The following is a 121,896-nucleotide window of genomic DNA, read 5'->3' on the forward strand; positions in this document are numbered from 1 at the left end:
TGTGTGTCTGGCTTATGTCACTGAGCACAATGTCCTCAAGGTTCATCCATGTTGTAGCACGTGTCAGAATTTCATTTCTTTTTTTAAAGCTGAATAATGTCCCACTTCACATACATACACATTGTGTTTATCCACTCATCTGTTGATGAATATTTGGGTTACTTCCACCTTTTGGCTTCTTTAAATATTGCTGCTATGAACGTGGATATACAAGTAACTGTTTGAGTCTCTGCTTTAAATTCTTTTGGGTAAGAGTTCTAGGAGGGGTATTGCTGGATCATACGGCAACTCTATGTTTAACTTTTTGAGGAACTGTTGAGCAGTTTCTATAATTTAAAATTTGGAAAACAAGTTTTTTAATGTTTAGCAATACACGAAAATGATATGAAATTCAAGTTTCAGTGTCCATGAGTAAAGTTTTCTCAGAACACAGTATGCCGACTTTTTAATGTGGCATCTATGGCCGATTTCACACATCCATGGTAGAATTAAATAGTTGTGACAGACTGTATGGCCCACAGAGCCGAACACGTTTACTATCTGGCCCTCTACAGAGAAAGTTCTGCTCACCTTGGTCTACAGCAATGTCTGAAGGAGAGATCAGTCTATCAATTGCAGCTATGTGCAATAATCCGGGTCATTCTAACCAACGTAATGGTAGCATAGAAACCAGACACAAAAGAGGACATAACACACAAGCTCATTTATTAAAAAAACGTTGAAAAACAGGCCAAACTCTTCTATGCTGTTGGAAATGAGGATGGAAGTTTCCTGGGGAGCCAAGGGTAGTTATAATCAAGGGGCACAGAGAAGGCCTATGGGGGGAGGAGGGTTCATGAAGAATTTGAGTTGCACACATATTTGCATGTGGAGGATTCTTAAAGCAAATGTACTTCACAGGGCCTCGTTTTCCAAAGCCTTGCAGTTTCAAATATTGACCTTGCAGAGAACAGGAAATTTTCCTCAGGCTGTAAAATCTCTGTTTTAAGATAAAGATTTGTGGCACAGCAAGGTTGCTGGCTCAAAGACAGACTAGTTACTGATTGATATGTAAAAATACTGAGAAAATGCTGTAAGATCACTTAGTCTAATGGAATGTCATCTGGCTCGCTTCACTGAAAGTTATGAGCCTATATTGTTAAACTATAACCCCACCTCTGTTCTCTTCCTGTAACTTCTTGGTTTGGAGAATAAATGCAGGAAGAGAACCCCAATTCGGGGTTAATTTCCCAAATGAAAGGGATGCCTCTCGCTTGAGGGTTCTGGGGAAGTTAACTACTTCAGGGCTTCTCACTGCTGGGCTTTGAGTAATCCTTTGCAGCTCCATCACCCAGGGGAAGAAGGGTGACAAATCCGTGGGGGGCAAAGCAACATTTGCACACTTTTCTCTATGGTGTTATACATATTTCAGGGCTGGCCAGTTAGCTCAGTTGGTTAGAGTGCAGTGTTAACAGCAAGGTCAAGGGTTCAGGTTCTCCATACCGGACAGCCACACACAGAAAAAATTTTTTTAGATTTTTTAATTGGTTATATTTCAATATTTGTATATAAATATTGGTGATAAAATGCCATGCATGTGTGTATGGAACCCTGTGTAAATACAACAGTGGACACAGGTCCAAAGTGTGAGCAATATTTATTGAGCATCTACTAGGTGCTAGATGCTGCGCTAAGCATCTACAACAGGGAGCAAACTGACATTGCCCCTGTGGCGTGGAGTCTGCCCTTGTTTGTCAAGGGAAGACAGACACCAGCAGATCATGAACAGAATGTTCAGTCAGCCTTAAGTACCAGTCCTGCATGGCCCTACATGGAGGAAGAGATGGATGAGTGGAGGCTGGAGAACTAGCAGGAGTGAACTCAGAGAACAAGCAAGGGAGGGCCTTCTGGGTTGAGAGAACTACAAGTCCTAAGGCCCTGAGGCAGGATGGAGGGCACCAGTTTTGAGGACTTGAAAGCAAAGGGGCCAGGCAGGAAGGTGGAGAGCCTGGTTGGGAGAAAGGAATCCCATACACTGTCCCTCTCTTGTGGCCCCGGCAGTAGCTTTCAAGCCCACTTTCTGGCTGGACCTTCTCCCTGCCCAAATCCCAGATCATTCCTCCTCCTGAAAGATCCCTGGACACAACCTGAGCACAACGTAGCTTGGGAGAAGATGGAAATCATTTGGGGGAACTCTGATTTTCAAACCCTTTAGTCTTTAAAGGGTCAGATTTTGAGGGGCACAGAAGTGGGCAGGGCTGACTTCAGACTGAGTAGAAAGCAGGGTGGGTGTGGAACCCTTAGGGTTCCCTAGGCACCCAGTTTGAAAACCCTTGCTTCAGTGGCAGGAAAGGACTATATTCCGTTTAGTTCTCTTGTAAAAAATAAAATCCTTTAATTCCTTCTGAGTTGTAGCAGTAAAACAGCTCTACTGGCCTCAATTTTGCATCTAATGCTATCTAATAAAATCCCAGAAACAAGAGAATAATCACACATTTATCATTTTAAAAAATCCATTGTACTGAAGTATAATTTACGTACAATAGAATGCACCTATCTTAAATGTTCTGTCTGATGCATTCCGACAAATGTATATACCTGCCTGCTGCATGTTTTGGTTTTTCCAAGTATTGCTTTTTTTTAAATTGGGTTTTATTAAGGTATCATTTACATACAGTAAAATTTTATATGCAGTCATATAATCATCACCACCAAATACTTATCATTTAAATTATAGTTGGAGGGCTGGCTGGTTAGCACAGTAGGTTAGAGTGCGATGCTAATAACACCAGGGTGCAGGGTTCAATCCCTGAACCAGCCAGCCACCAAAAATCAAAAATAAAATAAATGAATAAGTTATAGTTGGAAAAAAAGGGGTTTCCGAAAGACCTGAAGGAAACAGCCTCTGTCTCCTTGAAGCCACAAAGAGGATTTTTCTGCCCCACACAACTGGATTTCCTTGTGAATATTCATAATTGTTCGCAGCAGCCTGTTCTTCTCTCTGTTAATGAACATCTGTCCTCGAAGCTTTATTTGAACAAAGGGGCTCGTGTCACTCAGAAGCCTAGAAACTGTTGCCCCTGCCTAAAACCCACCTCCAGAGGAAACCTGCACTGCAGACTGGCTGCCTTACCAGGTGACAACTTGTTGCCCTAGTGACACTGTCATCATGTCAGGTAGCTCTGCCAAGTTAGAAAAGAATCATTGGCACTTGCTTCCTCTCCCACGTGAATGATGTCAAATAAAAGCAAAAGCCTGGGCCACTGCCAGATTTTGCTAGCAAAGAGCTGGAGAGCACCCCGGGGCCCATTTATGCAAACACTTCTGACTTATGGAAAATCCAGCTTGCAGAATGGGAGTCTGAGTAGCTGCCAGAGGACAGGAGGGTGGCTCTGGCAGGACCCACTGGGGCCAGGCTGTGCCTTAGGACAAGGGGCAGTGAGCACCTGGAGGTTGGGTGGTGAATATTCTAAGAGATTTCCAGTGTTAACGACCCTAAGTTTTCCTTTGAGGAGACCCACTCCCGCCTCTGAATGCTCCTGCCAGGGGACCCTCCCTTCCTGACAAATCTCTCACTTCAAGACTCCCTGTGAGTTCAATGCTTAACCCTGTGTTGAGCCATTTATATAGACAAACTTGTTTAATCCCCACAACCACCCAGTCAGATAGGTATAATCATTATCTCCACTTCACAAAAGGAGACTGAGGCTCAGAGGAGCTAAGTAACTTATCCTGGGTCACATAGCCAGTGCCCGGAGAAACTGGGATTTGAACCCAGGTCTGGAGCTGACACCAGAACCTTCACACATCAGCCACAATAAAGGGCTAGGATTCGGGGGCCTTCGTGGATGGCTGAAGCCGCCGTCCCAGCTTTTCTTCCAAAGAAAACCCCAAAACCAAAAAAAACTTAGCTCAGTTGGTTAGAGCAAGGCCTTGTAACACTAAGGTCAACGGTACGGATCCCCTTACTGGCCAGCCACCAAAAATAAAAAACAACGACAAAAAAAGCACTGATGTTCTTTTGAGAATATTCCAACAGTTTTTCTTTTTCTATTTGTTTTATTGCATTATATTGTATATATTTAAAGAGTACAGCATGGTGTTTTGAGATACATATAGTGAAATGATTATGCTCAAGCAAATGAACATATCCATCCCATCATCTCACATAGGTGGTCATTTTTGTGTGTGTGGCAAAAGCACCTAAAATCTGCTGTTTCAGCAAAAATGTCCCGTACAGTACACTATTATCAGCTACTGCCTTCCTGTTGCACATTCTATCTCTGGACTTGTTCAAACTAGGTATCTGCTACTATGTAGCCTTTGACCTACACCTTCTGTTTTTTGGCTTTTGTTTATTTTTGTTAAAGAAATGGCAGAAATTAAAAAAGAAAGAAAAAACCCAAAGAAACAAAAATAAAGACATGAAATATCCTTCTTTTAAAAGGAATCAAAGAACACAGAGGACACATCCTAAGCACACATCCCCTGCCTCCCCACTGCCCAGAAGTAACCAAGAAATGGGGGCGGGGGGTACTTTATGGAGCAACCCGCCCCCAGTTGAGGAACTGTGGATGGAAGGGAAGGGGGTGGGGGGCAGTCTGGCCACAGTTTCCTGGAATAAAATTGAACTGCCCCCCTCCCAGCTCTGCAGTCTCCACACCACACACTCACCGCCCCCGTGGATTATTGCAACAGCCCTGTGCAACTTCACAGATGGGAAAACCAGTGCTGGGGGAGAAGGGGCCCGTCCAAAAGCACATCCGGCCAGCTAGATTTACAGCCAGACTTGTCCAAAGCCACAATCCCTGCTTTTTTTTTTTTTTTTTTTTTTTGGCTGATGGCAGGTATGTAGATCCGAACCCCTGACCTTGGTGTTAGCAGCACGGAGCTCTAACCAGCTCACAATCCTTACTTTTAACCAGAGCTATCTCCCACCCATACCAAGGTGAGGCGGCGGAAGGTGGGGGGGAGATGGGAAAGGCAAAGTCTAGATGGGCAGAAACAGTGTTGTCGGACCCCCCTCTGTCTCCTCCCAGCCCGTTCCTGCCTCACCCTCTCTCCTGACTCAGCACAGGGTGCCCAGGCAACTAAAGCAGAGGTTGGGTGGTTATGCAGAAGGAAGCTGGACCCCCTTCCTGGGATCAAGGCCCAGGTCAAGTCCACTAGCTGTGTGGCTTTGAGCAAGTGGACAAGCACCTCTGGGGCCTCAGTTTCCCCATCTGTGAAACAGGAGCGTTACTAGTGACAACCTCGCAGGGTCGTGGTGAGGACCATTTTATGTGAGTCTGCATCGACTGTCCGGGACAGGGGATGACATGTAGCAAGGACTTCGTAAATGTCGCCACCTCATTACCATTTTTCCAGGCAGAGGTTGAGTCTCTGAGTGTTCTCAGAAGGACACTGCGGACGCTCAAGCCGGGGGCTGGGGAGGGCGCCACTACCACTTCCCCTTCCTGCCTGCCCACCCCCAGCCCTGGGGACCCCATCTCTGGTCCCAGCTGAGTAGAACCTTCCCACTTGCAGGGCAATTTCCCCACCTCAGATGCCTTTTCACAATGTTCTTGGCAGCAGCTGTTGGCTAACGGGTTTTAAGATTTTGAGCAATTTAAAAAAAAAAAAAAAAAAAAGGAAGCTCCCTTGTTTCCTCCACGGACTCTGACCTCCCTCCTTCACTCTTCTAACTCCCAGAGCTTTCCTCGGCTAATGTTTCCTTTTCCTGCTCAGGGCCACTCTTCAGAGGCCTCCAAACCCTTCTTACTCGTCCCCCCTTTCTCTACAAGGGTCCCCAGTTTCACCATCCCCACCGCCACCCCTGTTGGTCCAGCTGGCAGTTCCAACATGCCCTGGACCCTCATGCTTTTTTATTTTATTTATTTATTTGGGTGGCCGGCCAGTACGAGAATCCGAACCCTTGACCTTGATGTTATAACACTGCACTCCAACCAACGGAGCTAACCCCCCCACCCGCTCATGTTTTTTAAAGTTGAGCAAATTCACCACCCACCTTGCCACCACTCCCACCGCTAGCCTGTCCCACCACTTCCATCGCTGTTTCAATGTCCCCACCCAAGCGGAAGAAGAGCTGACCTTTGACCAAGAATCTGCCATCACCTGGGTGCAGCCAGCTCCCTGACTTGGACCATGACAGCTCTTCTGTCCTCCAGAGCTGTGGACCGGGAGGGGACAGCGACAACCCAGGGCCAAGGGAGGGGGGCAGTGAGGGTCATTCCTCTGATAAGGGTGGAAGCTGCCCCCTCACCCGCCCGGCCCAGCCAAGGCTCCAAGCAGAGGGAACACGGGGACGAAAGAATGCAAGGCCTGCGGTGGTGGCCCTAATCCAGGTGGTGGCCCTAATCCAGGCCCCCTGGATTTAGCAGAGAGTGGGCCAGGTTAAAATGGATACCTCCTGTGGCCTTATTAGCCCCAAAACTACACTCAACCGCGCTGCAACCAGGGTCCCTAGTCCCCCCACTGGAAAATGTGAAGGTGCCTTGCAAATGGGCAGGAGTCCCAACTGGATCCTGGGCTGGCAAAGCAGGGCTGTCTACAGCCCCCCTGTCCCCATGTCCCCCGGGGCCTAAAGGTTCAGTAGAGGAATCTCAGGCTGAGGCCTCCGGTGAGGAGGAGGAAGGGGTGAATAGGGCCACTAACCAAGGCAACCAGTGCATCCTGCACAGCAGTGCCCCTCCCCACCTGGCTGGCCCTCCCGTTAGTCACAGAGGCCACAAGGCCAGGAGGGGATCAGGCTGCCCCTCCACCTAGGCTTTCCACCATGACCAGGCCTGACTCTTAACCACTACCTGAAGTCTTTTGAAGGGGCAAGCCTCTGGGGAGACGTGGGGGACTTCTCCCTTCTTTCCACCAAAGTAGGGGGTGGTCATGGCAATGGGGCTCATCACAATCCCCCATCCCCCCCCCCACATGGCTGGGGAGTGTTAAGGACAGCAAAGTAGTCTCTGTCCCCACCGCCTTGTACTTGACTCCCCAGCTATCTTGGATAGCCCCTCACCCTTAGGGGGAGGAGGAGGAGGAGGAGGGATTTCTCTACAATGAGTTTATTTACTTTATTTTTTACTTTTTTATTTTTTTGCAGCTGGCCAGTAAGGGGACCCAAACACTTGACCTTGATGTTATAACAGCATGCTCTAACCAGCTGAGCTAACCAGCTGGTCCTTTTTATTTTTAAGAAAAAAATAATAAGCTTAGTTTCTGTGTGAGCAAAAAAATAGATAAAAATAAAGTTGAGCAACCTCAAGACCACAAACTTTTCCCTCTGGATATTTCAATGAGTTATTCTAGAGTGTCCTCTGTACCACAGCGCAGAGAACTCCCACCTCCTAGTGCATATAAATAAATATGATCACAAGGTCAAGGCCCAGTCCAGGCCAGCTGCCATAACCAAAAATAAAATGAAAAAACAGAAAATAAAATAAACATGATCACCAGTGTTCCCACCTAGTCGTCATAATAACTAATTACTGTTATTATTATTACTATGGTGTCAAGTGGTTCCTGGGTGCTTCCTATATGCTTACCATGCAACCACAGGTGACCCTCGGACCTGTCCCCATTCCAGGCCTCCCTGATGAGCTCACGAGTCCAATTGCCTCCTGGACACCCCACAAATAATACAAAAGAAAATGCAACAGCTCATTACTTCCTGTACAAACTAGCTAGTTGCTGAGAGAAAGAGGAAGTTCTTTGGAGAAGAACCATAGCTCAGCTGGCCGGTTAGCTCAGTTGGTTAGAAGGAAGTGCTGATAACACCAAAGTCAGGGGTTCAGATCCCCATACCAGCCCGGGGCCAAAAATCAGAAGAACTACATTCCAGCGGAAGGAATGATACAGTCAGAAATAATGGATCAGAGATGGATGGGCTGCCAACACCTTTATGTGGAGAGTTACTAGGGACACCCACAAACTAATCCATTGTAGCGAGGTGACATTACAAACCCCCTGAAGTGATGCAACAGGTAAGTACCGGGCCCAATTAGTGAGATATCCTACTGGAAACTGTAGTTCTAACCTTTTTATAGGGGGCACAGCAGGACTGGGATGGGGGAAAGAATGAAAAAGAAAACACAGCAAGTAGTCATCAATATCGGGAGGAGGTAAAGCAGAGGCCTCTCCGAGATGGTGACGTTTGGGCTTAGACAAGAAGGAGAAAGGGGTCCAAAGAGTGGGAGGTGCAGTATTGCAGGTGAGGAGAACAGTAGGTGCAAAGGTCCTGGGGCAGGAACACTGTGGTGTGTTTGAGGAACAGCCACAGGACCAGCAGTGAGGTGAGAAATGGGGTTGGGGAGGGGATCTTGTAGGACGCAGAGAAAAAAGGATGCATTTTACTCTCATAGGAGGGTTTTGAGGATTCAGCATAATGCGTGTGTAGGGCTTGGCGTGAAACGCCGTTAGGGCCTTATAGTGCCAGCTACTGTCGCCCACAGGGGCCAGCGAATATATGCAGAATCAGATACTGTGTTCAGTGCGGAGGCATCACAACACCTAGACGTAAGTAAGGAGCAGAGGCGGAGGCGGTTTAAGCAGCAGGGTTTCGTCTCCGCTGGTAGCTACTGAATAACGCCTGACCTTCCTCCCTGTCGTCTCTGATTAGGGTCACCCGAGCTCCAGTTACACACGCGAAAGATCAAAGAAACCGGAAAATTGAGCCACAGCGCCCCCTGGCGCTCACAACTTTTACCTACGTAAACGAGTCCGGGGGGAACTCGTGGTTTTCCGGGGAGGTGTCTAAATTTTAAACTTTAAAACCATCTGCCTCTCACCCCACCTCCCTCCGTCTCCAAACGCGTCCCTGCCGAGGCCGGGCCGGGCCGGGCCGGGCAGCCGCGTATCCAGGACGGGCCGTCTCAGGGGTCTGAACCGACCCACTTTCTACCCCGCACGCCATGCAATCCACAACTCTTGCATCCACCTTTCTGCCCTGGTGGGAGACTCGGGGAAATCCTAATAAGTGGAACTGCTGAATCAGAGGGGTTTGTGCTTTTCTTAGGCCCCACCTGCTAAACTGTGTGTGCAATACTGCTGGGAAGAGTTTCTTTAGATTTCTCTGAATTCTCAAAAGGATCTGTGACCTCAAAATCAAAATGCCCGGTATGCCCACCCACCACCCCTTCCCAGACACCCCTCCCAGTAGAGCCGCAGGGCCAGCACTGAGTCTTGCGTCCCACCTGCCCCAGCTTAGATCCCTTCTAGGATTTCCCATTGCCCCAGCATGGACCAAAATCCTCACTGCGGCCTGCAGGGCTCTACGTGGTTCTCAGATCCTGCTGCTGGTCAGTAGCCTTCCCTCCAACGCCCCGGAGACCTCCTCGGTGCCCTCCCCTTCTCATTTTCATTTTTCACTCAAACTTTGCCTCCTCCAGGGAGTCTTTCCTGATCGCCAATGACTGGATGGATTAGGGTGTCCTCTAGGCTCCCACAGCCCCCCCCTTGCCTCTGATGACCTGCCTGGTTGTGTCTGTGCCCCAGAGAGAAGGTCCTCATCTGTCTCATTCCCACCTCATTTTAGCCCATTGCAATGGACTGACTTGTGCCCCCTGTCACCCCAATTCACATGCTGAAGTCCTGACCCCCAGTACCTCAGAATGCGACTGTACTTGGGGAGAGTCTTTAAAGAGGTAATTAAATTTAAATGAGGTCATTAGGGTGGGCCCTAATCCAATAGGACTGGTGTCCTTATAAGAGGAGATGGGGACACACACACACACAGAGGGATGACCATGTGAAGACACAGGGAGAAGACGGTCATCTACACGCCAAGGAGAGAGGCCTCAGAAGGAACCAGCTGCTGACACCTTGATCTCAGATTTCTAGCTTCCAGGACTGTGAGACAATAAATTTCTGCTGTTTAAGTCACCCAGTCTGTGGTCCTTTGTTATGACAAATCAAAGGCTCTGATAAGTCCTGCAGTCTAGAGCCCCTGTGAACACTGTGGGGCTGGGCAGGATGAGTAGGGACTTTGCTAAATGCAGGCTCTGATCCCAGAAGCTGCAGACAAAACAATCCTGCTGGAGGAGTCAAAATAATTCGAGTGACAAAAGAGCAACAGCCACTGTCCTGCCTCTACGCCACCAGCTGTCCTGTACTGTTATCTCCTCTGCAAAGCAGCTGCTATTATCAGCCCCCGCTTTTGAACGGGGAACACAGCTATTTGGCTGAGGCTTCACAGCTACATCTTGGAGCCACTATTCAAACGAGGGCCCGAGTTCTTAACTTTGGGGTGAGGAAGAGGGATGCTGATAACACCAAGGTCAAGGGCCAGCTGCCAAAAAAAAAAGATGATGCCTTTGGGGGCCAGGGAAAGGTTCTGGTGGGACAACAGGGCAAGACAATAGGGCATAGTGGGGTCCTGAGGCACAAGTCTGGCCCAGCACAGCTCCCAGGGGCTCCCTTGGAAAGAAAGTGAGGTGGACATTGGCTGGCAGACACGGGAAGAGTTTATTTCTCTGGAAAGGGAGGGAGCAGGGGACAGGGAGGACAGGGTCAGGGCAGGGCAATATCCTCGAGCTTCTGGTCCAGCGTCTTGAGGTCATCCAGGAAGCGGCTTGGGGTGAGGATGTGTGAGGAGCCTGGGCAGGAGGGGTGATGAGGGAGGTGGGGATGCTGTCTCATGCCCTCACAAACCAGGCCCCCAACTCTAAGGACTGAAGAAACCTAGGAACATGGAAGTCCACCCCCAGGTGACCCCTTTCCTGGGAACCCCAGCCCCCTAGAAACTCTGATCCCGGCTACTCACCAATAAGCACCTCCCACTTGCCCTCGGTGGCCTTGGTCACCTCGTAGGCCGCCCTCATCTCTGACATGGCCACGCCACCCACGATGTACACGATGAGCCGGGGCCCAGCCCGAGCCTCTACGCCTGCCTTGTTCTTATGCCAGTGGCCGAAGCGGGCACTGTGCGGGGGAGGGGGCAGAGGTGAGTCCAGGCAGGAGACCCCGCCACTGCCATGCCCTCCACCTAACACAGGCCTGGGCATGGGGGGTGTCCCCGGGGCCCTCACCTGACAGCGGCCTGGGAGCTGGGCATGGGCGCAGGGTCAGACACGAAGGGCCACAGCTTTCGGTCCAGTCGGTCCTCCACGGCATCCTGGGCAGCCGGAGAGGGAGGTTTAGGAGAGGAGCCCCAGAAGACAGGGCGAAGGGTCTGGGGTCCCTTCTTCCACCAGGTGTGTTCAGGTGCCAAGATCCTGGCAGACAGAAGCCACCATCTAACCTCCTGCTCCTTGAAGACCCAGGGGTCTGGTATCCCTTGGGGACCCAGGAGTCAAGACCCCCAACCCTTAGGGATCCAGGAGTCTACACCGCTAGCCTCTTGGGGATCCAGTAGTCTGAACCCCCAGCCCCTTGCAGGTCCAGATTGTAGATGAGGCCCCTTGGGGATCAAGGAGTCTACACCCCCAGCCCTTTGGGGATTCAGTAATCTGAGCCCCCAGTCCCTTGGGGATCCAACAGTCTGGATCCCCGGCCCTTCAGGGACCCAAGAGTCCAAGCATCCTTGGCCCTCGGGGATGAGGAGGCCAACGTCACTGGACTCCCAGGCAGGAGGGGGCCAGGACTCTGGAGGACAGGCAGGAAGCCAGACACCAAGCCGCTGGCTTGTCACTATCTGACGTGTCCGCTTTGGGTTGCAGGATGTCCAGGGGCTGGCGTGGGGGAGGGCTCCCGGGGCCAGGCAGGGGAAGAAAACGGAGAGGGGCACGGTGGACGTAGCAGGTGGGTGGAGAGGAAGTGAGGCCCCCAGCCAGGGCCCCTCGCCACCCCAATTCCTCGGGAGTGGGTGTGGGGTGCCCCCCTAGGCAGAGCAGATCAGGTACCAGGGGATGCCAGTAATGAGGGATTTTCCATTAAGCCCCGAGGCTTAGTGCCCTGAGCAGGAGGAAGGCTGAGCCTCTGGCTGGATCAGGGGAAGACTGGGGGCCCCAGCCCCCTGCCCGCCCGCCCACCCACAGTACCTCCATCACGTCCTTGACGACCGGAGTCCAGCGGGACAGCTGATAAGTGGGCTCCGTACGCTCCCTCCGCTCCAGCTGGCTGGAAGTCCCCGAGCCCTACAGGCGGGGCCAGGCGGGGCGATGGGGGGATTGGGGAGAAGGAGGCGGGTCACAGACGGGGCTGGGGCCTCGTGTGGCTGGAGGGATGGGGGTTGCAGACAAAGATGGGAAAGTGGAAGAGAGAAGCAGAAAGACAGAAAAAAAGAAATACAGAGGCAGTGAAACAAAGAGATAGGAGCAGAGAGACAAGGGACAAAGAGAAACATCACAGAGAGGGACAGATGGGCATGATGGAGGGGGACAAGGACAGGAGGAAAGAGACAAGGAGACAGGGAACAAAGAGAAAGATGGGAGACAGAGAGATGCGGGACACAGAGAAACAGGCACAGCAAGATAGATAAGGGACAGGCAGAGAGATGAGGACAGGGTAGGGACACACAAGAGAGCCGCAAAGCCATGGTGGAAACAGGGTCAGGGGAGGTGGGACATGCAGGACCAGAGAGAGACAGGAAAGGCTAAACCAAGAGCTGAGCACAGGAAGCTGCTGTGTGTGGGTGTTGGGGGCGGGTCCTCTGAGACCTCCAGGAGCGCCAGGTAGACTGTGTGCCCTACCCCCCAATGCTGGGGACCCTGCTAGCCACCCTTAGGACTCAGACCACAAGCCCCGCACTGCATCCCCACCACGACCAGTGTGGCAGTGACCACACTCCACCCTTCACCTATCATGTGACCCAGCACTGGGATGGCTCTGGTGCCCTCTGCCCCCCAGGGCCCAGACTCAAGCCCTCTCCCAAGGTGTCCCCCAATGCCCACACCCCCATCTGCCTGGTCTCTGACCCTCCGGCCTGCCCCTGGCGTACCCCGGGGTTGGTGATGGTGCCTCCCAGCTGCTCCAGGTTCCGGATGAGGCTGCTGTGGGCCTGCACATTGGCGTGCTGGATCAGCTTGGCCAGGTTCTCTTCACTCACACCTGCAGGAGGGGCATGGGTGGGCAACTAGGGGCGGGCATGTGGACTCCTGGGTTAAGGGGATTGGGGTGGGCTGAGGAGGTCCCAGGACCCAGGAAGCCCCTGGGGCTAGTGTAAGAGGGAGTTCTGATGTCAGGGAGATTCTGGATGGGGACCCCATAGGGGACAGGTCCCCCAGAATTAGTTGAGGGAGCCCTAACTCTGGAGAAGTCACAGATTTGGGTGTCCCGATGTCAACAGGGGGGCCCTCATGTCAATGGAAGGTACCCAGGTCAACGGAGGAAGGTTCTAGGGTCCAGAGGGGATCTCTGGGGTTTAGCATGCCTGGTGAGTTGGGGAATTGTGGAGTTGACAGGTTCCTAGGACGGTTGGAGACACCAGGGAACAGGGTATCCCAAGACCCCCAAAGTCCCCACCCACCATTTCGTAGAAGGATATAGAGCAACAGGACCCGGATCTTGTCATAGGCTGGCACCAATGCGTCCAGCAGCACCGGCACGATCAGCTTCATGGCATCCTTGATCTTCTCGCCCTCTGCGTCGGAGCCCATGGCCAAGTCCTGGGGAGCACAGGGATCAGCTGTCCAGGCAGCTATTATGGGTGGTGGGGGTGGGGAGGCAGGGCAGGGACATCCCTAGGGTCCTCGGCAAGGCCTTCGGTTCCCACCTCATCCCTGCTCCAGGTCTCCCAAGGTCCCTCCCCTCTCAGGGGACACAGCCTCTCCACAGGTCCTGCTCCTCCCCCAAACCATGCTCTTTACCCTGGCTCCACCTCTCCAAGGCCCCGCCCCTCACCTGGATCCTCACCTCTCCACAGGCCCCGCCCCTCACCCAGGTTCTACCTAAAGCCCCGCCCCGAACGCCACCTCTCCTATGGGGCCGCCCCTTCGGTAGGCCCCGCCCCTACCTGCTCCACGCCGCAGAGCTTCTCCACTAAGCCCTTGAAGCGCTTCATACAGTCGTCAGCTAAATGCAGGTGCGTGGCATACTGCGGGGTGGGGCGTGGAAGTGGGGGGTTACAGAGGCGAAGTCAAGGCAGATAGCAGGACAGACCACAGGACTGAGGGCCCGGCAGTCCAGGGCCGGGTACCACGCCCCCCTCCATCCCAGCTCACCTTGTTCAACTCCTTCTGGTACTGTGGCATCTTTTTCAGGATGTGGGACAGGTCTTTGATGTTGGCCTGGGCGGGGTGGGAGAGGACGGGGGCAGGTGTGAGGCTCGGCCCTGCCCACACGAGGGCCCCACTCCAGGCTGGGGATCTAGGCTGAGGCCCCGCCCCCCATGCAGAGGGGCTTTCCTCCACCGCCGCCCAGTGACTGTGACCGTGACCGTAACTAGGCCCACCTCTACCTTGTCAGTGGTCAGCCTCTTGCTCTCACAGAATGTCTTCAAAAGGTCCGTAACCCTCCTAGCCATGAGGGTGGGCAGGGGTGAGATTGGGGGCTGGTACCAGGATGGCAGAGTGAGGGCGCTGCGGGGGTCCCACAAGCTGGGGATGGGAGCTAGGGCACACGCGTCCGGGCACCAGCCCATGGGTATAAGCCCACACTGGGGGATATGGGTGTAGGCTGGTCAAGTGTGCTGCTGAGGGGCGTGGCCTGCAGAAGGGCACTCAGCAGGGTCCCCACGGCCAAGTACCAGTCCCACAATGGGGGAGGGGTGGGGGGGATCTGGGTAGGACCCACGTCCCCAGCACCCCCCCCCCCACACACACACGCACTTGGACACGTCCGCAATGTGCATGTGACGCAGCTCCACCCACAGGTCATCGTCCTCATCCAGCAGCACCGCCTTCTCCCGTGCCTCACTCAGCCCGGTGGTCTCGTACCTGGGGGGGCGGAGGGAGTGTGAGAGGTGAGAGTCAGGGCCATCAAGTGGGCAACGGTGGCAGGGGGCGAGTTCCAGTCCACCCACCTGTACGTGTCCTGCTCGATGTCCAGCAGGTCGTAGGCCATGGCCTGGAACGTGAGCTCATGCAGCAGCGGGGACACCGGGTCTGCTGCCCGGTCCATGATCAGCAACTGTGAGCGGGTTTTCTCAGGGCCCTGGGGTTGGGGCCAGGCGTGTATAAGGACAATAACCCTGACACTGGCTGGGGCCTGGCCCCACCTCCCCAGCAGCCTCCTCACCTCGCCCAGACTGGGGGTATCTGCCTTGAAGGCGTTCAGCTTGGCAAGGACAGCGTGGGCCAGCTGGGCCGTGTCCTCTGGGCCCCTAGAGGTGGCGCAGTCAGACATGGGGGCATCAAGGCGGAGGGGTCGGGGAGGGCACAGAATGGGGGTCTAGGGTGAGGCTGAGGATGGGAGTCAGGGGCCAGGGAGGACAGATGCTGGGATTAGAAGGGAGGTTAAAGGTTGGGTGCCAGATGGGGTCCAGGTCAGGGGGCAGCATTGGGTGGGGGCTGGGCGGGATCCCCACTTGCGGTAGCGGATGGCCGGGTACTCCTGCAGTGTGGCGCACAGTGTGGCAATCTGCTGGGCCAGCGCCTCGAGCTGCCGCACACGCTCCCCTGCCCGGAAGGGGCAGTAGAGGTTGTAGGTGCTGTGGGGGGCATCCAGGGAGAATACCTAGGGAACAGAAGTGCCAGGGCCGCTGCTACAGGTGCGCACACCTGCCCGACTTCAAGCCACTGCCACCTGCATCTCCCTGGGCTGTTCTCTGGGGTCTGGAGCCTGCTTTGCTAACCTCGAGGCAGGCCGTGGTAGTCCCTACACACTACCTGGAGGAGTCGGCAGATAAACACCCCGGCATCCTCTCCCTTGGGCTGGACAATGCTGAGGCACGCTCTGCACTGCTCCCTGTAGTTCTCAGTGGGACGGGACCGTAGTCGCTCAGTGGTGAGGGCTCACTATGATCCCTGCGTTGGTTCCTTCCCTCTCTGACTCCCTACTGGTGTTCCCTTCACTTGTGCTCAAACCTTGGTCTCAGTGTCTGTTTCTAAGGTAACCTGGGACATTTGGTCATGGACCCCCACCCCCTGCCCAGGACTAGCCTGGGGGTACCTGGGCCTCGTAGGGCAGGAAGGCCAGGTGGATCTCCTTCAGCGTCTTCACCACCTTTGCCAGACGAGAGCGGCCCAGCTCACTGAACAGGGGCTCTGGGCAGGCTGGGATGGACAGGAGGGGGGTGTCTGACCAGAGCAGCCCCGCACCCCTTGCCCCAGCCCCCCACACCCCTGGTTTTCCTCACTCACTGTCGGTAAAGAAGACATGTGCCGCTCTGTAGGTGAAGGTTGGGGTACCCCGGAAGTCTGCGATCAGGGCCTGAACCGACTGGGGAATGCGGGTCACTCTCTGGGCCTGGCCTTGGCCCTGCACCCCCCGACCCATTCCAGCAGCTGCCCATCCCCCACCATGTGCAAACATGCACAGAGGCATGCACACACACTCAGGAACACCCACAAACATGCACACATATACACACATGTATGCACACACGTGCACACACACATACACACACATGCACATGTATGCAGACGCTTGCCCACATAGGCACCTTCTCTGTGGGGCTCAGCAAATATATGGCCTCCAGACTGGGGATGGGTTCCCGCCGTTTGTTGATATCTTCAACAACTAGTAGGAACAGAGAAAGGGGCACACGTAGGTGCGTGGCACCAGGCCAGGGGCACATGGGGAGTCTCAGGTTTGGGGAGCTGGATGCTTGGGAAGAAGGGCCGGATACTCAGGGGGGCTGCACGCCCTGAAGTTCCTAAGCAGGAGATACACACCTAGGGGGTCATCCAGCTAAGAGCTACACGGGTAGGGTTCTGCACAGTTGGGGGTTGCACAGCCATACCCCCAGGGGGCACCCATAAAAGACAATGCATTCTGGGAGCCCCACATTCAGAGTCTATCCTGGGAGTGCTGCACGGGGATCCACACACAGAGCTACATGGTCAGGGAGGCCGAGCCCTCAGGGGTCTCAGCCAGGGAGTCCTGTGTGCGAGGTCTACATACCACAGGTTCCCATACTCGGCTTGCACATTTGGAGAATGTACTAGGTCACAAGACAGCTCTTGGCTGTCTACACAGGAAGCTGCCTACTTGGAGTTCTGGGAAATTTGAGGGGAATCCTCAAGGACTGCACCCCAGAGGGGACCCCACATTCAGGGATGTCAGGGAGCATGGGGTGGGGGGCATCCACTCACTGGTGATGCCCTCGGCCAGGATGTCTGACATTTTGCAGCAGGATGAAAGAATGCGCATGCTTGGATGATCCATGATGAGCACCTGTCAGGATGGATGGACAGAAGAGGCCACAGCTGGCCCCAGGAAGACCCAGGACCCACCTGCCTGACCAACGGCCTCCTTGTAGAGCTCTCAGGGTCCCACATTCAGGGCCTCCCCGTGGGTTTGGACAAGGGGCTGCCTCTGGGTACCCAGGCATTCTGCCTCACCCCTACCTTCCACTCCCCATCCTTTTTGACGCTCCGAATGACTCCGTTCAAAATCTCTGCAGGAAAGGGAGGGCGGGGGAGGGCTCAGGATGCCGGTCCTGTGGTCCCTAGACTTCTGGGCCTCGGGGCTGGACCCCATCTTAACTCCCATTCACGCCTACACCCAAACCTGTGGAGTAGGTCCTGGCATCACCCCCAATTTACAGACAGGGAAACCGAGGTTGTCAGAGACCAGGCAACATGCCTGGGGCATAAATAGCCACTTGATAAATATGTTTTGGATGAAAGCCTAAGTGGAAAGCCGGGGTTCCTCCACAGGGCTACCTGCTTTCTGAGCTGGGTTCTCTGCTTTGCCTCCTGCTACCTCAAGTTTTCTTGCTGTGGGGGTTTCAGCCAGACCCCCATTGCACCTCCATCAGTCCCCCCTGCACTACCATGCAGGAGCCCCGGTTCTCAGTTCTGAGGCGTGCCTGGCTGTGGTCATCGCAGCCAACCTCCAGCCTCAGTTTCCTCATCTATAAAATGGGATCACAGGTTTGTTTCATCTTCCATCAACCCCAGTGCAGGAGTGCTCCTTTATTAGCTGTTGTGCTAAGGGTTTGAGCCACAGTCTGCCCTGTTCAGAGGAGGGAGTGGGGAGAAGGAACGGGGTGGCCCCGCCCGGCTAGAGGGTCATGTCCACTGTTATCAGGACCGCCAGGGTGGAAGGAGTAGCTGAGGCCGGAACTATCTGGGGACGGGGAAGGGACGACTTCCACCCCTCCCCCAAGAACCCGGACCCGGGAGGCCGGGACGCCGGGTGCTTACGCTGCAAGGGGCTCCTGAGGATGGGGCAAGGAGGAAGGCGTCCCCCGACCCACCCTCTGGGGGCCTGAACACGCCACCAGAGGTCGCTGACCCCGCACCATGGGGCCCCAAAAGTCCAACCCTCCAACCTTGCCGGCCTCAGAGTCCCGGGAGTCTGGGCGTCCGGCTGTGCCCTCCCCGCGCAGGCACCCTAGGAGGCCCAGGAGTCCAGGACCCAGCCTGCGACATTCCCCAGCCGCCCCCTCGGGGCGTCCAGCAGGGACCATGTCCCCGCCCGTCCCCTCGAGGGTCAGGTGCTCGGGCGCCCTGCGCTGCCCCAACTCCCCACCTCCAGGGTCCCGGGGTCCCAGAGTCCGTGTGCCCCCGGCTCCCGCCTCCCAGGAGACGCCAGAGCCCGGCCTAAAGGAGGCACTCACTTTCCCCAACCACCGCCTTCAGCCCCGAGGGCGCCATCTTCCCCCAGGGGCGCCGCCGCCGCTTCCGGGTCTGTCCTAAGGTGGGGGCGTGGCCCTGCGCGTCATCCACGTGGGCCCCGCCCTGCGGGCTCGGGCCCCGCCCCCCGCGCACCTGGCCCTGCCCCGCCGTCGGTTCTCGCAGAGGCAGAAGAGGTGGGTGGGGCGCGGGCAGAACCTGCAGGCTGATGTGTCCCGACGCGGCCGTGCACGAAGTCGCTGGAGGGACACATCCCGACGACACGCTCCCAGACGAGAGCTCAGACACACATTTCCCCAGCTTGCGTGCGGCGAAAAAGCGGGACCGCCGGGCAGTGACCCTTTCACTTTCCCCAGGCACAGCCACCCCGCCTGAAGTCTGTATGTGCCAGGTACAGTGTGCCCACTCGAGGCCACGGGGCCACAAACCTCTGGGCCTGGGACGGTGACCCACTTGCCTTCTGTACCCCAAAGTTTAGCAGCAGCAGCAGCAGACGTGGGCAACATTCGATACACTGGAGGAGACCTACGGTGTCCCAGGCACCTGCACTGCAATTATTCCCACTCAGTCCTTCCCGACACTCTGACAGGGAGTGCGGTGCAGACGGGAAAACTGAGGTTCGGCGGGACACCGACTTCAAGGTCATATGATGAGTGAGCCTACTGGGATCCAAGCCCGGGGAGACTGTTTCCGGAGGAATGCTTGTCCCAGCCTTACGCTCACCAGGGTGCATACCCAATTACCCTCATGGGTCAATGATCACACTCACCTGCTAATAGGTACAGGGACAAGTGTCATGCTCGCTCAGACGCTTCCACACTCACGCACACACACACTCATGCTCAACTCGGAATTCCAGGGCTTTGCACCTGCTGTGCATCGGCAAAGGACTTGTCACATAGAGAGCACAGTCCCAGCAGCACCCTACAAATGAGGTTGTGGATATAAGGTGTGTGATGTATGTGTGCGAATACGAAGTCCTGCTCATCTGAACCTCAATCTGCCACGTCTGTTACGAGTCCGCCAGGTGCCAGGCCCTCTGCCACTTACATGGGACGTACAGGAGTGAATAAGACCAGAAGGCCTGACCACAAAGCACTTAAAGTTGACTTGGGGAGCTAGAAAGGAATCAATTCTGCCCTGAAGGACATAAATGGGGACATGATAGCTAGTGCCCTGTGTGGGAGTGGTTGGTACTTTATTGCGGGTGGTACCTGAGGACCTCTCTGAGGCAGTGGCCTTTAGATTGATCTCTGAATGACATCAAGAAGCAGCCACACGGCTGTCCAGGTAAAGATTATAGGGGAATGGTCAGGAGAAGGGGTAAGAAGGCTGTGAAGCTGGAGGCTGGGGGATGGGGACAGAAGGTGAGCTCGCAGGGGCCAGACTTCTGTAGGACAAAGTCAGACTAACCCATCCTGGTCTCCCCAGGATTGAGGGGTTTCTCCAGATACGGGACTAAAAATGGGACAGTCACAGGCAAGCCAGGACCCTAGCAAGGAGTTTGGGCCTTCTTCTCTTTTTATTCTCCTTTCCCTTTCCCCCTTCCTTCATCATTCATAGCTTTATTGAGACAATAAAACCATCCAATTCACCCACCTAATGAACAAGTCAGTGGCTCTCAGTGTATTCAGATTTGTGCATCCGTCACCACAATCCATTTTAGAACATTCCCATTATCCCAAGGTGTTTGGGTTTTATCCTGAGAACAATGGGGACTTAGGGAGAGTTTTGAGCAGGGGAAGGAGGAGATCCCTCCAGATTGGGGGCGGGGGGAACGCAGTAAAGGGGGGAAACTGGAATCACCCCCACCTTCTCAGCCTGACCCCGGGGGCTGAGAGTCTACTATAGTGGCCCCTGCCACTATACTCAGTGGGGTGACCAGAGTCTTCCGATGTTAGGAGTTGAATTGTGTTCCCCACCCCCACTCCCCCCCAAAAGATACGAAGTACTAACCCAGTGCTTCAGAATGCGTTGTTGTAGACACTGTCAGTTAGGATGAGGTCATACTGGAGTAAGGCCCCTAAGCCAATATGGCTGGTGTCCTTATAAGACGGCCATATGAAGACACAGGGAGAACACCACGTGACCACAGAGGCAGAGACTGAAGAGCTGCAGTGACAAGCCAGGGAACACCAAAGACTGCCGCCAGAAACTAGGCAGAGGCAAGGAAGGATCCAGAAGCCTACAGGTTTCAGAGGGAACGTGGCTCTGCCAACGCCTTGATTTCAGACTTCTGGCCTCCAGAACTTTGAGACAAATTTTTGTTGCTTGAAGCCATCCAGTTTGTGGCACTTTGTTCCAGGGGCCCCAGGAAACAGATACATCCGCTGAGGAGCAGGAAAGGATGTTGGCATCGAGGACTTGGGGAGAGGGTGTGAATGTGGGCTGGGACGGGGTGGGAGTGTGGCCCCTTTCTCCTGAGAAAAAACTTTAACTGGTTTCCAGAAAGGCATCTTGGGAAGGGAATGGGGACCTCCCAGTGGCGTTTCCTCCTAGGGCACTTAGGAAGAGCCCCAGCTGCTCAGGGGAGGGGAAAGGGACTTCCTCTCTCCCCTGCCTCCCTGTCCAGGAGTCTCACCTCCTGATCCCACACGGGGCTGGAGTGATGGGTCAGAGGAGACAGCTAAACTTGACATTCGGGTGGCAGGGGGGCAGGAGATGCCAGACTTTCTTATCTCAGGGCCTCGGGTGAGCAACCAGACCCCAGGACAGTGAGTAGAGGGGAAAGTGGCCAGGAGACCCCTTGGTATTGCTGGCAAGGAGACAGAGCTGGGGCTAGGCTGGCTGGTGGGGCCTGAGGAGGGTGCAGGGAGCAAGGGCGGGTTAGATGGAGTGAAGGAGGGAAGGGGTCCTCAGCTCCAGCTTCCCCTTCCCCACCCTGTGCAGATGGCCATGGCCCTTCCAGCAGGATGAGGCCATAGGTACTGGTGGGGGAACAGGGTGGCTAGGTGGAGACATCCTGCAACTGGTTCCTGCCGGTGGACTGCAGGCCTTGCCCAAGCTGGCTGGCCACTGCTCTACCCTGTTGACCTGTCTTCTCCAACTATGGGGACACTTCCCTGGCCTTCTGTGACACCCCACACGAGAGTCCTTGGGGCCCACTAAGTACGGCTGGCACAGCAACGCCCAAACCCAGGTCACCCTGTCCCCTACCCCCATGCAACCCAGCATCGTTCTGGGCAAACAATTATCTGGATCATCTTTATGGGGCTTAAGCTTGGGTGGGAGCAGATGGGGCATGAGCTGGGGATTTGGGGCTGGGGAGGGGATCCACTCCCCCCACGTCCTGGTCATTTAAAAAGCCCTCTCTGGCACTGGGCCGGGGCAGAGGCCAGCAGAAAAGTGGACAAAGTCCAGGGACAGCGATGGACCAGGAAGAGAAGGCAGAGGAGGGGGGCTCAGCCTCCTCTGACAAGGTAAGAGGGCCCCGTCCCCACCCACCTCCAGCTCCTCAAGGTCTGAGCCTGTGATTGACAAAACTAGTTAATTTGTAGGGCACCTAATTAGCGAGTCCGTCTCCTGGGACCCCTGACCTAATTGCCATCTCAGGGAACTGTTGGTGGGCATGAGGGTCCGAGTGTCCAGCCCCAGCCCAGGACAGAGGGCAAGGCTCTTGGTGATGATGACCCCCATGAGATGGGGGATGCTGGTACTAAGGGACAGTTCCTGGGCTCTGTTTCCCAAGCTCGTGTCCCAGCCCCCAGGCTACCCTCCAGTCAGACCCCAATCTAGGACAGTGGGAGGCTGGCACCAGCAGCCCCTCCCCTGAGGTGACACCACGTGAAGTGTCACTGCTGGCCGGGGCCCCCTGGGGTGGGGGCCAGGATTGGAAGAAGACTCACGTCCCATTCAGAGCAGCTCTGCAGATCAGATCGGCGGGGACCATGGTGAGAGCAGAGGGAGAGGGGAAGGCAGGCCCCGGGGTCAGGGTGGGCGCCGGCTAGCCCAGAGGGGAGGGGTCCCCAGGCTGTGGGGCTGGCTGGACCGAGTGTGTCTGCCCCCAGGCGGGCTCCCCAGACCAGGAGGGCTTCTTCAACCTGCTAAGCCACGTGCAGGGTGACCGGATGGAGGGGCAGCGCTGCTCGCTGCAGGCCGGGCCAGGCCAGACCGCCGAGATGCGTGAGCGTGGGCATGGGGATGTTGTCGGGGGGATGAGAACACAGCAGGAGGGCAGGATGAGTGGCCATCTGCGGGGAGAGCTGGTGGTCTGGGTGCATGGGATGGGGGAGATGACTGTGTACCCTGGAGAACATGAGTGGGGGTGGAAGGCGGAAGTTGGGGGCCCAGCAGTCTGTGTCCTGCAGAGTCTGTGTTTATCCCATGTGCCTCTGCTCCATGCAGAGGGCAGCCCCGAGCCCGAGATGGACAGTCTCATGGACATGCTGGCCAGTACCCAGAGCCGCCGCATGGATGATCAGCGTGCGACAGTCAGCACCCTGCCTGGCTTCCAGCCTGTGGGCGCCAAGGTAGGTGATGTCCTGCCAGTGTTGAGAGAGACCCGCCAGGCTGCCCTCTCTAACCCTGCCTCCCACCCCCAGCCAGGAGGGATGGGGCCCTATTTCCATCATCTGCCCTGATTTAAGAAGGTTGGACAAGGCCCAGACAAGGCTGAGAGGGATCCAAGGTCACTCAGGGGCCGTGCTAGTGTCAGAGCCATGGCTGTGACTCACGGCTCCTGCCCCCAAGTCTGGAGGCTTCAGGAGGGCCAAAGGGTGAGAACAGGCCCCCTTGCTCGGAAGACGCCCCAGGGAAAAGGGCTCAAGAGCTCAAGCACAGGATGCACACACCCACATGCTCATGTCCATGTGCTTATGTGTGTTTATGTTCAACGGACTCACACACAGCTTGGGTTCTGATCAAGACCCTAGTGAGAGCTCCAAGACTCGCCACCTCCCACCCACTGTCATTCGAAATGGCAGGTAATGAAGATAAACATAGATGAATGCTTGGGGACCAAGAGGGCAGTTACACACCGGGAGACAGGACACAGCTTCCCACCTGTGCCCTCTCTCTCTCCAATGTTTGTGTCACCTCTGGCCTGCACTGCCCTTGGTCCCTCTCTCTGGCTGACCACTCTTCATCCACAGGATGGAGTGCAGAAACGAGCTGGAACCCTCAGCCCCCAACCCCTGCTCACCCCTCAGGACCCAGGCGCTCTCAACTTCCGTCGGAACAGCAGCCCCCAGCCCCAGACACAAGCCCCCTGAGGGCCTAAGCCATCCTAGGCCCCATTCGGCCCCTGAAAGCAGACAATAAAACGCTTCCACGAACAACAAGGAACCGAGTATGTGTTATTTCATGGGTGGAGGGACTGGGACTCAAACACTCAGAGGCCTCAGGAGCTCTGCTGGGCAGCACGAAGGAGTTTCTCCTCCCGCTGCTTCCGTATCCGCTCTTTGAATTCTTCTAGCTCTTGGCGCTGGACGTAGGGAAGGGGTGGGAAGGGGGTGGGACAGGAAAGGAGAGGACACATACCTCAGGGCCTGGACCCCTTTTCCCACCCTCACCCCATTCCTCCAGGCTTCAGAGTTCAGTGTCTACACTGGAAGCCCTGTGCCAATTACAGCCGGGGTCCAAGTGGGATCTGTTTCATCCTTCAGGGAGAAGGCAATAAGGAAACCATATGATCCTCTGCTGTCAGTTCCCTACCCACAGCTGAGGGTAAAATTTTCCTTTGAATTCATCATGAACACGGGGCCCCTGCCTCCTCCATCCTTCTGGTGGGAAGAAGAGTAGGTCACTTACCTGGGCTTCCTTTTCAGGTGGCCACAGCTCCCTCTGCGGGAACAAAGTCACAGCTGGGGGCACAAGCCAGGAACTTCCAGAGCCTCATACCCAGGGCAGGTGGGCTCATGGGAGGCAGACATTGGTCCCCAGCAGGTTAATGCCCTATAACCTCTCCCATTCCCTGGAATGAACCTGGGAACACTCTCCTTATGCCCACCTTGCGCCGTATGACATAGTCCTCAAACCATTCTGCCTGATTGGCAATCCAGAACATAGCCACAGGGAAAGTGAGGTACAGTGTCATCTGGAAAGACAGGGGCAGATGAACAGGGGCAGAGATTACCACCCAGCAAAGTGTGGAAGTTGCTCAGAGTCTGGAGGACCCCTCCTCCTGCAGAGTCCAAGTGCGCCTTAGAGCCTTCCCAAAAACCTCAGAACTCCAACCACGGGGAACAGAAGCTCCATATCTTAAAGCTCAGCCCCCATGACCAAGGAAGCCTTATTCCTAAAAGCCCCCTCCGAGTCTGGGACTCTCCCTTTCAAAGACAGAAAGACACACAAATACACACACACACACACACGCACGCACGCACGCACGCGCGCGCGCGCGCGCGCGCCCCAGCAGCACATTAGCTCCTATTGCAACCATAGGCACCTCTTCATGACCCCATTACCCACCCTACCCCACCCCAGTCAGATCCTGGGAGCACTCCCAAACCCAGGAGGCCTCATTCTTTAGATCTACTCCCCTAAGTCTAGGAGTCCCCCCATCAGAGTCCCACACCCGCCCCCCATGAGCCCGAGATCTCTCCAGGATCTGAAGCCTTCCTTCTTACAGCCCCCTCCTCAACTCACCCCTCTCTGAGACCTTTCCTCACACCAGCCCACTCAGAGTCCCCAAACTCAGAAGCCCCACTCCGAGCCCCCACCAACGCAGCGCCCCTTCCTCTGAGTTTCCAACCGTAAAGGTCCCTCTTAAATTTCAAGAGCTTTCTCTCTGGGGCGCCCTCTCTTCGAATTCCTTCCTTTCCACAGCCTCAACCTCAGATCCAAGAAGATCCCCCGGCCAGCCTCCCAACCCACCCCTGTGCTCACTGACCCGAAACACTTCGAGCTTCACCCCCATCTCGTATCTCCGGGTCTGCAAAGCCACTTCCGCCCAAACTACACCCTCCAGCAAGACAGCAGCTCATTGGAAATTCTTGGGCAGCACGGCTGAATCTGATTGGCCAATAAGCTTCACGATGACGTAATCTTCGGGTGTCTCCCCTGTACTTCCGGTCTCTGGCGTTGTCTAAACGAAAGTCAACAACGCTATCAGGGCTGTCTGGAAGAGTTCAGCCAATAGGAAACGGGTCTGGCTCGGGAGGGGCGGATCTTCAGTGGTATACGTCATAAGCGCGCGACATTCTCCTTTGCCTGGAGAACCAGGAAAATGGTGGTGATGGCGCGACTGTCGCGGCCCGAGCGGCCGGACCTTGTCTTTGTGAGTCCGCGGCGGGACTGGGGGTGGCTCGCGTGGGGGCATCGGGATCTGGATGCCGCTGGAGATCCTGCCCTGGCTTCCTGGGGAATTTAGGCCCAAACTGTACCGTCCAGAGGCTGACAGGCCAAAGGCTGACGGGCCAGAGGCTGGACAGTGTTGTCCGCACCGGGCTGGCCAGCGGTAAAGATCTGGTATCGGAACTGGAGCCCTGGTGGTCTGAGTGTTGAAGTTAAGGGCCTGGCGTCCCGGGCCGGAAATGGGGAAATGGGGGTGCGCGGGGAATGGGAGAGGAGGGAGATCGCATAATTGAATCTTTACAGATAAACATCCGATGTCTGAAGTAAAAGAATGGTGACCAGGCCAGGGCCATGGTTTCAGGGGTAAAGCCTTGGTGTCTGGGCTAGGAGAACCCTGAAGTGTAAAGTAGTGCTGGCGATGTGGACTTTGTCAGGCGATGGGCAATAGGATCCTAAAGAGCGGAAGACTCAGTGTCTGGAGTAGAGGCCTGGCACGTTAATCAAATTCTTGGTGTCCAGGATTAAAGGCTTACTGTACGGTCCATATCTTTCTTGAGATAAAGGCCAACAAGGTGGAGGGATTGGATCCCTGAACTGGCCAGCTGCCAAAAAAAAAAAAAAAAAGAAAGAAAGAAAAATGCCTAGCTTCCAAGTTCTAGGGCAGAGGTAAGCTAGACTCTGGCTAGTGGGAGCCTGAGAGGCCAATGGCCTGGTGTCTGGGAAGAGGCATGTTGTGAGGAGGGAAGGCCTGATGATGTCCAGGGTAGAGGCCTGGCATCTGGACAAGGGCCAGGTGTCTAAGGAATCTGATGATCTAGGTCAGAGAGTGGGTGATGGGATTTGGAGGGCCAAGGTCTCAGGTGATGGTCTCATGTCTGGCCTGGAGTCCTAATGACTGAGAAGGATGATGATGATCTGGGTCAGACTGCAGGCAGTCGAATTCCAGGGGGTAAAGGTTTGGACTAGGGTGCTGGTGTCTGGGCATCTATTGACCTGAGTCTGACCATGGGCAGTGGGATCTTGGATTTGGGTAAAAGTCTGGAGTCTGGGCCTGAGCCCCAGTAGTGGAGCGGTGTTGCACTCAGGCTCTGAGGGTAGGTCTCTCTTCTTCCCATTCCCTGGCCCCGGCAGGAGGAAGAGGACCTCCCCTATGAGGAAGAAATCATGCGGAACCAGTTCTCTGTCAAATGCTGGCTCCGTTACATCGAGTTCAAACAGGGTGCCCCAAAGCCCAGGCTCAATCAGCTGTATGAGCGGGCCCTCAAGCTACTGCCTTGCAGGTGGGAACGGCTCCAGCTGCCCTGCCCACCAGCCCACATCCCACCATGTCCAGTCATAAGGGAACTGGCAAGCAGGTCCCACATGATTGCTGTGTGGTCTGTCACAGAGTGTACATCCCCTGATGGGTCAACACACCTTCCCTGATGTCCCAGTCTATCCCCCATTTCTGAGACTTGTCTCTCCTCCCCAAGCCCCTTCTCCTCGAAGTTCACTCAGGGGAAGGGCAAAGGGTTCTGGGGGTCCATAAAGCTGATCCATCAGTATCTGTCCCTTCCTGTTCCCCAGCTACAAACTCTGGTACCGCTACCTGAAGGCACGCCGGGCACAGGTGAAGCACCGTTGTGTGTCCGACCCTGCCTATGAAGATGTCATCAACTGCCATGAGAGGGCCTTTGTGTTTATGCACAAGGTGGGGGGCTGGGTGAGGGGGTGAGGGGGAAGGTGGGGCTCAGTCCATGGGCTGGGCGGGGCAGGCGGGTTGAGTTCAGTACAGTAGAGACAGACTTGGAGTCCTGTTGCCTCTGTGCATGAGAGGTTGGGCTGGATTCAGTCCTATAGGGTTCTGGGTCCTGCTGCATTTACGCAGAGGTTCCAGGCATGGCTTGGCCATAGGACATCCAGTATCTGGCCAGGCCTTGGAACCCACGGCTCAGACCCAGCTGCCTCTCCCCGCACTTCCAGATGCCCCGACTGTGGCTAGATTATTGCCAATTCCTGATGGACCAGGGGCGTGTCACACACACCCGCCGCACCTTCGACCGTGCCCTCCGGGCACTGCCCATCACGCAGCACTCTCGTATTTGGCCCCTGTACCTGCGCTTCCTGCGCTTGCACCCGCTACCTGAGACAGCTGTGCGAGGCTATCGGCGCTTCCTCAAGGTAAACGCATCGGGTGGGCCAGCTGGGACCTTATGCCCATGTGGGATTCGCCTGACATACAAGATGCAGGGAGAGGTTTCCTGGAAACACACAGGTTTTGTTTGCAACTTATTTCTTTATTTTCCAAAGAGTTTGCTAGCACTTGCTCCACATCAGGTGCAGAGATGGCTGCGGGGGACAGTATGAATAAGACAGTCCCTGCTTGCATGGAGCTTTCAGTCTAACTATGTAGACAGATGTACGTGAGCCAGCCGCATAACCCAGAGTAAAACCACAGCCATGGTCAGGGCAAGGAGTGGAAGAGAACTATGGGAACAGACGAGAGGCAGGGCTCAGAGTGGACGTAGAAGCTGGGTGGGGGTGGGACACAGTTTGCTGAAACTAACAATGTCTGTTTTGCAATGTGAAACTCTTAGCACATTGCCACTTGGGTAGGCGCCCTGTGATGGAAGCAAGGCCTGGCTTGTGCAGACTGGACCAATGGAGTGTAAGCCAGACCCATCAGGACTGGGATTAGACCAGGGGGGCCCAGGCTGGACCACAGTGGTCAAGGCTGACCCAGATGGGCCAAGACTGGACTACTCAGGACTGAGGCTGGACCAGTGGGGCCAAGGCTGGACCATAGGGGGCAAGACTGAATGAAAGGGGGGCTGGCTGGTTAGCTCAGTTGGTTAGAGCACCACCTTGTAACACAAAGGTCAAGGGATGGATCCCCGTAACAGCCAGCTGCCAGTAAAAAATTAAAAAAGACTGAACAAAACAGTTAAAGCTGGACCAGTTAGGACTGAGGCTGGACCACAGTTGTCAAGGCTGACCCAAAAGGGCCAAGGCTGGACGAGTCAGGACTGACGCTGGACCAGTGGGGCCAGGGCTGAACGGGTGTGGGTGGGTGTCAGGGCTGTCACTTGCCCAGGACAGTGGGGGGTGGGTGACAGGAGGCCCAGAGCCACTGAGTCAGGAGGGGGCACGGTAGTGTGGCCCTTCTGCTGTCCCACTGACTGCTGGCAGGGTCCATTGGTCCCCAGCTGAGTCCCGAGAGTGCAGAGGAATACATTGAGTACCTCAAGTCAAGCGACCGGCTGGATGAGGCGGCACAGCGTCTGGCCACTGTGGTCAACGACGAGCGCTTCGTGTCCAAGGCTGGCAAGTCCAACTACCAGGTGGGCCTGTGGGGAGATGGGGGCTGGGCTGGCAGGTGGGCTCGCCACACCAGGGGCTGAGGCTGACACTCCTCCCCCATGACCTGTGCCCTGCAGCTGTGGCATGAGCTGTGCGACCTCATCTCCCAGAACCCAGACAAGGTGCAGTCCCTCAACGTGGACGCCATCATCCGCGGGGGCCTCACCCGCTTCACTGACCAGCTGGGCAAGCTCTGGTGCTCACTGGCTGACTACTACATCCGCAGCGGCCACTTTGAGAAGGTGTGTGGGCATGGGGGTTCTGGGAGCCGGCAGGGTCTCCCTCTTACACTTGGGAACGCATGTGGACACGTGCACAGGCAGGACACACTGCGGATGTGCTGTCAGTGACACACACGGGTCTCCGTGCACACATCTGCTGTCCTCAAGACAGGGAGAGGTGGGAAAGCCCTGCGGCAAATGCACCGACTTTGGGGTCAGCCAGGCCTGGGTTCTGCATCTGGTTCTGCCACTCCTCAGCTGTGTGGCCTTGGCCCTGTTAAGCCTGGGTGTCCCCATTTGCAAGAAGGGGTGACAGTCATTCTTTCGCATGTGAGGAATTGGCACAGTAACACTGGCTGGGCACCGAGCAGGTGCCTGACATGGGGACCTCTTCCTCGGAGGTTAGGGTGACCGTGACTGTCCTCTTTTGTGCTTATCCTCTGGCAGTGGAGTGGGTTGGACTTTGAGAGTCCCCAGAGGGCTGTCTGTGGCCCCTGAGGAAAGATGGGAGGAGGGAGGAGTATGACTGGAGCCAGGGGAGGGTGGGAGTGGGGCTCAGGAGCCAGGGTGCTGGAAAGCTGGGGAAGGGTGGTGGGGAGCCTTGGAGGCTGAGGAGGGGCTGGCTGTGCTGCCGGCTGGGGAAGCCACCAGCAGGGTGGAAGCAGGTGTACATTTGCAGTGCCCCTTCCAGCGGCAGGCCTCAGCCAAGACTGGCAGAGGCAGTGGGGCAGGACCAGTCAGGGACAGGGGTAGTCCCCACAGAGGTTCCAGTTTGGGGCCAGTGCTGAGGGTGTTGCTGCCTGCTGCCTGTTCCCTGTGTCCCCGCAGGTGGGCACACACACCTCTTGCCTGCGAGCACTTTATTCTCACCCCCACTCCTGTCCCTGTAGGCTCGGGACGTGTATGAGGAGGCCATACGGACTGTGATGACTGTGCGGGACTTCACGCAGGTGTTTGACAGCTACGCCCAGTTCGAGGAGAGCATGATTGCAGCTAAGATGGAGACCGCCTCGGAGCTGGGGCGGGAGGAGGAGGGTGAGCCGCCCGGGAGCATTGGCTGGCGGGGAAAGAGGGCTGGACCGTGGGGGTTGGGGTGAGGGTCTCAGATGGGCTCAGCTCCTAGAGACTCAGCCAGGGGCCAGGAGGGAGGGAGGCTGGGTGGACAGGGGGTTGGGGACCCTGGAGTAGCCAGGATCGGGGACACTTCTCAGGGCTGGGCCAGAGCCTGGCAGGGCAGGAGGGCTGGGGCCAACCATGAGTGTTAGAGGGGTTTCCAAAGTAGCTGGGGCAGGGGGTGGGGCTCAGGTGCACAGCTGAGCTGAGTCTCTAATGCCCAGAGCACTGGCTGGGGGCTGGGGAACAGAGGTGGCCACGAGCCCAGGTCCTCACTCCAGTCTGTCCATCCCCTCCCCACACCACGAACATGTCCACTGGTTCCAGATGATGTGGACCTGGAGCTGCGCCTGGCCCGCTTTGAGCAGCTCATCAGCCGGCGACCCCTGCTCCTCAACAGTGTCTTGCTGCGCCAGAACCCCCACCATGTGCACGAGTGGCACAAGCGCGTAGCCCTGCACCAGGGCCGCCCCCGGGAGGTGTGTGAAGCCCACCTTGGTCCAGGCTTCTTAGAGCCCCGCCCTGCTCTGGCCACCCCTTTGCTAAGCTAAGTCCTGCCTCTTTGGCCACGCCCCACCCTGGCCACGTCCCCTGAGTCCGGTGCTCTGCCCCGACCTCCTGTGCAGGACCCTGACCTCCACCCTCTTGCCCTAGATCATCAACACGTACACGGAGGCTGTGCAGACAGTGGACCCCTTCAAAGCTACAGGCAAGCCCCACACACTGTGGGTGGCGTTTGCCAAGTTTTATGAGGACAACGGGCAGCTGGACGATGTGAGCACTGTGCTGCGTGTATGTGTGTGTGCAGGCGTGTGTGGGTGAACACCATTGTGTTTATGCGTGTGCTCTCACGGGGGTGGGGCTGAAGCAAGCAGGCAGGGTCTCAGCTTGGCCTCTCCACCCTCTACAGGCCCGCGTCATCCTGGAGAAGGCCACCAAGGTGAACTTCAAGCAGGTGGACGACCTGGCCAGTGTGTGGTGTCAGTGCGGGGAGCTGGAGCTCCGTCATGAAAACTACGATGAGGCCTTGCGGCTACTTCGGGTAAACACAGGCCCAGGTTGGAGGGTGGGGGCTGTGGGGTGTGCAGCCAGAGACTGGGACAACCTCTGAGCACCTCTCCCAACTGCTGTCCCCTCTGTAGAAGGCAACAGCACTGCCTGCCCGCCGGGCCGAGTACTTTGACGGCTCAGAGCCAGTGCAGAACCGTGTGTATAAGTCACTGAAGGTGTGGTCGATGCTTGCCGACCTGGAGGAAAGCCTGGGCACCTTTCAGGTGAGCTGCCCGTGGTGGGATGGGGCCCGGCCCCGGACTCCACCCCAGAACGTGCTCTGACCTGTCCTTGTTCCCACAGTCCACCAAGGCCGTGTATGACCGCATCCTGGATCTGCGCATTGCCACGCCCCAGATCGTCATCAACTATGCCATGTTCCTGGAGGAGCACAAGTACTTCGAGGAGAGCTTCAAGGTGGGGCGTCTAGGGGCAGATCTGGAGGTCCCAGATGGCAGTGTCCCCTCCCCAGGGGCCCCAGGAACTGTATGAGTTTGCTTGGGCTGCTGTGACAAAGTAGCACAGACCGGAGGGCTTAAACAACAGAGAGTTATTGTCTTCCTGGAGGCTGGAAGTCATGAGGTCAAGGTTTCGGCAGGGTCCATCTCTCCTGAGGCCTCTCTCCTCAGCTCGCAGATGGCCGTCTTCTTCCTGTGTCTTCACGTGGTCTTCTCTTTGTACATGTCAGCGTCCAAATTTCCTCTCCGGTTTTTTTTTTTTTTTTTTTTTTGGTGGCTGGCTGGTCTAGGGCCTGCTGGTCCAAACCCTTGACCTTGGTGTTACCAGGTGGCACTCTAACCAACTGAGCTCAGCGGCCAGCCCCAAATTTCCTCTTCTTATAAGGGTACCAGTCATAATGGATTAGGACCATCCTAATGACCTCATTTTAGTTTAATGACCTCATCTCCAAAGACACCTACATTTTGAGATACCGGGGGTTGTGACCTCATCACCTGAATGTGGAGAAGGGTGTCGGTGCCAGTGTGTAGGGGCCATCCGTGCCCCGCTGCTCAGGTGGTGGGATGTAGGTCTGTGTGGTGTCTTGTGTGTCTCTGTGGTAAGGGGAACGGCTGTGTTTATGTGTGTGCAGAGACCGTGCACAGATACACAGCCAGGGAGGTCTACACATATACGTGTGCCGCCCCTGTCCCTCTGCTTGGGAGTGTGAACCTTCTCCCAGGGTGCTGGGAGCCCACCTCTGCAGAGCTAAGGAGCCACCCCCACCTTCAGCTATAATGTCACCTACTAGGTGTCAGACCCTGTGCTTAGTCCTATTGCACTCTATCCTTGGGCTCCTTGTGGTCTCTTGAGGGAGACTGGGCAGCATACAGACCTCGTAAATGCCACGACAGGGCCAAGGAGGGGCCCGATTGCAGTGCCCAAGGGAGGCCTGGGCAGTGTCCAGGCAGACGCTGCCTGAGGGCATCCTGGGTGCCAGGTGGCCTCCCCCTGCAGACTCACACACGACTCCTCCGTCTGGGCAGGCGTATGAACGTGGCATCTCACTGTTCAAATGGCCCAATGTGTCCGACATCTGGAGCACCTACCTGACCAAGTTCATTGCGCGCTATGGGGGCCGCAAGCTGGAGCGGGCGCGGGACCTCTTTGAACAGGCACTGGACGGCTGCCCTCCCAAATACGCCAAGAGTGAGTGGGACAGGCGGGTGCGGCGCGGGGCCTGGGGAGGGCGCTGTTGCCGGATCATGGCCTCTGACGTGTCCCCTCTCTTCCTGTCTGGCCCATGCCAGCCCTGTACCTGCTGTACGCGCAGCTGGAGGAGGAGTGGGGCCTGGCCCGGCACGCCATGGCTGTGTACGAGCGAGCCACCAGGGCTGTGGAGCCCGCCCAGCAGTATGACATGTTCAACATTTACATCAAGCGGGCAGCCGAGATCTACGGAGTCACCCACACCCGCAGCATCTACCAGAAGGCCATCGAGGTGCGTGCCACAGGGGGGCCAGGCCCAGGGCTGGCCATCCCAAGAGCACAGAAGGGGTCCTGGTAGGCAGGAGGGAGGAGGCCTTCTGGAAGCCCAGGGAACCCTCTGAGCTCACCCTCCCGCCTCACACCCTGCCCTCCCCGCACCCGCTGATACCCAGGTGCTGTCGGATGAGCATGCCCGCGAGATGTGCCTGCGGTTTGCTGACATGGAGTGTAAGCTCGGGGAGATTGACCGCGCCCGGGCCATCTACAGCTTCTGCTCCCAGATCTGTGACCCCCGGGTAGGGCTGGATCCAGGTGGGGGCAGCAACGGGCAGTGGGGGGCTGCAACCTGGGCAACGGCTCATGCACATGCACCTCCACCCCGCCCCTCCACAGACAACCGGGGCCTTCTGGCAGACGTGGAAGGACTTTGAGGTCCGGCATGGCAACGAGGACACCATCAAGGAGATGCTGCGGATCCGCCGCAGCGTGCAGGCCACCTACAATACGCAGGTCAACTTCATGGCCTCACAGATGCTCAAGGTGTCAGGCAGCGCCACGGGCACTGGTGAGCACCTGTGGGCTGCCCCTCACCTTGGCTGCGCTCATGCTGGGCACCACGGTCACTGGTCTTGGGGCATACTGACCCCATGTCCGTCTTCTGCCCAACCTGGGTCTCCTGGGTTTGGGGGCTTTGGGGCTCAAGTTGGCTACCCCTCTCAGACTGGGAACTCCTTAAGGGCTGGTTGCTCAGGAACCAGGGTGATGGCAGTGTCTGACTACCACCCTCCCTCACCCCTAGTGTCTGACCTTGCCCCTGGCCAGAGTGGCATGGACGACATGAAGCTGCTGGAGCAGCGGGCTGAGCAGCTGGCAGCCGAGGCTGAGCGGGACCAGCCCCCACGGGCCCAGAATAAGATCCTGTTTGTGAGGTGAGGGCCAGGACTGGGAGGGGGACAGGTCCCTGCAGGCCCGAGCCTGCTTTTCTTGGGGGGTGTCGGGTGGTGGGGAGCTGGGCCCCACTAAAGCAGTGCGGCCCGCACCCTAGGAGCGACACCTCCCGGGAGGAGCTGGCAGAGCTGGCACAGCAAGTCAACCCTGAGGAGATCCAGCTGGGTGAGGATGAGGACGAGGACGAGATGGACCTGGAGCCCAACGGTGAGGGGCCAGCCTAGCTGGGGCACGGGCAGGGCAGGGGGTGGCTTCTCCAGGAGAGTGACCTCCTCCCCGCCTACCCCCGCAGAGGTCCGGCTGGAGCAACAGAGCGTGCCAGCGGCTGTGTTCGGGAGCCTGAAGGAAGACTGACCACCCCCCAACACCCTCCCCTCCCCCCCCCAATACAGCTTCCATTTGTACGTCATGGTCTGAGTTTCCTTCCTGCCGTCCAGGTGCCTGGAGGGATTGCCAGCTCAGGAGCGCCCTGGCCCTGGGCCTGGATTGGCTGGTGTGGGAGGTGGGACAGCCGGGGCCCGGGGCCAGGCACATGCCCTGCCTATCCCTGCAGAGCCAGTTCTGGACGCTAAGAGACCAGTTTCTGTACTGCCTGAGGTCCTGCCCAGGAGCCTCCTTGAGCCCTAAGCCTAGGGGGACCTGGCTCCCAACTGCTCCCCTAGGGCTGTTCTGCATCCCCAAGCAGCAGCCTCCCCTCCGCAAACCTTTCCTCCCAGGCCACGCCTTATCCAGCTCTGTGAACTTATTAGCAAGACGATACTTCAGTCCCTGGACGGGGGCCAGGAGCCAGCCCTTATCCACAGGCCATGGCCAGGGTGTGGTCCTTAGTCCTAAGCTCCAGGAAGCCATTAGCAGGCTCTAAGCTATTAAAGGGTTTTAAGCATCAAGGGATGTAATCAGATTTGTGCTTCGAACAGGTCACACAGGCTGCTTTGTGGGCAGGTGGCAGCTGGGGACATGGGGAGGCCTGGGCTGCTGGCCTAGGGGGTGGGATGTGTAATAGGGCTGGGCCCAGCCTGGCTCAAGGTTGCCACATAAGGCCTGCCTCTGAGGTGTCCAGTGGCCAGGCTGAGGAGGCAACTGGATCCTCAGACTCAGAGCTCAGAGGAGGGAAACATGGAATCCCTGGGCCAGAGGCAGTAACCGAGCCTAGGAACCTAGGCAGGCTGGCTGGGGGACACAGATCAAGTTAGAAGTTGGCCCAGGACCAACTGTCAGGATAGGCCAGTAACAACAGCCACACAGAGTAGGAAAATTAAGCCTGGGGTGGGGGGATACGGGGAGGGCTGGTCAGAAGCCTCATGTGCCCAGGAGGTCAGTTGAGAGGTGGCTGGGAACGATCCATGGGGAGGTGTTGGCAGGGAGTCCGTACAGACCTTGGCAGAAGCTGCATCAGGGCCATCGAGGGGGTGGAAGACACACGAGTCAGTTCAAGAAAGAATAGGAGGCCAGAAACCTAGCCAGTGGGTGCAGAGTCTCTCAGGGAGGTGACAAAGCTCAACATCTCTTTAAATTATTTTATTCAAGATGGGGATGTTGGACAGACAAGGGGATTGAGCTGAGTCCCTGAAACTCCCAGCTCAGCCCCCACAGCAGGGCCAGACTCAAAGTCAGGGGGTGGGGACTCCAGCCCCACCCAGACACAGTTGGGGACAGACAGAACACAAGAATACCAACTGTCCTCCATGGGGGCGGTGGCCAGAGCACCTGGGTCCCGGCCCGCAGACCACCCAGGACAGGGCTATTTGGGGGTGCCACTGCCTTTCTTGGGAGTCGTGGGTTTCTTGGTCTGCCAGAGGTGTCCCTGGATGGTGAAGGCATCGACGCTCATGGACATGGTCTTGGCAGGGATCTGGGTGAAGCGCTTGCGGTCCGAGTTGTACTTGTAAATGCCCTCTACCATGGCGGGTGTGACTGTCCGGGGGCCGTAGCCCGCCAGCCGCGACAGCTCCTCTGTCTCCCCCGATAGCGTGTACAGTGCTCGGAACTGGCAGCTTGAGTCTCGAAAGAGGATCAGGAAGTGGTTGGCCTTGCTCTTCTCAATTTCCTGGGGGCGGCAGAAGTGGTTAAGCTCGAGGGGCTGGGCTGCCCACCCACCTGCAGCCCCCCAAGCCTGGCGCAGCTCACCTCGAGAATGCGGTTCTTCTGCGGTTCGTTCACCTTGCCCGCCAGGCAGCAGTGCGCCAGGGCGTTGTGGATAATGAACTTGTTGGACTTGGCGCTGGGCTCCTTATACAGCCGTGGACCTAGAGGGTGGGGCAGTCAGCAGGGACAGGGATGACCAAGGGACGGGTGGGGCCCATCACTGACATCACGTGATATCCCGCTTACCTGTGTACTCGGGCACCGACGCTGGGGAGGAGGCGTTGCTGCCATTCTCCCAGTCGCGTTCGCGGCTACCAGGCAGGCGGCTTGGGGACATGAGGCCGGACGGGGATGGAGCCCTGTAGTGGGGAAGGAATGGGATAGACGTGGGGTCAGTGGTGGCCAAAGGCCCCCAATATGCAGAGGGACCAGGGAAAAGGCAAGCCCAGCACATGCTGCAGAGACGTACACATACACGGCATATCCTCCCGAGTCCACGCAGTGCCGTCTCCTGTGCGCTCAGGAACACCTAAGTGCTCGCTGCACAGGGGCACATTCCTGTATCCCGTCTGCCAGGAGCAGACAACCCCACTTGCACATGTGCACACACACCCTCTCATCTCTCCAGGGGCACATACAACACAAGCCGTAACACCCTCTAGCTTCAAGCAGATGCCCGCATGCACCAAAACACACAGCAGGGGCCACCTGGCATGTGACCCCCCACCTGCCCAGGCTGAGCTCACCTAGATGTGGGCCTCTTCACCCCGAGATTATTGGGGGCCTCATTGGCCACGGTGGACAGTGACAGGGTGGACTGGGAGTAGACCTTGCTGAGGCGAGAGCCTGGGAATAGAGAGTGCAGGGTCAGTTCCTCCCTGAAGCCCCTGCATCTCCACAGAAGCCTGAGGGGGCCGGGCCCACCCAAGACCTCTCACCCCTCTGCAGCCCCACTTGAGTCTGACCTCCCCCCACCTATGGGGGGAGCAGCACTAGGTCAGCCCCCACTAGAAACCCTGCACCCCCAAACCTACTCAATGGGGCCTCGCTAAGCCAGGAAGGGAAATGCCTTCACCCCACTATAGCCCCACACATCCCTGTGCAAGTTTTTACCCAACAGTCAGGGTCAAATCCTGCCTGAGATCTCTATCACCCCCTCATACCCACCCTGCACCCCTGCATGTATCCCCCTCCCCACGTCCCCATGGGGGCCTCACCCAGCAGGCCACGGGCTGGGCTTCTCGCCAGGGCAGAGTCATCACAGCAACCAGAGCGAGGCCGGGCAGCCCTTCGCCCGCCCCGACCTGGCCCCCCGGTCCCTGAGGCCCGGGGCCGCAGCACCTTATCGAGATCGTCCATCAGTTTCAGCTGGGCCCGGCGCTCGTACTCCAGCCGTGTGAACTCCCCCCTCCGGGGGCCCACCTCCTCCTCGGCTGGGGCCCGGGCAGCAGGGGCTGGGGTCACCGCAGGGACTGTGGTCGCTGCAGGGACCGTGGGAGGTGTGGGGGCGGCAGGGGCCGGGCAGGGGGCATCCTCCTGGGCCAGCCTGCAGATCAAGGGCAATCGAGCAGTCAGAACAGGTCATGGAGGCACCAGGGGCTGGAAGACCAAGGGTCAGGGGTCCCTGGACAGGCTGGGCCCAGCCTCACCTCGCAACCTCCTCCCTCCGCTGCTCCTTCTCTGCCTCCTGCCACTGTTTACGCCGCCGCGCCTCCTCTGCCCGCCGCTGCTGCCGCTCCAGCAGGCTGGCCCGCTTCTGGGCCATCTCATCCTCAGGCTTGTCTTCATCCTGGGGGCAGACACCAAATCCAGCTGGCCACCCCTCCCCTGGTACAGCTGGAGTCTTATCTTCCATCGGCCCAGCCTGCCAGACACATTCATCTGACAGCTCCTCACCTGTCCTTTTGAACTCACACAGTAATTGCTCTAAAGGCATTTAGAAGTCGGTGCCTACTTTATGCATAGCCTCAAGCTGGGTACTGGGCCACAACAGGAATAGGGCAGACCTGAGTGCTGTTCACACAAAGCGCTTAATCCAGCTGAGAAGGCAAATATCGCAGATAGTGGTGGACGCTGGGAGGTGTGTCGGGCACTGCCAGTCTACCTAGCCTGGGGCACCCAGTGAGGCTTCCTGGAGGAAGCACCCCTGGAGAATGAACCAGGCAGGGGTAAAGGGTGAGGTCAGTATTCTGCACAGAACAAGCCACAAGTGCAAAGGCCCTGAGGTCAGAACAAACCTAGCAGGTGTGTGGAACCACAGGGATGCCAGTATGACTGCGACACAGAGCTGGGAGAACAGTACAGAATGAGGCCAGAGGTGAGGGGAGCCCAAAGCCCTGGAGAGGACTTTTATTCCAACAGCAAGAGGGAGCAAACTCCCTGGCAGCTCGGCGGAAAATGACCAGGTGTTGGGAGAAAGCAGTACAGACCAGTCGGGGTGACTGTAGGCGTCCAGGTGAGAGATGACATGGCCCAGGCTGGGGGGGGCATGAGGATGGAGAATGGCTGGACACGGGACAGGGTCAGGAAGGGGAACTGGTGGGACTGTGCTGGGGGAAGAGGGTGAAGGAGAAAGCATGGGCGGGAGATGCCGTGGGAGACCCTAGCCCCGTCTGTCCACCCACCACCCATGTCCATCTGTCCATCACCTACCCACCCATCCATCCATCTGCCCACCCCTGCCTGTCTGATCAACTGCTTGTCCATCTGTCTACCCATCTAGCCTCCTTCTGTCTAGCCACCCGCCCACCTATCTGTCCATCCGCCCCACCACCCATCAGTTAACCACTATCTGTCCACCCACTGACATCCATCCCTGCACCCACCTTTCCATCCACCCACCACCCACCCATCTCCAGAAGTCACCACTGCCTGGCCATCCATCCATCTGCTCACTTGTCCCCTCCTTCACCTGCTCAGGTGACTCACCTTATAGAAGAACCCGAGCCCAGTCCGGGGCTCTCCCTCTGAAGATGCCTCTTCTTCTAGGGAATCCTCAGCACCAGGGGGGCTCCCATCTCCCTCGTCCTCAGCGGGGGGCTCTTCCAGGCTGCCCAGTGGGATCTCAATGAGGCCAGGCCGGGCGGCAGGCTCCTCGGGAGGCGGCCCCTCCGCCAGGAGGATAGAGGATCGTGTCTGCACGGGCACCTGGCTCGGCGAGAACTTGCGCAGGTGGGGGAGGCTGTCGACGTCGTGGGGTGGCGTGAGCACCCGTGTCAGGGGCGCCAGCCGCAGCTCCGCCGGCCGCGTGTGTTTGGGGCTGCGGGGTGCCGGGTTGGGCCCCGGCCCGGGGCTGCGCCTGGTGGCTGGGGTGCGCCGGACGGGGCTGGGGGATGCAGCTTTGGACCCTGTCGTGGGACCGGGGATGACCCACGCCGCGGGGGGCGGGGCAGGTCCAGGGGCCTCTGGCGGGGCCAGAAGCCTCTGCTGCTGGTCCGTGAGCCTCTGCATGTCCCGTTGCAGCGAGCTCAATGCAGCGCTCAGCTTGCTGACCGCCCGGTTGTACTCCCCCAGGCCCTCGGGGGGCACCGGGCCCAGCTCTGGCGAGAAGGTCACTGCCTTGGGCCGTGAGGACGGCTCACCACCCTGACCCTCGCCTGCTGGCCGCTCCCCACCAGGGACCAGGCCTGGCTCAGCCTCTGCCTCGGCCTCCCCGGCAGCCTCTCGTGGCTGCACCTGCAGGAAGGCACTTTTGCCCAGTCGTTGGCGGTGCTTGGCAAAGATGGCCTCGATCCGCCGCTTTTGAGCCTCTATAGCCCGGCGCTTTTCCTCCAGCCGGGCTCCCAGCTCACTCATCTCTGAGCTCAGGGCCTCCGGTGCTGCCGGAGTGGACGTGGGGGACCCCGCTCCGGCCTCAGCCTCGGCCTTCACCAGCTGCTTCTTGCGTTCAGCAAAGCTGGTCATCTTCACTTCGGTGTTGGTGGCTGCAGGGGACGAAGCCACCACCTTCGAGGACTCCTCAGACGGGGCCAGTGGTTTTGACACCTCCCCTGCCAGGCAGGGAGATAGTTTTGAGGGTGTCTCAGGGTGGGGGAAGTAGGCAGGTGCTTTGGCGGGTCCATCAGACCGTGGTTTGGAGGCCCCCTCGAGAGGGTAGGGGGAGGCCAGTGGTGGTTTGGGTGGCCCCTCGGGGGAGTGGAGGTAGAAGCTGCCATCGGCAGCCCCGTCCGGGAGCAGCCGGGGCTCGGCACTGTGGATAATCTGCAGGGCCTCCTCGATAGTAGGCAGGTCGCCAGGCTCCGGGGATGGCTGGGCGGGGGTCCGGGCTGGCACAGGACGTGGAGGCCCCAGACTGTCGGAACTGACAGAGCGGAGCAGGACGGGGTCTCCCATGACAACATCCACGTCGCTGTCCAGGCCAAAGGGGGTGCTGAATGACACAGCCTGGGAGAGGGGACGGCTGGGCGGCCAGAGGGAGGGGTCAGCCCCTGGGACCAACCTCGGCCCCGACCCGCCCCAGCCTGCTCCACCGCCAGCCCTGGACCCTGAGACGCACTTACCTGAGCTGACGGTTCCAGGCCTTGCCGAGGGCCTCCATGTGGGACAAGGACGGGGAGGACTTCAGGGAGCCTAGGGAGAGGCAATGAGTGGTCACTATGGGGTCACTGGGGATCCTGGGTGGGGATGGTCAGGGTCTGGGGGCAACCTCTGTTGAGTCAGTTAAGTCACTGATGGGTCATTATGTGGTCTGGTCAGACCAGAGGTTTCTAGAAACGGATACCTGGGGCCATTCAGTATCACTAAGGGGTCCTATGGAGCCACTGGGGAAGTCATTCTTGGGGTCACCTTAGGCGTACCCAAGGGGGACCCAATGGAGGGCTACTGTGTGGGTCATGAGGAGACAATGGGGTAGTCTTTAGGTGGGGGAGTCACAGTAACAGCCACCTGCCCTTACCTGTGGATCCTCGGAGTGGGGACTGGGGGCCACCAGGTGACAGAAGCGGGTGACGGAAGTTGAAGACAGGAGAACTGCCAAGAAACATACTTCAGTCCCAGGACCCCTACCTCCTCCCTCTGACTCTCCTAGGGGCAGACACTAGGGTGTCCCCCAGCCCCATACCAGTGCCCAGCTAGGAGGAAGAGCCCAGTGCGGGTACCGTACCTGCCACCACTGCTGACCTGAGGTGGGGAGGCCTCAGTGCCCCTGGGGGAGGCGGCTGCAGCACAGAGAAGAGAGTCAGGCAGGACTTGACCTCCCCTCACCCACCCAGACCCCAGGCTGGGCCTCACCATGACCATCAGGCAAGTCCTTGGCCTGTACAAAGTCAGGCTTCAGCACCTCAAAGCACATGAACATCTCGGCCAGCAGAACCACCAGGTTGACCTGGAGGCAGGAGGTGGAGTCAGCCAAAGGAACACACAGCCCTGGACACCTGCCTCAGCCCACTGTGCCCACAGATGGCCTTACCTTGAGGGGCGGCGGGACATAGAGCAAGTCCTCGAGGGACAGCGGACAGCCACCAGGAAGGCGGGAGGCACAGAAATCCTGTACCAGCTGGAGGTTGTAGAGGCTGTCCGCCACAGACATAGGGTCCTTGAGGCATACCTCTGTAGAGACAGGATACCTGGGTCTCTGGCTCTATGGGACTGAGCACGGGGACCCCAGGGAAGCCAAGGCCCAGAAGCCAACATCCATGGAGGACCTCCTACGGCCTGGCTTTGTGCCAGGTGCCCTTCGAGAGGTGGATACTATGATAGACCACTCCTCAGGTGTTTTTGTCTGCCTGGAATGCTAGTCCCCCAAAAACTCAACTCAAAAAGCTTTTCCTATACCGGCCTGTTAGCTCAGCCGGTTAGAGCTCAGTGTTACAACACAAGGTCAAGGGTTCAGATCCCTGCACCAGACAGCCACACAAAAAAAGAAAAAGCAAAAACGCTTTTCCTGACCACCCATCACCCTTTGGGGCACTTAATATCCAAAAGGGACTTCTGGATAAATTTGGGCATCTTCCTCCCTGTGAAGTCAGGAGTGTGCTTCTATTTGTTCTTGCTGGATCTATTTGGCCTAGCGCCCAAAATGGGGTCTGGCCCAAATTCTGCCCTCGATACATGTTATCTACTGCAGGAATGAATTCTATGAAGCACAGAGAGGTCTAGACACTTGTGCGAGGTCACACAGCTAATGAGGGAAAAAGAGAAATGCAAACTGCCAATTCTGGAAGCTGCACTCATAACCACTCATCCTACAAGTTGCACGAGCCTGGGGATGAGGACATAGGATGGACACCCAGCTCCCCAGGATGGGGTCTGGCCCAGGCCCATTCACTCACCCTCAAGTCGCAACAACTGGGGACAATAGCAGTGGATTGTGGCAGCCAGTGCGGCCCCACTGGCCAGGTCCTGGAGGTTAGTTACAGTTGGAAAGCAGGGGGCGCGTCGGGCCACAGCGCGGTCCTTGCGGTATCGGATCTGTGGATAGCAGCCAGGTCAGGTCAGCGGTCAGGCCGGCCCCCCAGGTCAGCAGTCATGCAGGCTGGGCGGGGAGACCTGGGGTTTCCGCCACGACGGGGCGGGAAGCCGGGGGTCCCAGAGCCAGAGTGGGGGGCCAGCCTGGAGCAGGGGAGTGGCAGCAGCGAGAGGCAGAGGAGGTGTCTGCGAGCAGCCAGGCCAGCGGCAGGGGCTGGGGACAGGGACTCCTGGGACCCTGGGGTGGGGGATACATTACCATGGGGGGTTTGCTCCCCGACTCCTTTAAACAGAAGGCAATTGCGTGCTGGGGGGAGAGGAGCAGCCGTCAGCAGGGCGGGAGGGGTGCTGACCTGCTAGGTCCCCAAACCCACCTCCAGGGGAGGGGGTGGTCCTGACCCTTGCCCTGAGCCCTGGCCATCCAGCTCCCTGACTGTGCTCTGGCCGGCTTTGGGGACCCCAGCTCCTCCCAGCCCCGAGGGACCCCACAGAGCAGCTTCTCATGCAGGGAATCCTCCTCCCACAAAAGACCCAGGCCCCCAGCTCAAGGAAAGGGCGCAGAGAAAGCGAGTAGGCAGAAGAGGAACCCAGGCCCCAGGGTGGGAGGAGGAGTGAGCAAAGGTAGGGACCCCATCCAGCCCCAAACCTCCCTGGGGTCGGGCATCAGAAAAAGAAAGAAAAAACAAAACAAAACAAAACCTTCCCCACCTTCCCCTGTTTATCTGCTGCAGAAATGAATTCTATGAAGTGCAGAGAGGTTTAGACACTTGTATGAGGTCACACAGCTAGTTAGAGCTAGAGAGATTCAAACTTCAAGCTTCAGGGGTGGGCCTCATCCTCCTCAAAGCTCGGATTTTTCCTTGGGGAAGCTGGCGGGGGGGGTCTCAGTTAGGAAGGTTCTTCTATCTTCTTCTGGGTTTGAGAATCTTCCTCTTGGCTAGAGGGATCTCCTCCACGTGCCCTGCTCTCTGGGGTCAGGATCCGTGTGTCTGATGGGCTGGAGGTCTTCCCACCTTGGCTAAGGGGGACAGACTCAGGGGTCCCACCCTTCCAGTTAGTGGAGGGGGGAGGTTGCCTCTTGCTTAATGGGAGGAGAAGTCCATCCACCTTGTCAGTTCATGGAGAGGGATCTGCCCTCAGTTAATGGCCCAAGTTCCACCTTCCTGTTGGTTCACAGAGGGGTTCTCCCTTTCACCTAGGGCTGGGGTCCCACCTCCTTTGCTCACAGCTGGGGGGAGGAAGGAGGGCGCAGACAGGCAGGCAGAAATGGGCACACGGAGACACAGAGCAACAAGCAGGACAGGCAGACAGGACGGACAGTCGGCCCCACTTACAGGAACCAGCTTCCAGTACCAGCGTGTGGGGCACTAACGCCAGAGAGGCAGAAAGTACAGCAGCAGGAGCCGGCGCAGGGAGACGGGGGAGAGGGAGAGAGAGGGAGAGAGAGAGAGAGAGAGAGAGAGAGATAGAGAGAGAGAGAGAGAGAGAGAGAGAGAGAGTCACCTCCAGCCCTGCCACCTCAGGAGGGGCTTTGAGGCACAGCTACACCCTGCCCACCCAGCCCTCCGATCCCCTGTCCTTCCGTCTGTCTGTGCATCGCCCTAGCCTCACCGAGGGCTGTGCTGGGGCTGTCCCATCTGTAGGGGCTGCAGGAGATGCTCGCTGGGCCGCTTCCTGCTCGGTCTTTTCTTGCAGCCGTCGGACGGTCTGGGAAGCAGGGAGAGGTCAATGTTCTCTGGTCACTGAACTATGCTGGTCCCCACCCCAGCCTGGCTCAACCCCACCTACCGTGTCCACCCAGAAAAGGAGCTTGTGTTCTAGGCTGGTCAGGGCCATGGGACCCGGCAGTGTCTTTGTCCACTCGAAGGCGAAGGCAACCATAAGGGCGTCAATGACAGCTAGGTGGGCTCCCTGTGGGGACAAGAGCTGGAGGGTGAAGCCAGAGTTCGGGGTGGAGGCTCCCCAATGCCCCTAGAATGGGAAGGGCTTGGAGTGGGGGAGGGGGTGGGGCGGGGCCAGGGGTTAGTGGGTGGGGCCTTGAGGGAAGGAACCAGGACAGGGGTCCTGGAAGAGCCACACACCATGAGCTGGGCTTTGAGGTCATATACTAGGCCTTAGGATAGGGTGGGCCACGCACACAAGTCCTCAAAGGGCAGAATAGCTCTTCTGGGGAGAGCCAGGCCTGGAGGGAGGAGCTAGGTCTGGTGGGTGGAGCTGGAGGGGAGTGTCCAGATCTGATGGGTGGAGCTTGAGGGGAGTGGCCAGATCTGATGGGTGGAGCTTGAGGGGAGTGGCCAGGTCTGATGGGTGGAGCTTGAGGGGAGTGGCCAGATCTGATGGGTGGAGCTTGAGAGGAGTGGCCAGATCTGATGGGTGGAGCTTGAGGGGAGTGGCCAGATCTGATTAGTGGAGCTTGAGGGGAGTGGCCAGATCTGATGGGTGGAGCTTGAGGGGAGTGGCCAGATCTGATGGGTGGAGCTTGAGAGGAGTGGCCAGATCTGATGGGTGGAGCTTGAGGGGAGTGGCCAGATCTGATTAGTGGAGCTTGAGGGGAGTGGCCAGATCTGATGGGTGGAGCTTGAGGGGAGTGGCCAGATCTGATGGGTGGAGCTTGAGAGGAGTGGCCAGATCTGATGGGTGGAGCTTGAGGGGAGTGGCCAGGTCTGATGGGTGGAGCTTGAGGGGAGTGGCCAGATCTGATGGGTGGAGCTTGAGAGGAGTGGCCAGATCTGATGGGTGGAGCTTGAGGGGAGGAAACCGGGCCTAGTGGGAGGGGCTTAAGGGGAAGAGTCGGGGCTGGTGGGCGGGGCCTAACGGGCGGGGGCGGGGCCTACCATGAGAATGGGCTGGTGCCTCAGGTCGGCCTCCCGCACCGGGCGCTCGGGCAGCGCGGGCACCGTGCCCCTCCGCGCCAGCAAGGCCAGCAGCGCAGCGGGGTTGGGGGGTGTCTCGAGCTGCGGCAGCGCCTGGCGCCAGGCCCGGCAGTAGAGCTCGGCCGAGAGCAGCAGCCGCGTCACCGGGGGTTTCACGTGCTCCTGAGCGTACTGGTCTGTATAGAAGGGTTCCCACAGCTCCGGGGGCACGTGCTCTGTGGGGGTGTGGGGGGACACGGCAGGTCAGGGCCACCAAGTACACATCACACATGCACACACACTATCACAAGGCCTGGACTAGGGAGGATGGTACTGGGAAGGGAGAGAAGGGATCTGTGCAGATTCGTGCAGGTGTGCAGGACTTTGCCAGGGGAAGGGGTAACCGTGTTCCTGGCAGAGGGGAGTGCAGATGCAAAGACCAGGAGGTGGGGGAGAACACAGTGCCTCAGGAAGATTGCGGGCTCTTAGATCGGAGAGGAGGCCCAGAAGGCTGGCTGGATGGGTCTTTTAGGCCCCAAGGGAAGATAATCACAATGACAATAACCTTCCTGTGCTCCCGGGGTGTGAGCTTTTATTTAAGCCTTACATCAGCCCTAGGAAGCAGCCAGGGCGCAATTGGTAACTCCACTTTACAGATGAGGCACAGACAAGGAAAGTAACCTGCCCAAGGCTGCACAGCTCTTCAAAGCCAGGACTGGGGTTCAAACCCATCCCTTAAGCGAACTACACCCTCTCTTAGCTTGGAGGCTGGGGTGGGATGGGCTGTGAGGACGGGGTCGGGGTCTGGCTGGGAGGGCACAGAATGGGGGAGGTGGGCAGACTGCAGACACTTAGAAGGGGTTGAGTGATCTGAACTTGATGACTGAAGGCAGAGGCGGAGGAGGGAGGGGGGAGGCACTGGGGACAGAGGGGGAGTGACTGAAATGGGGGTACAGGAGGGGCAGCAGGTGAGGGGGCCTTGGGGACATCCTCAAGGCAGAGGACATGAAAGACCAGGGCTTAGGGGAGCGGTGAGGTCATGTCATAGAGGCAGCCATGAGAACCCTAAATAAGATGGGCAGGGTGGGAAGAGGAGGCATGAGGGCAGAGCCCCAGGTAGGATCCGAGGATGAAGAGGAGAAAGCCAGGGAGGACCGGGAGGAGGTGAATGAGGTCGATGCAGGACGGGGGAGACCTGCTCCAACTCTTGTTCCAATCAGCTCCGCTGTTTTGTATATTGAGGTTCTCTGTGTTTGAAAGACCAGAGTGGGGGTTTCTAGTGCTATAAAACGTATTTGATTTTTTTTTTTTTCAAAACACTTTGAACGTGACACATCAGACCTTTCCCAGGTGTCCCTCTTCACAGCCAGGCTCCTGAGAGACCCTGGCCCAGGAGGACCCCAGCACCCTTGCCTTCTGTCCCTTCCTGCCCCCGCTCCTTTCCCACCCCCTAAAACCACACCTGACCTTCCCACTTTGTGCCTTCTCCCTGCTCCTCTCACCTCAGCTCTTTGAAAGAAGAGAAAGCTCCAGGCTCCCTTCCCCCACATCCCGCCCCTGCCTCAACCTCCCTGTCCTGGCTTCTGCCTCCCTTGCTCCCAACCTCCCCAAGGCCAGCAGCAGCCATCCAACACACATCTGTGGGCGCATATCTCTCCTGGGCTCTCTGCCCAGCACCTCCTTCTTGCAGAAATCTTCCTCCCCCTGGTGTCTCCTTGTAAATGGGTATGTCCCCCACCCCGTGACAGCTTCCATGGCCATCTGAGGATTGCCACCGCTGCAGCCCAGGCTGTGTGTCCCACTGTCCCCTGGGCATCTCCCACAACCCTCAGCATCTTGCTCCAAACCTGCTCCCATGAGAAATCACCATCCCCTCCTTCTTTACCACCACCACACACCAACCCATCAATCCTCTGGTTTCAACCTCCTGACATCTCCCAAATCCAAGCCCCTGCTGGCGACTAGGCCCTGGACACATCCTGCTCCTATCAGCAAAATTAAACAAGTTTCTTTCCTGCAGGACTTCTCAGAGCTTTCAAGATGAACACGTGAGCTGGGGCTAGTGATCACTAATGTTTACCAAGCACTTATCCTATACAGGTTTCCTCCACCATGGCACTATTGGCATTTGGGGCTGGATAATTCTTTGTTGGGGGGATGCTGTCCTGTATATTGTAAGATGTTTAGCAAAATCCCTGGTCTCTACCCACTACATGCCAGTAGCCCCTTCCTCCCTTCCTCCGGAAAAAGTGTTTCCAGACACTGCCAAATGTCTCTTAAAATCATTACCATTTGAGAACCACTGCCTTATACTATAAAATGTTTACTGAGCATTTATTTACTGAAGAGCAGTGCTAGCTAATAAAAATATAATGTGAGCCCCACATGTAGTTTTAAGTTTTCTAGTAGCCACATTTAAAAAGTAGAAACAAGCAACATTAACTGACTAATATATTTTCTTTTCTTCTTTTTTGGTGGCTGGACGGTAGGAGGATCTGAACCCTTGACCTTGGCATTACAAGGGAGCACTCTAACCAACTGAGCAACCGGCCTTTCTATGAACTTTTGAACTTTCTATGAACTATGAACTTCAGTGTGTAATCAATATAAAAACATTATCGAGATATTTCACATTCTTTTTTTTTTTTTTAACCAAGTCTTTGGAATCCAATGTATATGTTACATTTACAGCACTTCTTGTCTCAGACCAGCCAAATGTGGCTACTGCCTACCATACTGGACAGCACAGCTCTACAGCAAAGCTAGCAGTTATTTATTCCATGACTTTCTTAGCATTCGCTCATTGAATTCTTACAATGCTTATTCTATACCCATTGTATGGATGAGAAAACCAAGGCCCAGAGAGCTGAGATAACGTGCCCAAGATCACACAGCTAGTAAATGGCAGAGCCAACATGAGCCCAGTTTCCTTCACACATCACACGGATGTTCTGAAGGCATAAAGAACTGCATGCAGTGTTTCCCAAACTCACTTAACACGGAACCCTTTCTTACATCTCGGCTGTCTCTGCTGAGCCCACCCGCCTGCATTCCTGCATGGCCTCTTCACACCTGTGCCTTAGGGCGACAAAAACTACCTCTTCCCCTGGCCTCGAGTCCTACTGGACAACTGCATCCTTGATCTTCTCAGTCTTCAAACACCTTCCATGGCTCCCCAGTGCCCTTGGATTCCTGCCCACAGCCTGAGAGGCCCTCATCTGTCTCACCAGCCTTTCTCATCCCCCACCTCCCCCAGCCACTACTGGGACTTGCATATTGTTCCCTGAGAATTCCCAGTTGGTCCGCACCCCACACCTTTGCACACAGGGTCTCCTCCCCATGGCAAACTCCTACGCATCCTTCAAGGCTCAAGCTCTTCCTCCTCTGGAGGATTTCAGGGATTTCCTCCCCCAGGCTCGGCTGCTTGCCACCACATCACAGACCTTGTCACTCTAAGCAGTGACGATCTGGTTTCACGCCCATCTCTCTCTCTCCCCTATCTATCCCCTGTCCTCCCCTCCACATCCTGAGTGCCCAGCACCAGCCTGACCTGACTGTCATCAGTAAAGAGTTCCAGAGTTCATGAATCTAGCAGAGCTCTGCTTCCCACATCCTTCAGACCCCCTCTGTTTAGGGGAGGCAGGAGCGGGACAGATAGAATTTGACCCTCTGGATCAATGAGAACAGAACTGGGTGACTTCATCAGGATCTTAGCAACACCCCTCGGGGGACTTGGCTTTCTTTTCTGCAAAATGGGATAATAATTTCTGCTCCATCTGCCGGATAGAGGACAATGAGTAATATGAATAGTATTAATAAAAATGCCACCACCAATCACACCGGCGCCCACAGCGAGCATCCTTTAGCGGGTACAATGTGCCAGACGCCGTGCAAAGAATTCTGTATTCACTATCTCTTTTGCACCTCCCAGCAACCTTGCAAAGAAGGCCTGGGGTCTCACTCACTGCCCGGGCACATGATAAGTGCCCTGCCTGGCACATGGTGAGTGCCCCACAAACATTGCGAAATAGGTTAATACGTGATTGAATGCCTTCGTTACAGGGGGGGAAATGGAAACTCTGAGAATTGGGATAATTCGTCCACGTGCTCAAATTCAAGTCTGACTCTGGAAGTTGAGCTCCCTATGGCCTCATAATCTTGGATGTGAGGGGCTGGGGCAGTCCTGGGTCCCAACCTCCAACCTCTTTCTTCCTCAAGCAAATCCCTGGGAGCGGGTAGGCCTCAAAATGAGACATGCATGGAAGGGTGCAGGAAGAGAGCCAGTGAGAGAGAAAGGGACAGGCTCAGGCAGAAGTAGGAGACGGACAGCTGTCACCAAGACCCACACCCAGAACAGGTTGATCTGGGAAGGCCACTGAGAGGGGGGATGGGCTGTGCCGAGCTGGTGCCAAGACCAGTGGGCAGGACCAGTGGGAAGGCAGGGCGTCCCCCCACGGCTCCTGGAAAGGTCCAGACCTTAATTAACCCCTGTGTTCCCTCAAGGCCAGGCCCTGGCTTCCAGCTTTGGCCTGGGGCGGTGGAGCAGCCCCAAGCACAGACTGAGCGTGCCCAGGGCCTCTGATCCTGGGGACCCACTGGCATCTTCCCCATAGGGGTGGCCCGAGTAATTCAGACATGTGGGCCTGGGGGAGGAAACAGGGGAGCAGAGGATCTCCCCTGATGGGAGCAGGCTCTGCAGCGGGGCCCCTGCCCTGGGCGCTCTTGGACAAGCCGTTTCCCCTCCACTGGTCTCGCCTGCCTCCTCGGTTACATGGGGCAATAAGTCACAGCTGCCAGCCTCTCTGGCCGGGCCGCGGAGGCGAAAGCGGGGGTTGCCAGAGCACTCGGGTCGCCGCCCGCAGTGCCGGCAGGGCCGACGCGGGGTGTGTGTCCGGGCCCGGCGGGCGTGCGGTGGTGCCGACCCGAGCGTTTAAGGCCTCGCGACGAAGCCGGGGCCGGGGGCGAGCAGGAGGGGGGCGCGTGCTGGATGGGCAAAGGGCAGGAGGGCGTGCAAGCCCCGGGCACGGGGAGGCGCGAACGGGAGGCCCGCAGACCCCGCCTCGCTCACCTGGGGACCCGGACGCCGGGGTACCCGCGCGGAGCGCGGCCGCCGGCCCCACCCCCACCGCGTTCCCGCGGCCGGGCGGGCAAAGTCCACCGCCGGGGCCGAGCAGGAAGCCCGGAGGCCCGGGGACCCTCGGCGGCCGGCGCTATTGTTCCCACGGCCCCGGCGCCCCGCCCCCCGCACCTGCCGCGCCCGGCCCGCCGTCCCCCGGCCCCGGTACCTGCGCCCCCGAACGCGGCCCGCAGCACCCACGCCAGGCTCGCGGCCGCCTTGGCCCGCGGGAAATCGTATTGGTCCAGCGACTTGATCTCGGGCACCAGGAAGGTCCTCCGCAGCGGCCCGGGCCCCGGGGGCGCCGCCTCCACCATGGCGACGCCGGGGCTGCGGGCGCCGGCTCCGTGATCGGGCTGGGCTGGGCTGCGTCGCGCTCGTGTCCCTGCCGGGCCCGCCGCCGCCGCCGCCGCCGCCGCTGAACCAGGTGCGGCCGCTCGCGCTGGCGACGCTGCGTCGGCCCCGCCCCGGGGCGGAGTCCAGGTGCGTCCCGCCCCCAGGCCCGGACCAGGACCCCGGCAGGTCCCCTCGCCTCGCCCGGCCCCAGCCTCGGGGTGCCTTGGGTAGGGCGGGCCCGGACTGCAGTGATGGGGGAGGGAGGCTGCGGAGGAGTGTGTGTGTGCGTGTGTGCGTGTGCGCGTGTGTGTGTGCCTGTGTGTGCGTGTGAGGGTGTGTGCGCGCGTGTGCGCGAGTGTGTGCGCGCGGGGGGGGGTGCGTGAGTGTGTGTGCGTGTGCACGTGTGAGTATGTGTGTGCGCGTGAGTGTGTGCGTGTGCGCGTGAGTGTGTGCGCGCGCGTGTGTGTGCGTGTGCCTGTGTGTGTGTGTGCGTGTGCCTGTGTGTGCGTGAGTGTGTGTGCGTGCGAGTGCGTGTGTGTGCGTTTACGCACGCGCCATGTGCACTGGACAAGATCAGGGACCCTCAGGGGATGTGGCACTGGACAAGATCAGGGACCCTCAGGAGATGTGTGTGCCCAGGGGTCTACCCTTAGGGGAACGAGGACCTGCGCTGGCATAGGCAGTAGGCAGTAGGCAGCGTGCACGTGTGTACACCTGTTTCTGATTGTTTTTGTGAAGAATGCGTATCTGTGTGCATCTCTGAATGTATTTGGGTGGTGACCGAGTATATGGGAGAGTGTCTGCGTGTGCGTATCTGGGCGTGAGTGTGACTGTGTGTGCAGAAATGCGTGTGTCCGTGTTTTGAACGTGTGTTGTGTGTGCAAGAATCTGTGGTATGTAGGCATCTGTATCCTGAGGATAGAAGTGATGAGTGTGTTTCTGTTTAGTGAGTGTGTATGAGTGTGAGTATTTGTGTACATCTGAACGTATCTGTGTGTTGTACAAAGGTGTGGTTGATGTCTCTGTCAATGCTGGACGATAGGAAAGAAATTGAGAGTGTGTGTGTTTATGCAGGAGTGTGGCTACCTGTGTCCATGAGTGTGGTTGTATGGCTGTTGTGGGTATAGGAGGACACTTCAAGAAGTTCATGGAAGTTTTTTGTTTGTTTGTATTTGTAGCTGGCCAGTACCGGGATCCAAACCCTTGACCGTGGTGTCACAACCCAGATGCTCCAATGGATCTAACCGGCCAGCCCTATCTTTCAATTCTATTTTTCCATGAACTTCTTGAAATAACATCATATTTGCAAATGTCTGTGTTTGTATTTGTGGTATCTGCAGTATTCGTTGGGGGAGGATTCTGATTGTGTGTAAGTGAGGATGTATTTGTATCTAAGTGCATTTGTACACGCGTATATGAATGTGGTTGTGTGCATGTGGGTATGCACACGTGAGGATTCTGAATGTATTTTTGTGCATATATATGTGTTTACATATGAGTTTAACTGTGTGTGTTGAATATATGGTGTGAGTCTGAGTGTGACAGGATTAGTAAACCATTGAAGTGTGGATAAGTGTGCCACAATTCCTATTTCTTTTTTGGTTGGGTGTGGGGAGGCAGCTGGCCAGTACGGGGATCCGAACCTGTGACCTTGGCGTTACCAGCACCACGTTCTCCGGAGTGAGCTAACCTGCCAGCCCAAGAATTCCTATTTCTAAATGTATTCGTGAGAGTACAAGTGCGCATATTTATCTAAAAATTGCATATGTTTGCTGTGTTCATATTTGTTGTTGAATGAATGTTTACCAAATTGTAAATATTGGAGGGAAACATAACAATCTGAACTGCCAACAAAAATTAAAAATAAAAAAATAAAAATAAAAAAATAAAAATTGCATATGTATGTAAGTTAACGTATTTGTGAGTGGTTTGAATCTGATTGTGTATGTCAGCATGAAGGTATGTGTGTACGAATGTGTTACGAGTACAGATACTTGTGTACGTGAGTGCCGTTGTGTGAGTGTTACTGGGTAACTTTGTAAATGTCTGAGCCCCTATTTGCAGATATTTGTTGAATATTTGTGTGTTCCATTGTATTTTTGTATCAAAACATCTGATACGTGCCTCTTATCAGTGTGTAATCAAGAAGCCCAAGTGTTTGTGTTTGTGTGAGTATTTGGTCCTTCCAGGTCTGTATGCCCAGGTGTGTATATCTGGGTGTAGCTGTGTGTAAAATAAGTGTACACATTTGTATGGGTGTGTATGTTATCTTTTTATCTCTCACTTGCTGGGTGTATTTGTGTGCATGAAGCTGGCATCTCTATCTGTGTGAATTTGTGTATATTTGCATGGGACCGTGTGTGAGCACTGATATCCACAAGGTCCCAAGGTGCATGTGTGTGTATCTGTTTTCTGAATGTAAGCTGAGTATCTCAATGGATCTCTTTACGTGTGAGTGTATTCGTGGGTGTCTCTATGTGCCTGGATGTGAGTATATGACTGTGGTTGTGTGTGTAGGTATGTATGTGTGAGCAGTTGTGTTTTGAACGAATTTGTGAGTGTATTTATATGCGTCAAGATACATGTGTGTGTCATGTGACTGAGGCTGGGTGGGTGAATTCTCTCTAAAGGAATGTAAGTGTGAGTCTGTGCATTTACAACTACAGAGGGGGTTTCAATCTACACACCCCCAATTTATCGTTGATTATATATATTTGTGGGGTACAGAGTTGACTATCAGTATTTGTGTACAGTATGTGATGATCAAATCGATATTATTAGCATGTTCATCATTACAATTCGTAATTGCTCTTTGTGTCCCTTACCCAATTACTCCCTAACGCCCCTCCCCAGTGTTTTGACTATACAAAATGCTGCAAGATGAAAAGTCACTGTAGCATACAGGTCCCCGAGTAATGATAATGATCCCCGAGTAAGCCCTTTGTTGAAATTCCTGGGTCCCCCAGACATATGTTGTATGCATGTGTTTGGGGCGTGGGTCTCATGGTCCAGAGCGTGTGACCAGGCAGGGGGTGGGTGTGCCAGAGGGAGGGGCGCTGGGGCGTGGGCTCTCCTCTCAGGATGTGCCCGTGCAGGAGAGGGTGTGGGCGCACAAAGGGGCCAGTGTATATGTGTTTGCTCACACGTGCGGGTGTGTATCATGCGTGTGCCCGGGCTCCTGTCCCAGTCCTCTTGAAGGACCTAAATAAGACCCTTTCCCCACTGAGCCTCAGTTTCCCCATCTGCAGCACTGTAGGGCATCTGGGGCTCCTGGCATGGGGAGATGTCACTGGCAGAAAAGAGTGTGCCTGTCATGCCCCCCTCCTTCTGTGAGTGTGGCATGTCCTGCTGGCTCACACACATGTTTGCTTTTCCTGGGAAGGTTCCCATGACCTCTGGGAACCCCAAGGGTACCTGCTACTCTCTTTCCACAGGGATGTGTAGTGAATACGCAGGCACAGGCTTCCTGCCCTGGCTGGGGGCTACAGGCCCTCTCCCATCCTGGGCTGGGAGGGGTGACGGGGTATCTGGAGGCGTTGGAGCAGCAGCTGGGAGCAGTGCCCCCGCCCTGGGTGCCAGGGGCCTGCTAGGACCCAGCCCCCACACTGGGCGGACTGGAACGCCTGGCTGGGCTAGACCGCCCCACCCACACACAGCCGCTGGAACGAAGTCCCACCTGCCCCTGGGGGCCTCTTCCTGCAGCCCAAGCAGCCTCAGACACACTGGCTCCCCTGTGTGCATGGGGTGGCCCCCTCCCCGCAACCCCCCCTGCAAACCCCCCGCCTCCCGCCTCCTCCCTCACCTGGAGCCACCTTAGGACTCTCACGCCTGCTCACTCGTTAGACAGGCCCTGGGTATTAAGCTGGAGGTGGAGATGACTTAGAGGGATTGTAGGTCAGGGGTTCAGGATCAGGTATGGGGGAGTGGAAGAATCCCCATAAAATCATCTGCAAAATTCTACCTGTGTGTGCGCTTCGAGGATCGTACTAACAGGTAACAATGTTCGGGCATGTTATACACCCAGCACCATCTCATTGGATCCTCGCAACAACCCTAGCATGAGTATCATACCCTTTTTACAGATGGGAAAATTGAGACTGAGAGCCCCAACGTAACACCGCAAGGAGAATGGAAAGAGGCTTTGAGCCCAAGTCAGCCGGATCTCAGGTCCACCAGCTGACCCACTGTGTTGTCCTTTCGTTCTTTTCCCTCTTTTTTCTTTGTTTTTTTGGTAGCTGGCTGGTAAGGGGATCCAAATGCCCTTTCATTGTAAGACTGGCTCTACCTTCTCTAAACATCTACAACCCAGCTGGGTGAGGCCTGAAGTTGTGGGGATCTCAGAGCAGGGGAATGTTGGGGTTTCCCCTCCATACCTCCAGCCCAAAGTGAGCTATGGTGAAGGGATTTGCGCAGGGCCCCTGCTTTGCTCTTCCACACCCATGCAGTGTCCTATGGTGGCCCCTGAAGCATGGCCTCGTTGGAGGGAGTTCATTATCAACCACCCCTAAGGATCTCAGGAAGACATGTCTGAAATATTTCAAATTAATTTTTAAGAACAATATTGTGCATACCCATGGCCATCCCTAGTCTTGTGACACTTGCATTTAGAGGCAATGAACAAAGGGGCAAATATGTGAAAGAGAGTATTTCAGCTAGGGATAAAAATAATGGGGTGGCAATAAAACAAAGTGAGGGTCTTGTAACACCAACGACAAGGGTTCAGTTCCTCGCACCGGCCAGCCTGCAAAAACAAACAAAAAATTAAACAAAAAACAAAGGGAGCTGGAGACAGCTAAAGGGGGCTACATGAGCTAGGGCAGTGGGGGGGAGGGATGAAAATTGGAGGGGGGGGCAGAGCCACATGGGCAAAGGCTCTCGGGCAGGAGCAAGCTGTGGCGTTCAGGAAAGTCACCAAAGCAGGAGTGTAGTGAGGAGCACAGAAGATGCTGGACGGTCTTTGGGGGCTTCCCAAACTCTCTCTGGCAAAAGACCCCTTTTTTTTCCAAATCTGTAAAATGCAATATAAATGAATTTCTAGGAAAATAAAATTTAAGGACATGCATAGCGCAAGAAAGAAAGTACAACCAACAAATCAACAACAATGAAAAAACACAGTGATGCGGGGATGTCAAAGGGACACAGGAGCCAACTGAAATAGCCAGTGGCCGAAGCTGGAGCAATCTGAACCACAAAATAAATAAAGGAGTATTGGATTATAATCCAAAGTATAAAATAAATGTCTGGCTGGCCACTTAGTTCAACTGGTTAGAGCACAGTGTTGTAACACCAGGGTCAAGGGTTTGGATCCCCGTACCAGCCAGTAGAAAAAATAAATAAATAAGTAAATACATATCTGTGAGTCCATACTGATGTAAATAAGTGATTGAATTAATTAACATATAGGGAACAAGAGACCAATCTCCTGTTCAGGAAAATTCCAAATAATTCATGTAGATACTCAGCCCTCCAGGACGGGGGACATAATTCCCCACTCCTTAGATGTGGGCTGCTCGTAGTGACTTCCTTCCAAAGAGTACAGTATGGAAAGAGTTAAAAAAAAAAAAAAAAAAAAGGAAAAAAAATCAAAGAAAGAAAAAAATTTTGAAAGAAAAAGATTAATTTTACAGTGGAGAAACCCGATCTCCAAAGAAACACAATTCTTCGGCAGATAAGGTCAGTGTCAATGGCCGTCAGTTATGTTGATAGTGTTTACTCTTGGTAGGTGTAATGGAAATAGCACTTTGCCTCTGTGGTCTTCCTCCCCAGAACCCATGATCCCAGTGGAACCGTGAGAAAGAGACCAGAAAAATTCCAATCAAGAGGCATTCTGCAATCTTCCTGACCAGCCCCCCTCTAAATGTCAAGGGCTTCAAAAAAAAGGAAAGCCTGAGAAACTGTCCCAGTCAAGAGGAATCTAAAGAGATGTGATGACTAAATGTCATATGGGATCCTGGGACAGAAAGAGGTATTAGGGGAAAACTGAAGAAATCTGAATAAAGTACGGGCTTTAGCTAATAATGATCTATAACGGTTGGTTAATTAATTGTAACAAATGTATCATACTAGGGTAAAATGTTAATAATGGGGGAAACTATGTATGTGTGTTGGAGAGGAGAGAGTAGATGAGAACTCTCTACGATCTGCTCAATTTTTCTGTAAATTTAAAACTGTTGTTTAAAAAAAAAGTCTATTAACAAAAGAAAGAATTTAAGGGCTGGCCAGTTAGCTCAGTTGGTAAGAGTGGTTAGAGAATGGTATTATAACACCAAGGTCAAGGGTTCGGATCCCCATACCAGCCAGCTGCAAAAAAAAAAAAGAAAGAAAGAACTTAAAAGATATGCAAAACATGAGCCCCACAGTCATCAAATTACTAAATCAAATTATCATAAAGTTTCTAAACATTTATTATTTTCTGCATCGTCTCATCTGGATGGGTAGTTCTCAGTTTGGGATGAGACCACACTTTGAACAGTGCCAGTTTGGGGTTTCTCAGCCTCAGCATTATGGATATGTGAGGACAGATCATTCTGGGCTGTGAGGGCCATCCTGTGCATTGTACAAAGTTTAGCAGCGTCCTTGGCCTCTACCAACTAGATGCCAGGAGAAGCTTCCTTCAGTTGTTCCAATGACAAATGTCTCCAGACGTTGACAAATGTCCCTCAGTGGGCTGAATCACTGTCTCCTTAAGAACCGTGCACCCAGGTAGGAGACAAAGCCAAGTCAGGAAATTTGGTCCAGAAAGACCTGTGAGCTTCAGGGTGGCCTCCAAGACAATCCCACTAGTGCCAGGTGGACCGCAGAAGCTCCACTAAGGAGGCCAGTCCCAGGGTGTGGCTTTGGGGCTGGGGAGAACGTGTGGATCCAGAACGTGTTTAGAAGATAGAATTGACAGGACTTTCTGATTGATGGGGGCAGGAGGCAAGGAGAGGAAGGGAGGAGCTTTGGAAGAGGCCCAGATCTCTGTCTTTCACAACTGGGTAGATAGTGATGCCATGTGTTGAGATGAAGACACGAGATGAAGGACCAGGTTGGGTGAGGATCATGAGTTTCGTCTCGGACAGGTTGAGTTTCAGATCCCTGAGGGCCATCACGGAGGCCAGGAGTTTGTCATCGTTTACACGTCATGATGAGTGCAGTCCCAGATGCCTCTACAAATGCACAAGACCCCCAAAGGGGCACCTTGGTCCCTTTTCCTCTCTCTGATGCAAAAATACAATGGAACTTGGAAGCGACCAAAATGTCCTTCTGTGGTGAATGGATAAAAAATGGTGCATCCAGACAATGGAATATTATTCAGCCTTAAAAAGAAATGAGCTATCAAACCATGAAAAGACACAGAGGTATCTTAAATGCATATTGCCAAGTGAAAGAAGCCGTACCAAAAAGGCTGCATACTATACGGTTTCAACTCTATGACGTTCTGCAAAAGGCAAAACTATGGAGACAGTAAAAGGATCAGCATATGCCAAGAATTAGGAGAGAGGGAGGGATGAACACATGGGGCACAGGGGACTTTCAGGGCAGTGAAACTACTCTGTGTGATACTTTAATGGTGGACACGTCATTATATATTAGTCCAAACCCACAGAATATTCAACACCCAGAGTGAACCCGAAAGTACATTATGGACTCTCGGCGATAATGATGTGTCGAGGGAGGGTCATTGACTGTAACAAATTGTGGTGCGGGATGTTGATAGTGGGAACAGCAAGGTGTATGGGAACTCTCTGTTCCTTTTTTTTTGTTTTTGTTTTTGGAACTCTCTATACTTCATGCTCAGCTTTGCTGTAAACCTAAATCTGCTCTAAAAAGTAAGGTCAATTAGAAACACACACCCATACAATTTGGGACACACACACAAATACTAAATAAATATCCACAAATACATTCTCGGACATTGACAATATACCCTAATATACCCCCATACTTGCACTCATTAACACACACCTCTGTGCGCACGCACATGCATGAAGGCACATGTGCAGTATTCGTGCAGGTCAAGGGAGAGAGATGATCTCAAGTGTGCCCTCTGGCACTCACATGTCCTCGATGGGAAGAAGCTTTCTGTCCACTCCGTCCCTTTCTTCTCCCTCCCTCTGGTAGGAGGAGGCCTTTGGCCAGTGACTTAGCAGGTATGAAAAATGAAGACCAAGGTGATTGTGGGGGAAGGAGAAGGGGGAAGAAGAACAGAGAGAAAAGGGCTCTGGCCATTCTCCCACCGTTGGTGAGGACTGTGGGGACCCAACACAAACGAATGCTCTGTACTGTCCTCTGAACCCACCGCGGTGCCCACTGGCCCTTCCCAGCCATGCAGACTCAGCCAAGGGCTACACAGGAAAAAGCAAGTCACATGCAGACCTCGGGCTTCTGTGATGCCCTGGTCTGTGAAGACCCCATGGCTCGGGAGCCTCTGCACGCTGCAGGTCTGGACTTCTTTCTGAGTCATGGTCCAGGCCAGGGATCTAGGTATGAGAGCTGAAGAAACCGAAATCTCAGGGAACAGGAGACAGGGCTGAGGACAGAGCCCTGGGAAACCCTAGCAAGGGGGATGGACGAGAAAGAGGAGTGTCTGGGCTTTCAAAGAGGTGGGAGAAAAAGCAAAGGGGGAGCAAGGACTTCAGGAAGGTGGGAGTGGTCACCAGTGTCCTGGCCTGATAGGTGCCTGAGATAAGAAGTGAGTGGTCACATTAGATACAGGGACGCGGCATTCAACAGTGACCTTGGGGAAAGGAGTCTCAATGGTATGTGTGTGGGATGTACAGGGAGGGAGGCAGATTAAGAAGTCAGTGAAGGGCTGGCTGGTTAGCTCAGCTGGTCAGAGCACAGTGTTATAACAGCAAGGTCAAGGGTTTGGATCCCCATACCAGCCAGCTGCCAAAAAAAAAAAAAAAAGGTCCATGAGATGAGAGAGAGTAGAAATTTGACCTGAAATCTGGCCTCCTAAACCTCTTCATCCCATCTCTCCACCTTCTGGGTCCTCCCTCTGTGCTCCTGCCCACCTCCTATCTCTACCCCAAACTCAATCCCTGCTGTAGAGTTGTAGACTGTTAGAGAGAAACAGAACCTTCAACATCAGCTGGTCCAAACTTTTACCCAGAGTTCAGAGAATCCAGCCTGTCCTTGGCTCTTTCCATGAACAGGGAGCTAGTTCTCTATGGACAGAAACAACACCTTCTAGCTCCATCAGCCACAAAGTTGTTCCTTCAGCAGAATTATGCATATAGAAGGTTTTCCATTTATGTTTGTGAAATCTGTTTTCTCTGCTTTCTGGGAATCTTTGAGTCTTGGTTACCTGACTACCTTTCACTGTTTTCGTCTCACTTCTCAACGCCTCCATTAACTTCCGTGTCCTAGACAGGAACATAAGGGTCAAGATGTGGAGTAACTCATAACAATCATAGGTTTTCATTTAAAATATTGTAGTGGATTGAATTATGTCTCCCCAAAACTCACTGAAGCTTGAATTGTGTCCCCCAAGTTTTATGTATTAGAAACTTAGCCCCCACTATGACTGTTAAGAAGATGGGAGATCCTATTATGGTCATTGAAAGGTGGAGATTTGAAGAGGTGATTGGATCGTAGGACCTCGCAGTAGTGAGTGGATTAAAAATGGTGGTCAGGGGCGTGGTTCTGAGGGCTTTAAAAGAAGAGGGAGTCTGTCTCTCTTTCTCTCGCTCTCTGTCTCTCTGCTCTCTCTGCTTCCACCGTCTTGCAATGTGAGACCCCTGGGTCACTGTTGCCACCACCAGACGGACTTTGGACTTCCCAGCCTCAGAAACTGTAAGCAATAAATTTCATTTTCGTTATAAATCACCCCGTTTCAAGTATTTTGTTATAAGCAACAGGAATGGACTAATACAAATGTGTTAATTAATAAAGCATGGACTATGTGATAGGACACAACCTGGACAAAAATAGATGTTTCTGTCCTCATGGAGATTATGTTCTAGTGGGAACGCAGACACAGTTAATTATTAATTACAAGTGCAGTGAGTGATCTGGGAGAAAGAGATATAGAATGAAGGGTGGACAGGTAATCCATATAACAAGAAGGTTCAGTACTCTTGTTACACCTGTATAAACAAAACTGGTCACATAAAATCACTAAGCAGCTAATATGAACAAATCTGTCCCTTAAGGGGAGAAAGTTACCACAGGGAGGGACTTTCTGTGGTAGATTGTTGAAGTAACGATTCCCAATGTGTTCACATCTGCTTTATCCACGCCCTTGGGGAGTCCCCTCCCACATTGACTCAGGGCTTAGCCATGTGACTTGTTTTGGCCAATGAGACAATGGAAAATGTGACAGAACCAGAGGCTTGAAAAGCATTTGCACACTGGAATGAAAGAAGGGCTATCACTACAGTCCCTATGACTATTAAAAGCATACTGAGGAAATTTTATGAACAACTTTATGTCAAAAAATTTAACAATTTACATGACATAGACGAGTTCCTTGAAATGCCAAATTACCAAAGCTTACTTTGGAAGAAATAGATAACCTAAATAGCCTGGTGTTTATTAAGTGGGTGGAATTTGTGATTAAAAACCTTTTAACAAAGAAAACTCCATGCTCAGATACCTTCACTGGTGAGCCTTATAAAAATGTACAAAAAAGAAATAATCCTGATTTTATACAAACTCTTCCAGAAAACAGAAGTTTAGGGAGCACTTCCCAATTCATTCTATGAAGGTAGAATTATCCTCATATCATAACCAGAAAAGGATATTAAAAGAAAACTACAGACCAATATCCTTCATAGACATGGACAAAAACAGTCCTTAACAAAATACTAGCAAATAGAGTCCAGCAATACACAGAAAGGAAAACACATCATGATTAAGTGGGGTTTATCCCAGGAATGCAAGGTTGGTTCAGCATTTGAAAATTAATCAATAGAATTTGCCATATTAAGAGATTTTAAAAAGAAAAATCAGATGAGAATCATCTCAACTAATGTAGAAAAATTATTTGACAGAAAACACTCACTCAATATTGAGTAGAAACACCTCTCAGCAAAGTAGGAATAAAAGGAAATTTCCTCTTTCTAATAAAAAATTCTATGAACCACTTACAGCCCACACCATACTTAGTAGTCAGAGACTGAATGTTTTATCATAAGATTGGAAACAAGACAAGGATATCTGCTTTTACTAACTCTGTTCAACATTACTTTGGAGATCCTAGCCAGTGCAATAAGGTAAGAAAAGAAATAAAAAGCACACAGATGGAAAAAGAAGTTAAACGTGATAATCCACATAGATGAAAAGAAATAAAATAAGTAAAATATGGTCATCTACAAGAAAAAAATCATCAAAAATATACAAAAAGTCTACTAGACCTAGTAAGTGAGTTTAGCAAAGTTGTAGAATACAAGGTCAAAATATAAAAGTTGGTTGTATTTCTACTTACTAACAATGGAATATTAGAAATTTAAAATATATATATACACATTTTGGCAGCTGGCCAGTATAGGGATTGAACCCTGGACCTTGGTGTTGACATCTATAAATTCAACCAACTGCTGGTTGAAAATATTTTTTAAAAAATTACATCTGTACTGAATATGTACGACTTTTTTTCCATATCATTATTCCCTAAACAATACAGCATAACAATGGTTCACAAAGCATTTATATTGTATTAAATATTATAAGTAATCTAGAGACAGTTTAAAGTTTTTGGAGGATGTGCATAGGTTATATGCAAATACTATGCCATTTTATATCAGGGACTCAGTCATCTGCAGATTTTGGTATCTGCAGGAGGCCCTGGAACCAATCCCCCATGGATACCAAAGGATGACTGTACTTTCAGATAAAAACTCCAGTGGGTTTGGGAGAAGCTATTTGGGGAAAGACCTGAAAGATTGATCTCGAATATATCTGGAATGATGAACAGGTAAGAATATCACAATAAAGTTTTGGAAAAGAGAATAAAACCTACCAGAAAATGTCAATAATGTAAATTATGGTACGGTTGTCCCTCAGCATTGGCAAGGGATTCCAGGACTCTATCCTTCCACCCCCCCACTCCAAAATCCACAGATGCCCAAGTCCCTGATATAAAATGGCATAGTATGTGCATATAACCTATGCACATCCTCCCATATACTTTAAATAATCTCTAGATTACTTATAATACCTACTATAATGGACATGATATGTAGATAATCGTTATACTGTATTGTTTTAAAATTTGTATTATCTTTATTGTTGTGTTGTTATTTTTTATTTATTTTTTCCATTTATTGAATATTTTCAGTCTAAGGTTGGTTGAATCTGCAGATGTGAAGCCCATGGATGAGGAGAATTAGCCGTACTATCATAAGAATAAATAAACACTAATAGAAAAGAATGGACTCTAGTTTTAACCTATCTTTCTTCCTACCTATAGAACATAGTACAATGTGTTTTAATAATATTTAATAATAATCCATAATAAAGATGGCATTTTAAATTGGTGGGGAAAGGATGGGGTATTTAATAGATTTGACTTGGGCAACTGGTTTAACATTTGGGAAAAAGATCAATTCAAATCCTACCATACATCATATAACTGCATAAATTCCAGATTGATTAGAGAATTAAGCATAGTTCGGATGCCCATACTAGCCAGCTGCCAAAAAAAAATGAATAAAGAAAGAAAAAATAAAGAGTTAAAAAAATGAAGCCATATAACAAGTTTGCTTAAAAATATATGCAACATAAATTACAATTGGTTATATATTTGATATGTAGGAAACTTAAAATAGGGGTAGGACACTTATGGCATTTGGGCTAAATCCAGCCCGTGGCTTATTTTTGTATCACCTGCAAGCTAAGAAGGGTTTTTAAATTTTGAAATGTTTAAAAAAAAAATTAAAAGAAGAATATTATTTGACAATACCTGAAAATTATATGAAATTCAAATTTCAGGGTCTACAAATAAAGTTTTATTAGAGCACAGCCATGCACATTCATTTACATACTGTCTGGCTGCTTTTGAGTAGTCCTGACAAAGGCTGGATGCCCTGCAAGCAAAAAGTATTTACTCTAATTGACCCTTTCCAGAAAAAGTTAAGAATGCATTGATGTTAGAGAGGTCGTGAAGTCAGAGCCTCAAGCCGTTCTGCCTAGAGGTTCAACCCTGGGCTTCTTATTTAAAAAGTCAGACCACTGACCAAATCACGTGATCCTCCTGTGCCTCAGTATACTTACAAAGAGACAGGCAAGAAGGACTGTTGCGAGGATTAACTAAGAAAGTAAATGAGAAATACTTAGAACATAGGTAGGTACATAATATCACTATATGGATATTATGTTGTCAATTGCATCAGTGGATGTTTTAAATTGAGATCCTATCTGATGTTTCCAAGTAGTCTATGCAGCAAGACCTTGTATCTATTGCTGGGGATGTGTAAACCGGTACTATTTTTTCCAGGGCAGTGTGGCAAGATGCATCAGGCACTATAATAAAGCCACTTCTTTTTTTTTTTCTTTTGGCAGCTGGCCAATGCAGGGATCACACCCTGGACCCTGGCGTTATCAGCACTGTGCTTTAACCAACTGAGCTAACCGGCCAGTCCTAAAGACACTTATTTCTGATCCAGTGTTTCCATGCCTGAGATTTTTTTCCCCTAAGAACGTTAAGCAGAGAAACAATAAGTATGTGTTTGTCCATTTATTTCTTCAGTAAGGAATTGGGAGGTAGCATAATAAAATCATCTAAGGCTGGCCAGTGAGCTCAATTGGCCAGGGTTTGGCACCCCCGTACTGGCCAGCCTCCAAAAATAATTAAATAAATAAATAAAATAAAAATTATCAGAATAACATAATTAAAGGATCAAACAATAAACAAGTAAAAATACAGAAATGCCCCCTGTAAACTCTCACCCTGCCATTTCGTCCTAAGGGTTAGCCACTTGGGACTGTTTGGAATATACTCCCCGGGCATGTACATACTCGAGGATCGCTGATTTTCTTTACCGTAAGTACAATCACACTGTACGCAATGTTGTGTGGCTCTTTTTCCCATGGAGCACTATACCTGGGGATTTTTCCATGTCAGTAAATATAGGTCTGTCTCATTCTTTTTAATGGCCACAGAGTGTTCCCATAGCACGCTGTGCCCTAATTTGCTCCACTATGCCTGTATGGTCAGTCATCGAAACTGTTTTCCATCTTCACTTTTACAAGAAATGGCATCATTGCAAAAAATTCTATGATGAATGCACATCTTTAGGGACATACAGAACCAATTTTTGCATGACGAGGTTGGATCAGAGTCATGTGCTTTAAATTATGTGTTTGACAACAACAGTCAAATTCCCTTCCAAAAGAGTCTCAATAATTTACACTTTCCCCAGCCCCACTGTGGCAACGTTTATTATTCACCCCATTCTCAGTGAGACTTGATGTGTTAATATTTTTAGCATTCGCCAAATTAAGGAGTGAAAACTCAAGTTTGTCTGATTCCTGGTGCGGCTGATGATGCTGCTGTGGGACAATTTTTGCTATTTATATTTTTAGCCTGTTTACATCATCTGGGTATCAACCCAGCCTACATAAAGAGGAATAACAAAAGGCTGTCTGGTTGGCTTAGTTGGTTGGAGCAGGACCTTGTAACACCAAGGCCCCGGGTTCGGATCCCATATAGGGATGGCCGGTTCGCTCACTTGGGAGAGCGTGGTGCTGACAACACCAAGTCAAGGGTTAAGATCCCCTTACCGGCCATCTTTAAAAAAAAAAAAAAAAAAAAAAAAAAAAGGACATTTAAATTGAAGGAAGGATAAGAAAATGACCCTGGGAAAAGGAAAGAAAATATTAGCAGTGTGCACGTCTGGGCGGTGGAATCACGATGACTTATTTTCCTTTTTTACATTCTGAGCTTTCCAAATGTTCTAAGGAACAAATACTTCCAAGTGAACACACATTGCCTTTATTTTATGTTTCGTTTGGTTTTTAAAATTTATTTTAAACACACAGGGGATCATTTAATAATGAGAATACCCTTGCCCCTCCCCTCCTCTCCAGTAAATGTTGTTTATCCTTAAGGACGAAAAGGCAGAGTCAGCCGCCAGCTGCTCCACACTTAACTAACATCCCTGAGTCCTCAAAGCTCCTCCCCTGCGCCCAGGTACTCGAACATCACAGCAAGACCGCCCCCTGGTGGCGGAAAAGTGAGAAGCCGATCCAGGAAGGTAAGGAGCTCAGTTCCATTTCATTTAAAATCCCAAAGCGACCCTTTGAGTTGGGGGCTAAAATTAGGTAGACTACACAGGTAACAAATCTGAGTCTGGGAGAGGTTAAGCCCATGGTCACCCAGCTGGCCAGGGGCACAGCTCTGGGTAAGTCTAGGTCCCTGTTTTTAATCACTATGTTCTCTGCTCCCAAAAGTTTCCTGCTGTGTCTGCAGATCTGATTCACACCTTGTACAATTCACCTGTTGAAACTGTACAGTTCAATGGTTTTTAGTTTATTCACGGAGTTGTGCAATCATGACCATGATCAACTGTAGAACATTCCCATCACCCCAGAGAGTAACCCTGTTAGGTACTCATTAACCCTTCCCATTTCCCCATTTACTCCTACCCCCAGCCCCTGACAACCACTGGTCTACTTTCTATCTCTAGGAATTTGCCTACTCTAGATATTTCATATAAATGAAATCATACACTATGTGGTCTTTTGTCTCTGGCTTCTTTCATTTAGCATCGTGTTCAGGGTTCATCCACGTCGTGGCATGTATCAGAACTTCATTTCTTTTTCATGGCCAAATAACATTCCATCAAATGGATATACTACAATTTGTTTATCCATTCATCCACTGATGGACATTTAAGTTGTGCCCACTTTTTGGCTGCTATGAATTTTCGTATACAAGATCTTGGTGGGCATGCATTTTCATTTCTCTTGGGTAGTTACCTAGGAGTGGTATTGTTGGGTCATACAATAACTCTATGTATGGGAGGCTTTTTAACACAGTGCCCCAAATATCCTGGGGTCAGGCCAGGTTGGCAGTTCCCTGACTTTACATGACCATTTCCAGAGACCAGATTAGAAACACACAAAGAAAACCCTCTTGGGGCTGGCTGGTTAGCTTGGTTGGTTAGAGTGCAGTGTTGGCCACACCAAGGTCCAGGGTTCAATCCCTATGATCAGCCAACCACCAAAGGAAAAAAGAAAAAAGAAAGAAAAAGAAAACCCTACTGTGAGTTTGGCTCCATCGGTCTCTGTCTCCAAGTTTCTCAGCCGGCTCCTATGGGCTACAGGTAAGGTCCCTTGACCCTGAACCTAGGTCCTACTGGAACCTTAAAATTTCTTGGCACTAGCTGGGCTCCACGCTCTGGAACCAGAGAGAAGTAGCTTGTAGAGCCCAAGAAGCTCCAGTGGAGGCCCAATTCCAACTGTATTAGTCATTCATAATGTTCGCCAAATATGGAAGGTGAACTCTTCTGGGCACGTGGTAGGGCTGTTCTTTCCTGCCCCCTGTGTTGGGTAGGGCCAAGTGACTTGTTCTGGCCAATGAGCAGTGAACAGAAATGTGTCATTTCCAGCTTAGAGTATTTAATTGCTGGCACGCGGCCCTGCAGAGATTTCTTCCCTCTGCTACAGCGACCTGAAACCTTCCAGAGAGTGGCTGCTTCGTCACCTGGTCGTGGAGTGAGGCGCATGGGAAAGAGTCCCCAGATGGTATGCGATGGATATGTAGTGGGAGTGAGACATTTTGTTTTATTTTAGGCCCTTGAATGGAAAAAACACATTCAGTTTCTCTTGCTGTACTCACAACGTGCTTCTGACACCAGATGTACGGGGAGAGGGGGTTCCCCATACACACCAAGCAAGTCATGAATTTTGCAGTGGACACCAACTGGGTGTCCTCTAATTCAAATCTATTTTGACACTATCTACCTGGAAATAGCAACAGATCCCACAAGTTAAGGGCTCAGTACCAAAGACTGCCCCAACTTCAGATGCCAGTTGCAAGTTCAGGGCCCTAGTGCTTTTCTTTTCTTTCTTTTTTTTTTTCAGTGGCTGGGATCCGAACCCTCGACTTGGAGTTACAACACCATGCTCTAACCAACTGAGCTAACCTGCCATCCCTCCCTGGAACTTCTGACCAACCAGCTATAAATCAGGGTTCACAACCCCCTTCTTGAATTCAATTGATTTGCTAGAGCAGCTTTCAGAACCCAGGGAATCACTTACTTTCAATTACCAGTTTATTACAGTGGATACAGATAAAGAGATGTGTGGGGCAAGTTATGGGAGGAGGGGCACAGGGAGAGCTTCCATGCCTTCCCCAGGATGCCACCCTCCAGGAATGTCCATGTGGCTAGCTATCAGGAAGCTCTCGGAACCCAGGCCACTTGGGTTTTTACGGAAGCTTCATTACACAGGCACAACTGATTACATCATTGGCCATTAGTGATCAATTTAACCTTCAGACCCGCTCACCTCCCTGGAGGTTGAGGGTTGGGACTGGAAGACCCTCTATTCCTGCCTTGGTCTTTCTGGTGACCAGCCCCCATCCTGAAATTACCAGCTATCAGTCCAGTCATTAGTATCCAGAAAGACACTTTTTATCTCTTTGGGGATTCTAAGGATTTTAGGAGTTGTATGTCAGGGATGAAGATCAAATATCTAATATCACAATATCCAGGCCCGCAAGACTTTGGGGTCATTTGTTACAGCAATAAAATCTAACTTATCCTGACTGATACAGCACCCCACCCACTTCATGGCCCCTGGGCTCTGTATTAGTTTGCTGGGGCTGCACAAGACAGTACAGTGGTCCCCCGTCATCCAAGGTTTTGCTTTCTGTGGTTACAGTTACTGCAGTCAATCCTGGTCTGAAAATGTTAAATGGAAAATTCCAGAAATAAACAATTTGTAAGTTTTTAATTGCACACTGTTCTCAGTAGCATGATGAAATCTCATGCCATGCTGCTCCATACAGCAGGGACATGGTTCATCTCCTTGTCTGGGGTCTCCGTGCTGTCTACGCCACCTGTCTGTTAGTCACTTAGTAGCTGTCTTGGTGATCAGATTGAAAAAACAGTGTGTACAGGGTCCGGTACTATCCATGGTTTCAGGCATTCACTGGGCTCTTGGAATTTATTCTCTGGTGGACTATACCAGACTGGGTGACTTAAACAACAGAAATGTGTGGTTTCACAGTTCTGAAGGCTAGAAGTGCAAGATCAAGGTGTCAACAGGGTTGGTTCTTTTTGAGGGCTGTGGGAGAGAATCTGTTCTGTGCCTCTCCTTTGCTTCTGGAAGCTTCAGGCTTTTTGTGGCTTGTAAATGGTGTCCTTCCTGTGTCATCACAGGGTCTTCCCTCTATGTGTATCTGTCTCTATGTCAAACTTCTCCCTTTTATAAGGACACTGCCCTACTGGATTAGGACTTACCTTAATGACCCTCCTTTAACATAATGACCTCTTTAAAGGCCCCATCTCCAAATACAGTCATATTCTGAGGTACATGGGGGTATAACTTATATGAGTTGGGGGGACCTAATTCAGCCCATAACAGGCTTCATTCCAACTCCAAGGTGCCAGGGGTGCCAGCCTGCCTGGGATCCTTGAGAGAAGGCGGGGAGGGAGGTGGATACCAGCCTGAGTAGGCAAGGAGACCTGGAGTACTATAGGGGTAGACTTTAGCAACCAGGGAGCTCATGCTAGACCCATGGGGGAGTTTCCTGCTAAGGACCAAGTGCTACTCTAGAATGGAAACCTCAACCAATCCACTTTCTGGAGAAATAGCATAGAGTGGTTGGTGAGCTTATGCATATGAATCCTGGCTCCATTTCCTAACAACTGTGTAACTGAACCCCCTTTTCTGAGCCTCTGTTTTCTCTTCTATAAGATGGGATAACAATAATCCTCCAAAGAGCCAGTATGAAAATTCTGAGAAAATATGCACGCATCAGCAAAAGGCCTGGTGTACGGTAATCTCTCCATAAATTCATCATTATCATAACTGGTGGCGGTGATGTGAATATGCGCTTAAGGAAAATAAGGTGGTCTCAGGGTGGGAGTGTCTGAAGATTCCTAGAGAGGGAGAGACCTCTCAGGGACTTCTGCTTTGTCTTCAGAGCTTGATCTCATTCAACAAACATTTACTGAGCGCCTACTATGAGCCAGGCGCTCTTTTATGCAAGGTTGCTCCACTGATGAAACTTATATTTGAATGGGTTTTGCAGGTAATAAACAAGTAAATAAACAAGGAAACCAACTGAGAAGAGTGAAAGTGCATTAAAGGCGAAACAGAAGGAGCAGGCTGGATGGGGAAGCCACCTTAGACAGTAGCTTCAGACAATCTGAAGAGGGGGCATTTGAGGACAGACTTCCTCAGCTACACAAGTAGAGAGCCAATGGCTTCGAGCCAGGAATCAATGGAGAGTGTGAGGAACAGAAAAAATGCTGCGCAATTGGAGCGGCGTGAGCAAGGGTGTGGCGGAAGCAGCCAGGATGGAGACGCCAACAGATGGCTAATCTTGGGCTGAATTTTCAGCTTCACGTGGCCCGCACAAACCCAGAGATCTGGAGGGGGAAGGGATGTTGGGGGTTTGGAGGGAAAGGCAGAGAGGGGTCTTAGCAGCACCTAGGACAGCGCCCTTACCGTCCATGGTGCTGATAGCCGAGGAAATGACAGCTGGTCCGAACGTAAAATGGTGCAGCCACTGTGGGAAAGAGTTTGGTGGTTCCTCAATTAAGTACGGAATTACCATGTGACCCAGCAATCCCACTCCTGGGTAATACCTAGAGGAATTGAAAGCAGGGACCCAAAGAGATATACTCGTATGTACACCCATGTTCTTAGCAGCATGATTCACAACAGCCAAAAGTTGGAAACAACCCAAGTGTCCATCAAGGGATGAGTGGATAAACAACGTGGTCCATCCATAACACTGGAATATGACTCAGCCTTAAAAAGGAAGGGAATTCATGGGCCGGCCCGTGGCTCACTCGGGAGAGTGCAGTGCTGATAACACCAAGGCCACGGGTTCGGATCCCATATAGGGATGGCCGGTTAGCTCACTCGGGAGAGCGTGGTGCTGACAACACCAAGTCAAGGGTTAAGATCCCCTTACCGGTCATCTTAAAAAAAAAAAAAAAGGAAGGGAATTCTGACATGTGCTACAATATGGACGAACCTTGAGGACATCGTGTTCAGTGAAATAAGCCAGGTACAACAAGGACACTGTGTGATCCCACTCACAGGAGGTCCCTAGAGTCATTAGATCCATAGAGACAAAGTAGAATGGGGGGTGCCAGCGTCTGGAGAGGGGGATGGGGAGTGTTTAATGGGGACAGAGTTTCAGTTTGGGAAGATGAGAAAGTTCTGGAGAGGATGGTGGGTGATGGTTGCACAGCAATGTCAATGTGCTTAATGCCACATTACAGTGCACTTAAACATGGCTAAGATGAGGCACTGGTTGGTTAGAGAGTGGTGCTAATAACACCAAGATCCAGGGTTCAATCTTGGGCCAGTTGCCAAAAAGAAAAAAAGGGCTGGCATTTCACACCAGGAAGCCTGGCTCCAAGTCCAGGCTCTTAATCAACAGCCAGGACAGTGAGCAAGAGTCCCTGGAGACAGGTCTGGGAGCACAGTGGGGATGGGGTCATTCTGTGTGACCTCAGCTGAGCACAGAGTAGGTGCAATGCCTGGGGAGTCTCTGAGAGCAAAGTTCTTGAGGCCCTTGTGTGTGGCTGGGGGTGTGCTATGGGAACTGGACTCAGCAGTGCACACAGTAGGAACATTCAGCACACAAGGAGCACCTGTGTACGGGACTAGTCAAGGGGCAGAAGCTGTGGGCATTTAGTAAGGAAAACGAGGGGTGCCAGAACAGGCCCCCAGGAGCCCCTGGGAGTGGCCCACAGTGATTGGACACCCTGCGGTCTGCAGCTAGCACTGAGTGGGACTACAGGTGAAATCCAGGGTGGCGCTCACAGTGGGAGGATGAGCTCCAGGCCATTTCAGACCCCAGCCCCTACCATCCTGAGTTCATAAGGTGGGGTGAGGTGCCCCCCCAAACTGAAAGATGACACTAGGCCACTTCGAAGAGGTGACAATTTACTGGGGGAGAGGGGTGCCTGGTCAAGTTTTCAGTGCAGTGCTGCCCCTCTTCCTGGGGCAGATCAGTCCAGTGTGTGGGCCCTCGAGGCCAAGGGAGACCCAGGAGGTCACAGGCATAGCAGCAGGGGGGGCAAATTCCCCCCAGAGGGCCAACCCCGAGGCCCAGTCCAGGGGCGTGAGAATGGGGGACTGCTGGTGAGGTCCTCAGGCGTCTGCAGCTGAGCTGGGAGGCTCCTGGGGCAGACAGTGCCTGTGCCGGAGGACTGACTTCTCTTCCTCCTGCAGAGACAGGCCACACACACTTGTCACCTAGAACAGGACTCGGATACACATCACTGCATACTTGTCAGCCACGACACCCAACAGAAGTGCCACTCCAACACGTGCCACCCAGCACATGGCACCCACACATGTCAGCCAAAATTCCAAAACTCGCATCTCCCAATGCGTCCCGCTCAAAATTAGTGTCATCCCGGAAGTCAATGTCGCTCTCACGAGTGTTGCTTCAGAGGTTTACCAGGCTTGTCAATCGTAATATATTGGCTGGCAAGACGACATTAATGTATCATGCTACACCGACACCTCTCTAACGGCATCTGTGACCCAGTGGGGGCTACTTGACACATCAATTCCAAGATGTGAAACCTCCCATGTGTCTTCAACACATGCCACATCCCCGGCAACCACCACATAAGATCTCAGACATGTCACTTCCCATCAGGGGCCTAGAGTGCGGTCACCCACACTCACCATCTCGGAGGCAGTGCTGGGGCTCGCACCCTCGGGGGAGCCCCCTTCATCCCTTGAGCAGTCTGGTCCCACGTCCTCTTCATATTCCGTGAGGCAATCCGATTCCTCCCCTGGAATTGGGGAGTGGGCCACAGATAATCTGACATCCCCAGCCACCCGTACCAGCTCCAGGCCCAGCCCCACCCTCCCAGAGATCCCCTCGGCCCCTCACCATCAGCGCAGCCATCAGAGATGTAGGTCGTGGGGGGCTCGATCCGGGATACGATCTCTGCCAGGTCGGTGAAGCCAGAGCTTGGGAAGGCAAGCACCTGTGGAGTGGTGTGGGTCAGGCTCTTGGGGGTCCACAAGGTCCTGGCGTGTCTGGGGGTGGCCCAGTGGTGTCTTGGGGGCTCAGAAGTGATCCTTGGGGGGGGGCAGATCTCTGAAGTCAGTGGAGGTCTGTGGGGCTCCATGGAACTCAGAGATGAATGGGGTCACGTGAGGTTTGGGGGAGACCCAGAGTTCAGGGTTCTAAAATCTCTGAGTCATCATGATCCCGACAGGGGACTGTTATAAGCTTACATCTGCACGGCGGCTCTCGTTAAGGTCCGTAGAGCGCCGGTCTGTGAGCATCTTCTCGATGACATTGCCCCGGCTCCAGCCTCCAAACACAGCCTTCCCATACTGGTAGCCCACATCCTGCAGGAAGCAAGGGGCTGGGGGCCATACCTGCAACCGCCCTCTGCTAATCTCCACTCTGTCTGCCCCTTCTCTGGCACCTCAAAAGCCTCACATTCCAGGGGAGGTGGCATTTGAGATTAAACCCTATTTCAGAGTCAGTCACACGTAGCACACTAACCCACACATTCCCTGTCTGTGCCCTGCCAGACATTACCAATCAATCTCTCCACATTCCTTCCCACTCAGCCCTGTGCAGTGGGCTGACTACCAAATGACACAAGATGGTGAGGTGTGAGCCTATTTCAAGGTCTGCAAATACACAGTACCTCTGCAGATATCGCCGTGTCCCATGCCCACAGCAGACATCACTAATCCATCATGGTATGCTTTCTCAGTGAGCCCAAGGGACATGGCACATTTTTACTCGGGGCCTCTGGGTAGCAGCTACTGATCAATTTCAGTTAGCATGAGCTAGAACACATAGTTCAGGGTCAGTGGCACATAACATACACACTGCCACATCTCTCTCCCAGACCCATGACAGACATTACTAATCGATTGCTGTTTCTCATTCCCGCCAATGCAGAAATGGCATTAGAAATTGTTGGGCTGGCCCATGGCTCACTTGGGAGAGTGTGGTGCTGGTAATACCAAGGCCACGGGTTCAGATCCCTATATACGGATGGCCAGTTAGCTCACTTGGGAGAGCGTGGTGCTGAAAACACCAAGTAAAGGCTTAAGATCCCTTTACCAGTCATCTTTTAGGGAAAAAAAAAAAGAAAAAAGAAAAAAATCGCTACATGGCACTTCAGGCAGTACAGTTGACACATAAGGAAAAACCTAGGTCATACATAGCACACACACACAGCCACATCCCTTACCACACCCACTGTAGACATTACTAATTGGCCACCCATCTGTTTCCCAAGAATTCCAGATGGAGTCCTAGAATCCCACCCCTCACACTGCTCTGGGCTTTAAGCAGTAAAGCTCTGCCAGTCCACCACGCTGATGCCACGCCACTCCCATCTGCTCACAGAGATCTGGTCGAACTTCCCGAAGTCCATGGTCTTGAAGCAGTCAATGGGTGGGCGCAGGTACTCGCAGTAGGAGCTAGATTTGACGACCTCCAGCTGCCTCACGCAGGACACATAGGCCAGGCGGGACTGGATCTCGGCCATGTCTGGAACCTTCACCTTGTCAGCCCAGGGGTTTAGTCGCTTCCATAGCAGCCACCAGCCAGACAGGCAGTCCCCGTAGGTGCTAAGATCTGTCTCATCCTGGCTCCCCACGTCGATGGCAATGACTGTTTTGGCACCCATGCTGCGGGCTATGTCCGCTGTGGGGCAGGGGGGTCAGTGGGCTACTCTCACCAGGGTCCGGGGCAGAGATGTTCAACCCAGTCCCATGAACACCAACACGCAAATGGTCATGCAAAAAAAAAAAAAATCATGAAATGACATGCTGTCATGAAAATGGCAGGGAAATGGGTATAAATGAAGTCCAGTAGGTGGGGGTCAGATATTGGAGCTTTGAGGTCTGGGGAATCAGGACCAGAGGAACCAAGTCATTGGAGGAAAAAAGACACAGGCCAGACCTGAGGGCATCAGAGATGTGGAAGGAGAGAGACAGAGAAATAAAGACTAGCGACAGCAGGAGAAAGAGATAGTGGGTCGGAGAATGTGAAAGATAGAGAATCCAGGGGCAAAGAGGGAACTCAGGGCTGAGACTAGGGACAGAGAGCAAATATCAGGGACAGGAGGAGACTGAAGAAGCAGGACAGAGGGGGTGGGTAAGGGTGGAGTGTTGGCCCAATGAGGAGGGTGGTGTGTCCATGGGCCAGTATTTGCATGTCCGTGTGTCCTGCGGAGGGTCCCTGAGCAGTTCCAGCAGGCAAAGACAATGTCCTGTAGCCAGGCCCACCCCAAGAAGACACCCGCGTCTCCATCGAATTTTGCACACATATCTCTCGTGAGTTTGTTTTTCTGGGTACACGTGTCTGCTTGTGCCTGCTTACATCCTTCCTGTCTGAGAACCAGAGGAGGCCACGTGTTTGTGAACACACACATCTCTGCGTGGCCTGCACCACTGTAGACACACTTGACCTGTGTTGGTTTTGGTTCATATGGCCCTAGATTAATGTCTGTACGTGTGTATTTGTGTGCCCATCTACCTGTAGGTCTGTGCACACCCACTCACGTGTGTGTTGCTGTGGCAGTGTGTTTATCTGTACACAGCCCCTGTGGCAGTGACAGGACTTGGCAAACTCTTTCTGCAGAGGACCAGAGAAAAAATAATTTTGGCTTTATGGCCACATGGTATCTGTTCCAACAATTCAACTATGCTGTTACAGCACAGAAGAGGCCACAGACAATACATAAATGATGGAGTGTGGCTGTAGTCCCAATAAAACTTTATTTATAAAATCAAGCCAAGGGCTGGATTCAGCCTGCAGGCTGGGCCATAGTTTGCTGACCCCTGGCCTAGAGGACCACGAACACGTGCGCAGCTAGTACACATCTATTTGTGTATGCACACTTCTTGGGGTGTGAAATTTTATGTTGCATACCTTCCTGCCTCTCGTCTGCACTCATAAAGTCAGAGAGCATGACTTGGTCACATAGATGCCCTGTTCTATCTGCCTAGATACACTTGTGCCTAACTGTGTGCACGCGTGTCTAACTGCATGTGCACGTGAATGTGCACACTACCTACCACAGGGGCATCTGAAAGAATGCGTGTGCACGTGTCCTTGGCATGCATGCGTAAAAAGGCCCTTTTTGAGCCCACGTTCCTGGATGCATGTGTATCTGTGCACAGGCATCTGCATCCCCCTGTGTGCACATCCGTTTGTGTCTAACACAGCACATAAGCACATACAGATGTACCTCGCAGCTGCACAAGTTGCTGTCCCTGGGCACACCCACATATCTGCTCATGCATGTGAGCCCCTGCACAGCCTGCCTGTGTGTGTGTCCATCTGCTTGCATGTTCAAGTCTGTGTGCAGGTGTGTGGGCAGCCACTTGCCTGGCAGGTTGTTGATGTAGCCGCCATCCATGAGGAGGTGCCCATCCTTCGGGTCACACAGCGGGGGCAGGTAGCCCGAGAGTGTCATGCTGGCACGCACATACCGCCACAGTGAGCCTGCCCGGTGGGACACACAGACACAGACACGCACAGACATGCTCAGACACGCTGGGAGGCCCAGCCAGCCTGGTAGGCTCGCTGACCTGGCACGTTGTTAACATAGCACCCGTCCACCAGCAGGTGCCCGTCCTTGGGATCGCACAGCGGGGGCAGGTAGGGACAGTAAGAGGCACTGGCCCGGACGTAGCGCCACACACAGCCTGTGGGGACGGCGTGAGGGGATGAGGCAGCCGACAAGTTTCCCGGCTCCCCGCCCCTGAGGATAGACATACCTGGGGCCTCCGGGGCATTAGTGGGTGATGGTTAGTGGTCGACGATCAGTCCAGGGTGGACGGTCACTCATGTTAACAATGTCCCAGATGTTCAGCTGCCCTCCCTGAAGCATCCCCCCACCCCCACTTGGCCACAGCGGTTGTTGCAGAGGCAGGTGGGGGCACCCACCATCTTTATGGACACGCATGGCTGAGGCGGTGATGTCTGTGGTCACATTGAAGTACGGCAGCCACAAGTCCTACGGGACAAGGACCAAGGTTGAGGAGGACTGGGGGGCACCTGTGGGGAGGGACGAGCAAGGAAGAGTATGGGGGTGGGTATACCTCAATCTGCTTATCCTGGAAGACACGGTGGATGCTGCGGTTAAAGGCTGAGCCCGTGAACATGGAGGTGACCGGGTACGTGAGATCCAACACAGGCTCCAGCACTGAAGTCATCCTCTAGGGACAAGGGGGCCAGCTGGGGTTGAAGGGGAGTCACTTGGGGTCACAGAGATCACCAACTGGGGGTCAGCAAGGAGCATTCATGGATGATGATGTGGTCACCCAGGGCCACTAACAAGGTGGTCACCAAGGGACCTGATAGTACTAACTAGGGATTAGAGACTAGGGTTACTAGCCAGGAAGTCACAGAAAGGTCATCCAATGTCTCATAAATATCTCTTTAAGGGTGCAAAGATTAAATCAGGAAGGGTCATCATGAGCCCGAGGCCGCCGGGGGTTCAGGTGATGGCGGAGTCACAGGTTTCATGGCACTCCTGGGGTGCGGGGAGCCCGGCCCCCAAGACACACCTTGGCCCACTCGCGGGCCCGCTGCTTAGTGCGGCTGGCGCTGCGCTCCTCAGCGTACAGGGCCCCGATGAAGGAGCCAATGGACGTGCCGCCCACCAGGTCGACAGGGACTCCCGCCTCCTCTAAGGCTTTCAGCACCCCAATATGCGAGCAGCCCCTGCAGAAAGAGGGTACCCAGTGAGCTGCTGGGGATCCACTAGGCCCCATCCCCAGGAGCCCCCTCCCCCATAGCCAGCCCCCCGCCCACGTGGTATCCCTCAGGGACTAAGCTCCACCCTCAGTACCAGCAACCCCATCCCACCCCCGCAGGACGCCCCCCCCAGGGAGCAAGCCCCGCCCCCGCCAGAGCCGACCCCGGCCCCTCACCTTGCTCCGCCCCCTCCCAGCACCAGGGCAATAGTGTTTCCCGTGAGGACCCGTGCCAGGCGGGAGAAGTCGCTGTGCCGGTCCGCGCGCCTGGAGAACACCTTCTCGTAGAGCTCGTGCTGGGATGCGGGGGACAGCGCCGTGACCCATGAGGACGGGGAAATGGGGCGAGGCCTAGCGGATCCCCAGCCACGCCCTGACCTTCCCAGGCCCATCCCCTTCCCTAAGCCACGCCCCAGAAACCACGCCCGTAACCTCCCTCTCCAAGCCCCGCCTCTCACCAGCTTGGCCGGGCTGCGCCGGGAGAAGAGGCGGCGCGGGCAGCGCAGATGCAGGTGCCCTGAACACCAGCTGCGCATGTTGAGCCACTCCACGGTGCGCGCGGGGCCCGGGCTCTCCTCGCGATGCAGCAGCACCAGCTGCTTGAGGGCGCGCACGGCCGTGTTCTCCAGCATCTGCTCCAGCTGCGGAAGACGGAGAGCGGAGATCGCCAGTCTCCCCCTGCCCCCCACTCCCCAGCCAAGCTTGGGTCCCTGGTCGCCTAGCCCCCACTGTGAGGATGCACGTGGCGTGGCGCAAGCCCTGGAGGGCAGGGGACGGGGTCCTGGGAGTGGGGTTACTGCATAGCTTCTGGACCTGGCCGACAGTGGGCTCCTGGTCACCCAGGCCCACGATGAGGATGCAGTCAGCCTGGCGCAGACAGCGCACAGTCCAAGGCGTCAGCGATGCGTCTGTCTGGTAGAGCACGATGCGGTGTGCATCCTCCTGCTGGGCCAGCCACCCTGACAGCCGGAACTCTTGGATGCTGGGGTGGGATGGGGAGAGCGTCATCCTGAGGCTGGTCTGGGGTCGTGCATCCCCCAGAAACCACATAGCTCCAGTGCTGAAAGGAGCTTAGACACCCAAGCCCTCACGATGGAAGTCTGTGCGCTAGAGGGGCGGATTTACCCCAGTCTCCCTGATGACCGATGGGTGGGGCACACGCTCCTTGACTCAGTGCCCATAATTTGAACCCGGATCTGAAAGAATCTGAGGCTCCATGCATACGCCTCATCCTCCCCGCTCCCCCCTGCAGCCCCAACACACACCTATCCAGTGCAGAGGCCCCCAGGCGCGCCCGGATGATGTCACTGTTGAGGAGAAGCGTGGGACCTAGTGGTATGTGAGGAAGGGAGGTTAGGAACCATGGTCAACAGGACTGGGGGACTCTCCTAGAAGGAAAAACCTATCACCCCACCCCGTGGCCTGGAGCCCTGATCCACCCCACCCCACCACGCCCACCCAGGTGTATCCACTCACTGACCAATGCCCACACACACCCTGACCCGCACACATCAGTGGCCAGCCCCAGTGACCAATGGTTTGCCCTCACCCATGCCCCTTCCCCCCACTGACCGATAGCTTGCAGAGCGTGCTGCAGCTCCAGGGTAAAGGCCACCATGGGCACCTCAGCACACACGGGCAGGATTGCCACCGTTGACAGGTTGCTGGCAGGGTTGGTGAGTTCTGAGTGTGGGGGGACACCCAGCCCCGAGCCTGCTGAGATCCCAATGAATGAGACTTGCAACCCTGTGTGTGGACAGGTGGACCCTCCTCCTCCTCCTCTGAATCCCTGCTCTTTGTCTCCGACTGCCCCTAGTCTTGATGCTACCATACTGAAGGCCAGAGCTCCAGTCCTGGACCCACTGTTCCCTCTCTTGTTAAAACCTGGCCATCCAACCTTCACTTTTGGTCCCATTCTCTTCAACGGGATCCACTACACAGTTCCACAACCATTCAGAATCACTGTGCCTGGGTAGACCCAACGGTGCCCCTGCCCCATTCTGGCCTTGGCTCCTCTGCCCAATAAAAGGGCCTGAAGATAAAACTAGGCAGAAATAATAAATTCTCTTCCTCCCTCGGTCCCCTGCTAACCATGCTGCCTCACGACCCTCTTTTATTTTCTTCACAGAACTTATCAGCTTCTAACATCGTGCTCTTTCTCTTTTAAAACTCCCAACAAAAAAGAAAGAAAGAAAGAGAGAGAGAGAGAGAAAGAAAGAAGGAAGGAAGGAAGGAAGGAAGGAAGGAAGGAAGGAAGGAAGGAAAGAAAGAAAGAAAATGATGCCTCCCCATCACCACCCCGGGGAATCCAGGTGTCAGGGCTGGTGAAGTAGAAGCCCTGGGGGACAAAGGGGTGCTAAGGTTGCCCGGCTGGCCCAGGATCGGGTCTTTATAATGTAGAACCTCTGGCCCAAAGTCCGGCATGCCTCGAACCCGACTCCACGCCCCCGTTTATTCTCGCTCACAGGGAACACAAGCTGGGACGTGGCCACACCTCCCAGCACACTGGGAACTTCAGGGGCCACTTCCCAACGTGCCCAGTGACCTAAAAACCACCCCATGGACTCCATTTACCACCATATTCTGATCTCGGACTCCTTTACCCAGCATGTTCAGGATGTGGACTCTATTCCCCAGCAAACCCCGACCCCAGGGCCAACCCCACGGCTTAAGACTCCGCCCCCTCAACACCACCAATGACACTGACAAGTCCATTGACAGGCAGGCCCGGGGTCTAGGACTCCGTTTCCCAGCATGCATGGGAACCTAAACTACATTCCCCAGCGTGCACTGAAACTTGGACCCACTTCTGGCTGCAAACCCCGCCCAGAGCATGATTTGTACACGGAACTCCACTTCCCAGCATGCCCTTGGGTATAGGACTTTCCCTCCCAGCATGCTCAGGGCGCCAAACTACATATCCCAGCATGCCCCTGGCAGGCCGGCTCTCACCTGGGAAGGGTCCCTGCAGCTGCTGTAAATTCCCTAGAATTTTCTGGCTCAGCAGGTGGATGAGGCGGGTCACGACCTGGTGGCGTTGCAGGCCGGAGGTCCAGTGAGATCCGGGGAGCGACAGAACGGATCACACCTCTCCCTCCTCTGAAGGGGTGCCCGAGTCCCCGTTACATGGACCCCACCCCCACCCGAAAACCCTCCCCATATATTTGGCCCCACCCCCTCCCATCTGCCCCGCTCCCATTAGGAGACCAGCGCACGTCCCGCCGCACCTGCGGGTACCGACGTTTGATGTGACCCAAGGTGCCCTCGGGGAGCTTGGCCAGCTCCGTGTCGCGCACCGCGTGCACCGTCGTGGCTCTCGGCTGCCTGGTCAGCGCCTCCACCTGTGGGGCCGTGGGCATGACACAGCTGCTGGGGCCGGGAGAGGGAAGGAGGCGGCCAGCCGACCGGGTGCAGAGGGGACCATACTGCCCCACCTAGGGTGTTCCCGACACAGGGGTGGAGGGAACCAAGCCTCACTCGCTACCCTTTATGGCTCAGAAAATAGGGAGAGGACAGGGATCCACGAAGTGAGAGGGTCCCCTTTTCTGATGAAAAGAGGCCTGGGGGTGGAGTCAGATCAGATTCCCCCTCCCCCCTGCCCCACGGAAAGGAGCTGATGGAAATAGACTGGGTGAGGCCAGAGGTCACTGGTTGGGGCCGCGCTCACCACACCGATGAGGTCCCCGCGGCCGTACTCGCCCACCAGCTCTTTCTTGCCGTTGCCACGCTGGATGACGCTGCGCAGCCGTCCATTGAGCACGATGTAGGTGCAGTCGGAGCGGTCGCCCTGCCTGGGGTGAGGGGTGAGTCACACTGGGTTGTCCTAGGCAGGGTCTGAGCGGAGAGGTGGGGAGCGGGGCCTGCACCTGTACAACGCGCGTCCTGCCTCCACCGCTGTCCAGTCAATGGCGAAGTCCATCTGGCGCACGAAGGGTGACATCCTCGCGGCCACTGTGTGCGCGGCGCTCAGCACCACACTGGGCTGTGCACGCATGATCCTGCGGGCAAGGGAGGTGGGGTGTGGGTAGGGGACACCAGATCTGGGAGCTCCCTTCTCCTTAAGGAGTGGAATCAAAGGGTGGGGTCTTGGCCTCTCCCAGGCAGAGCCGAGTTGGGTTGGGGTCCTAGGAGTGCCACTCCCACCCCAACCTCAGGCCCAGTCGTACTCATAGAAGTCGGATTTGGAGATACGCAGGAAGGTGCAGTCGCGCTGGGCGCGCAGCGTGAAGATGAGGGGTTCACCCGTGAGCACTGCCAGCTGCCCCACCAGCTCCCCCGGTTGTGCCACGAACAGGCACACGTCCTCCGCCTTGTCGATCATGCGCTGATACACGTGCAGGCAGCCCCAGAGCACGAAGTGCAGGCTCACGTCCTGTGAGGGCAGGGGCTGGGAGATGAGCACACAGCCAGCGGCAGCATCCCCCACCCAACTCGGGGCAATGTGCCCCATGGAAAGATTAAGAAGGAAGGGTTGGGCTGGCCGGTTAGCTCAGTGGGTTAGAGCCATGTTGCTAACACAATGGTCAAGGGTTCAGATCCCCAAGTGGCCAGCCGCCAAAAACAAACAAAAAAAGAAGGTAGGTTAAGACTGATATGTGAATAGCACAGATAGATACACAGGAAGAGAAGCTCCTTGACTTACAATGAGATTGTGTCCTGATAAATGCGCTGTAAGTCAAAAGTGCATTTAACACACCTAACCTGCTGAACATCATAGCCTACCTTCAACACACTCAGAACACTTACATTAGCCTACTATTGGACAATATCATTCAACACAAAGCCTATTTTTTAAAAAAGGGTTGAATATTTCATGTAACTTATTGAATACTGTACTGAAAGCAAAAATCAGAACAGTTGAATGGGTACTCAAAACATGATCATAAAGTCAAAAAATCGTAAGCCAAACCATCATAAGTCAGGGACCGTCTATATATACTAAGCACCCGGGACAGACATTGCTAATGGATCACCAAATTGAGCCCAAATTAAGGCCCGTGAATTCTTTTCAACACAGCCAGCAAGACGCTGCAAGGAAGGGCTACACAGGGGCCTGGCTGAGCTTAAATTCTCTTTGCTTATGCTGGGCAACTGAACAGCCACATGGAAAAGAATGAAGCTGAACTCCTATCTCAAACCATACCAGAATGGATCAAAACAAATGTAAGAGCTAAAACTATATGTGGTGCTGATAACACTAAGATCCAGGATTTGATCCCTGTATTGGCCAGCCACACACACACACACACAAAAAAAGAGCTAAGACCATAAAATTCTTACAAGAAAATATGAGGGTAAATCTTCGTGACCTTGGATTCAGCAATGGATTCTTAGATGTGTCACCAAAAGCACAAGCAACAGAATAAATTGGACTTCATCAAGATTAAGAACTTTAGGGCCAGCCTCTGGCTCACTCAGGAGAGTGTGGTGCTGATAACACCAAGGCCACAGGTTCGGATCCTGTATAGGGATGGCCGGTTAGGTCACTTGGGTGAGCGTGGTGCTGACAACACCAAGTCAAGGGTTAAGATCCCCTTACCGGTCATCTTAAAAAACAAACAAAAAAAAGATTAAGAACTTTAGAAGATAAAACAAAATAAAATAAGATAAAAAGATTAAGAACTTTTGGGCTTCAAAGGACACTATCAAGAAAGTGAAAGGACAACGCACAGACTGTGAGAAAATATTTGCAAATCATATGTATGATAATGGTCTAGTATCCAGAACATATAAGGAGGCTGGTCAGTTAGCTCAGCTGATTAGAGTTCAGCCTTATAACATCAAAGTCACGGGTTCAGATCCCGTACCGGCCAGCAGCATAAAACAAAAACAAAAAACCAAAAACCCGAAACAAAAACTCACACGACGACAGGAATGGGGGGAGGATGGAAAAGAGAAAAAAGACGAAAAAAGACGAGTAACCCAATTTAAAAATGGACAAGGAACCTGAATACATTTCTCCAAGGAAGATATATAAATGGCCAATAAGCACGTGAAAGATGCTCAAAATCACGGATCATCAGAGAAACACAAATCACAAACCACATGAATACATTTCTCCAAGGAAGATATATAAATGGCCAATAAGCACGTGAAAGATGCTCAAAATCACGGATCATCAGAGAAACACAAATCACAAACCACATGAGATACCCCTTCACACTAAGATGGCTGGAATCAAATGTTGGGAGGATGAGGAGACACTGGAACCCTCATACACGCTGGCGGGAGTGTAAAATGCGGCGGCTGGTCTGGAAAACAGTCTGGCAAAGTTAAAAACAGTCCTCCAAAAATTAAAAATAGAGTTGCCATATGACCAAGCAATTCGACTCCTAGGTATGTACCTAAGAGAAATAAAAACATACGGCCACACAGAAATTAGTACATGAATGTTCACAGCAGATTATCCGTAACAACTAAAGGTGGAAACAACCCAAATGTCCATCAACAGATGAATGATAGATAAAATGTGGCCTATCCATATTATGGGTTATTTGGCCATAAAGGAATGAAGCCCTGATACATGCCACAACATGGATGAACACTGAAAACGTGCTAAGTGAGAGGGGCCAGACACAAAAAACCAGATATTGTATGATTCCATTTATGTGAAATGTCCAGAACAGGCAAATCTACAGAGACAGAGAGTAGATTGCTCAGGGCTAAGGGAGGAGGTTGACGACTAAATGAATGAGGCTTCTTTTCAAGGTGATGAAATGTTCGAAGATTGACTGTGGTGATGTTTGCCCAACTCTGTAAGTGTACTAAAAACCATGGAAGTGTATATATAGACTTTAAATGGGTGAATTGGGGACTGGCCAGTTAGCTCAGCTGGTTAGAGCATAGCCTTGTAACACCAAGGTCAGGGTTTGGATCCCTTTACCAGCCAGACACAAGGAAAATGAGTTATATCTCAATAAAACTACTACCCATGACCCAAAAAACTCTTCTTTGCTCTTTAATGGTCCCACTTGAGTCTTGCCGACTTACTTTTATTTCCTAGAGATTAACACGTTTCCTCCCCTGCAGAATACTGGCACCAGCTCTTCACTCTGCCTAGAATGGCCTTTCCTCCTGCCTGCACCCAGTTAATTTCTCCTCATCCTTCCTCCTTAGCTGGAGGGCTCGTCCTCAGAGACACCACCCTGTCTAAGCCAGACTCGGTAGTGCTGAGAATGTCTTCTTCCCAACAGTAAGCACTTAGGATTTTACAAGGATTTGTAAAATCCTTTGAGTCATGTCCATCAGAAGAACTGTGGGCTTCCCAAGGGCAGGGACCATGCCAATTTTTCTTGCTTCTTGTCCAGCAGGCAGCACAGCGTCTGGGACACGGCAGATGCTCAGTAAACAGATGTTTCACTCCTCTCTGGTTAGTCTGACCAGTCAGACAGCTCCCCATCCCACCCCTTTATAAATAAGGAACTGAAACTGCCCAGAGACAGGTTCCTTCCTTATCCACCACACAACCTGTCTGGCACCCAACAAAGCTCCACCCCCCAGAACACCACAGGGACCTTTGGGTGGTACACGGCCCCAGGAGATCTACAGTCAGCCCTCGGTATCTGCAGAGGATTGCTTCCAAGAAACCCCACATACACCAAAACCTGTAGATACTTAAGACTGGCAGTTGGCCCTGGGGAACCCACATATATGAAAAGACAGACCTCTGTATGCGCAGGTTCTGCAACCCGCCAATACCATATTTTTGATCTGCGATTGGTTGAAAATAATCCATGTGTAAGTGGACCCATGCAGTTTAAACCCATGTTGTTCCACGATCAAGTGTACAGACATACACACATGCTGGTACCTTCTCAGACAGAATTTCCAGACTGTTTTGGGGAGTTACGAATATGAGGCTGCTATTTGTCACTGGATTGGGAGGTGTGTTTCTTTACTGTAGGACTTCTCAGAGCCTTGGCTATTTTAATGATGTTCACTGGGAGCTTCCAAGAAGGGATAAAACAACATTTCTCAAATCTATTTGATCACAGATCCCTTGTCTGTAATACATATATTCCATGAGACACTCGGGGAAATGTGTGTATAAAGCATACTTTCTCAGCCTTGGCACTATTGATCGTTTGGACTAGATAATGCTGTCAGGCTGCACGGTGCATTTGAGCATCCCTGGCCTCCACCCACTAGATACCAGTAGCACCCTCCCAAGTGTGACAATCAAAACTGTTTTGGCACTGCCATATGTCCCTTGTTGGACAAAATCACCCCCAGTTGAGAACCATGGGTATAAAGTTTCCAAGAGAAGCACAGCAGAGTAGCAATCCCTAACAAAGTCCTGCAGACCCCGAAAAGCCCTGAGGACTGCAGACCAGCCCAATCCACTAGCAGGCCAGGGCTGGGTTGAGCCCAACAGAGACTCCCACAAGAACAGAGCCCAACAGAGACTCCCACATGAGCAGGGCCCAACAGAGACTCCCACATGAGCAGGGCCCAGCGCCCCCGCAGGAGCCACGGTGTGACTGCACTTCCTCATCCTGTCCCCCAAGTATCAGAACAGCTTGCAAAAGCCTCACCCCATTTCCGTGCCAGAACGGAACCTACCCCTGCAGTGAGCAGCTCAAGGAGACAGCAGAATCACCCAAACAAGTGATATAACAGGGCTGGCTGGTTAGCTCACTCAGTTAGAGGGTGGTGCTGATAACACCAAGGTCCAGGGCTTGATTCTTGTACTGGCCAGCCATCAAAAAAAAAAAAAAAAAAAAAAAAGACACTACCCCAGCCACCCCAGCTACCAAGTGGACCACATCTCCCACTCTGTCCCCAACCCCAGCCCGGGCTTCTCTCCCCTAAGTTTGAAGTAGTTCTGGGGTCTCACTGCCTGTGGCATGTTGCTGGCTTCAACTGTCACCCTATGTCCCTCTCACCATGAGCTCCTGCTAAACTTCTTCCCTGGGGACACTGTCACCCTTGCAAACCTTACACATCTCTGAACTGAGTGACTCCTATTCTTACCCCCACTGCACAGATGAGAAAGCTGAGAACTTTTCATTCACCCAACATCACGGGGAGTCTGAGCAGAGTTCAGTTTCAACTCTCCTCTCCGCCTCCTGACTATGAGATCCTGGCCAGGTGGCTAACCCTTGGTGGGTCTCGGTTTCCCCATAAAGACAATGAAGGAATTGGCAGGATCCACTTTCCTACACCTCCTGGGTGCTGCCGGGAGGCACCAGCACCCTGCCCCTGGGGCTGGTTCATGGGTCCATATGTTGACTTCTTTTTTTTTTAAAGATGACCAGTAAGGGGATCTTAACCCTTGACTTGGTGTTGTCGGCACCATGCTCAGCCAGTGAGCAAACTGGCCATCCCTATATAGGATCCGAACCCATGGCCTTGGTGTCATCAGCACCGCACTCTCCCGAGTGAGCCACAGGCTGGCCCTCAGATGTTGACTTCTACCCATTTACTGAGTACCTATCCTGGCACGGGCCAGGTTTAGAAGTGAACAGAACATCAGGGAACACTGGAGAATTGGAAGATCAGAAAATTGATCTCACAGTAAGAGCCGGGGCAGACAGGAGAGATCTGAGGGTTTGGGTCACAGGGTAAAAGGTTCATGGGTTGGAAGTGAAGGGGTTGATAGGTCTAGAAGACATGAGGTAGGGGGACAGAATAAGGATCATAGGATCTAAGAGTTAGAAGTTGGAAATCACAGGATGAGAAGTCTATCTGTATGGGGGCAGGTGTCAATCCTAGAGCCAGAGGTCAGGGGTCAGAGGTGAAAGGGAGAAATCTCGGGTTGTAGAGTTAGAGGTCAGGGCTCGGCCTCACCTGGTCCCCCTGTCGGGCAATGACGGTGCCGGCTTTGGCATGACGCAGCAAGACCCGGCTGTTCAGGAGGGACGGGTCCTGGGGAGCGAGGGGGGATGAGATGGGCCCAGCCAGGCCTCCCCTCCTCCAGCCCCGTCCCCAGCCCCCTTGGGCCACCCACCTCAATCCGCATCAGCTTGGCCAGCTCCCGCTTGGCTGCCTCGAAGATGGTGCTTGTCTGGCGGCCCTGGTAGGGCCCGAAGAGGCAGCCTCCGGTGGCCGACTCGTCCTCGCAGTAGCTATACTCGCAGGCGCCTGCCGGCTGCTCCCGGGGCTCCTGAGTGGGGGTCTGCGTAGGGCAAGGCCGGTGACCTTCTGCTGCTCACTCCCAACCACCCTTCTCAGGGGACCCCACCACTGGCCAGGCCAGGATCCTGGGATTGGGAGGGAGTTGGGGAGAGGGCAGGGTCTTACTCGAGCAGGGGCTGCCTGGGGTCCCCCGGAGGCCTCTTCTTGAAGGGACACAGAGATCCGGCCCCGCTCATAGGCCATGTCGAAGTCAGAGCGGGGGCCACCCTGCAAGCCTGTGGGTGGTCGGAGGCAGAAATAGAAACAATACAGAATCAAGCTGTCCAGTGAGCTCAGTTGATTAAAGTGTGGCATTATAACACCAAGGTCAAGGGTTCAGATCCCCATACCACCCAGCAGCAAAAATAAGTGAATGAATGAAAGAATGAATAGATAATTAGAAAGATGACAGTGACCACAAAGGCAGCCTAAAACCAACCGCTACTCCACACTCAGCGCCACAACCGTGGCAGACATGACTAACTGATGGCCGCGCTCCCACACTGAATCTTTCTCACCACAGTTGGGAAAGCACCATCTCAATGAATACCCACCAAAAAGGACTGGAGAAAGCACCGTTGGTCTTCCCATCTCGTGGATAAGGAAAATCAAGACTGGCAGGTCTGGATTCAAACCCAGAAACTCAACGGCCCTCCCCTGACACTCAATGCCCCAAACCTGAGATGTCCACTGGCATAGAGATGCAGCGACTCAGCAGAGGGGCTGAGGGGGCTTCCAGGGATGTAGGCTTCACAGGGTCCCCTAGAGCAGACACGTGTTCAGGTTCCTGTCCCTCAGAGCCACTAGGTCCAGAGCCAGGATTAGGGGGTGGGAGTTGGAGAGGGCTCTGAACAGGGGTCAGCTTGGAGTCCCTGGGGATGGGGGAACTAGGAAAAGCAATTCGAATGCATTCCCGGGGCCGAGGACAGGCTCCTGGGAGACCAGACAGAAGTCAGACCTGGGTACCCAGCTGAAGGGTCGTGGGGGGCTGGGAAGGATCAGGTTGGGTCTCTGCAGAACTGAGAAAGGGATTGCGGGGCTGAGTCAGGGCTTCCTGGGCAACTGGGCTGGGCAGTCCTAGGGACCCACACAGGGGTGGTCTTGGGTACCTGTAGGTCCAGGCAGTGGAGCCCCGGTGGGGTCAGGCGGCCGACCGGGGGTCTCTCTTGGCTCCTCACTAGCTGAGTTGCTGACCACCCGCTTGGAGCCACGCACAGGGCTGGTGCGGGTTGGGAGGCCGGGGCTGGGGAATAGGCGCAGGGGCTGGATCTCCTGGGGACAGAGAGCAGCTTGTGCCATGTCTCAGGAGTCCCGTCCTGCCCTCCCCCCGCCCCCCTCCGTCCTCCTGTGCTCGCCCCCAACTCACGTGGCTGAAGAGCTCATTGGTCAGACCCAGGTAGTTGTGCAGCGCCAGGAAGGTGACTCGTTGCAGCCTCACCATGATGATCTGCAGGAGCGTGAGGGGGGGGTGCCGGCGGAGGGGTGGGGTCGTGGGTGGGACCAGAGGGTGGGGAAAAGGAGGTGGGGCGGAGCCAAGGTCAGAGATGGGGCGGAGCCACAGTGGCTCTGGAGCAGGCTGCTCAGAGCAGATAACCACAGCCTGAGAAGCCTGCAGGCTGCTGGGCTCCAGCACAGTGGTGTCTGCGGTGGATGGGGGCACAAGTGGGGCCCCTGGGTGAGTGGAGGGAGGCGGAAGGCCCACTGACCTGCACCACCCGCACCAAGCTCTCCGGATACTTGGTGAAGACGGCAGAGAAGGCTTCCACTGGCAGCCTCAGCACTGTGGAATCACGGGCTGCCCTGGCAGACACCGTTCGCTGGGGATGCTGGTGACCCTGGGGCAGGAAAGGACAGGAGAAGACTCAAGGTCAGGGGCTCAGAGTCCCCTCACTGCTCCCCCAGCCCTTCCTGCTGCCAGTGCCTTTAAGCACCACTGGTAGCATCAGGAGGGAACCAGAGATTGGGGGTTCAGGTGACCTTCTCCAACCCTTCCACTAGGTGTGTCCTTATTCCCCAGCCCTCCACCTCACAGACTGGTCACTCACAGTGATGACATCCAGGATGCTTAGAAGGCTGTTCACGCTGTCTCCAGGGACCACTTCCTTCACAACACATTCTTTCCCATCCTGAGACACAGGGGACCACTGACTGGTGCTGGCCTGGTCCAGGTGACCGGCATTCTGCTCCCTGACCATATCACTGGTCCTTACCCTCACCCACCCCAGTGATCACTGACACCCCCTGCATCCCTGAACCCACCAAACTTTCTGACTAGCAGCTGCCTTCTGTCCTTCACTAACAGTAACCACTAACCAACCATGGAGATCACCCCAAATGTCCTTGGTCACCCATTCCCGACTCCCTTTTTTTTTTTGGCATTTGGCCAGTATGGAGATCTGAACCCTTCAGACCTTGGTGTTATCAGCACCATACTCTAACCAACTGAGCTAACCAGCTAGCCCTCCCCTGACTCCTGACTCCACATCTCAGAAGACCACCAACCCTGCTGACCAACAGCAGGTCCTGACCCCAGTGACTGCTGTCCCACTGCCCATCCCCCTGTGGTGGCTCCCCAGGCAGTCCACTCACAGGCCCTGGCAAGCAGAGCTCCAGCAGCCCATCCTGCACCACGTAGATGCTGGCATCGGGCTGGCCTGGCCGCAAGACATAGTCTCCCTGGTTCAGTCGCTGGAAGACCATGTGCCTGCACAGCTCCAGGAAGAGTGGCTTCTCAAAGTGGCCCAGCACCCTGTTAGAGGGGCGGTGGGGGGAGGGAGTTCAGGTCAGGGCAGCCCCCAGCGCTGCAGCCCCCCTGCCCACACCCCCGACACTGACCGGACGTTCTTGAGCATGTAGAGCACTTCAGAGGGCAGGTGGGAGTTGGCCAGGTCACCCTCTGTCAGGTCCGCCTCCAGCACTGCAGGCGGGGGCTCCTTCCGCTGCAATGTCGGTGTCTCTTTCTGGATGCGCAGAATCCTGGTGGGAGAAGAGGAGTGGGGGGATGAGGGGTGGACAGAAAAAGGGCTCAGGTAGACCTTAGACCCCTCACATAGCCTTTCCCCCTCGTAGAGCAAACTTTGGCCACTGGACAAATCAGGCCCACCCTCTACTTTTTGTTAATAAAGTCTTATTGGCACACAGCCACAATCATTGATGTATTTGCATACTGTCTATGGCTGCTTTCATGCTACAACAGCAGAATTGAATAGTTGTGACAGAGACTGTATGTGGCCTGCAAAGCCTAAAACGTTTACCATCTGGCCCTTTGCAAAAAAACATTATGACTCCTGATATAAAGTCCTGAGACTGCCCTTCCACTAGTCATAAGCCCCTGAGATGGACCCTAACTAGATGGACCCTAGTTAGGCAGACCCCTGACATAGATTCTAAGACATGGGAAGACCCCCAGAACAGCACTTCTGTTTGTCATGGAAGCCCTAAAATAGTCTTTCCAGTAGTTACAGGCTAGATTTCTGAACTAGCCTCCCTAATGGACATGCCTCTGGGGTACCTTCCATTATATGAAAAGATCCCAGATACAGCCTGTCTGCTCTTTGTAAATGTCTATGAGATGGCCCTTCCTCCCAGAGAATCCTGATACAGCCCCTCTCATGGCCACAAAGATCCCTGAGATAGCCCTTATGACATGTGGAAAATCCAGATATATCTCCTCCGTTAATCGTGGACCTGGAAGAGCCCTTTCTCATAAGTCACAGTGACTGCTGAGACATCACCTCCATTGATACAAGATCCCTGACACAGACTCTCTAGAATGAGCAAACCCTTGAGTTAAACTCAGTGATACAGAAAAATCCAGACATAATTTCTCTTCTGATCAGGGAGATCCTGGGCTATCCCTTCCCCAGACCACAGAGAGCTCTGAGATAGCCTAGATAGCCATCTGACAGTCATGAAGATTTCAGGGTGTGCACCCTCCTCAAGGATGTGCAGACACTGGAGACAGCCCCATGATGTGGAGAAACCTGAGATATAGACACTCAACCGATCACGGAGAATCTAGAGATAGCTCTTCTACTAATGTCATAGGAAGCTCTGTGATACCATAACTAATCATCATGAAGAGCCTTCGAATGGCCCCCTAGTGTGAAAAAACCCTTGACAAAGACCTTCAGGGTAGATCACATGATGCAAGGAGTCCCCAGAGCCAGCTCCCAACTTACAAGATCAATCCCTAGCACAACCTTTCTCAGAGACCTAGACATAGACCTTTGCTGCCAACATGGACCACCTGAAATGTCCTTCCTGTTTTTCTTTTTTCTTTTGTTTTAAAAAGATGACTGGTAAGGGGATCTTAACCCTTGGCTTGGTGTTGTCAGCACCACACTCAACCAGTGAGCCAACTGGCCATCCCTATATAGGATCCGAACCCGTGGCCTTAGTGTTATCAGCACGCACTCTCCCAAGTAAGCCACGGAAATTCTTGAGATAGCCCCTTGGCAATAGAAACCCCAAGACATCCTCCCTAATGTGTGAATAACTCCAAGGTCAGTGACAGAGAGAGATGTCTTCTGATGTAGAAAGACGAGATAACCCCTACAGACAGCCCCTTTAGCAGGTCATAGTAACACCTGAGATAACCCCAGTAAGGCACCCTAGAATAAACCCTCTCATGTGGGGAGACCCCAAGATGTAGACCCCTAAACATATGGTGAGACCTGTGAGATACTAGCTCTGGAGCAGATAGATACCCCTGTGGTAAGGGAACATCACTGAGATAGCCCTCAGGGGACAGAAACCCCAGACACAGCTCATCTGGTGCGGGACAGTTCTGAAACAGCCCCTCAAAGGAGAGCCCTCAGAGGTCCCTCTGATGTGCGAAGACTCCCAAAACAGTCCGTGGGATTCAAAGAACCCTCATATATACACTTCGGTATGAGCTGATCATTCAAAAGGCCCCTGAGATAGACCCCAGCGCCAGATACACCCAGCACAGCCTTACTTCTTGGCAATGTTGAGCATCTTAAGTTTCTTCTTCATGCGTGGCCGGGAAGTGGTGGAGACTGAGGCGTCCACCAGGGAAGAGGTGGATTGTGACACCTGGGAGAATTAAGGGGGGTACAGGTCAACTGCCAGTTCAGACCCAGGGGGAGAGGAGAGCTCGATCCAGGAGCGCTTCACCAAGGAGAGATGCGGTGGCGCCCACTAGGAGATGAAAATAGGGAAGGGGTAGGGCCTCTGTTGGTCAGCGCGGATCTCAGAGGGCCGTGGACTCACCTTCCGCATAATCTTCCGGCCATAGAAAAGCACTTTGTCCCTCTTCCGGAACCGATACCGTGGGCCATCCGGGGCCGGGGTTTCTGGGGATAGGTGGGGAGAGGGGCACTCCGAGCTCTGCGCAGACTCCATGCTGCCCGAGCTGGGGAGGCTGCGTGCAGACTCCAGCAAATCTCCATCCATCTCTACGGGTGAGGGAACCCGAGTATTTCAGCTCCCCACCCCAGAGCCTCCCCGCAAGGGCCCTCCGGGTCCTCACTCGGCACTCGCAGCCTCCGCACCACCAGGAGGATGAGCACGGCCGTGACCAGCACCGCCACTCCGGCCCCTATCATCACGCCCAGCACCTGCGGGACGAACGGCACTGGCTGCGAACCGCATATCTGTCCCTCCAAGTCCTCCCCGGGTGTCTCCATCTGCAGAATGGGCCAGCTCCGCTCCCTGCCGGGGGCGCGACTCCGCCCGGCGGTTCGGCGGCCCGCGGTGCACGCCGGGAAACGTAGTTTCACCGGAACAGACGCAGCCTCGTTCTCGCGGGACCGCGAGAGTGCACGCTGAGCACGCCGGGAGTTGTAGTCCCCGCGGCGCCGCACCGCCCCCAACCCTTACCATTCCTGTTTGCAGTGGGGCCTCCATCAGTTGCTTCAGGCCGAGCGGCGGGTCTGGTAGCCGGGAGTCCTGGGGAATCAAGGAGCAGCAGGAACTTGTGCCAGTGGTCAATAAGGGCCCCTCCCCTGCCGCGAGCCCCGCCCCCTGGGTACCTGCTGCCCGGATGGCTCCTCTACCTGCCAGGGGGAAAGTTACAGGGGTAGAGGCGTGCTGCGGGACAGAGGGATGGGACAAATTGACCTCCCGGCCCAGGCCAGGGGTTGAGGCTGGTCCCCGGCTCCTCGCCAGGCTACCCTTCGCCTACGCACAGGGCCGACCAGACGTCCGGCCCATCCAACCGCACCCCGGGGCCAAAGGGTAGCCGTCCTAGCGTCCACAGTCAGCAGTCCGTGGGCGGGTCTCCGCAGGGCACGGCCCCCTCCCGCTGGTGGCCCCGTCCTGGGCCTGCACGGGATTGATCAATCCTGTCCGACCGACTCCTGGGCCGCACCTCCTCGCCTACCCCACTCCCTAGAAGACTGGATGCCCTACTCTAGGAAAACTGGCGCCTGCCTGCAAGCCACGAAGTCCGAAGGGAGGGGAGGAACAGCTGGACACTTTCTCCGACCCAAGCCTGCCCCCGGGAAGACCCGGGAGCTGGGGAGCGGGAGATTGCTGCCTGCGACTCCCACAGAAGGGGTCCTGGAGCAATCTCGAGCCCTGGGACGCTCGGGTGGGGTGGGCTTGCTAGGTTTATTCTGGGGATTTACTATCACATTATAATAAAGTTATGGGGTCTCTGATAGTGAGGAGCATCACTGGGCCTCCGGAGCGATAGTGGCGCCGCTGGTGAGAGGCGTAACCAGGGTCGCTGGAATTACTAGGGAGCCCTAGAAAGTTACTGAGAGATTCTGAGGAACACAAGACTGGGGAAGCCGAGAGCTGGGTGGGCACGTCCGTAGGGTCATCTGCGTATGAGATCGGGCCTGGGGAGGGCGTCCGGGCTCCTTGGAAGATACTGAGGAACGCTGGAATACGCTGGGGCTTTTCCCTGAAGCTGAAGATGTTTCTGGCGCTGTTAGAGTATTAATGGCAATTCGGGAGAGTCACTGGGCCCTTGAGACGTCAGCTGAAAAATTCGTGGTGACTGGTCCCCTTTCACCCCAGGGCGCACCCGGCTAAAGGTGCAGAAACATCTTCCGGGAACTAGGGGGATGGGAGCATCAGAAAGTCGGGAGCTACTGGGAATCGGCGGAGGAGAGATCTTGGGAAAGCCGAGACTCGCTAACGATAGCCGGAGGGACGCCCCTGAGGGGCCGATGAAAACTCGAACTCACCCAGGGGCCTCAGCTGGAGTCCACTCTGCGCCAGCACCGCTAGCTTTCCGCCGAGCTAGGCAGGCGCGGGCCCTTTAAATTATTCACCGCAGGGCGCCTCGCAGACCCGCCCCCCGCCGGGCTCGGAAAGTCTCGACGAGCCCGCGGGGCTAAGTGTGGCCGCGCCTTAAAGGGGCAGGAGACCGACTGGTGCAAGGACTGCCCCTTCCGCTAGAATGAGAACAACAAGTTTGTTTTCCCGTTTATTTAACACCCACCCCTCCCCCCCAGTGTCCGACCCGACTGGTCCAGGCCCTCACAGGGCCCGGCAGGGATCCGGTCCTTAAAAGCAAACCCTAAAAATAAATAAGTGGGGGTCCCCGCAGTCCGGGGGCTAAAGCTCAGTGGCCGTCGTGGTCAATTCACCAGCAGCGAATGTTCCTCAGAGGCGTCCCTGGAGGAGAGAAGCAGAGAGGGGGGGCATCAGGTCTCTCTGGCCCGCTCCCCTTAAGCCTTCTCCCAGCCCTCAGTTCGAACCGACCCCCGGACTCGAACCTGCCGCAGCAGCAGAGGAGGCTGCAGGCTGAGCCGCTCCCGCGGCGGAACTTGCCGGAGGTGGGGCTGTCCTGGCACTGCGCGATGTAGGCCTGGAGCTCACTCTCCTCGCCGGCACCGCCCGGGTGCTGGGGAGAGATACCGGCGGCCCAGCATGAGAATAGACCCCCGAACTCCAAGGCTCTTTGAAGTCTGCCCTACCCTGCCGCCATCTGGTTCTCCTTGCTGTTCCTCCAACGCCCAGGCAGGCTCCCACCTCTGGGCTTGGCACTGCCGTGCCATTTGCCTGTTTTTCCCTGACCCCTGGGCACACACTGCACCTTCTGCATCAGTCTGATACCCTCCGCTAGACTACAGCTGGGCCTGACAACAGCCTGGGAGCTTGGTCACATCTATTGAGCTGGGTGCACATGTAGCACCGCTGTGGGAAATGTGTCTGTGGGATTGCTGTATCCATGCACAGGGCAGTTAGGGAGTGCACACATCTGCCGTTGACATAGTACATGGCAGGGCCCCCTGGCAGGGCCTTCTCTCCTGTCATCTGCAGGGAGCCACCATCTTTTCTCCAAGTCCTTTCCAGCTACTACGCCTTTGCTTTGGCTGCCTCCCCAACCCCCCACCCCCACACTGTGCTCTCTCCCTTGGGCTCCCATCTCTTCAATCTAGAACTCTCTGAAATAATGGAAATGTTAGATATCTATGCTGTCCCATATGGTAGCCACTAGCCACACTGGCTTTTAGGTACTTGACATGTGGATGGTGTGAGTGAGGAACTGAATTTGGAACTGTATTTCATTTTAATCAAAATCAAAATCAAAATTTATATAGTTACATGTGGCTAGAGACTAGTAGTGGACAGAACATTCTAGAAGCTTTCCTGGACCCACTGTAATACCGGTCTAAAGCAGGGTTCCTCTGTAACCTTCTACACTTCCTTCATACCTCTCACCAGTCGTCATTGGTCATGTTGTTCCTGTACTATCTGCCTCTCCCACTGGCACTGGACAGTCCGTGGACACCCAATTTCCCTTGATGCCCACACCTAGCACAGAGCTTGGTCCACAGTAGGCCTTTGGACATGTTTGTTGAAAGAATAGTGTGACCTGCCATCGGCACGTCCTGCTCAGTCTCCTTTCTCTCCCCTGACCCCTGCAGCCTGCAGGACAACCACCATTGCCAGACCCAGACAGCCCCTCCTGGGCCACCCCATTGGAAAAAGGGGTTAAGAATATGTCTTCTGGAATCAGGCAGCACTGGATTAAACCCGGCTCCACCACCCAGTAGCTAACCTTGCACAGGTTACTGCAACTTTATGACTGTTGGTAAAGTAGACTCAGGAAACTTCCAGGCCTGAGCCCCACATTGAGATGCTGCCGGTCCCACCTGTCCCCCCAAATTCTGAGCCACTCTCTTTGTAGCTCTGCAGAATCTCCCATATTCTCTCCCCAAATCTTCTCTTCTCACCCTGCTATGTCCCCAAGCCCCCTTAATGGCCAACTCCAAGAGACCCGGAGCCCAAGTTTGGGGCTGTGTTGGACCTCAGGGAGGCAGGCCAGGCGGGGGTGTGTGGGGCCGCATGGCTGACCTTGATGGTGTCATAGGCGCCGGTGATGAGCGCAATGAAGAGACTCAGCACCATGTAGATGAAAAGGCTGATGAAGGAGTAGAGGTAGAGCTGGGAGAAGAGCCAGACCAGGCTGCTGCGGCCCTGCTGTGCCTGCATCGCCGCAAATGTCACAAACATGTCGTCCCCGTTGATGAGTGAGAACAGGCACTCGGACACCATGGACAGTGAGCGGAACTGCCGGCAGGGCAGAGAGGTCAGAGGGAGCCATGGGCACAGCCAGGGGCTGGCATCACGGCAGGGTGACCACAGGTCAGCAGGGATAGTGGGCAGAGTACCAGCAGTCACCATAGGGAGCCAAGGATCATAGTGTCAAGGTCCCAGGGTCAATGACAGGTTCCCCAGGGGTCAGAGGGGCCAGTAGATAGAACTGCAGGTATAGCAATGTGGTCAAGAGAGGGTCATTAGCAACTGTGACAATGATAAAGTCACAGGGTCAATGTCAGGGTCACCAGAGGTCACAGGGGACAGGACAGAGTATCAGGAGTCACAATGGGGTCATCTGGGGGTCATGGTATCAATGTCAACGTTTCAGGGTCAATCTCAGGGTCACTGAGGGCCAACGGGGACAGAGAGCAAAACTGCTGCAGACCTGCTGGTAAGGCACCAGGGGTCAAAGTGGGTCATGCAATATCATCAGGTCTGGCGATACCAGGAGTCAGAGGGCTTAGAGAGTGCACTCAGGGCGAGGGAGCCAAGTATCCTTGGACTATAGGTCAGGAGGACCCCCAGCCCTGGCAGCCCCTACCTTTACGTGGTAGGGCCCCAACACGATCCAGCCACAGAAGCAGTAGCCCAGATAAATGACAGCCACACAGCAGCAGAAGCGCATGACGCTGGGCAGGGCCACCCGCAGTGTGGCGATGAGAATCTGTGGCGAGGAAGAGGGGGGCCACATTCAGAGTGCAGCTACAACCCGGCTTGGCTGTGGGCACCCACATGGGGGTGAAGCGGGCAGGCCTGTCCCGAGGGGGCTCCAGGGTACCCCAGGTCTGGACTCAGAGGGATGGGCTCTGGTGGCCCAGGTGCAGGGACAGGTATGTCTGGGGTGGGCAGGTATGAGTAAGAGGCTTGTGATGGGCCACTGGCAGGGCCTGGTGAGTGTCATATGTGTGTGGATTGATAGGGGGGCACAGGGTGGCCACTTGGAGGGCCTGATTCCTCCCAGTCCCAGCCCATGGGTTGGAGGCTCACGTTGTACTTGTGGAAGAATGTCAGATACCGGATGACACCAACCCAGACGAGCAGTGTCGAGGTGCCCAAGAGGATGCTGCAGACGTCATAGCTGGCCAGGTTCTAGGAGTGGGAACAGTGTCAACCCATCTGGGGGGGGCGGGATGTGGCCCCAGGCAGGCATTGGCAGCAGGGAGGAGACAGGACCTGGGGAATGAGGCGGCATAGGGACCCAGGGGAGGGTGTGCGTGGGCAGGACCCACCTTGGCCTCGATGCCAATCTTCATGAAGGTGCCCGAGATGGTGAGCACGTCGCTGGTGACCAGCAGGATGTACCAGCCATTGACAAATTCCAGCCGTTCCCACAGGCTGATTACCCGTCCCCGCTGCCGCCACATGAACCTGACAAACTCCTGCAGAAGGCAGGTAGGGTGAAGGCCTGCCCAGGAATTGGCCCCCGGCCCCCGCCCCCCACCCTATGGCTCCCGAGCTGGGCAAGGCAGGCCCGGTACACAGGACGCTGGGGCCTCACGTTCTGCAGCAGGAAGCCGCGGAGCAGCGAGCGGGCACAGAGCAGAAAGGATAAAGAGCAGGTAAGAATGACGACCACGTCAAACAGGAGCCGGAAGCTGTTGTCTCCTGTGGGGAGGGGGGCAGCGGGTAGGGCCCAGGGTGGCATGGGGCCCAGGGAGGCCATTGCTGGCACCAGGCCAGGCTGAAGACCTGGGGGCTGCATGACTGGTTTTCACCAGTCAGTCAGTCGGGGTGAGCCAGGATACCTGGTAAGCACTGATCTGGGGCTCAGGAGAATCCAAGGGCAGGTTGGGGCCCCTGGCCAGTGCTGGTCTGGGGCTTGGGGGGGGTCCCTGGTCAGCCCTGCTCTGGGACTCATGGGAATTCCTGGGTCAGGGGCTCACCGTGCCTGAAGACACTGGGGTGCTTACACTCCTGGATGTGGGCCTGGGTCTCCAGGCTGATGGGGACACGCCCGCTGTGCGCCTTATTGTCAAACGTGATCTGCAGGGCCAGGCAGGGCAGAAGGGGGCAGAGTAAATTTCAGCAGCCCCAAGCTCCAGATCCTCATGACGGATGGTCCGGCCAGTCCCAGACTTCCCCATCATCCCCATGCTGCCCTCAGCCAATGGTCCCCAGCCCTGGCACTCAGGAGCCCTGTGGGCCCCTTAGATCACAGGAGGGTCCTCACCAGGACACTGAAGGTGTAGCAGTCTGGGATCTCGTTGTTGATGAGGCTCTGGAGGTTGATGGTCTTCAGCTGGAAGTGGATGGTGACGTTGATCAGCCTAGGGAGGAGGCTCGGGTAAGGGGCATGGGGCCCCGCAGGTCCCTCCCCGCACCCCTGCCCCGCGCTGACTCTGCAGCTGGAAGAGGAAGTGCTCGCACAGCAGGCATCAGTGTGGCGACCCCTGGCCTCTGCCTGTAGGGAAGTGGCGGCCGGGGCAAGAACACCCCATTGTCCTGCCTCCCCCGACCCATGGCCCAGCCCCAGAGCGGCCCCCTCAAGTGAGCGAGCGAGTGAGCGAGCAAACGGGCAGTACTTGTGGAATTTGAGTGTGAGGTTCTTGTAACTGGAGCTGCCATCCAAGAGGGCGAGATCGTCACTCGGGGGCCCTGGGGGTCGCTCAGGGGGATCCACCTGGATGCAGTCTGAGGACAGGGAGTCAGGAAAGGGTCTCAGGGAAGGGAGAGGCCAGGCTGGTCCCCCAGAGTCCCCACCAGCCTTCTTTCCTGCTTCACTTCCTGCTTTGTCCTTAAATATTTGCTGTTTCTCCCCAGAGCGGGACCTGGTCTGACCTATTCCCTACGGAGACCCTAGGGCCTGGTGCTCTGAGGGCCCCCCAAATGCCTAATGAATGAATGATATTAAGAAATAACACATAGACTGGCTGGTTAGCTCAGTTGGTTAGAGCACAGCCGTATAACACCAAGGTCATCAGTTTGGATTCTCGTGTTGATCAGCTGCCAAAAAAAATGGTTTTTAACAAAAATAAAAATAAAAAATAATACAGATGCTCCTCGACTTATGATGGGGTTACATCCTGATAAAATCATCGTAAATGCATTTAATACCCTGATAAACCCATTGTAAAGTCAGAAAATTCTAAGTCGAACCATTCGAAGTCCAAATGCTCCTCAACTTATGATGGGGTCATGTCCTCATAAGCCTCTTGTAAAGTTAAAAAATCATAAGTCAGGGGCTGTCTGTAACTGGTGTCTACACATCAGGCATCATACTAAGCACACCTCAAATCATTAATGATCACGACAACCCCATCTTATGGATGACCGAAAGCTGGGATTTTAATTTTAATTTAATTTTCACTTTAAAACCATTCATTCCAGCATCCCAGGCTCCCAACAGCTAAGCCCCGCCCTGCCCACTCACCAGTGACAACCATTGGGTCAATGTCAAAGGTGTCATTGGCTGGGTCCACATGGCCATGGCGGTAGTACCGTTGGCAGAGAGCCAGAGCTGAGCTGTTGGCCCAGGGGCCACCTCTGTCTCGGACATAGGCATACCGGCCCAGTGACACATCGGGCAACACCAGGTACTGTGGGCAGAGAAGGGGAGATCTGTGAGCCCCGTCTGCTCTCCGCCACCTGCCCACCCACACCGGCCCACCCGCACCTGGTCCACGGCGTGGAATATGGCCTGGTAGAGCTGTTCCTGCGTGTAGGCTGCGAAGGTGTCGTCCGCCCCATCTGTGTAGCCCAGCAGGAAGAGGTGTCGGAAGGCAATGGTGTTTTCTTCCCGGAATGTCACAGCCAGCTGGTTGCTGAGCCCGAACAGGATGAGCTGGTGAGAGGGGCAGGGGAGGTTGACACTGCTGGGATGGGGGTCTCCGTCAGGGCAGAAGAGGAAAGAGAGAGCCCCAGAGACGTCCACTGGGGGGTCGAGGTAGGACCCTCTGAAGGGGACCTATGCATTTTTTGGCTCGATTTGATTAATTTTGCCCTCCTCAGCCCCCAACCCCTGGCATAAGCTCACGCCACACCCACCATCATGTCCCCAAAACGCAGCACACAGTGGACTCTCCTGTATCTCATGGCAGCAGATAATGTTCATTAAGTGTTTACTGGGTGCAGGGTTCTGTGCTAAACCCAAACCTACAGCGTAAGTACCATTACTGGAAAGGGAAATTAGAGGTGTGATAACACGCCCAAAGTCACAGCCCTAGACCAGAAGCAAGAACTCAGGGCAGTGGCTGAGTCTCATCTACCTTGGGGTTCCCAGAGCCTAGCACAGGGCCTTATGAGAGAGAGAAGACCAGCTCTCTGCTCAGCCACTGGGTCTGATCTCTTTGAGAGTCAACAGGGCGTCAGACTGCCTGGGTTCAAATCCCAGCTCCCAGCGCTCAGTTGCTGTGTGACTTTGGACAAGTCCCTTAACCTCTCTGAGCCTCAGTGGCCTCATCCATGCGACGGGGGCAACAGCAGGTGCCAGGAGACTGAAGGGTGCTGATGAACCTAAAAGGAGCAGCTGAACACACAGATCTCAGGTGGTTCTTGGCTGGTTAATGCTACTGTCGTCATTATGCTGCTGTGAGAGGTCAAAACTAGGCTCCCACTCCAAGACTCTCCTTCAAGGAGAAGAGCAGCTGCGGGTGGCATTCTGCTGGGGTCCCTTCTTGGCTGGTCTCACCTGCACTGTGACCACCAAGATCTTGACCACCTGCAGCATCAGCTTGCAGGGCTTGCGGCCTTTGGCCCGGAACTTATCACAGGGACTCATGAAAAAGTACTTGAGACGGCGGCGGAGGTCTTCCTCTTCTGGCGGGGTGGGAGGGGCTGGCGAAGCCCCCACCTGGGTCCCATACCCAGGGTTGGGGGTCAGGAGCCGCTCGGTCTCTGTAGGAATGGGAGAAGGCAGTGGGAACCAGGCCTATGCAGCCCCACCTGTCCCACCTCCCCCCTCCTTCTTGCCCAACAGGGGAGGCAGCAAAGGGCCTCTCCTCATGGCTCCATGCTCCAGCCAAGGAAGAACTTTGAGAGGTCTAAGAAAACCCAGATAATCTGCAGCGTTTTATGGATATATGCAGCAGTGTTGTTCAGAGGTTATGAGTTGGTGTTTGGGAGACAAAAAGGCCTGAGCTGATTCCTGCCCCTAGTGCTCACCAGCTTGGACAGAACACTCAGCCTCTCTGAGCCTCAGTTTCCTCATCTGTAAAATGGGGCAATAATCATCTCTCATGGGGAAGCTGAGGAATTGATGCTTATAAAGCATGTACGACAGGGGCTGGCATAGGGTAAATGTCAGAACATTCCATCAATGTTCCTGTTGTTGATTTGTGGGGGAGAAAATGAACTACTTCTGGTGGCTTCTCATAGGGCATTCAAGACTCCCGGACTCCTCCCAATTCCAGTCTCCAGGTATAAAAACAGAGCTCGACCCACATTCCAGTTTTTTCTGAACAAATACCCAAAGGACAACCTTCATGCTCATCATAACTTGGCCCATCCAGATGACACTCTCACAACCCACAGGCCCGGAGAAGGGGTGACTGACAATAACAGTAATCATGGAACACCTCTGCTGAAGACTTAGCACCAGCTCCTGGAAATCACACAACCCTATAATCAAATCCCAGACCTGACACTTCCTGGTCAGGTGACCCTGGACACCTCTCTAATCCTCCATCTCCTTATCTGAAAAGTGTAAATTTAAAAAAATCTACCCCTGAGGCTGAGATCCTGAAGCTGCTCTAAAAATTCAATGAGATAAAGCAGGTAAAGACCTCAATAATTCTTCAGCAAACAGAAACTGTTCTAACCACCGCTTATTTCCTTCAAGCCTAAGACTTTCAGCAACTGCTGGGGTCACAGCTGGCCACAGTAGCTCAAAACTGCCCCGACACACCCTCATCACTCCCACTGGGAGAACTCTGCTTCTTTCTAGGGCCTTGGCCCCCTGCCTGGAAAAGCTGTCAGGACAAATGTTAAACCCTGCCATGCAGGGAGGGACCAAGCTCCTACCCCTCCCTTTGGAGTCTGGATGATGTTGTAGTTGTTTACAAGCCAGTTGGGATGATGTTGTAGTTGTTTACAAGCCAGTTGGCCTGCCAGAGGGCAGGCCCTGTCTCCCTAGCTGGGATCACAGCTCACCCACTCCAGACCCTACCAACTGGGATACCTATCAGGAGTCTCCAGCTAGCTCAGGAAGAGGAAGCCAACACAAGGGGTCTTCCTCCAGGCTCCCCTGAGGGGGGCGTCTGAAGGGGCTGGAGGCTGGGCCTGAGCTTAGGAAGGCGGAGCTTCCAGGGGTTTGGAGATCTGAAACTGTTAGTCGCCTGGATTCAAGGAGGCAATCCCTCCAGCTCTCCGCCTGAGTTTAGGGAAGCCGAGCTTGGTTCTCTTGGATTCGGGAAGGGAAGCCTGGGAGGCTCCCGTGCAGGTTGGAGAAGCTGGTGCCCGCTGTCTGGTTCCAGCAAAGTTGAGCAATCAGAACCTAGGCTTCGGGTTGCCAGTTCCTCAGTCGGTTAGAGTGTGGTGCTAGTAACATCAAGGTCCAGGGTTCGATCCCTGCCCCTGCCAGTCGCCCCCCAAAAGATTTTACAAAGTAGCACTTTCCTCCGCACCGGCTAGCAGCCAAAAAAAGAAACAGAACCGAGGCTCCGATTGGAAATCCTAGGAACCTCGCTGCCCCGAGTCGGAGAAGCTGGCCGCCCACCCGCCGCCCGCGTTCGGAGACCCGCAGTGCCACCGCGCCCTCACCTGAGCCGCGCCGGGCCACCGGAGCTGCCATGCCGGGGCAGGGAGCGCGGGACGAGGGCGGCCGGGCGGGCGCGGCGGGGCAGCCTGGGTCCGAGCGCCCGCCGCTGTCAATGCGGGCCTCGCTCCCTCGCGGCGCAGCTTCAAACCCTCCCGCATCAGCTGACTCGCCGTCGCGGTCACGTGACCAGGGCGCCAGGACCAGGGCGCCAGGGTGCCCCCACGTGACCGGATCCGGCTCCTCGCCCCCCCGCGCCACGAACACCGAGGCCCGAGCAGCACGCATGCGCGCCTCAGCCCAGCGGCTCGCGTAGCCGAAGGCGGTCGCGCGGTCCTAGCGCCGATGGGTGTTGGGGAGTCGGGGGTTGGGCTGGCTCTGAGTGTGACAACGACTGGCCCCGCCCTGGCTCACTGTCATGCTCCGCGTGCAGTGCCCACCTCGCGACTTCCATGTCCAGAGCTTGACCCCTTACCCTCCGCAGTGTCCGGTGATGACCCTGCTTCCTATCCCAGGGCTGCCTTCCTCCTTCCTCTCAGAAACACGTCTGCCCCTCTTATCCGGACCTTCAGCAAACCCTGTTCCCTAACTACGTACCAAATGGGACCACTTATCCCCACCCCTATTGCTCCCAGCCCAGAGTCCTTCAACATTCCTGGCCTGGACCCTTGCAGCAACCTCCTCCCTGATCTCAGCCCCTCTCCACTCCTCCTGCTCCCTCCACTCCAATTTCCGGTGCAGCCAGAACCTTCTTCAAAGAATAATTCCTATCCGTCCTCTGCTGCACCTGCCGTTGGCTTCCTGTTGCTCTGGAATGACAAGCAAACTCCGCATTTCAGTCTACCAGACCCTCTGGTCTGCCCCAGGAGCTCCTCCCACAGCGCATCTCTCAATGGCCCCAGGGCCTTTGCACAGTCTTGCCCTGGAGCATAATGGTTAATTATGTAGACTGTCGCTGTAGAAAGCAGACAATGTGGATTTATTTCTTTTTTCTTCAATTTGGGTTTAAATCTTGGTGCTGTCAGCTGCCACTTCTGTCTTCCAGAGTCCCTGAAGCTCCATGTGCCTCAGTTTCCTCATTTTCAAAATGGGGACACTCAGTCAGAGTTAACTGCCTCCTGGGACTATTGAGAGAATTAAATGGGAGAATGCAAAAGCATCGCACAAGGCTGGGCAAACAGTACTGATTATTTTTAGTTGTTACTGGGATTATAAAATCCTTCTTGGAGAAAGCTGCTCCCCGCCCCCCATCTAAATCAGAAGTCTTATTTGCTTCTTCTAGAATGTACCATACTCTGTAATTACTCTAAACATTTCTGGATTTGATGTGTGAGCTCTATCAGGGTCAAAGCCATGCTTATCTTGCTCCATGGTGAAACCAAGCAATCGAGATGTTAGTTGAACACTTAGACAAACAGCCTCCCTTTGTCCAGTGATTGTACCTGTAATGGGGGCTTTGAAGAGCAAGGTGTAAGTTAAAAGAGAAGATGGGGCAGGGCTGCCCCCATGGTCTCATATCAGGCTCTACCATCAGCTCACTAGGCTGTCAACATGCCAGAAATTCCAGCATTACTGGAAAAGCCAAAGGATCCTTCTCAGGCCACCTGTAGGCTGAGCCTCCGCTTGACTAGAGAAGCCAGATCTGGGGGAGCAGAGAGTGGTGACTAGTGGGACAGACTGCTGTGACACCTTGTGGGGGAAGCTGGGAAACTTGGAGGGTGTGGCTCCAGGGCCAGAGGAAGAAGCCAGGACACTGGCTCCAGACTTATGGCTGGCCAGGCCACACCCTCATGTCCAGGGAAAGCGCAAAAGGCAAGCGACGACACAGTGCGGGGCAGTGGAGGATTTTACTAACTGAACGACACACAACTTCCCAGGCCCCGTGGATGCTGGAGTCCCCTTCAGCCATCAGGCCCCAGCAGGGCCCCTTGCTCCTGTACCCACTCAGGACTCTCGCCGGTAGGGAGGGCTGTGCTGACAGTGTCATAGGTGGGAGAGCAGGGATCGGGGTGGGACTCAGGGTTGGGGTCAGGGCTGGGCACAGGATCGGGATCTGGGCCAGGACCAGATTTATGGTCAGGACTGGGCACAAGGTCAGCATCGGCATCATACCCAGGCTTAGGGTTGGAAGATTGGACAGGATCGGGGCTAGGGGGGGATCCGGATCCAGGGAGGGGTTTGGGGCTGGGATTGGGAAGGGAGCCCAGCACAGAGCTAGGGTTAGGGCTGCGGCCAGAGCTGGGGCCAGGGCTGAGGCTCAGGCTAGAGCTGAGCACAGAGACAGCATCAGGACCCAAGAGGGAGACCTGCGCGGGCCTCATCATAGATGCAGGGCTCAGGCCAGGCCCGAGGCTCAGGCCGGCTGCAGCTGCCGCAGCTGCAGCGGCAGCGGCCGCAGCTGCCGCGGCGCCCTCATGCACCCGCTTGTGCTTGGTGAGGCTGGAGGCTTGGCCAAAGGCCTTGCCACAGAGCTGGCAGCGGTAGGGACGCTCGCCGGAATGCACGTGCAGGTGCTGCAGCAGCGCCGAGCTCTGCCCGAAGGCCTTGGAGCAGTGCGGGCAGGCGTAGGGCCGCTCGCCCGTGTGGATGCGCAGGTGGTGCTGCAAGTTGGAGCTCTGGCCGAAGGCCTTGCCGCAGTGAGGACAGCGGTAGGGGCGCTCTGCCGTGTGCGTGCGCTGGTGCTGCAGCAGCGCCGAGCTCTGCCCGAAGGCCTTGCCGCACTGCGGGCACGGGTAGGGCCGCTCGCCCGTGTGCGTGCGCAGATGCTTCAGCAGCGCCGAGCCCTGCCCGAAGCCCTTGGCGCACACGGGGCACTTGTGGGGCCGCGGGCCGCCGTGCGTGCGCAGGTGCTGCGCCAGCAGCGAGCCGTGCCCGAAGGCCTTGCCGCACACCGGGCAGTGGTGCGGCTTCTCGCCGCTGTGGCTGCTGCGGTGCTTCAGCAGCGTGGAGCGCCAGCCGAACGCTTTGCCACAGGCCGCGCACTGGTACGGCCGGGCCCCTGTGTGGATCCCGCGGTGCTGCGCCAGCGTGGCCCCGTGGCTGAAGGACTTGCCGCAGTCGGGGCAGCGGTAGGGCTTCTCGCCGCTGTGGGTGCGGCGGTGCTGGCTCAGCCCCGAGCTGCGGCGGAAGGCTCGCCCGCAATCGGGGCAGGAGAAGGGCCGGGGTGGGCTGGCAGGGGCGGGGAGCACCGCGGGGCTGGTGGCCAGGACCTGCGGGGCGGCAGTGAGGCCGGAGGAAAGGGGGTCCACGTCTGGAGCGGCGGGGCTGAGGGTGTCGCTGTTGGGGTCGAGAATCAGGGGTACGGGGCCTATGACATCTGGATCGAGGTCGAAACTCGAAGATATGGGATCGAGATCTTGGGGATCCGAGTCACGGTTCCCCAAGAAGGAGCCCGGAGTTTCGGCATCCGCGTCCAGATCTTCTGAGACGGGCTCCAGATCTTCATAGCTGGGGTCGACGTCTTCAGAGACAGTGTTGAGGTCTTCCGGATCAGGCTCTGGGTCTTCAGAAACTGGGTCCAGATCTTCGGGGTTGGGGTCCACGTCCTCTGAGTCAGAGTCAAGCTCTTCATAAACGGGCCTGGGGCCTTTGTGGCCTGGGTTCCTGACCAGGACTGAGCGCCTCATCGCAGGTGTGGAAGTACTGGCTGCTTCTGGGGTAGGATCTGCAGGGTGAGGACAGAGGGTGGGTGGAGGTAGGTTCTGTGGAACAGGGGGTCTCTTTTGGAGTCTGGGCACGGATGGGAGAGGGGGACCAGCCATGCCCCCAGAACCCACTTTTTTTTTTTTTTAAGATGACAGTAAGGCGATCTTAACCCTTGGTGTTGTCAGCACCACGCTCTCCCAAGTGAGCTAACTGCCCATCCCTATATAGGGATTCAAACCCGTGGCCTTGGTGTTATCAGCACCACACTGTCCCAAGTGAGCCACAGGCCAGCCCAGAACCTACTTCTTAACATACACATAGATCTTTCCCTTGTCTCCGACTATAGAGAGACTTCTGACTCTCCCCAGCCAGGCTGCCAGTAAAGGGATCTTGATGGGACATGGTGGGCCCCTCCCCTCTCAGCCCCGAACCTGGATGGAAGTCATGGGACCCAGCACTGGAGGTCTCTAGTGCCCAACTCCATGGCTCTGCCCCTCTCTCCATCTCGGCCTCCTCCAGTGGGTAGCTTAGGTCCTATGGAGGAGACAGTCCTAGTTTCTGACCCCTTGAAGAGGGCGGGTGTCAGGGTTCCTGTGCTCTTGAGTGCATGGCCTGAATTCTGTCCCACAGTTGGGGGTGGCAGATTTGGGGGTTCCTAATAGTGAGGTGTACTTGTGGCTCATCCCGAGCTCTGGAACCTGGCTGGGGGATAAGAGTGAGGGGCAAACAACATTTGGTACCCCTCTTGGGTCATGGGGGGGGCAGGGTGGCGCTGGCTTGCCTCCAGGGGAGGAGACAACCTGAATTCCAGACCTCACAGCTCAGAGTGGGAGTGTCAATACATCTGTGTTCTCTCTTAGACAGAAGATTCCTGAATGCCTGTTCCTACAGCTAGAGGGTGAGGGTCACAAAAAGATATATGGGACCACTCCTGGTTGGGAGGACAGGGAGACCCATGGACTCCATAGCCAGCCAGAAGGGTAGGGACAGTTGACCATATTCCTGTTTTCCCAATTGGCTAGAAGATCCTGAATTCTAACCCCTAGAAGGAGGGTAGGCAAAAGTAATACTAGGGATTCTTGGATTGCTAGGGAAACCCCTGGGTCATTTCATCCAAGGGGAGATTCCTGAGTGTCTGGCCCCAGGGCAGGGGCACACTGTGTTCCTTCCTGGAGGAAAGACCCTGAACTGGAATTTAGGGTAAAGAGACAATAGCTGGGACCTCATCTGGAGAGCAAGAGGAGCTCAGGGGTACCTGTTGGGAGATGCCCTGAGCTACCCACCCCCTGGCTGGGTGTCTGCAGGCAAACAATAAATAGATACGTTCCTGGGAGTCAGGAGGACATCTGGCTCCTCTTCTGGGCAAGGGGACACACTGAGCCACGACCCCATAGCTGAGAGTGTGTAAGCAAACAGAGAGGGCGAGCTCCTGGGTGGCCTCCTCAAACCAGACCCTGTAGTTGGAGGGTGGGGGGAACAATACCTGGGTCCCCTCCAGGGTTCCTGGGGAGCAGAGGAACCCTTAGATTGCCTCCAGAGGATGGGGCCTCCAGAATTCCCATCTTTTAGCTGGCAAGTGGGAGGAGAAATCACTGGGGGCCTTCCTGAGTTCCTGGGGGGCAGGTGGACTCTGGATCACCACCTGGGGAAAGGCCTTCCAGAACTCTGTACCCCAAGACTGGAGGGGAAGGGAGACAATAGCCAGGCCCCTTCCTGGGGTCCTGGAGGTAAGGGGCTCCTCTGGGTCCCTCTTCTGAGGACAGGGCCTCCTGAACTCCCGACCCCAGGCTGGAGGTGGGGACAACAATAACCGGGGACCCTCCTGGGCTCCAGGAGGCGGGGAGGCTCGGGATCTCCTCCTGGGGAGGGGGCGTCCCGAGCTCCGGAGCCCAGAGCTGGCGGACGCCCCCCACCCCTCCCGATGGCAGGCTCCCAGCCTCCGGGGCCTTCCCTCGCGACCGCAGCGGCGGGGTGGGCGCGCTCGCCGGCGGGCCGCGGGGTCCCCTCCCATCGCGCCCGCGACCCCGCTCGCCCGGGCCGGGGCCGGCGGCGCGCGGGGCGGGGGGCGAATAGAGGTCGCCTCGAGCCGCGCCCCGCGCCGGGGCCCCCCGCCTGCCCCCCGCCCGGCCCCGGCCCGGCCCGGCCCGGCCCGCTCGCGGGGACACTCACCCGGCGTCCCTCGCCCCTGCCCGGCCCGCCGCGCCCGTGCCGGCCGCCGGCGCCCCCCGGGCCCGCAGGAAGCCCCCCGCCCGCCAGCCCCGCCGGCGGCCCCCTCGGCCCAGCGGCCCCGCCAGGCGCTCCCGGGGAGCGAGAGGGGCCGGCCGAGGGCCGCAGCGGGAGCTGCTGGGACTTGTAGTTCTCCCGCGCCCGCCGCGGCCGTCGCCATCGCTGCCCCCGCCCCCCGGGCCAGCCTTTGTCCCGGCCCGGCCACCCCGGCCGCGCCGCCCGCCTTTGTCTGCGCCCGGCCTCGCCCGCGCGGCCCCGGCCCTGCCCTCCGTCTCCTCCTGTGCCCCTCTCAGCCCCTCTCGGGCCCTGGCCCTGTCTCTCTCTGCCCCTGTCCCTCTCCGTCCCTATCTCTATCTCTGTTCCATTCTCTCTCTCCCTGTCCCTGTCTTTCTATCTCTGTTCCTTTCGCTGTCTCTGTGTCCCCATCTGTCTCTCTCTCTGTGTTTCCATCTTTGCCTCTGTTCTTGTCATTTTCTCTGCCTCTGCCCCCTCTTTGTCTCTGTCTCTGTCTCTCTGTCTCTGCCTCCTGCCCATGTCTCTGATTCTATCTCTGTTCAAAGAATGCCAAACATGATATCGCTCTTGCAGACGCGCTATGCACATAAGCGTAGTCAAGCCTCTGAGAAGCCCTGCAATTTAAAACATGCCCATTTTTGCTTAATCCAGCATTTTCCAATTTTTTTTTTTTTTTTTTTTTGATGGTGCAACTCTCCACTATTTCTGGGTAATACCCTTCAACAACCCCAAGAAATAGAGTTTGGGATACTCTCCCTTAGTGTTTTCAGCCTCCTACCCAGATGGCGGGTCACTGCTGTCCCTGGTGGACTCTGGGTGCCTGATGTGAATTGGTGATTTCTGGAGAAACTTGTCCAGGGCAAACTTTACCTGGAGATACAGATCCCCACAAGAGGGAGTGAAAACAGTCCACAGCAGCTGGCAGCTGGGCTGTGAGGTTCCTCACTAAACAGAAACAATGATCGCTCAGTATAAACAACGATCAGACAAGGCCACTCTGTGGCCATGTCTGAACCAAGATAGAGACAAGGACATTCTGCAACCACAAAAATGAATACACATTCTCCTCTCCCAGCTAACACAGATGACTGCTGCTTCTTCAATGACAGCTCCAAACCCACTTCCATCCTCCCACCTCTGAGATAAAAATCACCGAAATACCCAATCACCAATCTGCTCCTTGCTTCCTGGCAGCAGCACCCTAGAATGGCTTCAACTCTTCTTAAAATCAACCAGCACATGGCTGGCTGGTGAGCTCAACTGGTTAGAGCATTGCCTTGTAACACCAAGGTCAAGGCTTTAGATCCCCTTACTGGTCAGCCGCCACAAACAAACAAACAAAAAACTAACCAGCACAAGCCCAAATCCTCTGAGAAGTCCCCCTGTCTCCAATTCCTTCTTATAGAAAATCCCAATGGTTCCCCAGTATGTGGTCTCTCTAAGGGGATCTGAACCTTCGACCTTGGAGTTACCAGCACCATACTCTAACTAAGTGAGCTAACCAGCCAGCCCCAGAACTAGCCTTTTTGACCACAGGTATATTTCTGATGGTCTGTGCCTGGTGGATTTTAACACCACCTACCGTCAAATACAGACAGCCCTGAGCAAACCAGGCTTGCAGGAGTCTTCTCTCTTCCTTCCTGAGCCTTCTGTATCTGTGTGGGACTCATGGCCTGAGACTTGCTTTCCACATTTCTGTGGAGCCCACAGCAGACCTGAGAGATATGAGATGATTTCAACTGGAATATGTCACTGGTTCCTCATCCTGCCATCTCCTGGATGGTCCCATTACAAAGAATACGTGTAATGAGGGCTGGCCAGTTAGCTCAGTTGGGAGAGTGTGGTGCTGATAAAACCAAGGTTAAGGGTTTCAATCCCCTTACTAGCCAGCCACAAAAAAAAAAAAAGAAAAAAGAAAAAAAAAAAAGAAAAAAGAAAGAAAGAAAGAAAAGAAAGAAAAGAAAAGAAAAGAAAAGAAACAATACCTGTAATAGCATCTGTTGCATGTGTCTGCCTCACATCCAATTCCTGTCAGCTGGAGCCCCTTCCAGTGTTCTAGGTGGATCTGTGTCTAACACAGCTTCCCAATACCACATGCTCTAGACTCTAATCAGAGAACTTCATCCTCTGGCCACGATAATTAGGTCTGCCCTGAGGATGCAAAGTCGGAGGGTCACATTCTTCCTCTGGGATCATGAGTTGTGGGGGCTTATTCTACCCGCAGCCTCCTTCCCTAGTTATCCAGAAGAACAGTCTGCAGACTGAGGCCAGTCTACACCAAGATGTAGAGGAGAGAGTCAGACAGATAGCTCTGGGTATATTGGTTGAGCTCCTGGGTATGGCCATTCCTGAAAGCCGGAGTCCTCATTCTTTCCAGTATCATGAGCCAACAAATTTCCTGGATGTTTGAAGTAGTTTCAGGGGCTTTCAATACCTTGCATATGTGACAGTCTTGGCTTATTTAGAAATTAGTACCCGGAAAGGGAAAGGTGTTGAGGGAAAGAACTTAAAATGTGGAATTGCCTATGCAGAGGTGGGGTAGAGAGCCAGAGTCACTACATACATGGACTATAAAGTGAATAGTGCTTCCTAGGTTTGTGCAGTGCACAACCTGTCTGGATGTACATCAGCCCCGTAGAAGAGCCTTTCCCCAGGAAGCTAGAAATAACTGTTATGTGGAAGGAAAACAGCTGATTACATTGTTGCTTGGAACTCAGACCATACATCTGCTGGGGCTGTGGCTGGAGGGATTTAGAAGAAAAACATCAGGATGCTGGAATATGTGGGTGTTTTTATGCAGCCTTCAGAAACGTCTTGCAAGAGAGACACAAGCTTCTTGTGTGTACTCCTGAAAGCTGAGACTAACATCTGCTTGATTTTGTGAGATTACCAGAGCTGCATTCTCTGCCCCAAGCTAAAAGGAGGCAGGTAATTAGGTGGGAGATAAGATTAGGATTATCAGAGAACCAGGGGACACTTGATGCCCTAGGCCACTCCCAAACACTGAACATTCCATCTACAAAGGTAACAATTACACTCACTGGGAAGAGCCTATTAGCTAAGCTTATCCACTCTCCCGATTGTAACCTGGGGCAAGATAGAGGCACCGGGCTGACACAGGTCTGCTGTTAGGAGACAGGGTCCAGCAAGGTTGGGCTCCAGACTCACAGATCCTGGCAAGGTTTGGAGAACCCAGGGGTGGGCCAGAGAGCTGGGCCAACCAATGACAGTATTCCGTTCCTCTGGGCACAGAGATGGCTTCACGACCGAACTGGACATGTGACTCAAGTGGGACAATCAGCATGTTCTTCAAATTCCAGTATGGGAGGGAAGACCGCCCCTTTTCCTTTGGGGCTTTAATCATTAGGATTGGGGCTATGAGCATCCTCCTTTGCCACTGCTTGTGGGGACATGGGTCTGAGAAATGGTGAGAGAGGCAGAGAGTCTTGACGTGAAACCAACATGCTAGATGTTAGACCAAATTCCAGGCTTTGTTTCTAAATCAATAAAACCTGCACCCTGCCTTTTTTTTTTTTTTTTTTTTGCAGCTGGGTGCTAAGGGTATCCAAACCCAATAAAATCTCTTTTTGCTTGAGCCAATAGAGTTCAATTTCTGTCACTTGCAACAAAAATGACTTTAGACATTAACAAATTTAGGAACCGTTCATTGAGCTGCAGCCATGTGTTAGGCCATGTTCTAAGTATGGTACATACACATTTTATTTAATCTTTGTACCTGCTCTGTGAAGGAGGAGCTATTGCCATCCCTATTTGCTCAAGGATGGAAAGACGGGTAAGTAGCAGGTCTGAATTCTGCTGCTGAGTGAAGCTTACTGTCGACAAAGTTGTTTTCCTTTAAAAATTAATCTCAATTTTCCCATATTCAACACTATTTTATTTGTCTTAGTCCATAAGCCTTTGAGGGGGGGGGTGAGTGGGATATAGAAGGGATAGACATAAATCCATAAAATCATCTAGAATCCATCCTGGAACATCCGAACCTTCTGGAAATCCAGAATCATCCTGATGTGGTGTCTTTCCCACAGATTAAACATTTTCACTAGTTTCTCTTCTTCCCTGGCAACCCATCCCAGAGCCGGTTAGTTCCATTGTTAGAAAATGCTTCAAGTTATGGTGGAATCCAGCTCCTTGGACCTCCCACTCATTGCTTTTCATCTGACATCTGGGCTGCTTTATTTTTTTTTTTTTTTTTTTTTTTTTTTTTTTTTAAAAAGATGACCGGTAAGGGGATCTTAACCCTTGACTTGGTGTGGTCAGCACCACGCTCACCCAGTGAGCGAACCGGCCATCCGTATATGGGATCCGAACCCGGGGCCTTGGTGTTATTAGCACCGCACTCTCCCGAGTGAGCCACGGGCCGGCCCTGGGCTGCTTTAAACCATTCCTGCAGGGCCAGCCCGTGGCTCACTTGGGAGAGTGTGATGCTGATAACACCAAGGCCCCGGGTTTGGATCCCTATATAGGGATGGCCGGTTGGCTCACTTGGGAGAGAGTGGTGCTGACACCACCAGGTCAAGGGTTAAGATCCCCTTACCAGTCATCTTTTTAAAAACAAACAAAAAAACAAAGACTATTCTTGCAATGAGGTAGGAGCACAAATAGTCCTGCAGCTGGAGTTACATGGAGCTGAACACCGAAGTATGCTTTCTGTGCTTCCTGGCAGGCAAGGCAAAAAGGAAAAGTCTTTCTGTTCTACTAGTCTGGTCAACAGGCAGACCAGCGTCATCAGAAGAGGATGAGTTTATTACAATGGTTCTTAACCAGGGTAATCCCCCACCTCCACCCTGGGTAAATTTGACAATATCTGGAGACATTTTTTTTTTTTTTTTTTTAAAGATGACCAGTAAGGGGATCTTAACCCTTGACTTGGTGTTGTCAGCACCACACTCAACCAGTGAGCGAACCGGCCATCCGTATATGGGATCCGAACCCAGGGCCTTGGTGTCATCAGCACCGCACTCTCCCGAGTGAGCCACGGGCCGGCCCCTATCTGGAGACATTTTGGCTGTCATAACTAGGAGGAAGGTGTGCTACTGGCATCTAGTGGGTTGCACATTCTGCAATGTACAGGAAGGCCTCCAACAAAGAATTATCTGATCCAAGATGTCAATAGTGCTGAGGTGAAGAAACCCTGGTTTATCATGAGGTAACTAAGAAGAGTGTTATGCAAAACATCTTTAGAGGAAGCAAACAGAGGAGGTATTCTGAGGCCAGCAGACCCTCTCATGGTCAATGGGCCTACAACAAGCGCAGCCAAAAGGGCCATCTTGGACCCAAAGCTGGACTCCTGATCTTCCTGTGGACATGACAACCTGGCCTTGAAGAACTGATGCTAATGGGGAAAGGACTCTTGGCCAGGCTTGAGGTTGGCTCCTAGTGACCCACTGGATTGGGGGCCTTGGCCTTTGGAGGTTTGACTCCAGGTTCAAGAAATCCATGTTCACTCATTGAAACTGGATGCTCAGCAGCCTACAGATGAGGCCCCGGGCATGGCCACCAAGACCTACCCCATTCCAGGCAGAACTGACCTCTTCCTCACCAGACCCCAGATCTTAAAGATTGGGTGCTGTCCAAGGTACTAGTCCTTGCTGAGGTCTGCCACTCACTAGCTTCAGAACATTTTCATTTTGTTCCTGGCTGGACACCTGCCCCTTTGGACCTTATCATGTCCTGAAGGATTCTGTCGATTTCCCCCAGGACCCCGCTCTGACCTGGGGGGCAGCCGCCCAGTCACCCAGTGCACCATTCAGCTCCCAGTGTCTGCCCGCAACGGAGAAAACTGCCGGACCATTCTGGGCTGGGTCCGCCCCTCCAGGCCCTCCCCTAGCCCCACCCAGTCTCTTCACAATCAAAAGCTCCTTCCCACGTCCTTGTTTTCCTCCTCCTCCTCACTTTCATCCTCAGAAGGGAAATTCCCCTCACCCCACGACCCCAGTCACACACACTGACAAATGTGTACATTTCTCGTTCATAACAATCTAATGGGAGAGTTACTATTTATCTCCATTTTACAGATGAGCAAACTGAGGCTTGGAGGGGTTAAGTGATTTGCCCAGTACTACTATCCGGGACACGGAGGAGTCTAGATTGGACTGTGTCAGGATTTGGACTGGAAGTCCGTGTTCTCAACCCCTCACCCCAATGCCTGTTCAACACTATGACTCCGTGCTCTTAATGTCATTCAGAGTCCGCAGAAATGTCTGTTCAGGCGTTCAGGCTTTTCTCGATGGAGTCATTCTCTCTTATACAGACCCTTCCTCCAGCCCTCACCCACCCAAACATCCTCTTTAACGGCTGACTGATGGGGAGGGGTGAGGTGTTGCCAAGTGACATTTATTGCTGGCTCGGGCACGGGTACATAGGGGACTGGGGGGCCCGAGGGTCTATCTTCGCGCCCCCACAGCCCCACCGGCGAGACGTGCCCAGTGGCACGTGGCTCTCCTGGAAGCTGCCTTTTCTCAGCACTGCCGCGCCCTGGTGCTTGAAAGGAAACTCATCCTCGTATTGGGTTGAGAAGAAGCGCTGTTCACCCAGCGGGGGTTCCACGTGGCTGTACTTGCACTGTAGAGTCAGGGTGGGTAGACTGGCAGAGCAGACTGGAGGGGGGCTGACCCACCAGGGGCCACCCTATGGTCCCCAGACCACCCTGGGGGCATCAAAGTGTGGGGAGAGGCTCAGCCAGGTTTGGCTGGTGATTGAGCCCTGGAGAGGTGGGGAAAAGTGTCCCTGTCTGGGCTGACCTGGGGTGAATGATTCCAGGGCTGGGGTGATCCTAGGCGACTCTAAGTTAGCTCTCAGCTTGGGGTATAAATGTGGCTGGTGATATGAAGATGCCCCTGAGCTGACCCTGACATGACCAGGGGGAGAGGGGTGAGCTAGAAATGACCTTGAAGCTAGGGTGACATTAAGATGACCCTGAGCCCGGGGTGACCCTAGCGGACTTGACACTAATACTGAGGCTAGGGTTACAGCAGAATTGTCTTGAGATAATCCTACATTGATTTGGGGGTTACCTGCTGAGGGATGTCTCCCTTCCCCCTCCTCACCCGCTGTAGCATCTCTTCGGTCACGGGGGCCCGGGCTGTACTGTGTGGCTTCAGCATCTTCTGGTTCATGGTTAAAAAATCTGATTCTGCGAGGGCGGTGTTGATAACACCAAGGTCAAGGGTTCGGATCCCCATAATGGCCAGCCGCCCTCCCACCGCCCCGCAAAAAAAATGTGATTCAGGACATTTGCATGGGGGAGGTCCAGGTGGGGGTCGAGTGAGGCCAGGCTGGGCCGAGGGGGCGAGGATGTGCAAGACTTAGGGTTGGGGGAAGGAATCAAGGGCCAAGCCTGGGGCAAAGGACGGATTGGGGGGTGGGAGGGAGGACTCAGGGTAGGGCTGAGTCCAGGGGCGGGGCCAGGCCAGATGAATCTAAGGGTGGGGCCAGGTAGGTCAGGGGTGGAGCCAGAGTCTGACAGAGGAGGGGCTAGTGTTAGGTAAGGGGGAGGGGCGGGGCTACGGCCGGGCCACAGGGCGGGGTCATGCAGGGGGCGGTGCCGTAGAGGGAGGAGGGGCATGGCCACGAGGGGCTGGGGTGTCCGGGGGCGGAGTTGGGGTCCTGGTCAATTGGGGGGGGATTTAACCCTCCAGAAGATGAGCCAGAGTCAGGTGGAGGGTGGGCAGGACTGGCAGGGGCGGGGCCAGAGCCGTGGCGGGGGCGGGGCCAGAGCCGTGGCGGGGGGTGGGGCCAGAGCCGTGGCGGGGGCGGGGCCAGAGCCGTGGCGGGGGCGGGGCCAGAGCCGTGGCGGGGGCGGGGCTTTCCAGGGCGTGGGAGCGGGGCGCTCACCGCCGGTGCCCTGCGGCAGGTTGCTGTGCTGCAAGTGGAGGCTGGGCGCTTTCTGTGGCCGCCGCGTCTCTGGGGAGCAGTAGTGTGAGTCCATGGTAGTCTGGAAGAAGTGTCTACGCAGCTTCGCCTCTCCTAGGGTCACGTGACTCTGCAATTTCTCGTGGGGCACGTGGCGGCAGGGTGGCTGGGTCGGGGGCGGCGGCTGTAGAACCACATTGCATCTGGGAAGCTCCCGGGTCCGGATGTGCCGGGGCTCCGTGGATGGGAGGTGGTGGGCGCTGTGTGACCTTGGACAGCTCTCTCACCCTCTCTGGGCCCAACGTGATGGCGCTGGGAGTCGGTACTGTTCCCTCATTTTACAGAGAGAGCCACTGAGGCTCGGAGTGGCTAAGAGACTTATGCTACGCCACTCGAATAGATCCAGGAGATCCCTGTATCCTTGTCACGGTCACTCCCACCTCGGGGTCTTCACCCTTGCTCTTCGCTCTGCCTGGAAAGCCCTTTGCCCTGAGGAGCCCTGCCGCCTTCTCCCCCTTCCCGCTGACCTGGCCATAAAAGAACCGCGTGAAGGTGTCGAGGCTGCCCGGACCGGGGCACCAATTTCCTTTCAGGATGTGCGACTCCGGAGTCTGATCGTGGTGAAGAACAAAAAATTCTGCCAGTGGCAGAGAAGGTGCTGAGCAGCTCTGGTAGGCTGTCGTGGGCGTCGGGGTCAGGCAGGCGACAGACTCTCACCTGGCTCCCGGGCATAGAAGTGCTCAGCCTTAGTGGTTCTGTCGTGGAAAAGGCCATCTCCAGGACGGATATTCACATAATGGATGTTGGTCGCGGCCTGGGCCTTGTCATACCTGCAGATAAGGTAAGGCGGAATCCATCTGGGCCCTTACAACTCCCAGGAGGGGAGCAGGGTTGTCCGGTGTCAAAGCTGTAGAGCGCCAGTAGTGGGAGATCTGGTACAATAGTGGGCCATGTATGCCAGTGACGGAGACGTCAAAGGCAGAGTATTTGTCCTAGAGTCCTAGGTGGCACACCCTACATGCAACTGAAAGCCCATTGCTCCATGTTGGTGGCAAAGCTACGGTCCCTTTGTACCTGTCTGTAGGCAGCCCCTGGGGCGTGTAGGCCTGTTTCTGCTCTGAACTCATGGGTCCATAGCCAATCTTGCAGTCTCCCAGTTCCACATGGGAGGAGGCCTGTGGGCAGACAGGGATGGGAAGGCCAAGACCACCCAGCCCCCATTGCTGCCCTCCCCAGCAGCCTAAGCCCAGCCTTGATTTACCCTCTTACACATCAAGGCAGGAGGGCCCAGCAGCGCCTGGAACTGTCTCTGGTAGGAGGTCTCATCCTGGTTCCTATAGTCCCACTTGAGGGTGTTGGGCCCCCCTGAGAATGGGCAAGAAGGAGAGAAAGAGAATGGAATCGATTTCTGTAGGCTCGGGCCCACTGGGACTTGATTCCTAGCCTCAAAAGGGGAGCTGGGTAGTCCTTACCAGTCTAGACCGAGGGCCGTCTGGAAAACACCAAAAATAATAAAAATAATAATATCAAAGATAACTACCAAGCACTGAGCCAGGTGCCTAGATTAAGTTCTTGAGCCACTAGGAACCAGAACTAAGAGTCAAAACCGGGACCGATAATCCCTGAGCCCAGCTCAGAGAGGTTTTGACTAGTGATGTCCACCAGGAGGGCCCCTGGAATCACAGAACTGGGAAATCACACGAATGGTGGCTCCTCTTCGTTGAGTGTTCCCTATGTGCTAGGCACATGATGCTCACCGGGCTCCTCCAGCTTCACCTGCTTCTGTTAAGTTGAACCCATTTTGCAGATGAGAAAAATGAGGCTTGGAGAGATCGACTTGCTCAGAGTTGCACAACTACTAAGGCGTGCTACTGAGGCAGATTTGTCTGACCCCAAGCTAGCATTCAGGACTTCTGCCCACTGCACAGCACTCTGGAGAAATTCGGGAGATATGCCCATTCTACAGATGCAGAAATTTAGGCTTCAGGACGTTCCAGAGTTTCTGAGCCACGGTACTAAGGATATTTGGGGCTGGCTAGTTCTCTGGTGGGGGCTGCCTTATAGGAGGCCGGGTGTTTAGTAGCATCTCTGGCCTCTACCCACCTCCTGTTTGTAGCACCTCCTGTTAGTCGTGACAATCAAAAACGTTTACAGACATTGCCAATTGTCCCCTGGAGGAGAGGGGGTGCAGAATCCCTGCCTTTCTTTGAGAACCACTGGTTTAGCGAATCGCCCGAGCGGCGCGGGCGCGCGCTCACCGAGGTGGCTGCAGGGCGCGCGGGGCGGCGGGCGCACGTGCTGGGGCGGAAAGAGCTCCTGGTGCGTGGTGGGCGGGAGGCGCAGTTGGTCTCGGTCGCCGAGCGGCACCGAGTCGCGGTCGAAGATAAGGCGCGCGCCACGGATCTGCTCTCTGGCGCGCGCCGGCAGCTCGGGCCAGCGGTAAGAGGCGCGCGCGCTGGAGAGGCCGGCGCCGGCGCGCGCATCCGCCTGCAAGCTCAGGTTGCTGGCCAGCGTGGCGGGCGTGCGCTCCCGCGCCTGGGCCCGCCGCGGCTCCCGCTCCCCCGCCGTCTGCGGCGTGGACGTCGGCGGGAACGCGCGGCGCGACTCTGTCGTGCGCTCCTCTCCCGGCCCGCGCGTGTCCAGTGGGAAGAGGGGCGCGCGCGGCGGAGGCGGGCTCGGCTGCGCAGGGGTGGCGTCCGGGTAGGCCGGAAAGTCCCGGTGCGACGTGGAGTACAGGGTGCCCTGGTGCAGCCGCGGGTCCGGCCCCACCTGGAAGTGCGAGGCCTTGAGGAAGTCCAGCCGGGACATCGGGCACGGCAACAGGGCTCCCGAGGCCATGGCAGGACACTGCGCCACCTGCGAGGGGGCGGAGACACGGGGCTGAACAAGTGCCCGCCGAGGACAATAGTACCTTTTACTACTTTCTGTGCGCCAGGCATTGCACTGGGGGCTGGGGACATCGTGGAAAACAGGCAGAACCCCTGTGCCTGCCCCCGGGGAAAGCAGAGATGTAAAAAACCATTCATTTGGCGCCTACTGTGTGCTGGGCGCTGTTCTAGGCTTGGGGGAGGGCAGGGGGGTGAGTACAAAAGTTAACAAAACAGACCTAGAGCCCTGCCCTTGTGCAATTGATAACGGGGCCAGAGGTGACAAAATAAAGAATAAATATAACATAAATTGCAGAGTAAGTTAGAAGGTGGTAAGTGCTGTGGGTGGAAAAAGTCACACGGGGCAGAAAGATAGGGCTTGGGTGGGAGAATTGTAGTTTTAAATAGGGCGGTGAGGGAAGGCTTCGCTGAGATGGCAGTTGAACGAAGACCTGAAAAAGGTGGGAAGGGAACGTTTGGGTATCTGGGGAATAGCATTCCAGGCAGAGGGAGAAGCAGGTGCAAAGGCCCTGAGGCTGGTGCAGAGGGAGTGAGGTGGAGAGACACAGGCAATGAGATTGGAAAGGGCAGGGGGCCAGGTCCTCCAAAGCCTTGGAGAGAACCTTGGCTTTTTTTCAGAATGAGGTGGGAGCCATGGCAGGGGTTGTAGCAGAGGAGGGACATGTTACAGAAAAAAGAAAAGTGTCCCCAGAGCCAGCATGTATTGAACACTCACTGTGTGCACATTTTCCCATCTTATTTATTTATTTATTTCCTGGTGGCTGGCCTGTATGGGGATTTGAACCCTTGACTTCGGTGTTATAACACCACACTCTAACCAACTGAGC

The 121,896-nt window shown here is 54.5% G+C and overlaps 9 protein-coding genes across 25 annotated transcripts; 2 read left to right on the forward strand and 7 right to left on the reverse strand.

The window, feature by feature from the left end:
- Window positions 1-10,452: 10,452 nt before the first annotated feature.
- STXBP2 (syntaxin binding protein 2) lies at window positions 10,453-18,635 on the reverse strand. Of its 5 annotated transcripts, none has more exons than XM_063110627.1 (19): window positions 18,575-18,635; window positions 17,358-17,407; window positions 17,103-17,184; window positions 16,451-16,527; window positions 16,149-16,218; window positions 15,958-16,061; window positions 15,374-15,522; window positions 15,085-15,169; window positions 14,870-15,000; window positions 14,676-14,783; window positions 14,306-14,363; window positions 14,070-14,135; window positions 13,862-13,942; window positions 13,376-13,514; window positions 12,848-12,957; window positions 11,949-12,044; window positions 10,998-11,083; window positions 10,733-10,890; window positions 10,453-10,565 (listed from the first exon to the last, which is right to left on the reverse strand). In XM_063110627.1, the coding sequence occupies exons 1-19, from the start codon at window positions 18,609-18,611 to the stop codon at window positions 10,480-10,482; spliced, it is 1,773 nt and encodes a 590-aa protein (XP_062966697.1). In that variant the 5' UTR covers window positions 18,612-18,635; the 3' UTR covers window positions 10,453-10,479. The 5 variants fall into 5 exon arrangements, with proteins under 5 accessions (XP_062966697.1, XP_062966698.1, XP_062966696.1 ...); XM_063110628.1 differs by having other exon boundaries at window positions 15,958-16,052; window positions 16,149-16,227; XM_063110626.1 differs by having other exon boundaries at window positions 16,149-16,227.
- A 3,323-nt stretch (window positions 18,636-21,958) lies between these two features.
- On the forward strand, window positions 21,959-23,800 carry PCP2 (Purkinje cell protein 2). Its single transcript, XM_063113038.1, has 4 exons — window positions 21,959-22,009; window positions 22,598-22,712; window positions 22,935-23,059; window positions 23,681-23,800. The coding sequence occupies exons 1-4, from the start codon at window positions 21,959-21,961 to the stop codon at window positions 23,798-23,800; spliced, it is 411 nt and encodes a 136-aa protein (XP_062969108.1).
- A 64-nt stretch (window positions 23,801-23,864) lies between these two features.
- Window positions 23,865-25,486, reverse strand: LOC134389523 (protein PET100 homolog, mitochondrial). The gene is made up of 4 exons (XM_063113082.1): window positions 25,420-25,486; window positions 24,538-24,624; window positions 24,339-24,371; window positions 23,865-24,012 (listed from the first exon to the last, which is right to left on the reverse strand). Exons 1-4 carry the CDS (start codon window positions 25,444-25,446, stop codon window positions 23,929-23,931), a joined length of 231 nt encoding a protein of 76 aa, XP_062969152.1. The 5' UTR covers window positions 25,447-25,486; the 3' UTR covers window positions 23,865-23,928.
- A 259-nt stretch (window positions 25,487-25,745) lies between these two features.
- XAB2 (XPA binding protein 2) lies at window positions 25,746-34,829 on the forward strand. The gene is made up of 19 exons (XM_063110972.1): window positions 25,746-25,806; window positions 26,955-27,103; window positions 27,390-27,513; window positions 27,786-27,983; window positions 29,009-29,143; window positions 29,240-29,404; window positions 30,274-30,418; window positions 30,824-30,975; window positions 31,151-31,270; window positions 31,407-31,538; window positions 31,639-31,770; window positions 31,850-31,963; window positions 33,031-33,193; window positions 33,295-33,485; window positions 33,646-33,768; window positions 33,866-34,037; window positions 34,272-34,401; window positions 34,518-34,627; window positions 34,713-34,829. The coding sequence occupies exons 1-19, from the start codon at window positions 25,756-25,758 to the stop codon at window positions 34,772-34,774; spliced, it is 2,568 nt and encodes an 855-aa protein (XP_062967042.1). The 5' UTR covers window positions 25,746-25,755; the 3' UTR covers window positions 34,775-34,829.
- A 1,126-nt stretch (window positions 34,830-35,955) lies between these two features.
- CAMSAP3 (calmodulin regulated spectrin associated protein family member 3) lies at window positions 35,956-51,195 on the reverse strand. Of its 2 annotated transcripts, XM_063109423.1 has the most exons (19): window positions 51,048-51,195; window positions 45,745-45,998; window positions 44,699-44,821; window positions 44,522-44,617; window positions 44,245-44,277; window positions 43,170-43,217; window positions 42,775-42,913; window positions 41,913-42,052; window positions 41,735-41,828; window positions 41,607-41,661; window positions 41,400-41,473; window positions 41,005-41,074; window positions 39,434-40,904; window positions 38,155-38,294; window positions 37,723-38,051; window positions 37,252-37,351; window positions 36,752-36,864; window positions 36,548-36,666; window positions 35,956-36,467 (listed from the first exon to the last, which is right to left on the reverse strand). In XM_063109423.1, exons 1-19 carry the CDS (start codon window positions 51,193-51,195, stop codon window positions 36,162-36,164), a joined length of 3,852 nt encoding a protein of 1,283 aa, XP_062965493.1. In that variant the 3' UTR covers window positions 35,956-36,161. The 2 variants fall into 2 exon arrangements, with proteins under 2 accessions (XP_062965493.1, XP_062965494.1); XM_063109424.1 differs by lacking the exons at window positions 43,170-43,217; window positions 44,245-44,277.
- Window positions 51,196-72,260: 21,065 nt separating this feature from the next.
- PNPLA6 (patatin like phospholipase domain containing 6) lies at window positions 72,261-95,441 on the reverse strand. Of its 9 annotated transcripts, none has more exons than XM_063109215.1 (34): window positions 95,368-95,441; window positions 94,052-94,120; window positions 93,702-93,789; window positions 93,443-93,525; window positions 93,168-93,265; window positions 91,043-91,183; window positions 90,797-90,956; window positions 90,253-90,333; window positions 89,914-90,042; window positions 89,574-89,654; window positions 89,317-89,479; window positions 88,886-88,969; window positions 88,334-88,443; window positions 88,041-88,208; window positions 87,881-87,958; window positions 82,258-82,463; window positions 81,958-82,089; window positions 81,759-81,882; window positions 81,319-81,432; window positions 81,044-81,119; window positions 79,664-79,804; window positions 79,357-79,420; window positions 78,905-79,073; window positions 78,550-78,732; window positions 78,269-78,387; window positions 77,903-78,059; window positions 77,435-77,551; window positions 77,280-77,349; window positions 76,719-76,835; window positions 74,728-75,029; window positions 73,592-73,708; window positions 73,242-73,338; window positions 73,031-73,140; window positions 72,261-72,559 (listed from the first exon to the last, which is right to left on the reverse strand). In XM_063109215.1, exons 2-34 carry the CDS (start codon window positions 94,076-94,078, stop codon window positions 72,485-72,487), a joined length of 3,981 nt encoding a protein of 1,326 aa, XP_062965285.1. In that variant the 5' UTR covers window positions 94,079-94,120; window positions 95,368-95,441; the 3' UTR covers window positions 72,261-72,484. The 9 variants fall into 9 exon arrangements, with proteins under 9 accessions (XP_062965285.1, XP_062965282.1, XP_062965283.1 ...); XM_063109212.1 differs by having other exon boundaries at window positions 79,664-79,807; XM_063109213.1 differs by lacking the exon at window positions 95,368-95,441 and adding an exon at window positions 94,228-94,378 and having other exon boundaries at window positions 79,664-79,807.
- A 188-nt stretch (window positions 95,442-95,629) lies between these two features.
- On the reverse strand, window positions 95,630-104,573 carry MCOLN1 (mucolipin TRP cation channel 1). Its single transcript, XM_063111117.1, has 14 exons — window positions 104,429-104,573; window positions 102,360-102,565; window positions 101,346-101,513; window positions 101,103-101,268; window positions 100,255-100,363; window positions 99,903-99,999; window positions 99,616-99,715; window positions 99,231-99,337; window positions 98,962-99,111; window positions 98,720-98,821; window positions 98,274-98,396; window positions 97,487-97,702; window positions 95,902-96,029; window positions 95,630-95,800 (listed from the first exon to the last, which is right to left on the reverse strand). Exons 1-14 carry the CDS (start codon window positions 104,457-104,459, stop codon window positions 95,764-95,766), a joined length of 1,740 nt encoding a protein of 579 aa, XP_062967187.1. The 5' UTR covers window positions 104,460-104,573; the 3' UTR covers window positions 95,630-95,763.
- A 1,678-nt stretch (window positions 104,574-106,251) lies between these two features.
- Window positions 106,252-110,341, reverse strand: ZNF358 (zinc finger protein 358). Of its 4 annotated transcripts, none has more exons than XM_063112153.1 (3): window positions 110,238-110,290; window positions 108,500-108,602; window positions 106,252-108,087 (listed from the first exon to the last, which is right to left on the reverse strand). In XM_063112153.1, exons 2-3 carry the CDS (start codon window positions 108,570-108,572, stop codon window positions 106,325-106,327), a joined length of 1,836 nt encoding a protein of 611 aa, XP_062968223.1. In that variant the 5' UTR covers window positions 108,573-108,602; window positions 110,238-110,290; the 3' UTR covers window positions 106,252-106,324. The 4 variants fall into 4 exon arrangements, with proteins under 4 accessions (XP_062968223.1, XP_062968222.1, XP_062968224.1 ...); XM_063112152.1 differs by having other exon boundaries at window positions 108,500-108,770; window positions 110,238-110,259; XM_063112154.1 differs by lacking the exon at window positions 108,500-108,602 and having other exon boundaries at window positions 110,238-110,341.
- Window positions 110,342-116,663: 6,322 nt separating this feature from the next.
- SAXO5 (stabilizer of axonemal microtubules 5) lies at window positions 116,664-121,019 on the reverse strand. Its single transcript, XM_063109097.1, has 8 exons — window positions 120,440-121,019; window positions 119,443-119,546; window positions 119,256-119,356; window positions 118,899-119,011; window positions 118,709-118,818; window positions 118,164-118,365; window positions 117,377-117,462; window positions 116,664-116,891 (listed from the first exon to the last, which is right to left on the reverse strand). The coding sequence occupies exons 1-8, from the start codon at window positions 121,017-121,019 to the stop codon at window positions 116,664-116,666; spliced, it is 1,524 nt and encodes a 507-aa protein (XP_062965167.1).
- Between the last annotated feature and the right edge of the window lie 877 nt (window positions 121,020-121,896).

Source organism: Cynocephalus volans, chromosome 10 (genome assembly GCF_027409185.1).
Source record: "Cynocephalus volans isolate mCynVol1 chromosome 10, mCynVol1.pri, whole genome shotgun sequence".
NCBI classification, from domain to species: Eukaryota; Metazoa; Chordata; class Mammalia; order Dermoptera; family Cynocephalidae; genus Cynocephalus; species Cynocephalus volans.

Bases quoted from the DNA above. Each gene is read 5' to 3' on its own strand.
- STXBP2 (XM_063110625.1), bottom strand. From the start codon at position 18,611: ATGGCGCCCTCGGGGCTGAAGGCGGTGGTTGGGGAAA. The intron at 16,062-16,148 runs GTGAGTGAGGAA...TGTCCATCCCAG, and splicing joins ACATGTCTTCTTTACCGACA to CCTGCCCAGAGCCCCTGTTC. The intron at 12,958-13,375 runs GTGGGTGGGGAC...CCCCTCCTGCAG, and splicing joins CTATATCCTTCTACGAAATG to GTGTGAGTGAAGAGAACCTG.
- PCP2 (XM_063113038.1), top strand. From the start codon at position 21,959: ATGGACCAGGAAGAGAAGGCAGAGGAGGGGGGCTCAGCCTCCTCTGAC. The intron at 22,713-22,934 runs GTGAGCGTGGGC...TGCTCCATGCAG, and splicing joins AGGCCAGACCGCCGAGATGC to AGGGCAGCCCCGAGCCCGAG. The intron at 23,060-23,680 runs GTAGGTGATGTC...CTTCATCCACAG, and splicing joins TCCAGCCTGTGGGCGCCAAG to GATGGAGTGCAGAAACGAGC.
- LOC134389523 (XM_063113082.1), bottom strand. From the start codon at position 25,446: ATGGGGGTGAAGCTCGAAGTGTTTCGG. The intron at 24,372-24,537 runs GTGGGCATAAGG...TTGTTCCCGCAG, and splicing joins ACTATGTCATACGGCGCAAG to AGGGAGCTGTGGCCACCTGA. The intron at 24,013-24,338 runs GTAAGTGACCTA...CCCTACGTCCAG, and splicing joins CACCTGAAAAGGAAGCCCAG to CGCCAAGAGCTAGAAGAATT.
- XAB2 (XM_063110972.1), top strand. From the start codon at position 25,756: ATGGTGGTGATGGCGCGACTGTCGCGGCCCGAGCGGCCGGACCTTGTC. The intron at 29,405-30,273 runs GTGTGTGGGCAT...CTGTCCCTGTAG, and splicing joins GCAGCGGCCACTTTGAGAAG to GCTCGGGACGTGTATGAGGA. The intron at 31,271-31,406 runs GTGAGCACTGTG...CACCCTCTACAG, and splicing joins ACAACGGGCAGCTGGACGAT to GCCCGCGTCATCCTGGAGAA.
- CAMSAP3 (XM_063109423.1), bottom strand. From the start codon at position 51,195: ATGGTGGAGGCGGCGCCCCCGGGGCCCGGGCCGCTGCGGAGGACCTTC. The intron at 44,278-44,521 runs GTGAGGCTAGGG...CTCTGGCGTTAG, and splicing joins CAGCCCCAGCACAGCCCTCG to TGCCCCACACGCTGGTACTG. The intron at 41,829-41,912 runs GTAAGGCCATCT...TCCTGCCTCCAG, and splicing joins ATGTCCCGCCGCCCCTCAAG to GTCAACCTGGTGGTTCTGCT.
- PNPLA6 (XM_063109207.1), bottom strand. From the start codon at position 93,858: ATGGAGACACCCGGGGAGGACTTGGAGGGACAGATATGCGGTTCGCAG. The intron at 78,388-78,549 runs GTGAGAGGCGGG...CCCGCATCCCAG, and splicing joins GGCGCAGCCCGGCCAAGCTG to CACGAGCTCTACGAGAAGGT. The intron at 78,060-78,268 runs GTGAGGGGCCGG...CTCTTTCTGCAG, and splicing joins CTGGGAGGGGGCGGAGCAAG to GGGCTGCTCGCATATTGGGG.
- MCOLN1 (XM_063111117.1), bottom strand. From the start codon at position 104,459: ATGGCAGCTCCGGTGGCCCGGCGCGGCTCAG. The intron at 99,338-99,615 runs GTGAGCCCCTGA...CCCTCCCCACAG, and splicing joins CCCCAGTGTCTTCAGGCACG to GAGACAACAGCTTCCGGCTC. The intron at 98,397-98,719 runs GTGAGCCTCCAA...TCCTCGCCACAG, and splicing joins CATTCTTCCACAAGTACAAC to ATTCTCATCGCCACACTGCG.
- ZNF358 (XM_063112151.1), bottom strand. From the start codon at position 109,630: ATGGGAATTCTGGAGGCCCCATCCTCTGGAGGCAATCTAAGGGTTCCT. The intron at 108,088-109,551 runs GTATTGTTCCCC...CTCACCCTGCAG, and splicing joins GAACCCTGGAGGGGACCCAG to ATCCTACCCCAGAAGCAGCC.
- SAXO5 (XM_063109097.1), bottom strand. From the start codon at position 121,019: ATGGCCTCGGGAGCCCTGTTGCCGTGCCCGATGTCCCGGCTGGACTTC. The intron at 118,366-118,708 runs GTCAGCGGGAAG...GTGGTTCTACAG, and splicing joins CGCGGTTCTTTTATGGCCAG to CCGCCGCCCCCGACCCAGCC. The intron at 116,892-117,376 runs GTGAGGAGGGGG...CTGACTCTACAG, and splicing joins CCGAAGAGATGCTACAGCGG to TGCAAGTACAGCCACGTGGA.